A 115,332-nucleotide genomic window follows, 5' to 3' on the forward strand; every position below is an offset into this window, starting at 1 on the left:
CTGCAGTGAAAGAAATATACCAACAAAGAAAGAAATTCACTACCTCACGTTGACTTTGTAGAACTAGTAGATTGAAGAAGAAAAATCCCCTTCTACGTTAGAATGTGTATAGATCGGAATGAGAGCACAAATCAAAGCTAAAAGTACTGGCATGGCATTAGTAATTGATTTTGTATTTCTGTTCAGGAACTAATAGGAAGTAAAGTTTGTTTTAGGAATAATTTGAAATTAACTAAGTTTAAAGTTTTATGGATTAATATGTACATTTTGTTTGTTGTATGTTGTCTATGCAATGAGCTTGGATAAAGGAGTATTTTAACTTTTGGTATTTTGTAGGTATGCGCGGTTGCCATTTTCGCACAATATAGTAAAATCAAATGTCAATCCCTTTATTTTGGAATTCATTTACCATCGGATGGATAGATATATTCCAATAAGCACTTGATCAGGTCTTTCTGCACTATCGAAAATGGGAATATGAAACTCCACCATCCATCATTTCTATGCTAGGGTTAGGATTCATTTCGTTCAAATCTTAAGGTGAATGAAAATGAAAACTTCTTAATATATTCCATCAATTTAGTTCCCACAAAAAAGAATTTTCTGCATTTATCAATCACATAAGCATCTCTATTGCAAACATCTACTTGTAACCAACCAATTAATCGTGGAACAAATTGACGAATTGCTATAAATCACATGATGCAATGTATGTTTGCAAATTTACTAATGAAAAGAGTAGCTAGATAGAAATGAATGATTTTCGTGTTCTAGAGAATAAATTATAGACTTGCAATAATTATTATACATATATATATATTATAACTGATTTTAGATAATTAATTGTAAATACATACTCAATATTTTAAAATATACTCTCAAGGGCCGATAAAAAATAATATAATTGTAAAAATAATGTAACTCAGTTAATTAAACATATATAAATTATTATAAATTTTTAATCCTTATTTCTATAATATATATATATATATATATATATATATATATATATATATATATATATATATATATATATATATATATATATATATATATATATATATTATAACTCCCATCCTAGAGAAATAAAATTTATAACAAGTATTTAGTAATTTATTCTGAATATAAAAAAAAGTGACAGGGTGATTGGTAACTCCACAAGACCACAACTTACACGGCTAGCGCCTAGCAGATATGCTCCACGGAACCTACACCTCTTTCCTTTGACAGATAGTAACCTAATCAACATCAATCACACAAGCGTCAAGGAGAGTCAAATCAACCAAAAGAAAATGGTGGTTTTTCTAGTTAGAAGAAACCTTATCATTTGTTTCATAAAAAAATGCTAAGTAAAATAATTACGATGAAAGAATAATTACTGTTATTAGTATAGTAGTAGACTATACGCGTGTGTGGAAATTCTAACAAATACCGAAGGAATAGGGATTACTTGTGAAGAACATACATGTGTTCAGTAAAAAAAAAAAACATAAATGTTAACCTTGCTAATAAAAAAATATCTGTTATACTAAAACCATAAAAAAATTATGTTTAATATTTACTTTTTAATTACTTGACAGTAATTAATAGAACATATTAGATAATACTTAATTAGTGTTTTTTAGATACTTATTAATAAGTCTAAAATATATTGTAATATTATCATTTTACATATTCCAATTAATTATGAGCAATTCGTTTTATATGCACATATTATCTCAAATAATATTTTATATAAAATGAGCTTAAATATATTTTAAGTTTTTGATAAATTAATCACATTTTTTGTCTCTAATAAAAAAATTAGGTTGAATTTTAAATAAAATAAAAATTAATTTTAGTACACGTTTATTTTGTTTTAATTCTTCTAATATTTTTTTCTCATTTTACTTCATATAATATTTTATTCATTTTGTATTAGTTTAAAAAAAATATTTATAACAAATGATCTACATATTTTAGGTATAAATCCAAAAAAAGATATATTAGGAGTAAAATATTATAAGCATTTAATTGTACTTTTAACCTCTTTCAATTTAAATTTCATGTAATTTTAGTTTCTTAATTTTTGTCAAACTAATTATGCCTTTTTATTTTAAAAATTAAGGGAATTTAGTTGTGTTCCCTTTTTTTTCCTTTAAAATTGTTTATTATCTAAATGCTTTGAATCATTTTATTTTATCTTCTATATATTCGGAGGTTTTATCATTGATTTAGGGCATGAAATGATTTTAAAAGTAAAAAATATAGATGAAAAGTGATAAATTTTGAAGGATTTTACAACATATGATATTAAGATTTGGAGAAGTAATTTGATATATTCAATTTATACAAATAATAAAGTAAAAAGTGAGAATTTAATTTTTTAAATAAAAGTAGTAGTACTAAAAATATCTTATTTTAAAATATAAAACCTTAATTAATTTAAAAGGCTACAATGTCATTAAATTGAAACTTAGGACCTAACAATCGCGTATTCGTTTTTGTATATAAAAACATGTTGTGGGTGGAACAACAATTCTCCGTACCTCACACTTGAGCCCCTACATTTCAACATCATAGAATCCCCTTCGCCGGTTTTTCTTTTATAAAAGATACTGAATAAGTATTCAATTTAATTACAGAAGAGAAAGTTGGCACCAAATTAACTAGATAGACTTTTCACAAATATATTGTTTTAAAATAAACACTTCAAAAGATTTAAAGTGAAGTTGAACATGGCCATGCCAATTTGTTTAAAGTTAAAAATTGATTCTGAAAAATCAATTTTTTTAAAGCGCAGGTAGGGGTTATTTCTTAACAAAAAAACAAAATTAATTTTTTAGAAAAAGAAAAAATGTTTCAACAAACAAGAAGTAAAAAAAATGTTTATTTTATTATAAAAAAAAATTTAAATAAATAAACCCTACATCTAAAAGAGATGCAACCAATATATTTTTATTTGATAGAAACTAGTATTTTAATCTTTCTATCGTAAATAATAAATATTTATTTTATATATTTAAAACTTACAACAAATAAATATTTTTTAAATATAAATTATATTTTAAATTTAGAATAAATAATATAAATTGTAATATATATTTTTAACCATTGATAATTAAAAAATAAAAAAATAGAAATTAAAGAAGGTGGATTGAAAGAAATAAACAATTAAGAAAATTAAGTGTGTAAATGAGCATAAATTAAAAAAAAAAGTTTAATAATTGATGTAAAAAATACTAATTGTGGATGTGTGAAATATACATTTATATACAAATCAATTAAAAGGAAATGATTTTTTTATATTTATTTTACGCCAAAAAGCCAAAAATACTTCCCATCCAATAATTGTTTACAAGGCCTAGAATTCACCGAAATCTATTTTAGGTCTCCTCATAATTAGAAATTAAACTCATGTCTAACATGTTTAACGACTCAACTATTTAGGAAATGGACAGCTAATGGATCTGAGTAGCTAATTCGGCACAACAACAGTATATAAAAATTAGACCAGAATGGAGTGATTGTTATGAAACGAGGCTGCGTAATAGAACAAAGATTGCCGACCGTTTTGGTTGTTGCCGTGCCGTACATATGACTGGGGTCGGTAGAAACTACAATGTGTCGAGTTCTGCAGTCCAGACAAGACAAATGACAAACCACAAAGTTTGGCAAAGCCATCTACCCTCGTCGTTCTCTTTTTCTCCAATATTTTTTTAAACTTAGCATTGTGTTTGGTAGTGCCAAAAGAAAAGTATGAAAAATGAAAAATGAAAAATGAAAAGAAATCAACCATGTAAAAATAAAGTAGAAATTAAGGTTGTTGGGTTCACATCAAGCTAAATAAAAAAAAATGAAGCCTTTAAATTAAAGTTAATAGATAAAGAAAAAAAGAAAAAAAGAAAAAAAAACATTAATGTAATTCCTATTTGTTGTGATATGAGCTCGGGGATCAAAGGAAGGCTTAACGACACGATGGTGCTACGATAGTATTACGGTGGCCCAAAGGATTCCACGCCGAGGTAGTTTTCACTGGTAAGGATTCCAACAATTAAGTTAAAAAGAGTATTATTAGGTAAACACGTGTAAAAGAGAAATTACTTGTGAGAAGAAACCTCTATGTATAAATATCGTTGGCAAAAAAATTCATGGGAGTTCATTATCTTAAGAGCACAATGTTGTCACGTCCTCAAATATTCTTAAATTCTACTATTTAATCGATGATTTATAGTTCTGATCAAGTTTATTTTTTATCCCATAAAATGTTTTACGAAATATATTTCCCATAAAAACTGCTCAAATTAGTTACTTGAATCAAGTAATACTTCGAGTTTTAAGACAGACACATCCTCAAAAGTGTTCCCTCAAATCAATGTTACTTTAACGCAAAGTAATGATAACTTGAAGTTTAAGCGGGTGCATTCATAAGACATTTTTTTAAACCAGTTGACATATTATTCGCAGGGGGCCTTCAAAGGGATATTTTTGTCAAGGTAAAAACACAATGGTTCCTCATACTTTTTAATGTGTATTTCATTGTTTTCATCTTGTGTTTGGGATGCATTTTTTGTCGTGTGGAGCCTACACTTTTTTTTTTTTAATATTTCAGTTTACTTTCGCCTTTAACAAATAGACATTTTTTTATAACTTTTATTGCTTTTTATACCAATTTACTTTCACATGTCTTGCTTTCATACAAGACAAACAAAGTGTAAATATGGTGAAAACAATAATTTATTTATAATTAAATTAAAATAACAGTTAAATAAACAAATTTCAAATATAATAATAAATTAACATTAATGCAATTATATATCCAGTATTAAAAAACAAAATTATTATTTGAGATGGAATAATCCGTATTAATTAATCCATATACTCAATAGTAATAACAAATTAATATAAAAATATATTTCAATTTTCATTGTTAATATTTTAATAATTTTTATTATTATTATATCATATTTGGTATTACATTGTTTGTTTTAATGATAACATTTTATTTATTTTGAATGCGAAACAAATATTTTTACTATTATCGTCAATAACATTATCATTGTTGTCACTTATGGTGTATGGTCCTAATTTACATGATAGTCACTAAATAGAGGATATTTTTTGTACATTTATTGTCTAACGATCTTGGTGGGTGCAGGTTTTGTATTTATGATGGGGAATACATTTATGTTGAAATTTTTTTTAATATTTGCTAACTCCTTGATAGGTGTACAGATTTGACACAAGTAATAAAGTTTAAAATGAAAATTTGAGTGTCAAATTCAAAGAGATTTTATTGGTACTTGCGAATATCCAATTTGTAAGTAAGAGATAAATAATTACAATGAATAAAAAAATGAATGAATTTAAAAGCAATAAAATAAATAAGAGTTGATACAAATTTAACACAACTTTAAAGTGATTAAATATTTTACAACTTTAAATAATTAATTAAAAAAATAAAATGACTTTGAAATCGTAATATGATTTCATATAAAAAAAACTAAAAAAGATTAAAATTATTCTATTTTAACTACTTCAATAAAAAAAATCGTCAATTTCTTATAACTAGAAATCATAAAAAATCGTCAAAATTTTTATAGTTTACTCTTATTTAAATATTAATTCAAAATTTTCCAAAATTACCACTTTTGTTTATTCGGCCTCGTGATGTCTGCTTATCAGTGCTCCCCCAAATCCCAAGTATACTGTTACTAACCCAGTCAAAAAGCGAAAAAGCAATACAGGACTCGCTATTAGTATTTTAATATTAATCATTGTAAGCTATTGTTTGGTGCGTGTTTTTATGTTTATTTTTTTTTGTCGGTAATCTTTGATCAAACATTTATTGATTATAATATTCTTTAAAAAAACCTCGAAGGAAAATCTCAGAGGCACCGACGCGTGATTAGGAGTGATATTCTTAAGGATTTACTTCATTAGATTCAATGTGTAGAGAATTGTATTTTTTTTCAAGAACTCCACATAAGAGGGATGTTTCCAAAATACTAACATATTCTTAAGCATTTACGTCATTAAGTTCAATATTTGGAAGAGTATACTTTGTTGGAGAATCCCACACAAGGGGGATGTTTTAGAAATTCTGATATGTGAGTAGGAATAACATATATTTAAGTATTTATATCATTAAGCTCAATGTTTGCAGGGTTCTATTTCGTTCGAGAATTACACACGAGAAGGATGTCTTAGAAATCTCAACACTGAATAGGGATGACCTACCCTTGAGCATTTTATGCCATTAGACTCAATGCTTGGAGGGTTGTACTCCATCTAAGAACCCATATGAGAGGAATGTTTTGGAAATATTGACACGTGAATAGGGACGACATATCCTTAAGCATTTACGTCATAAGAATCAATGTTTGAAAGGTTGTACACCGTCCAATACTTCGCCTGAGATGGACATCTAGGAGGTATCAATACATGATTAGGAAGCGATATGCCGATTTCAAAATTAGGATGACCACCTCTTACGACAACTAAAACACAAGCACCAAGCATGGCTAAATAAGGCACGACTCAAGTGAGCTATAGGACACACGGGCGACATCATACTTGAAGGTATGAACATATAGAAAGCATCACAGAAGCATGGTGGCTGGGTTAGACAATCCTGAAACCTGACGTGTCAAAAGTATAATGGACGCAAGGAAACTAGACTAAGGACTCACAGAGGTGTGCCCGAAAGGGCCAATGGAAACAAAACATGTGGACGACAATGTCGAAGAGCACTATGTATAAATAAGAGGCGAACTACATGGTTCACCTCTAATAACTGACGTGCATAAGTAGATTTTGTAATTAAAACATGTAACGATTATCAATATTCTTCTATTTTATTATTTCTTTTTGTGTGAAACATTGGAATTTCAGCATCCTCTGAGTTTTTTTGTATAGTAGATGTCTAAACTTTTAAATTTATACTATTTTGGTGGTTTTTGTTTTGTAAAAACATAGACAAAGGATTGGAAGAGAATTTGAAGCCTGAGGATCCGCACTTAGCGCGCCAGGCTCGCTTAGCGAGTTGTAGTCGCTTAGTGAGAAAACCCCCGCTCAACGTGAAAAAGTTGCTTGGAGAGCTTCAAGTCCTGCGAAGGGGTGCTTAGCGCATGTTGCACACTTAGCACCCAGTCACTTACTTGCGCTTAGCGTGGGATCGCGAAAATTTCAACTTAGGATGGTTTTAAGTGAAAAATAGAAGAAAAAAAGAGGGATATACTTGAGTGGAGACATACAAAACCCTAGAGCTCGAGAAAGAAGAAAAAGAAGACAACTATTGGGAGTCACTCCTTATCCACTTATTCATCTTCATTCCATTTCCCTTCATATTTCCACCCTTTTTGTATAGTTAAGTCTCTCATGACAATGAGAGGTTAAACAACCCATTGTTGGGAAGCTTTCCACCAAACTCTCTTGATGTAATGATTATGAGTATCTTTTTAATATTATTACTAGTTTCATTGTCTCTTTTTATGCTTATTTCCATGTATTTGGTTTGATCACCCATTTATATGTTATGTTAGGATTTAGGCATTGGAAAATGGTGTTAATTCTTAGAACTGGAAAGAACATCTAAATGTTTCATTGCCAAGGATAATGTGAGGTGATGGTTTAGTCTGTTATACATCTCTATTAGTCATGTAATTCGACTAATCTAGTTCTTAAGGGATTAAGAAAGGAATTAGAGAAATTAGGCTATCTCATGTGAGGAATCACGATTTGAGTATTTCAATGGATGTAGGTGATAACTAGAGTACTATTAAATAGAGAAAAAATAACTATCTTACGTTAAGAGAAGTTTTGGTAGAAAGCTTCCAATATAATCAACTCTTGTGTCCACAATTCTTCACCATTTTTAGTGTTTTTTTCCTTGCTCATTCTTAGTTTAGAATCATACAAATATTTAATTTACAAACAAAATGATTCGAAGTGTCTTTCTTAAATCCATTCATTAATTGCACAAAAATTAGATATACACCATATTGAGTACAAACAAAATTCATGTGAAAACGATACTCAATCTTACTATTTTAGAAAACAATTTGAAATTGATGTATTTCTTAATGCGTTAACAAATTCATGGTTGGGAAAAGCTAGAGAGAGATCTTAAATGAAGATTTTGAGTTAGAACCCTCTACTCTCTCTCCTTAATGTTGTTCAACGTGAACAAGTTTTTTTTAATAAAAAATCATCATTTTTTTCTTCTTTTTTAATATCTTGGATTAACTAAGATTTTAGTTATTCACAAAAAAAAAAATCCTAAATTTTTCAAAATTTGATTTTTATCAGTTCCTGAAAAAAAATAACAAAAAGCAAAAATCTCTTAATATTTTCCGTTAAGACTTTTATTTCATAAATAAAAAATTTATGGGTCAATATCGCTAAACTTTCAATAAATTTTGTTAATATGTTTTTTTTACTGAAATATATGTTTTAATCTGTGGTTCAGTCATTAGATAAATTTTGTTAATTAATGACTAAAAAAATTATTGATACGTAATATAATAGTGCCATATCATTTTTAACAAAAACAAATCTAATGATATAGATTAAAATATGTATTTGATGAAACTGAATATCAAATATTTTTTTCACAAGATTAAAAAATATGTATTTTTAAGAATAAAAAATCATCTATATTATAAATTGAGAAAGTGTTGTTTTTTTTATATAAAAAAATAAACACTCTAATCTTTGTAAAATTGAAAAAGGCTAAAGAAAAAAGAAAGAGAGGAGGGGGGAGTAGGAGGAGAAATTGGCGTGAACACCGAACAATTTTCCCAAAAGGTAGGGCCGTTTATGAAAAAGGAAGGGTCCACTAATTGGCGTGAACACCACACCACACATTCTAATCACATCTCCATGGACTTTTGCCTCAAATTTGTTTCCTTTGATACTTAACTAGCTAGTTATAGCCTCCTCAATTTCTGATTTCTTTGATTTCGATCTTGAACCTAGCTTGACTTGAAATTTTGATCATTTGCCAACACTTCTTAAATCAACTTTATACTTTAATTCGAAACATGATATTTTAAAAAATTAAAATAGACATGGATTTTTTAAAAGTTGACACCGACATTTGTTACATTTAAATTTTACACCTTTTATAGACATATTTGAAGAAGTTTATTTCATGTATATAAACATACATATAAGTTTAAATAAAATATTATCATATCTTAAGTCTTAAGACATTGGCATGATTTCTTACGAAATTAACTTTTCATGCTAAATTGTCGATGTTGGATGTGGCATGCATTTGCATTGCTTAAACTGTAAGAAGAATGAAAAAAATGCAATCGAGTCTCTTTTGTATTATAAACGTGACACATGTATTTCCTTTTATCATCAACATCGTCTCAACTAGTAATTTTAGTCTTATTAATTATAAAATAATCTTACGAAACTAACCACAGAATATAACTATTATTTTTTTATACATTCAAAAATTAAATTAAAATTTTCATTCTTTCAATAATTAAATTATGACCAACTTTCACATTTAAAAATCAAAATATCATTCAATCTATATGAAAAATATAGAATTGGAATGTAAACATAATTTTCCAAATTATATATATATATATATATATATATATTCTATTTTCTATTTTAAATTTTTTTAAGTGAGTCAACCCTTATAATCCATCAACTCAATGTGGATTGAATTGGTTTTATCATATCATTTTTGTATGTGTTTGTATTATAGTTTACAAAGTTAAATAAAAGAAGAAAGCCTAAAGTCTATCTTTCTCTTTCTCAATAACGGCCGGGGAGCTAACGAATTTACTGATTAAATAATTTCGGAGTCTAATCACCCAACTCTAAGTCAATTCAATCAGTAGGAAGAGTCGAAGCTAGTTTTGCTATTGTTAGTGCTATGAAGGAAAAAGTTTAATTGAATCTAACTTTCTAAATTTAAGTTTAATTAAAAGTAAATTTAATATAACTATATTTATACTTGAATATTTTTATTCTAAAATTAGTTTTATAAAAAACGAAGACTTGTTTGAACAATATCAAGTAAAACACTTTCAAACATATAATTACTAAAATGGGAATGGATTTTTTTTAGTGTGGTATCAATATTATTTATTTAATTATTTTAAGTATATTTTAGTTGATAATATATTATTTTCATTTAAAAAAATGCTAATATTATAGATTAAAAATAATAAGTTTGTTTAAATATTTAAATATGCACATAAAAAATATAATTTTATTAACCAAGACATAGTAGAAATCGCTAATGACTAATTGTTTTCAATTAACATTTCAAAGAACTTGCAATTAGAATCGCTAATGATTTTTTATAGCCATGGTGTGGTATTTAAATATTTTATTTATAATTTTTTAATTTGAAAAATCATCTTGTTAATTATTTTTTATTTAATATAATAAAATGTTTATTATTTACAACAAAAATATTTACTCTTTTAATGACTTTTATTCAATTAAAAATAATTATTTTATATAATTTTACGAATAATCATTCCATGCACGAAAAACGTTTCCATTATCTATTAACTGGTTGAAAAAGTGTGAAATAAATCATGATATTATCAGTATTTCAAAAAAGCGGCGGGAGAAATATATTTTCGAACTTTGTAGACGTAACATATATGTGATAGTATTGAAGAATTTGTTGCATAAATTAAACCCTTAAATCTTGTAGTGACTTAGAAGGAAACATGAAAGAAATGTGTTGGTGAAAGCATAAAGTAACATTAGGCTATTAGATTGCGTATGGGACTTGAATTGGGAAAGAATTACAAAACTCTTCGATGGCCAGTTTATGGCTTTATGCTTTACACGGTGGAATGCAGCAACCATCAGTTTTGAACCTAACAAAAAATTGTAAAGAAAAAAAAATTCAAATGTTGTAAAAATTATGTAAACTAACGTGAGTAATAAATAATAGAATTTAAAAGCAGAAATATAAAAATTTAATGTTTGCCACATTTGATAAGACTAAATAAACGTGGCTTCAATGCATGGCAAGTTGCTTATTGTAGGCCCATACTTATAATCTAAAGCTTTCCTTTCGTTACACTTTTCTTACATGCTCCTATTCATTATTTCCTTTGCTATATTACTGTGTTTGAGCATCAAATTAAAATTAAAGTAAACATCTTATCAGCGATTAAAAGATCTTAGTTCATGACATCCGATCATAAAGAGAAGGTTCATCGAGCTGTTCATTCTAAAACGACAATATTATTTACTCACTTTTTTATCTGTTAAAAATAAAGAGCAATTTGTAGTTCTTTCCTTGTAAAAAAAGTCAAAAGCCTAAGATAAATATGTGTAAAAAGTAAAACGAAGAGTTTACTTAAATCACTTTCAGTGACTTTTTTACTAAGTTCAAAAGACATAAGAATCTTGTTCATATATAATTTGGCACCAAGTTCAATAAAGATCAAGAAATTTAAGCATATGTAATACTACTTTTTGCATAATTATAAATAAGAAAAAAATGATTAACTAAAGTTTAAGATACTAATTAGCATTTTTTTCTTCTCCTCTGCGTGAGAGATTTCTCCTCTCTTGTGGGAGATTTGTCTGCAACTTGCTAAGCTTTGATCCTTATCTTGTCTTATGAGAGATCCTACCCCTAACCACATTTCCTTTCTGAGAGATCCCAACCTTGTCTCACCCACCCATCATGGAAACACCCGATATTGAGAACCTAAATCTAGGAGATGATGAAGCTGAGATGGAAATTAACATTTCGTAGAATGAGGAAACCAACAACGATCAATCTCTGAGTCTGGTAGAACGTTTCCTCACGGACCACATTATCAGAACACCAATCATGAAGGAACGAATTGAATGTCCAATGTATGGAGACACCATTGGCAGGAATGACAATTTCAGAAATCAACACATGCTCTATTTTTATTCCAGTTCTATCACCAACAAGATTTCTAGAGAGTCTTGCGTGGTAGGCCATACAGTTTCGATAAGAACATGTTAATTTTGGGAGCCGTAAAAAATGAAGACCCTGATCGTGTACCGCTCTAAAACATCCTTTTTTGGGTTCAAATTCATAATCTCCCAGTGGGATTCATGACCCAAATAGTAGGGGAAAGCCTGGGAAATTACGTAGGAAGTTTCCTTGAGTATGTGAAAAGGGAAACACGAACACCTTTTGATCCTATATGAGGGTTTGAGTCCTACTGGATGTTCGCAAGCCACTCAAAAAAAACAAATTAAAGAAGATAAAAAAGCAAGAAGGGATAGCCACTGAAGTCTGTTTCAAGTATGAACGCAAGGGAGCTTAATTATTGTTACATGTGTGGCTTGATGGGCCATAACGATGAACACTGTGCTAAATTGCTAAGTATGAAGATTGATGATGGACACAGCGGATGGGGGCCAGAACTATGAACAGAAAATCGCACTCAGGAAACTTCAGGAAGTTCAAGGTGATTGCGCGAGGCCGGCGACATTGCATCGTGGAAATTTCCAGCGAATCAAGAGATCATTCATGAAGGAATTCATGGCATATTCAATAGAAACATTAAAGCCAATGAAGAGGACTTGAAGCAAAGTACAACATTTATGGAAGACTTATTTTAAAATTCAAAAGCCAATTACTCCCATATTTAAACCACAACCATTGTCATTTTCAGACACTATTATTGACCCCATGAATGTTGAGGACAACAACAATCATGACTTAATTATTGGTAAGAAGAAACGCAGACTACATGACCTATCAGCCGCTAAAAACATCATCCCTCTCTCCAACAATAATCACGTACCTATATACCATCGATCACCCAAACCCTATCACCACCCCTAGCCATCTCAACCCTACTCCCCCTAACCCAAACTCGACCAACCCAGCCTTGACCACTCCCACCCCCAAACACGACCCCTTCAACATCTTTAAACCCCCAAACAGTAACACACAAAAACCCAAACTCATCAAACCTTACCCTCAACAACCAAAACCCAACCAGCTCTTTTTCAACGATGGGCCCTGGCAGTCAAGCCCGCAGGGACCATGAGTATCATCAGTTGGAACTACTGGGGTCTGGGCAACCTGAGCGCAGTTCCTGCACTTAGAGACCTAGTTCGGACATATCACCATGATACCGTCTTTCTTTGTGAAACTCTTGTGCATTCCTCTCGTTTTGTCGACATTAAAAATTCTCTTGGTTTTGACTTCTGTTTCTTAGTTGATTGTGTGGGTCAAGGTGGTGGTCTCGTTCTCTTATGGACAAAACCCTTTGATTGCAACCTTATCAACTTCTCGCAAAACTTCATTAACGTTTCTGTTCACGAGGCAAGCTCACCAGTTTGGAGATTGACTGGCTACTATGGCTACCTAGAAAGGCAAAGAAGGAGGGAGTCTTGGAACCTCCTTCGTTATTTAGTAGCAGATACTTCTTTACCTTGGTGCATCTTTGCAGATTTCAATGATCACCCAACTTGGCTTCTAAGGGGATTTCGAGAGACAATCATTAACTGCAACCTCCACGATCTGCCAATGGAGGGTCACCAATACACTTGGGCCAGGAGACGGGGAAAACATGATTTCATGGAAGATAAGCATGTTAGAGGCCTAGCAACGATGAACTGGATATACATATTCCCTAACTTCAAGCTTACCAATGGAATCTTAGCAAAATCCGACCACTCCCCAATCCTCATCTATCTCAACAATGCTCTAAGAAAGAAAACTCAAAAAATTCAGATTTGAGAATTCTTGGATTCTCGAACCCGAATTGGAAAAAATTGTTCGAAATAGGTGGACCAACAATGCATCGAATGATTTTGTCTCCAAATTTGTAAATTGATTAGCTGAAATGAATTCTCGGGGGAGAAAGCTTAGACACAAATTCCGAGACCAAATTGATGATTGCAGGAAGGAATTGGAGTATATTCGTCAATCAAACAACACATATATAGTTGCCAAATTCGACAAGGTCAATGAATTGGCGCCAGAGAGCAAAAATGTTCTGGTTGAAAGATGGAGAAAAAAAATATTAGCTCCAAATATTTCCATATAGTTGCTAGTGCAAGGAAAAAATCCCTCACTAAGGATAATGGAGCTCAAGTTTTTGGTCATAATGAATTGTGTGATGTTGCAATTTCTTACTTCAACAATTTGTTCCAAGAGGAACAACACTACTGATTTTCCTCCAATTATCAATAAAATTCCAGTCAGTGCTTCTGCTTATGACAATGACTCACTACTACCACATTTTACTATGGAAGAATTTAGACTCGCACTCTTTCAGATGGATTCTAACAAATCACCTGGCCCAGATGGTCTCAACCCAGTTTTTTTCAAAAAGTTATGACATCTTTGTGGTCATGAAATGTACCACACAAGTATTTCTTGGCTTGAGACAGGTACCTTTCCCCTTCAAATAAACAGAACCACCATTGCCTTAGTCCCCAAACACAACCACCCTACCTCCATGAAGGACTTCGGACCCATTTCATTATGTAATGTCCTTTACAAAATTATCTAAAAAGTTCTGGCCAATAGACTCAAACCTCTTTTAAAATGCATCTCTCAAAAGTTATGCAATATACTTTTATTGAAGACAGATCAATTCTTGACAATGTACTTCAGGCCTTTGAAGTCAAAAATATGTTTTTTTAATAATCATATTATTAATGTGAAATGTAAGATATATTCGCTACTCATCTTATCAATAATTAATCTATCTCAATAAATCCGATTAATTATTTTTAGTAAAAATTTTGTATGTAATTATTTTTATTATTCACAGAACTTATTTAAAAAATTCAAGTGCAGTTTTATTCATATGAAAGCAATGTTACTGCAAAAAATATGTTTAAATTCATTTATAAAAATTAAACTCATAAAAGATTTTTCTGTTTTAAAATAAGTATTTCATTTGAAAAAAATGATCTCAAGTATCATATTCTATGTTATTTATTCATTAATATTTTGTCTGTATAAAATAATAGTTATTTTGAGAGGAAAAAAATATAGATTACTTTATAAAATAAAATTTACTTCTAACCGGAAGCGAATATAAAGTGTTGAAATTGGTTTAACCAAGTCTAGACGGATAGGTGTATTATAAGAATGCACGAAGGGGCAAGCTGAAAAGAAAAAAGAAAAAAGAAAAAAGCAGTTTCCGGAATTAGTAAGTAATAAGCGGAAAACCAGTGTGAGAAATACTGAAAACCGCCTCATGTCTCGAATCTTGTTTGTAAGTATTAATATAACGTTGGCAGTAGTAACTCACAAGAGGCTCTTTTCCTCTCTAGTAGATTAGTACAATCCTTCACTTCACCATGTCCATGAACCAATAGCTGCTACCTTTTCAGAAGTTACTTTCTCGTTTTAAGTATATGGCGTACCATAACCCCCAAGACCTTCCACTTCACCATTTCACTGACCAACAACAACACCATAACCATACTCTCCCTCACAACTCCTTGCTCTCCGACCCTGCCTCCAAACCTGCCTCCGATCCTCACCAACCCGCGCCAAATTGGCTCAACAACGCCCTTCTCCGAACGGACTACACCCACACCACCACCACCACCACCACCAACACCGCTGCTAACAACAGCAACAACAGCACCAACTTCCTCAACCTCCACACTTCCGCTTCCGACTCCGGCCAATGGCAGGCCCGCCCGATCCTTAACCGCAACCACAGCGAGGTCATCGATGACGTGGCCGGCGCAGGCGCCGAATCCGGAGATTTGAAGGGAGAGACGGCGCCGGTGGACGGCCTCTTGAACTGGCAGAATGCGAGATTGAAGGCGGAGATTTTAACGCATCCTCTGTACGAACAGCTTCTGTCGGCACACGTGGCGTGCTTGCGGATCGCCACGCCGGTCGACCAGTTGCCCAGGATCGACGCTCAGCTCGCACAGTCCCAGAATGTGGTCGCCAAGTACTCTGCCTTCGGACAAGCCATCGTTGGCGACGATAAAGAACTCGATCAGTTCTTGGTATTTTCCTTTTCTTAATTTCACCCTTCTCTTTTTCCTTCTTTTTTCTTTTCTTTCCTCGGATTAAATATAAATTATTAGTTATTATTCTTTTGTGGTTATTTTTCTTCTTCTCCGTGGGTGCAATGGAGAACTTTCTTCTTTTGTGGTTAATTTTAAACTCGTGCTTTGAATTCAATGTCGTTTTGTGGATTGTCTTTGAAGACAATCCACAGAACGTGCTTGCGGTGAAAAGTTTACTCGGCTAAGAAAGTGAAACAGACATGTTCCTTGCTTGCTCAATGCATACTTTCATGGAGAAGGAAATTATTCAAATTAAGTCAGATGAAGAATGATGGTTATTAATTGAAATTAAATAGATTGGAAACAAGTGGTTCGAATTTGACTTTTTGGGCTAATTTTTATGCCGAATTTGACATCTGAATTAATATAACCCCTAGTTCATGGTGTGTGATTTCTGATGTGATAGAGCTTATCTGCTATGATACATTTACAACTTACAATTTTTTATATTTTCTTATTTGTTGCTGCAGTCCCACTATGTTCTGTTGCTCTGTTCTTTCAAAGAACAACTTCAACAGCATGTCCGGGTCCATGCAATGGAAGCAGTCATGGCTTGTTGGGAGATCGAGCAATCCTTACAAAGTTTAACAGGTACAACGATAGTCTTTTTAGTGATTTTTGCATCTCAACATAAAAATAAACTAATAAAGGTTAGTTGCCCTTCCATGATAAAATGGAAATAACTTGATTCAAGTTACTTCAATTATGTTCCTGCTATCAATGAACCAGCCTGTAATTTACTCTCCCAAACACAATATTTTAGTTATTTATGACCAATTTTTAGAAAACTGCAATAATTTATAAAAAAAAGGGGCTCTCTAAAGTTTTTACTCACAATTTTAATGGGAAGAAATCTCAAATATTTTATAGGAAAATAGGCGTAACATGTGCTGCTGCTGCTGTATGTTTGCGATTAACTATTAACTAATAACTATACGGTCTCGGGTCAGGAACTTGGGACAGAGTCGTTTCTGGCAATTAATTCAGACTGAGGGTACTTAAGTTCTCAAAATCAGGGATTTGACCTGTCGTGAGCTGTAACCTCATGTTCAAATTTTCTTACAAGGTCAACCATCAGTCAATATTTTGCAAGTTTCAGTGTAACAATAAATGATATGCAAGTCCTTAATGGTTGTTGGACTAAGAGGAACATGGCTACAGGGATTCAATTTTCCTTATCTTTTCACTTATAAAAAAGTCTGGGGGGTTTGGGAAACTTCAAATCTTGGCTTCTTAACTTTATTAAAATTGAAACATATATAACCAAATAGCAAAGAATATACCAAACCCCCACTTATTGTCTCAGATAGAATGATGACAATTTCTGTATTTGAAGAAAGTATTGAAGACTTTAAAGTGCATATAGCCCAGTTGTCCATATTTTTTGGCACGTTATGCCAAACTATCGTGCACTTTGAATGTTACGTAGTCATGAGCCTTTTGGTTAGATTAGCTAACTTTTTATGCACAAATAAAACAGCTCTTTCTGCAATTGGACGAGTACTAAAGTTATGGTATTTTTTTTATCACATGGTGCATGATTTAACAGGAGTTTCACCCGGGGAAGGTACGGGAGCAACAATGTCTGATGACGAAGATGAGCAAGTAGATAGTGATGCCAATCTGTTTGATGGTGCTTTGGATGGTCCTGATAGCATGGGATTCGGTCCTCTTATTCCCACAGAGAATGAGAGGTCCCTCATGGAACGTGTAAGACATGAATTGAAGCACGAATTGAAACAGGTTAGAGATTAAATGTTACTAATAGCTTTTAAAAGTCCCATCATTTTGAATGTCTTCCCATGTGATTGACCTCAATGTTTTTTATCTTTTAATTTATTATGTAGGGTTATAAAGATAAAATCGTGGACATAAGAGAGGAAATTTTACGTAAGAGACGAGCTGGGAAACTTCCTGGTGACACGACCTCTGTCCTTAAAGCTTGGTGGCAATCACATTCCAAGTGGCCTTATCCTACGGTAAGAACTCAAGACTTTACTATGTTTTTTTAGGAAATCCCTTTCAAACAAATTTGAACGAATTTAATGAATAACAACAAAGATGTCCTTGTACATATTTGTGCTACAAATTCAAAGAGAAGAAATAAGGATTAATGATTTTACACAATTTGTCTATGCACTTAGACAGTCCACATGTTTGCACTTATTGACCATTGACCAAATGAACATAGTAAGCTACTACAGAAGAATTTAACAATTGACTTTTTCAAAATTAATATTAAATGATTTCTCACAATTTATTCTTCAATGTTTTTTCAGGAGGAGGATAAGGCACGGTTGGTGCAGGAAACGGGTTTGCAGTTAAAGCAGATCAATAATTGGTTTATCAATCAAAGGAAGAGGAACTGGCATAGCAGTCCCTCAACTTCTACTGTTTTGAAGAGCAAGCGCAAAAGGTATTCATATTAAAAGATGTGCTTTTACTAATTTATATTTTGCATGAGCTTTGCACCAATCTTAGTTTAAAAAGAAGTAATGCAGGTCTTAATAGTGCTGATCAGTACACGTAAATGGAGGAAAACTCGAGAACCAATCCCTTACTGTACTCTGTTAGTATGTCTCTGCGGTCAATCATGGTGCATGGCAAGGGATTCAAGTAAAGTCAATGATAGAAAAAAAAGTTCAGATTTTGTTTTTGCTCAAGGAACAGGCCTAAAACACAGATGTGGAGGATTAAAAGCCTGTAGTACGGTGATGCATCAAAATTAGGGAGTTCAATTAGGAATTATATACCGATATCAAAATGGGTACCTCCATGGGAGCATATTTTTAGTCTCATTAATGTTTGTGAAATATATATAATAGTGAGGGGTTGTGGGTGTATAGTAATAATCTGAGCGTTTTTCCTTCAATCGTACTATTTTTTATTTTTTTTTGTTATTCTTAAAATGGTTATTTTACATGGAGCTTGGATATTTTGTTTTCTTAAAGTATTCTTCCAATACCTAGTAAAGAAAAGTATTGAATGAAAGCAAATATATTTAATGTAGGAAGCATTTAATAATTTTTTGTTTAATTAATACAGCAACTATTAGGAGGAATATAGAGTTGAATATTGTTGTAGAAAGGAAATTTGGTGAGTTGGCATGGTGTAGGCTTGTTGCCCCTTGAAGTGATTGTGAAGTCATAATCAAGACATGGAATAACTTCGTGAAATTAGGAAGGTGAAAACAGAGTTCATAAATTCATAGGAATTTCTGGTTGGAGGGTAAATGTTGGTGTGGTGGGTTTATGAATTATGACAGTGCCTATAGACGTATTTATAGTTAGGAAAAGTTCGGGTGGAACAGACAGACTGACAGAGCAAACGGAAATATTTTTATTTTTATTTTTTTGAGAAAAAAATGGCTCTTGCAGTCTTGCTAGCAGGGCATTACTGCATTTTATAAGTGGTCCCGTGAGTGATATGTTCTTTGTAGAGTGAAGGCAAATATCATAGTAACTGGCCGTGTTTGTGTAAGTTTTTTTTAATTTCTCACAATTATTGTTGTACGTATAAAAGTTAATTTTGAATTAAATGGATACTTTAAAAATTTGTTAATTATAATTGATTATAGGATAGGTGTGAGACTAATGAATATTTAATTTAACATCTAAATGGAAATAATATTTCTAAATTCAGTTTTAAAATGCCATATATAAATATAAATTAATTTTGTAATATTAATTTCTTCAATAATTCTTTAAAATGAAGTGTGAATAATATACTATTCTTTTTCTTAGACATGTTTAAATTATACTCTCTTTTCTTTTATTTTTAAAAATTACATTTTCTTTTCTAAAGAGATGAGTGAGTTTTACACTTATATTTTTCCACAAACAAAGATCAATTTTGAAAACTTAGTTTATAAAGAATTTTAAATCTTTTACAAATAATTTTGAGTTGAAATATTACTCACCTGTCCCTTAATTTTATTTTAAGTTATAATTTAATCTCTTATTCATTAAAAGTTATAAAATAGTTCCATAAATAATTATTTCATAACACGTTGATACTTTTAAAAAAAATGATTATTTTCAATTTTGGCACAATTTTTTATTGATTCAATACGTGAAAATTTTCCATTAAATTTAACTATATGAAAACTATAGGATTGAACTTGATGTTTGCACCAAATAAAATATAAATAAGATAAAAATTATACGAAAAGTGAATCTTAGAAGTAATATTTTTGTTTGGTTTTAAAAGATTTTTCAATTTTTGGTTGCTTGTAAGACTTTTTTTATGCGATTTTCATCATTTTTATATTTTTTTAAGTCCTAACATCGGTCGAATTTCACAATTTTGATAAAATAAATTGAAGAAGACAAGTTTTAAGACTTAAATCAATAAAAAGAATTAAAATCGTGTTTCAAAATTAAAAGTAATAATTTTTTTAAAGGATCAATAAGGGATATTTTACGATTTTTATTAAAAAATGAAATTACAACTTAAAATAAATATATGTAAATGTGAGTAATTTAACACTTGAGTTGTTGTTTTTAGGCGTTAGTCTTCTCTTGGGTTCAGCCTTTGGGCCCTTTGAAACCCAACCCTGGAATGATATATGGTTAACGTAACCCAAAGCATATAGAGGACAATAAGGACATAAGAGATTCAGTGCGCCCACTCCAGCAATACATTGTCTTCACCTATGTGTTTCAAACACTTGTCAATTGTCATGCAGTACAACCGGGAAATTATTTTAGTCCATCTATGACCTTTAATAGTTATTCCCTTACCTCATTTAGTAAGTTCAATCAAATCTTACCTACTATGTAGAAACAAAGACAAGGTAACACATACGCATACTTCCTCTTCCAAAACAATTCTAATGTATCATAAAGACATGCAAGGCCACCTCAAAAGAGTTGCTTCAACCAATTTTGCTTATTAAGGTTCGTGTTTGATAAAATATGTATTGGGACACTTTGCTTGTCAAGCACCATATGCTTTTTTAAACACACAGGTTATTATTTTTTCTGTAGGTTCAACAATGATGCTTTGAATTCAAAATCATTTTTTTTTTTACTTACTGCAATAAAAATTAATTTGGTTTAATACTAGTCCAAAAAAAAAACTATTTCTCTACCATCTCAAATCATTATCCTTCTATGCTTAACTTATACTGGATCTTATATTCGATTTTATTAACCTTATATCTTTCAACCTACTATTTTTAATTTTATTTTTTAGTTGAAGTTTTTCAATGATTTTTAAAAGAAATTATTAATAATAAAAAATAATCTTGTATGACAAATCCTTATCTAAACCACATATCATACTTAAAATATAATTTATATGTTCAAAAAAATTTATTTATTATAATTTTTAATTGTAAAAAAGTTTATATATTAAAAATATTTTTTAATTATATAAATTTATTTTATATAATGCACAAACTAAAAACTAGTTATAACAAACTGCGTTCTTAATCTCCTACCTTGTCAATTTGAACGTTAGATCAAGTCTTATCTCTATTATTTTGTTACATGCTGACATATTTATCATCTATTATTACGTTCCAATTGATATTTTAATGTTTCCAGTGGGATCATTGATTTACCACATTAATCCAATCTTTTTTTGGCCAACGGAACATTTGAAGGAATTAATCATAAACGTCTCCCTCCTTCCCTAGAATATCCTCGTCATGATTCGCAGCGTTTAGTCATGGCATTTTACTTCTGTTGAGAAGAAGCATTTTATGGGGTAATTGATCAAATGGTCAATTTGCAACTTAAGAAAAAGAAGAAATTGACTCCCAAACAAATGAATTAGAAGAGAAAAAGCATTTATATATAACTATATATGTACACATTATTTGATTATGAAAATTACAAGAGGAACAATAACGCTTGGGTAATTAATCCCCAGGAATATTAATCAATTAAGAATGTTTAAGCTTCACTGTGCTCCCATTCCAAATATAGCTTGTTTATCCCTAATGGACATGCATACCGAGCCGAGAAATCAAGAAAAACACCATCATCCTCCTCTATTGATCCATCATCAAAATTAAGCGCATAACTCTTGGGATCATACTGGAATTGCATTTTCCTTTTCATTTCCTTGGCTTCACTAATACACGTCCTCAACCTCCGCAAAGAAAAACTCTTCTTTGGCCACACCAAAATTTCTGACAACACCTTCATCGCCCTCTCTAGTTTCTTCCGCAACCATTTTCGACGAATCTCCAACGTTTCTTGCTCTTCCCCACGCGATTCATATCGATGTGGGCCTTGTGGGGCGTAGAGCACACGGAAACAGTTAAGTGAAGCTATAATTTCTTCAAGCCTTGATGGAGTCCCCGCCATTCTTCAAAGACCAAAAGTTACAATGATTGATGAATCAATCACCAAATGTGAAATTTGTGTGTGTATATATATATATATATATATATATGCACATGCACGAAGAGAGAGACTGTCACTTCGATATACGAAACAAATAAGTGAACTCGTTACGTAGATCAAATATACGAGGCATTGGTTTGTGACCGAAGCGGTCTTCTGAAAATTATAAGGACCTATGATTTTATGTCACGTGGTGATCGTGATGACTTACTTTCTGAGGTGTCGAGTTTCGATTGTACTGTTCTTTGCCGATTGTGACAGACGGGTGAACTTGTGTATAAGTTATCTGCAGGTTTGTCGTCTTGGGCATTTGTTAGAAACATGAATACTACGTTTTCCGGCCCACCGCGGATTACAGAAGCTGGGGCTTATGTGGCGTCTGTTAATCGACAGTTAGGAGCCGAACAGATCTTTATATTGTTTATCCTTTCAAAATGATTTTTTTTATTGTTTACATATTATGTGGATAAGTTTCGACTCCCTTGATATCACTATATATCAATGCTTTTCCTTTTTCAAAAGAGATAATTTACATTATATATCATTCGTTTGCACCTCCTTGGATACATTCATTAATCTTTTTTTGTACGTTTTATTCCAAAGCCAAACTAGACTTTTTACAAAATTTGTGTGAGATCGATTAAAAATAAATAAATTGGGTGAGATGATTAATATATAGATATAGAAACAATTTGATCACAAAAAAAAATCTAGATCGAACTAATTTTTTTATATTACACCAACATTTTTAAATTTAACTAAAACTAATAAATAAAAATAAATTAAAGAGAATAGTAAACGTTTTCTAACTTTAAAAGAGGAGTATTTTTTTTAATTATTCAATTAATAAGCGTTCTAATCAAAGTGTACTATGTAGGACATGTAATATTACAATACAAAAGAACAAACAATTAATGATAATCAACTATACAGATGAATGAATAAAATGTCAGAAGTTAATCAGAGAAAAATGATTATACGGAAAAAAGTAAAAAAAAATTTACACAGAACTAATATTATAAAACTATTTTACACGTAGAGACCGTACTCATCTAATTATCACAAAAAATAAAACATGAAAAGAGGCTATTTGTAAGTATAACAAGAGGTTGGCTAATGTCTAGCCTAACAATATTAGTGTGGAAACCAAAACAAGTTGCTTAAATTGCCGTATACCCAAACTATCTCGTTAGTTTGTTTACATGATATGAAGTGGGAGAGCATAATTCAGGAAAGCTTTTCCCTTTTTATTAATAGTTGATTATTATGTTTCATAAAAAAAACTCACAAAAACATATAAAAAATATTTTTTTAAAAACTAAATTAAATACACATGGTAAAAAAGGAAGAAGAAAAAAAGAAAGTACAACTGATAAAATTTTTGTACCGAGGGTTCGAATCCCTCTCTTTCCGTTGATAATTTGATAAACCTAGTAAAATTAAGAAACTAATTTATACTGAATTCGTTAAGAAAATTAGATTTTTTTTTTCTTTGTTATTTAAGCTAATGTCGTTCTTGACTCACTATTATGTCTTGAAATTCAAGGACTAAGACAAGCCTCTTGAGAGAGAAGAAGAGAGAGAACTTTTTTAGTATTTTTCTTATATTTTGAAGGAAGCGCTTCATACATATATAGTGTGATACTCGGGGACAAGTTCCCGACAATAATAACGAAAAGATAAGTGCAAATCTCGAATATCCTAACAGAATGATATTCCTATTATTTCCCACTAACTAAAAGGCACAATTTGGTGGATTCGAGCCTACTACATACTGCACGATGCCTTCGACGTACGATGCATGAGGCCTCTGCTACCCTGGACGTACTCCCTTAAGTAAGTTGGAGGTGCAACCTTTCTTTTGGGCCTCGTAGAGCTTGCTTCTTGCAGACCCCATGTGTTATTTGTATCATTCCCGAGCCCATAAAAAATACATTGTCCTCAAGGAGTTGGGTTTCAAAATATGGCTTCAAATTCGAACCGAGATCCCAAATTAAAATGGGTGAAGGAATGAGCGAATGAATATTAGTGTTGTGGAAATCGAGCCATTTTGCAACGTCGCTAGTAGCGTAAAAGAGGAAGGAGTGGTCGAGCTCCTTACAGCGACTGGGATACTCCTTGCGGACTTGGGAAATGGTGATCTAGCGGCGGTTGAAGGACGCGTGGGGGTTGCTGTTAGCAAGGAGGGGAACGACCACAATGAAAAGTGGAGCCGACAAGGGTGTGGGATGCGGCTGTATGAGTGCGTGGAGTGAAGGTGGATTCGACATGGACGACGGAGGTGGTATGGGCGGCGGAGTCGGCAAGGGTGATTGGTTGTGTTGCATTGGTACGAGGCATGAAGGCGTAGTTGGCCTGGAAGGCGGAGGCGACGGTGGTGACTGCACGGAGGAAGAAGATTGGTATTGGTGACTAATTCTCGAAGGCAGTTTTAGAAGAAGGGTATCGAGTGTGGATTCGAGGCGGAGTTGAGCTACAACAAATTTGGCCATGGCAGCCTCGAGGCGGTCCACGCCCGCGGGAGAAGGTTCAGCGTCCGTCATTCGAGGTGGGTGTTGAAATGAAAGGGACAGAGGTGGTTGCTGAAATGAAGGAGGAGTTCCCTCAATATCGAACAAGCATAGCAAACATTTTGTGGGTGCTCTCAAAATCAATCCCAAGGAATTGAACTGGATGTACAAAAGGATGAGGGGTGTGCGGAAACAAAGGGGATAGGTGCTGCAGAAATGGTTGCTGGTGGATAGCTGTGTGGAAAGGATGGCATGTGAAGGGGTGATTCGGCGGGTGGTGTGGGTTGCAGTGGCTGGAGCTAGTATGACATCCATGGAAGATAGCCATTGGGCTCTCAATGAAAACACCAAATGTTACGTCTTGAAATTCAAGGACCAAGACAAGCCTTCTGAGAGAGAAGAAGAGAGGGAACTTTTCTAGTATTTTTCTTATATTCCGAAGGAAGCACACACACACACACACACACACAAGCCTACTACCTATTGCCTGATGCCTTCGACGTACGATGCATGATGCATGAGGCATCTACTACCCATGCTGGACGTACTCCCTTAAGTAAGCTGGAGGTGCAACCTTTCTTTTGGGCCTCGTAAAGCTTGCTTCTTGCAGACCCCATGTGCTATTTGTATCACTCACTTTGTTTCTCTTGACTTTTGATAGCCAAACTTATTATATAGAAATTAATTAAGTAATATTAATAATTCACAGCAATAAGAACATTAAGTAATTCGTAAAAAAAATAAGTAGTTTTTTTTGTCTAATTATATGTTTAGAATTACTTACTTTTAAAAAATAACTGTTTTTTTTAAGGAGGACTTTTTATATTTAAAACCACTGAAGAAAAAAAAATAATTATTTTAAAATTAAATGTTATTTTTTAAAGATCTTTTTTCTTTAAATTTCTCAACTTAGTAGTCTGAAAAATAGTGATTAACATTCTCCAATTTTTTTTTTATATATATAATAGGATGCTAGCACCAAGCAACAGTAACAAAACATTCTTCAATTTTTTAATTTTTTTTGTATATAATATATAGGAAGCTAGCAAAAGCCTAGCAACAATAACAATATCAGTAGATAAAGGGAGCGAGTGCATTATAGTATTAACAAAAAAAATCTTCAATAAAAAAGAGTAGTAACAAAAAACTGAAGATAGGCTAAGGGAAAGAGATGAAACGTCGGACTCTGTCCATTAGAACAATCGACAACGTTTGTATTATGTCCAAGGAATAATTATCGGGCTTTTCTGGACCACTGCATCCAATAAAATCTGAATAGAGTAATCAATCCTCTAGTCATTATCTTCTGCAAGCAGATATTTTAAACTTCAATTTTATCAATTTTTAAAATTTAAATTTCTATAAATAAATATCATAAATTTTAATTTCATTTCAATTAATTTTTAAAATTGAAGATTGACTTCTTGAATTTTAATTCCATTTCAATTGATCTCTTATTTCTTCCACAAAGCTCTTAATTAAGAAGTTGTTTAAGGAGAGACTGAGCTTAGTATCATTTATTGTTTTTTTATAGACATTTTTTTTAATGTTTTTTGTTTTCAAATATAAATATAAGTAAATCTTAACTACTTTGACATATTTAATAAGATTATCTTTAAAATACTCTTCATTTAATAAAAAAATTTATGTTTGATATCAAATTTTAAGGATAATTTAGAAAAAATATTCTTTAATAGAGATTGAGACAACTTAATGAAATTATTTAATTTTCTTAATATGTGTGAAATCAGTTATTTTTTCTTATAAATTTGGTAAACATTAATTTTTTGGGTATAGAAACATATTTAAACTTAATAGATAAAAATAATTAACATGTAGTCTAATTAGATACGCAAAAAGAAAATTAGCTTCGTTATTATATAGAGAAATAATTAAGTACCGCGAGAAAAGATCAGCACTGAAACTGAAGTTATGAAAATAGTTAGACGGAAATAATATTGGCAATTGGCATTGTTTCCTGATGAGTCGTTGAGCATTTTCTTCATGCACTTATTCCCTCATCCTAGACACAAGGAGGCAAAGAAGTTTTTTCAAGAGGGTTGTGTCGTTGTGAAACCGAGGGCTTTACGCAAGAGATGAAAAATCTATTCGATATATACGCTGCAGGCCTAATAAGACTTTTAATACTTGATGCTTCTCTTTGCCTATATATGCATCAAAATCCAAAATAGTTAAACATTATACAGGTTCAAGTTTGATGGAAACATTTGCAATTGAGGTTGTTGTTTGTTCCCTAATATGTACCCAGTTGCGGCTGGATAAGAAATTGTATGTTGTTCACCTTATTGGAGTAATCTCTTTTGAAGTGCAAGTCCAGGGCATTTGTTGTTGAACTATTTAGCACATATAGAAGACAAAAAGTTTTCGTTTAAGAATGAAGCTATTTAATACGCTCATCTTGGTTATTTGACAGTTGAAGGAAAAGTAAACTTGCTTGTTTAAGGGAAATCACGGGGAATGAGGACGTCAATCTTTGTAGTGCCTATTTTGGTTTGACAATTTATCTTCCTTGTGAGATCAACGAGTCTAGCCAGCTACGTGAGGTTGTATATATTGAACCAACTTATTGGGATTTAATTAATGACAGAGACGAGTTGAACTCTACGTAGTATTTTCCTTTACCTTCCTTATCTATTATGACCTTGAAATTGATTGATCAGCCATGCCCTTCAATTACATCCTCAAGCCACATATAAATATTCGCATGGCATGACCATGTTGCATAATCAAGTCAGTTTGAGAGACAGTTGGCTTAATTATGGGTACCACGGTTTTTTACTTTTATTCTTAGTTTTTATTTCCTTCTTCCATCTTCCCTCACTAGCTTCTTTGAAGTTGTAAATGTATCACTGTCACCTAACTACTTGTGTGAGAGGATCTCTGATAAAGGTGTATTGAATATACAGTAGTTGTATGAGAGAAGATCACTTATATTATGTTGAATACTGAACTTACCGTGAGAGGCTGTATCTTGCAGGATGCCTTTCAAGTTCTCGAGTTAATGAGCAGGCTCCCATTAAATACGTGTTGATAACCTAATTCAATGTCTCACAACGCACAAACAACCAAATAACATTTTATTTAACAAAAGAAAACTTTTTGTACTTTTTTGTTGATGCATATTAAATCTTGTACGTAGTGATGTCCCAACAAAAGTAAGCATCCTACCGGCAAAATAAAAAAAAAAAAAAGATTTGGTAATAGAAGAGTCTTAAGAACTATTGTCAGGCAGGGTTCCCATCCAAGCTGGCGGTAGCATACCCGTTTGCTCTTGGACTGTCTTAAACAGAGGTGGTAACATCTTGTAGACACCAGCAACCTCCTTAATGCCACCACTTGCACCATTTGCTTCGCCACCATTAGTCCAAATACTAATCTTTGGCTCAAGTCCACGAATTGCATCTGCATTAGTCTTGGCAATTTCTTGAAACATGCCACTATTAATCATCAAGTAGTCCCTCAGACTGCCGTAGTTGCCTCCAAATGCATCAAGAAGTGTCCTTAAATATGCTCCTTGGGCCTGCCCATGTGCCCAAAGTCCCTCTGTCTCCTTTTTCTTCACAATAATCAGAGTCTTGCGTAAGAGCTCCATCAGAACTATTATATGCCTTTCAACTTTTTATGTTTGTTAAATTTTTTGGTCAGGCATTGCACTGCTAAAGTCATGCTGTAGATAGTTATCTGGAAATACCCTTTTCCCAAATAGTTGGTTCATGTTAACTTCGCCTAATCTTAGCAAAGCTGCCTGGGGAGCTCTCCAGAAGAATAATACTCAGTTGATGATTCGTTCATGAGGTATGTCATGTTATCTGATTGTCGGTGTTGTTATTATCTGAAAGCTCACACCCAAGAATTGGCAAGCTTCATGATTTTCAAACCTTGCCTAATGACATACAAGAATCTAAAGATGCCAAGAAAAGTGTTTACCCTGATTGTTTTTAATTTGTTTCTTATCATACTTGGGGCATTTGCAATCAAATACATTTTATCCTGTTCTCCAAAGGTCGCACTGAAAAATATTTATAAACATTTCATTACAGCTGGGAGTGCTATTTTTACCATCATTATTCAAACAACGTGGATCTGTATTTTCCTGTACCAGTAATGTTACACTATCTGAGGTAGCAAACACATCCTTGCTCTTTGATGGTTTTTATGCTTGACCTGATTTAACTTCAATTGTTGAGGGAGAAGGAAGGACCTTCCGGTCACCTCCCTAACCGTGGGAATGGGAAAGAGAGACTCATGCTAACAAACTAAGAATTGCAGGATAAGTGCCCAGCCCGAGAATCTTCTGAGATTAAGAAAACAAAACTAGTAACCCTAACTGGGCTGAAAAAGGAGAGTATGCATTCATCATCTGAAGTTTATTATCCCTCTACCTTTGCCTTACGAGCTCCCTCCCCTGCCTTATTCTTCCCTAGGTCGTGACCCCTCGCTCACTTGTTTCTCGTATGTCTAAATGGCTTGACTCGTGTTTCATGTCTTTTAATATTGATTCCTTCTGCTGATATCCCCTGGTCTCGGGACCGGCAATATAACAAGAAAGATGTCTATGGTCAAGTTTGGCCACGGATGTGAGCATATCAAAGATTGATGGCATTCTTAGTGAGCTAGTGTACATATCGATTGACCTCCTCTCTTTTGTGGATAATGAAATGATTGTTTTTGCAACCAAGTTTGTTTGTGCATGTACATATATGTCTTACATGGGAGAAAGGTGTCTCTCATTTTCATTCCATACGTTTTATTTTCTTGTCAGAAAAATCAGGCTTAACTTCTGTTTTGGAGTAAAATATACCAAAAGACTAAATGCTAATTCTTTTGATTCGAGAGGATTTAGTTTGTTTGAAATTATTTTTCATTCAAAGCTATTGAAACCTATTTTGGTAGATTCAAACCTCGTTCCCTAATGTGTACTGCATGAAGCTTTTACCGTTGTTCCTTTAATATCCTTTGTGATATATTATTATGTACATATTCTATATCATCATATTACTTAAAAGTTAAAGTTAATGTACAATAATTTTATGCGGGAAGTTATTCGATCAATTGTCTTTTAATAAAGTTTACTACTCATATCTATTCTTTTTACATTGGAATTTTTTACAAAACAATTATACTAACATTCCACAAACATATTTAAGTAACTCAAATTTAAAAGACTAAAAATATATTTAAGTTAATTGAGGATGAAATTGCATTTTGAGTGCTAAAGTGTTGTTGCATTTCTATTTTCTTATGGGTTTTGTAGATAAGTCATCACAGTTTCCTCTGTTATGAAAAATGAGATTCATTTCTTTATTACTCTCATGATACCTCTTTTCTTCTTTTTATTAACGGTTGACTAATTATACTTGTTGAGAAAGATAACGAATGTAAATAACTGAAGTTGTCAGCAATGCAGAAGCTTGATAGCTTGAGCTTGAAGAAACCTTATTTACAAAACATGCATCCAATCGGCAAAATAAAAAAGAGGAAAAGCGAGCAGCACACATTTGATGATGTGGAGGTATTAATAAGCAGAGGCTCAAGAACCATTATCGGGCAGGGTTCCCATCCAAGCGGGTGGCAGCATACCGGTTTGCTCATGAACTGTCTTAAACAAAGGTGGCAACATCTTGTAGACACCAGCAACATCCTTCATGGCACCACTTCCATAGCCATCATTTGTATCTCCACCATTAGTCCAAATACTAATCTTTGGCTCAAGTCCACGAATTGCATCGGCATTAGTCTTGGCAATCTCTTGAAACATGCCACTATTTATCATCAAGTAGTCCCTTAGGTTGCCATAGTTGCCTCCCAGTGCACCAAGAAGTGTCTTTAAATATGCCCCCTGGGCCTGCCCAAGTGCCACAAGCCCTTCTGCCTCCTTTTTCTTTGCAAATAGTTCTGCTTCAGCTTCTTGTTGCCGACTGAAAAATGCTGCCTCCGCTAATGCTTTTTGCGCTTCCGCCTCTTTCTCCTTCTCAAACAATATTGCTTCCGCCGCCTTTTGCTTCTTGTACAACTCCCAGTTTGCCTCTTGTACCTATCATATTCCACAATTTCCATGGATACATGATACATGCTTTTCCTACTCTTTGGTTTCATCGTTGACAATGATAAATAGTACGTATATATATAGCTAACATTTCTTACGTATATACACAATTTTCAACGTCATATTCTGAAGTAGAAGTCAACTATTTTGCTTATCTTCTTCGATACGAATGTTTGATCCTTGCAGATAATTAATTTGTCTAACTAGTGAACACAAAGTAATTAAGAAGAAAGAATCTAACCTTGGTTTCATACTCAACACTTGCTTTGCTGAGGAACTCAGCTTTAAGCTTCTCAGTCCTTGTAAGAGCATTCATCCTCTCAACTTCTCTCTGCAATTCCGCTTCTCTGAGAGCCACAGCTTTGGCGGCCTCCACTTCTGCCACCTGCGCCGTTTGAGCCCACACAGCTTTTTTCTTTGCAAGCTCGGAATTTGCCTCTGCCACCACAGCCTCTCTCTCATTCTCAAACACCTTAACCTCTGTCCTCACCTTTATTTCCTCCTTCTTACCATCTCCTTGCCTCTGCGTCGATATTATCTTAGTTTCCGCATCGATCTTGGCAGCATTCTGAAGCGTTTGCCCTTGTCTCTGCTTCGATCCAACCTCTCCTTTCATCTTGGCCTCAGCCACGTCAACTTTGGCTTGGTTGGCAGCTTCCATCTGAGTCTTCTGGCCCAAGTAAGAGAAATACTCATGACCTGGCACGTCAACAAGTTGCTTAACGTTGGCGTTGTAAATCAGAAGGCCGAACTGGTTAAGCTCCAGCTGAACCTTCTCGAACACTTCCTGTTTAAACGATTTGGTGCCTCTGAAAATCTCCTCCATGGTCATGGAAGCAGCGAGGACACGCGTCTCACCCTCGATGATGCCCTGGACAAGCTCCTTGACATGGTGAGAGAGCTTGTCGTGGGAGGAGAGGAGTCTGGCGTATTTGAGAAGGCTGTCTTCGTCCTCCACTCTGGGACCGATGGTGAAGACTGCAGGGAGAATGAAAGGGAGCTTCTCGGCGCTCATGGCCTGAACCTCGAAGGTGTAGTTCACCGGAGAGAGGTCGAAAACGGTGCATGACTGGCCTGGGAGAACCCATGCTTTCTTTGCAAGCTTTATGTCTGTGATTCCAACCCCAGTGATCACAAGGTATTCTGAGGCGTTTGCTACCTTGTACATCTTTATGCTTAATTCTGCCGCAGTGATAAAAAGCTACACCAATTAGCCGCGATATACAGATATAGATATATGAATTCATTTATGCTCATTTCTTACAAATAAAATATAAAATGCTACTAAGTTTAAGAGGCATAGACGGCCAGTTTTGTTTTCAATTTCTATAAACTTGTAAATAATTTTATTTATTTAATTATTAAATAAATATTTTTAATTTTACTTGTTATTGGTTTTATTTAAGATGTTGTATATTTTTTATTATTTTATTTAACGTGTTATATATTTTTTTAATATTATTTTATTTAATATATTTTGTATATTTAAAATTTAGATCATATTTTAATAATTTCATTGAATTTAAATTTTTTTAAATGAAATAAAAAAGTAACTCAATGATATTTAATATTTTTTTTGAATATTTGTTTTATTTTAAATACTTAAATTTTAAAAACTAAAATTTTAAACCAACTATTAAAATATTTTGTTATTAATATTAACTTATAATTTATGAAATAATATTATTTATTTTGTATAAAGGAATTTACTATTAACAACATCCAATAATAATATTAAAAAATATAAAATATTTTAAATAAAAAACGTTAAAAAAATATATATAGCACATTAAATAAAATCATAAAAAAATACAACATCTTAAATAAAAATAATATTTAATAATTAAATAAAAAAGATTATGTAAAATTTTTAAAAAATTAAAAACAAAAGAAAATAAAATACAATAAAGCGTGAAAAAAAAAACATTACCACTTTAAAATCGTAAAATATAAAAAAAAATATTTACATCTTCAAAATCATAAAATAAAAAAATAACTAATGACTTTAAAGTCATAAATAAAATAAAAATAAATTAAAATCATTATTTACGATTTCAGAAAGTTATAAGTTATATCAGATATTATAACCTCTCACTAAAAAGTCCTACTTACTCCTTTATAGAAATAATCCCATATGAATAAAAAAATGTGGTAAAACTACCGCATACACGCAAAGAAGGGAATGAATAAGAATTTTCTAATTAAGAAACTTGTACCCATTCAAATGATTAATTTATGGAAAATACTCAACACATAAACGCCTTCAATAGGAAGCTATTGAAGTTGGGTGATCGGTTGGGAATTTGCTTGGAAGAAACAAGTAGAGACAGATATGCTACCAGCTGTGATGAAAAAAAATACAAAATTAAAGAAAATGCAATGAAAATGAGATGAAAGAGAATCTTGACATAGGTTTATAATATATTTTTTGGTTGATATGTTTATAATAACCTTTAATTAAAATATGTAATATAATACCTAATAAGTGTTTTCTTTTAAAAAAAATTAACAGCTTAAATATTGTTATGCATTTTTATTCTTTTTATACTTGGCATAGCAACAATTTCTTTGGTATTAAGCAAACATTTATTTTAGAATAGTTTTAAAGAAGTTTTTTCTTCTTAATATTTAATATGTAAAAAGATGTTGTCATTGAATTGGAGTGTAAACAAGTTGTTGACAGCATTTCCAATCACAACATAGATAATACCGAGTTTGTGTCTATCATTGATATATGCATAGAGATATAAACTTATTTTACTTTCAAACATCATGGTCGTTCATTCTCTTTGCAAGGACATTAAGATTGTATTCTAGCCATGACCATTACTTTGATCTTATTCCTCCTTGAAACTTTTATTATCAATCCTATCATATAATTCTCTCTTTGGTTTAAAAAAAAAAATTCAAAACAAATGCGTATTGATAATATCGGTCATTGACTAAGGGGAAATTGCTTGATACTTTCCTGGCTTTTCACTGCTTAATTTCGTCAAATAATATATCTTGAATTGGATAGCTTCGAAAATAAGGTATATGCTTGAAGTGTCGATCAGCCAATTACTTATCAAGTGTGAAGCTTTCGATACCCACCAAGAGCCACGGAAGCAACAAAAATGGGTATAGCCGTATAGACAGCCTCTATTACCATATTATATTTCTTCCTAAAGTCAATTAACATAATTGAAGTTTTGAAGTATGTTAATAGAGATGCTATAAAAAAATGTTAGAGATCACTTAACTAATAGCATAAATGTTAGAGATCACTTAACTCATTGAATGAAAAATTAATTTTGTTCATAATGTGTAATTATTGTTGGTAAAAAAAAAATTATAGTATGATATGATAAGATAGATAAAAGAGTCGGATAAAAGTAAGATATGATAAGTGCATAATAAACTATTATAGTATTCAATATTTGATGCAGATAATATGCATGTTATTTTATAGTATAATTGATGTAGATATATTTATTTTATTTTATTTTGAAAAAACATAGGTATATTTATAAGATAATATGTCAAAATACGAATATATATATATATAAAAGTTGGTTAGAGGTTTGTGGAGCAGCCTGACATTTTTTTAATTAAATTATTTTTTTGTCTATTTATCTTTATTTATATATTTTTTAACTATTTATCTCTTTCAATTTTTTATCTATATTTTAAATTAAATTTCTATAATTTTTAAAAGAATTATCAATAATTAAAAATAACAATGCATCACATCATAAACTATTAAATTATTTATTTTAAATTCAAAATATAATTTATATCTTAAAAATATTTATTTATTACGAATTTTAATTATAATGATTTATAAATTTAAAAATATTTATTTAGAATAAATTTCAATTATATAAAACATAAAGATTCATCACGTGCAAATGCATATACTAAAATACGTTTACTTTAAATTAGTTCACAGAAAAAAATTCTTAAAATTATAAAAAAATTAGGGAAATTATTATCTAAAATAAGTCAAAAAAAATGTGTATTAAATAATATTGTTCGTCTATTACGAAGTTGCCTGATATACTTTCATCAGCTCTTCGCTACTTAATTTTGCAATAAATTAATAATATGTTTAGTACATGTTGGATTTTAGTATATGTAATTTCAAATCGATCATTTTAGTTTTTATTCTTTAAAAAAAGTGAATTTAATCTTTATATTTTAAAAAATAGTTAAATTTAATCCTTATTTGATTCTTCCATTATTAACGCAAAGATTAAATTCACCTATTTTTTAAAATATAGACTACTGAGACTAAATTAGTCTATTTAAAACTATAAAATTAAGATTAAATTTGACTAAAAATATAAAAACCAAATACATATTTTTTTTCCATTCCTAAAATAAGTAGTAGTGGTACAAAATTAGTATAATGTTATTTATGGTTCTGAGAAAGATTTGTCATAATTTCTTCGAGTAAAAACTATTTGACATCAATAACATAATCAACAATAAAAAAAATTAACATAATGCTAACACCATCTTTTTTGCATTATATGAGAAAAAATGAGTTATATTCTGTCCAAAAAAAACCTAGATTATATATATTTTCCCTGAAGGAAAAATCCAAAATAATAGGGTTACCTAGCAAATTAATTATTAATGTATGGACAAATTAGAAATAATATTTTGAACTTTAACTCACGACAATCAGAAACTCCAACCCAATAATAATGAGAAACGCCAGTTGTATTCCAAGTCTTTATTTTCTGCGTTACGTTTTTTGAAATGTTGAATACTATTAGTCAATTGTTTTATTTGTTTATTTATGAGTGGGAAAGAATTAGTCATTTGGTTTGAGGAGAGAACAGAAGAAAAATCGATTATTTATAAGTTGTTCGTGATTATTATCTGGTCTTGAAGAAGATACTAAAGTCTAGAAAGGTTCAAATATTCAGAATCCGCTCACGATACCCTTCATTGTCTCTATTTTTATTTTTGTCTTTTGTCTTTTGTTCGCTCCCTCCAGGTAGCTTGAGATGAGTTTCCGAGGTATTGCCAATTGGTTCTGCTCCTCAATTCTTTGATAGTTTTAATCGCAACCAATAAAAAAGTCAAATCATTTTTTAAACTTCTCAAATGTTAGGCTGAATTTATTTACTTTTCAACGGATCATTCTATACTTGCACATGATGCTAAAAAGAGTGTTACAACAATGCACTAAACATTCTATTCGCAAACCTTTTTACCTCTTGCAGTGAGATCTCACCTCTATTCGTAATAAAAAATTATGAATATCTTATTATTACGAAATTCTAAATTTGTAATGCTGTTATAATTGTCTTTCGAAATATGTATTATAGATTACCTTTTGAATTGAGTGTATAGCTTCAGAACACCTATTCCTGATAACAAAACAAAACTTGTGAATTTTTTAATTCAGAAATTATATAACACTTAATGTATTACGGATTTATCAATCTATAGCTAATCAACTACAATCGGGAATGGTCTTTCTTAGAAATACCAAATTACGAAAGGAAACATACTTCTTCGAGGAGGAGGACAAGGGGATATGATATGAGTCATGAGACAAGTCGTGAGGGTATTTTTTGTTCTTTTGGTTAATTTTAAAATTAATATGGGGTGCAGGAAGCATGAGCCCATGTAGGAACCCATTAAGTGCTTTGGTGAACAATCTCTTAGAGAAAACCACAGTTTCACAAAAGCCCATTTGTTGAAGGTTTTATGATAGTATGCTTTTTTTAGTGTGGTTACACTTGCACATTTATCCGTCAATTATCAACAAGTTTTTATTTATTTTTTTATTTTTACAAACCTTACGAAAGGTTTGAATTTATGAGATCTTGTATATTACTTTAACTTTCTACCATTAAACCGACCTTAATGGATTTTAGCCATTACGGAGAAAGTAGACAACACGTAAATCGCTCTTTTCAAATCGCTTGGTTTATTACTTGGTAGCAGTTGAGCACCGTACAATTAATTTGACAAACTTGTGTGTGTTTCACCTTAAACGACAACACTCTGACGTCGTATTAGGGAAGATAATGTTTGAATTTGAATCCTAAGAGAGGCTGAGCTGAGATTTTAATGAACCGTTACGGAGGTGGCGTCGCTTTGGAACGGAATGACAATGTCCGTGACTTAAGGAGACCAAAGTCCATTCATTAGTTCTTCACAGGGCTATTGAAAGTGCAAAATGTAAAATTCCAAATGCTTATTATTCAGGGAATTGAAATGTCAAAGAGAAAATTGCCATCAAAAAGAAAAAAGTATGTGTATGGTTCGTGGCCAGATCTTACTTTCTTAGCTGCTAATGTGCTCTTATTCTTGTCTGTTGTGGAAGCTCCATATGGTTATACGCTTTATAAATAAAAATGTTGGGATTCTTACTCTTGTATTTATTTTTATAATTGCCAAATCACTAATTAGCAGATATCTTTGCTCAATATTTCTATTTTGAGTCTATTGAAAAATAACTAATTAATAGGGTTATTCGATTGGGTTGAAGATTTTTTTTTTTTTTGGTACAATTAGGTTGAAGGTTGGTAATTAAGTAATAGTTTATTTTACACCAAAAAAATTGTTTTATTCTATAATAATTTTGGATTAAATATTTCTGTTTTAGTTTTTGTGAGAATGTTGTAGACACTTTTTACAATTTGTTTACTTTATTATTAGCCAATGAAAAAATAGTACAAATACTCTACATGTTAATTAACTTCATTTGATATAAAAAAATATTTATTAGACATTATCAAAAGATGCAATATGTGCAAATTAACACACGGGTACGTAGTAGTACACTAAAAAATTGTTCATACACAGGAATATTTCGGACCATGGAATAATAAAACCCGGCTCAGTTATATATGTATTGTTTTTCCAGAATGAATCTTGAAAATATATGAAAGAGATCGATGAAAGTATAGACATTAAATTAGTGTATATATATATGTGTGTGTTAATTATCAGTGTATTTTATTAATATCAAATTATTATATTGATATAAGAAATTGGTGCTTTCAACCGAGTCATCATATTATTAATAAATTTATAATGTTTATATTAATGATTTAATTTTTATCATATAAACTTTATGAAGAGAAACAAACCTATCAGCTAACAACTTTTGTTAGTTTTTTTTTTATATAAATTTCGATGACTTACTTAAACTCACTTTCTGAAATGGAAATGATTCTACATTGACCAAAATACTTATACAGCTATGAATTTCTTATGAAAATTTAAATGAAAAACCCCTTACATAGAAATAAGATAAAAATAATAAAAAAATAAAAGGTTAGAAATATCAATCAAGATTTAGTTTCAGTGTGTGCCAGAGAGAAGAATCCTAGATAGCATTAACTTTTTGACATTGTTTGTTTGTACATTGCATATATTCCATAGCTCGAGGAACGAATGTGAGGTTGTGTAAATTTTATCACTTAATAACCTAGTTTAGTTTTGTTGTATCCTAGAGGGTGTGAACCTTTTGACATTGCTTTCTCTTCGCATTGCTCTTATGTTACCCCCTGTCACTCAGAATCAACTTGAGGTTATTCACACGGAATGTTTGATATGGGTTATGGTTATGGGAGTTCTTTTAAATTTCATCATGAATCTTTAATTAGAAATATTAAATTTATACATAAAAAATAATCAGGGCCTTTCCCCCTCCCCCTCAAGACACATTATATATACAAGAAAATAAAATAAAAAGTAATATTAATAAAAGGAAAATAAATGTTGAATTGATGTTTGCTTATTCCTTCTAAAGGTGATTCTTATCTCTTATTTTACACACAAAAATAATAATAAATATTTTTATAAAATTCATTATTTATTAAATAATTTTTATTAGAAGTTAAATATTTAAATAGTTGTGTAAAAAAATTGACCTCTCTTTTAATACATATTTAGATCCCTCCCAAGACATAATATATAACCGGATATCAATATATCTAAATTTAATTAATCCAATATAAACGAATTGGCTCGGGGTATGGTGAGGTAAATTTAAAATGTTCATATATATGACATAAAAAACTGTAAAAGTACCATCAACAATAATAATAAATAAGTTATAATTTAACTAAAAAAAGTTGGTCTTTAATTAATCCCACTTAATACATTTTATACCTAAAAATCATGTGATTTTTTAAATAAATTGTATGACTTTTTTATGGTAATGGGGTTTTAAATATTTCTTAATTTTAATTCTTTATATCAGTATATATATGATTTAAGATTCGTTCATGTTAGTGACATATAAAAATAAATGAGAGAAATGCAATGATGAATAAGATGCAGATTTTTTTATATACATAATTATTATATTTATTAATTTTCACTACCAGTAACAGACATAAAGTGTAAAAATGTACGAGTAGCTGAGAGGGAGAAAGTGAAACATTTTTGGAAGTGATAATTTCTTTGAATTTAACTGTTTAAGCATGAAAAGGAGGGAAAAAAAGGCACGGGCAGAAAGACCGGCTGAGATGGTGGTCCAACCTTGCCTTAAAGTCAAAAGCGGTATAGTAAGTGTAGCGAACTACGTTGGGGAACGAGCCCAATCTATTAACTTTACTTGCTTTCCCTGGGCCTCCCCATTCTGGTTTACATCTCATCTTCCACTTTTGACTTTTGTCACTCTACAATTGGAAAATCACTCCTCCTCTCATTTTTTTTTTTTTAAAATTTCTCCTTCATTATTTACACTCATTTTTCATTTGTTCTTGTTCTTTTAAGTGCAAATCAAATTAACAAGCTTTAAAATCTTACAAACAAATAAAAAGTGTATTAATGAATTTACTTTTTTATCGGCAATTGTATTAAAGAGTATATATAGGTAACCTGATTATTATTTTTGCTGATTCTTGGGTAACATGAGATGTTTTCAAGTTTGAATTTTTTTTAACACTCATTATAAAAGACATGATTCAATGCTTTAGATTCCGTGGTCTCATTGATAATCATACACTAATGTGGTGCACTAAGCTTTATTAGTAGAACAACTTATTTACCTCCTTAAATTTTAAAGTTTGATATTTCTAATTCGATAATGTCATTGTTCATGGATTTTTTTATACTATTACGATCACAAATACTTAATTATAATTGCAAAGAAAACGAACATAATTTGTGTTTGTGTGTGACTGTGTGAGTACATACAGTAGTTAAGTTGTCTTATCTTTAATTTTTACTCCTTATGCGTAGGTGGATGATGAGGTATTAGTGACGGTAAAAAAACTGTATGTTGTGTCCTATTAACGAAAAATTACATCAACGTTATTCTATTGTTATATTGTTAATCTGAATATAATATATTTTGATTATTATTTTTCCGGCATTTGGTAATGGTGGGGTATTAACGAGGTTAATGTCCAGAGCGACTCGCCGGTCTCCCGAACCCGATATTTTCCAACCGTTAACTCTTTCTTCTCTCTCTAGTCTCTCCCCTCGCACAGATACCAGTGACAGTGTGAGTGAACAACACCAAGCTTCATGTTCGTTGCTCTCACATAATGTTGTTAAATTACAGACCACTTCATTTTGTTTTCCTGCTCACATTTTTCTTGTCCGCTTCCTGTCTCTTGTCACACCAGGCTTCAGGTATATATTTCACTCACACCTCTCTCTGTGACCTTTTTATTCACTGTTTGGACACCCATAAACTCTTGGAAGCCAAACAAGCCTCTAATTTGAACAAATGTTGTTGTCTTTTTTTTTTCACTTTAAGTTCAGTGGAGGTGCAAAATGTCACCACTATGACAATGTAGGACTACCCTCTCACTCTTGAACATCTTTCACTAGAAAGCATGAAACTTTTTTGTTTTTTACAGGGACAGAAAACGAGGGAAAAAACGTTGTTGGCCTTTCTCGGTTGTATGTATTTGCTGCTGCACCGTTCGAGAGCTCGCCCTTTCCCTTAGCTGCTGAGAGAACACGAAGAAAAGACCCTCTTGATGGCTTCAATAAGTACATTTATGGATGGAATATCACTAGCAGTGATTATTGGGCTGTAAGCTCTTCAAACCTTTACTCTTTTGTGCTGTGGTGATGGTTTTGTAGTGTGCTAAGGACCGTGTTTCGTTAATTGTAGCTGTTAAGGTTCAAAATTTGTGCTTACATTCTGGTTCTGGGACTGCCGTTACCAATTTTCGGCTAGCATTTTAGTTTATTTGCCTAAATTATGAAATGTGGAATTGTTGGAAAAGTGAGCAAAAAGAATCATTATTGACTTTTGGAAGTATATGGAATAATACCAGAATGTGTTTTATCTTAGTGACTAATGCCGATCTTCAATACTGACCTTTATTGTATGGTTTATTGGGGAAAATTCCAATTTTGATTGCTAAATAGGACTAAAAGCACCTAAGGTAATGCATTAAAAGCATTAGTCCATATATTAAGTGCATATTCAGATAATCATTGCACCCTTTCCAAAAATGTGTTCTACATTCAAAATTACGTTCAGAATGGTTATCCAAACACGCACTTATACCTTGAGTTAAATTCGGCTTTAAGTAAAATGGGAACCACTAGATGCGTCTTATTAAAAAGGAATTTTTTTATCATTAAAAAGGCATTTAAATATTCCTTTGCATGTAATTTTATGGAAACTGTAAAGGATAGAGGAAAATAACCTCCTATAGACTGTTGTAACAAATAACAAACTTCATCCTTATAGTTAGAGTAGTTAGGTCTAGGTCTATATAAAGCAATCATCTCTTCTATGTAAAGCGTATTCCTGTGTATACAAGAATTCAAGATATATGAAAGCAAATGCATATTCAGAAATCTCCTTACAGAAATTTAATATTTATTTGTGACTCTATGCCTCTGTGGTCATATTATCCTTTATTAATTAGTTTCCTGGATGAGGCATGAAGCAATCATAGTGTTATTCAAAGTGAGAAAAAATTGAGGTCCTGAATGATCCTACTATGCTTCAGCCTTCAAGTTTAATTGTTTGAATTTGATATTTGTCTGGAGTAGATTACAGTTTGGGAGATAATTTGATCATTTCTGACTGTGGTTTCTGTTTTATTTCTTTAATTTAGTTTCTTTCAGTTTTGAGCACTTTAAGCTTACTATGCTAACTGGTTAGCTTTGCAATATTGAATTTCAAAAAACAAAGTCCACTTACTATTTTTTTATTGAATGCAGTCTGTGGCATATACCGCAGCTCCTTTGTTCAGTATTGCAGCAGTCTGGTTCTTGGGCTTTGGCTTATGCTTAGTGATCATCGGTGTTTGTTACTTCTGTCATAAAAGAGAGCCATATGGTTATTCACCAACATGCTATGCCCTTTCCCTTATTCTCCTGATATTATTCACATTTACAGCATTGTACACATCTCTCTCTTCCTTCTGTTTTACTGGTTTCAGGTTTAGTTGGATCTGTATTACAAATTGCACTTTTTCTGTGTTAACAGGATTGGATGTGCAGTTCTCTACATTGGCCAAGGAAGTTTTCATCATAGCATGACACATACATTGCAGTATGTGGTACATCAAGCTGATTCTACTGTGGATAAGCTTAGGAACGTGTCAGATTATCTTGCTCAAGCTAAGCAGGTTGGAATCGATCGAGTTTTTCTCCCCACAAATGTTCAAACTGATATTGATCAAGCAGAAACAGATATCAATAACTCTGCTAGCACCCTTGCTGATAAGACAAAGGAGAACTCAGACAACATACAAGATCTCTTAGATTCTGCGTAATGATTGATTATAATGTTTTCTGCTCCAGATATTTGGTTTTTGCTTTATCTTTTACTCTATAACATGAACATGAGTACATAACGCTGATACAGGAGGCTAGCACTTATCATAATAGCTGCTGTCATGCTAGTCTTGACATTTCTTGGATTTTGTAAGTCCCTTCTATACTCCCAATTTAGATGCAGAAGTTATTATGGTATTCATTTTCTTTTTTTTACTTGTTACTACAGTATTCTCGATTTTTGGCATACAGCTCCTTGTGTACATGTAAGTAAGATATACTGTGTACCACCTAATGTTATATACTTTTTTTGAGATTCTTTGCTAGCAAACATAACTCCACTTAACATTATATTTTCTCATGAAACACTTTGGCATAAATAATTGCAGCTTGGTAATCGCAGGATGGGTTCTTGTTACTGGCACCCTTATATTATGTGGCCTGTTCCTTGTTCTCCATAAGTAAGTTCCCATTCTCCAATTCCTAAAATAACCAAAGTATATTCACCAGTTTTGCCTTATATTCAACTATTTTTTTTTTGCTGATTTTTAGCCAGCTGTTATTAGTTAGTTAGTTTTCATATGGAAGCTTCATGTAAAAGCTGCACTGTGTAGTTGAAACGTGTGATAAGTGATCAATTTCAGATTGAAAGCACATTGCACATTTTCTCTTAAGTTTATCCTTATCACATGATGTCAGAGCTCCTTTCTAGGGGCTCTGCCACCATTGCTGCTCTCTGATTGGGTTCTTCTTTTTCTCTTCTTTGATAAACCTCCTTTGGTTAGCTCCTTTGTCAAGAATCTTTCATCGTTGTTCTTGCAGACAATTTTTCCAAAATTCAGTTTTATTCTCAATCTGAAATTGATCACTTATCACATTGTTATTATTGTTCAATCATGCCAATGTGGTAGCAAGGATTTATGTTCTTGTTTGAATAATCACATTGTTATTATTATTCGATCATGCCATAGAATATGTAGTACTTTGTCTTCTAGTCTTGAATTTTAAGGACCCTTCAGAGATCACTTGGAGAAATTATGTTAAAAACTTAAGGTTTTGGTCTAATTTGTCTTCCAGCCATGAAATTTGAATTTTACTGATCCTTCTGAAATCTCTCAGATAAATAATGTTAAACTTGTCATTTTGGTCTAACACTCATTCCTCACCTTATAATATTTTACCAAATGTTAATCTTTTTTTGTTGTTTTGCTAGTGCGACAGCAGACAGTTGTATAGCTGTGAATGAGTGGATCCAGTATCCGACTGCACATACGGCTATGGACGATATTCTGCCCTGTGTGGACAATGCCACTGCACAAGAAACATTGTCACGAAGCAAAGAAGTAACTTCTGAACTAGTCAATTTGGTCAACCAAGTTATCACCAATGTCTCCAACTTAAATTTTGCCCCCAATTTCACTCCACTCTACTACAATCAATCTGGTCCCCTCATGCCACTCCTCTGTAATCCCTTCCATCCTGACATGACGGATAGACAATGTGATGCTGGTGAAGTCACCCTAAGCAATGCAACACAGGTACATCAATTGAACGTTCCTTCATAAAACAAAATACAGAAACACTGCTTTGCCGTGTTAAGAATGAAAATTCTTAATTTATAAAAGAAGTTTGATTCATTTTGTTTTTTCCCCTCTAAATACTTATTGACGCACGGCCTAGTCATTAGTTCCAAATGGAAAAATTTGTTAAGCAACTCATTTGAGCCTCTGCATTGGAGATGCTCTTCAAAAGTTTAAACTATCAGAATGCAAAATCTTATAGTTAAGTATCTCGTTGGATTTTCTTTTTTACTCAATGTGGGACTGAGGCGTAACAGGTATTGAGTCAGTGTTAATATTAGTTAATGTGTGATGCTTCATGCAGGTGTATGGCAATTTTGTGTGCCAGGTTTCACCATCTGAGATATGCATGACACAGGGGCGTTTGACCCCTACCTTCTACAACCAAATATCTGCTGGAATAAACGTGGGCAACGCCTTGTATGATTATGCTCCGTCCCTCATTGAGCTACAAGATTGCACCTTCGTTCGAGAAACTCTAAGCGACATATCCAGGGACCATTGTCCTGGTTTACAGCGTTATAGTAGATGGATCTATATTGGATTGGTAATGGTCTCTTTTGCCGTCATGTTCTCATTGATCTTCTGGATCGTGTATGGGAGAGAGAGGAGACATCGTCTATATAGAAAAGAGTCAAAGGACTTCACTCCTACACATGCACCAGCACCAGCACCAGGACAAGCATTAGCATTGGCCCAGATCCCTGAAGGATAATTAAGCAAAAACTAATTGATAATGATGTTGCTAGTTGGTGGATGAACATGTGTGAACTAAGTTTAGCCTTTTTCCGGTGTTGGGTGTATAATGTTGTAGCTTCTTTTGTATGACACACTAGTTTTTTTTTTATAATGAAATATCATTATTTTACATGGCCCGATGAAAAAGGAGGAATCAGACAGAAGACAAGACACAAATAGAAGGATATGGAGCTTCTTGTTTGTTCTTCTGTGGGGCAAAATCATTTAGTCCAACGTGGCAAGTCTTAGATGTTGGACAGTGTTTGGAGTTTGGAGTAAGTGTAACCCACATGTTCCTGAAAATCATTAATCCTTACGGTGTATATATAAAGTCACTAACTATGATTAAGATTTATTTTTCTGAGATAAAAAAAAATCCCCAACTCTCAATAGTCAATATGTGGTTTAAAGTTAAACTGCAACCAAATATTCTAGAAATCTACCTTTTTATGCTATAGATTCCCATTTTTTTGGTTTAAACTACAGTAAATTTGTACTAATTGTTTCACGCACTGAGTAGATATCAAATTGAGTTTATTATAATTGCTAATAGACATCACACATCCTCTTTTTCTCATAAAAATAGATTGGGTAAAAAGCCCAAACAAAACAAAGACAACTCCCAAATCAAGAGGAGAAAAGCAACTCCAAAAGGAGACTCTCTAAGTAAAAGGATTGGGAAAAGGGAGCTTGTTCAAACACATGGAAAACCCATAGGAAAAGTATGCCCAGGTTTGCAATCGTAAAGGTCATCGACACTCCTATTGACTACACGGAACACATGACAGAGGAACACGATCCTTCAGTCCTATAAATGGAGGAGAATTTTGAGAATCTCACAAACAATAACAAAGAAATGGGGAGTGGTGAGTGCACACACTATTTTAGCATGTCAATATTTTGTTGTAACTTTTGTCAGAACTATAGTTTTGAAGTTTTGAAGGAAATTCCTTTTAAAAAAAAGGTTTTGAAGGAAAGCAAATATCTAATTTTAAAGTAAAGTATCTTAAGAGTTTGATCTCAAATACATGGGTATGAAATAACATTTCTCAGAAGATATTAGTCTTTTGAAATTTAAGTAGATTTTAAAATTTTGAGAGATTAGTTTTCAACTCTCAATTAAAAAGTAGCATGCATTTAGAAAAAGAAAAGAAAATTGTCATAATAAGTTTTTATTCTTAATGTGTGAATTTTATAGGATGCATCAATTTGACTATATTAGTATTGGGTTGGAAAACCTTATCTTTTTATACAAAGATAAACTAAATATAAATAACGACAACGACGTAAATAATAATAAGTCCATAAAAGATCACATAACAATCGTACAATTCCTTGATCATAGTCTATTTAAATATGACTTGCATATCCATCAAAGCTTCGAAGAAATAATAAGTTAGCTTTACTCTACATTTGTTTGGCTAACCAAGTTATTTTTTTAAATAAGCATATTATCATTAAAAATAAAATAAAAATCGAACAACATTTTTATTTAATTCAAATGTATTTGACACTGTTATTTAATTACAAATTATTATATAATAAAATTATTTCTTTATACTGATTATATTAAAATTATATTTAAGATAATTACTAATTAATAATATGAAAAACTCTTACACCGACAATATATGATTTTTTTAAAAAAATTATACAGAGAACTGGAATGCGCCATAGTTAGGTAATGGTGAATTCGTGAAGAAGATTCTCGTAATGTATTGGTAAATCTCCTATATTAACGTATCCGGTTGTAGTTAGGTGCAACGTCACTCAAAGGCAAAATATATAATTGGAAGCATTACTTGGGCATTAAGGAATCATGTTGACGTCCAAAACATAACATTTGACTGCTCTAGATTTAGGACAGTACTTTACGAGAGAAAGTGTGAAATTATCATAAAAACTGATTGAAAAATCAATAGAATTTCGAGAATCACTTTCTTTATATAAATAAATGTTCTTCAAAAAGAAAAATTGTTAAAAAAAACTAATAAAAAGTATTTCTTAAAATCTTATAAATAAATTGGTAGAATCTTGCTGTGTTAATATATTAATTAGAGAACAAGAACTAGTAAATTCTTAGAATTTATTGTGATACTATTTTTTAAGGGTCTTGTAAGTACAAAAATCATTTCTTAAAAATAAAAGTATTTATTATAGCAACGAAGAAATTTAAGGGTCTTGTAAGTACTCTTTAGATGATTAATGAATAACATTTTAATACTAAAACTACGGTAATATATGTTAGTAATATTAATGCTATTGTTTATAGAAATATTTTCCTTTTCATTCTTTAATCAATATCCCTAATAAAGCACTGGTTAGTTCACCAAAAAAAGCACCGGTTACATTTACCAAAATTTAACAGTTAGTCTATTAATTAAATTTTCAGAATTTAATAGTAAATGAAACATTTGATACCATTTTCCAATTTCCGAGTCATTTTATTGCATATAAGTATCAAGTAGTCATTTTATATGGGGTGCTTTTTGGTCAAATTCAGTGTTTTAGACTACTTTTTTTTTGTATCTTTCGATTTCTAAAATAGAAAAAAAAAATGTGCGATTTTACTACTGAATTTTTAGAAACTTTCTTCCACGGTCCTAATTTTTTTTTAAAAAAAATCATATGATATTGCTTTCCAATTTCTGGACCATTTTGCTGCATATTGATCAAGGGAGTCATTTTTTGTGGGATTGCTTTTTGGACAGATTCCACCGTTTAGACAGCTTTATCAACTATTTTAGTATCTTACGTATTCTAAAATTAGAAACATATATTTTTCAATATGGTTCTCTTTACTGTAAACACGTGGTGTCAATAAAATTGGGACGAACTAAAAAGTCTAACAGTTGAATAATTGAATTGCAAGGCCGACCAATCTGAATTAGTCCAACTAAACCGCCAATGACTTTGTTTGAGAGCTGAGAAGGTCATACCCTCATAGTCACAAATATTTTTCAATTTCAAACACAGTTTGAACTGCAAATAAAACTTAATCTGGTTGATAAGATATCACTCATATCTTATTCAAGTTATAAGATTGATTTAGTGAAAAAAAAATTGTAAGTTTGATTATCTATTAATAAAAAAAATTAACAATAAGTATTAACAACGGTCAATAAAAAAGTATTCATATCGTATAATAACGCAAGTTTAAAATCCGTTTTTTGGTGGGTATAAGTGTTTGCGTGAAGTGTAAACAATGTTTAGTATTTACTGTATATAGAAATAGAAAATAAGTAGTAAAAAAAGGAAAAATATATTATAGGATAATTTAAATTTAAAATTATTAATATAAAAAAGGTACGATCAATAATGGGTCATGAAAATGCTGCTGGTTTTTGGCCTACGAAACAGTTGGCTCAATCATTTCCCTTTACTGCCCTTCATAAATCACAATTATGTAACACGTCTACCTGACTACCTGTTTAACTACTAGTTCTGTTGTATATTATAGAAAATAAAATCAAAACAACCTAATTTTGATTTGACCTTTGCAATTTGCATGCTCTTTTTCGTTGAGTATTGACCTCTGTATATAGTTTTATTTTTAAGGAATTTCTGATTTCCCCTAGTTAGTTCAGGTCCTCATGTTTCTGTTATTATCTATCCTAATTGTAAGAATTTTATTAACATGTTGTAAGAGTTTTATTGTGATATATTATTAATTAATTAAGATTGTATTATAAATTACTTCGTAAATAACCATTACAAAATTAATAGCATTTTTCAATTATACGTGGTAATTTATAAATGAGTGATAATATTATTGTAAAACATGTTACTAAAAATAATCAAATAAAATGTCTTACGAAGATACTACTATCTTATGGTATTGGTGCAGTAATGAAAAGATATTTAACGTTATAAAGTTTACTAATTACTGCCTTATTAATTGAAACAATTTGTTCATAAAGAGTGAGTTAAGTTAAATGTTAATTACCTTAGCCCATCTCGAACCCGATCTAATCCTTCTATCAGAATAACTTTTTAGAGAAAGATTATTACTTTTTTTTTCTGAATTAGATTATTACATGGTTTAAAAACATTGTAGTTTCAATCCATGACGCATAGTTAATTATTAGTACTATTAATTATTTTTCTTAAATTGAAATTTTCAATTAAAATTTATTAGTTTACAAACATTAAATGTGTTGTAAATTTTAAAATATTAAATTTAGAGGTGATATGTTATATGAAAGTATAAGAATTAAAATTTGTTAAATCATGTGATTTTTTTAAAAAATTCACATTAATTTTTAAGTGAATTCGATCTTTTATATATATATATATAAGATTTAAAACCTTAACATTTATTCATTTAAAGCAACTATAGAGACTATTTAAAATATTAACTTTGTGGATATAAAAGTGTCCCGTGGCTCACTAACATGTCACGCATTTGTTTTTTATTTCAAGAATTTATTTTAGTTGAATTGGATGTTGAAAAGTCACTAGAAATCAAAATTTGTGTTTAATAGACTAAATTTTATTTTCATATTCATTTATCTTTGTGAGAAAACAATTACATATTTTCATATGTATGCACCTCTACTCTTGTATCCCATAGAAACTTGTATAAATATATATCATAATATTTATATTAAATTAATTTTAAACACTTACGGTTTTTTATTTATAAAATATTAAAAAAAACAAAAAATACATAAACTTATTATACGTCAGTATCATTATCACCTGAAGTATAATAAAAAAAAGTAAAAAAGAGAAAAACTCTATCATATGTAAAAAAAGGTAAAAATAATAATTTTACCTTGATTAGAAAAAAGAAAAACAAAATATAATAAATCTTTAAGGAAAAAGGAAATAAATATAAAAATTTGAAAGATATTTTGAAATATAGTTTCAAGTAATGTCTAAAAAAATATTAAAAGTTAAAAAAACTTGTTTATATTTAATAAAAACATTATATGAATTTAATAATCACTTAAAAATAGTATATATTTAATATATATTATATGAATTTAATTAGAATATATTAATAATATCTACACTAAATATTAACTTTTATAATAAATACATTTATTTATATATGATAAGATTTTAGAATAAGTATACTGTATATTATAAGTTTACAGGTGTATAAAAATTTATGAATATCTGTGTTTTGGTCTTCATTGTCAAAACCTAACCCTAAAAAATTAGGGAAGTAAAGAAGAAGGTTTGTGTGCGAAGCAACCTTGCCGGCGCAGCAAGGTAGGGACCCCGCGGTTATTTACGAAAAGTACTGGGAGAATAAAAGCAAAGGAAAAAATAAAGTAGGGAATGGTATAGGGCACTATTATTACCGACAAGGAAGTGGCTTTCTGGTACATTCGCGTTCGACCGTTTCCCTATAATCCTATACGTGTCAGCCTTTACGCTTTCCTAGGTCCAACGCTCCACTCTCTTTTCTATCGTTTTAAGCAGTCCGCGTCACACCAACCGTTGGATCAGAATCCTAACCATAACCCCGCTCCTTTTCTACGTCTTGTACAACCCAACCAACAATTAACCCTGGTTAAGTTAACTAACTCCAGTCCCCCCAGGTCGAAAAAACCCCCTACCCCTTTGGCTAATCACGTTTCAGCCTCTCACGCCCCCCATCTTTATAACCGGCATCCGAGACTCGCTAGGTTTGCCAAACCAACTCCCCAAAGGGGACCTTAGAGAGCAATCTTCTACCTTCTCTCTCCTCTCTCTCTCTCTCTCTCTCTCTTTTGCTTTTATTATTCTCTTTCAATGGCTTCATCCTCTTCCAGAACAAAGTCTAGTGGACCCGTTCTACGCTCCCTCTCACCCTCCACCAGATTCTGCTCATACACCACTTCCAAAACTCCTTTCTCTTCTCCTTCATCGGCCTTCGCTTCCTCCACAAGCTCTGGCTTTTCGTCTTCATCCTTCTTCAACCAGCCACGTCAGCATCACGCTCACAGCCATCACCGTGCGGCATCGCCCACCCGTGTCAATCTATGCAGCCCCGCCCCTCTCTCCTCTGCCGTCCGGTTCTCAATCGATCCACGGTCCATATCTCCGAACCGGTCCATCTCGAACCAGATCATCACGACGAAGAACAACCGTCCGATCTCTGGCCAGAAGAAGACGTGTATGTGCTCCCCTACGACGCACCCTGGGTCCTTTCGATGCAGCCTCCACAAGAACATAGGAAGCAGCAACCACAACGCCGATTCGTACCCTTCGAACCGGCTCAACATGCGTAGATCCGCTATGAAGAACTCGCTGGTGAGAATCGGAGGCGTGGAGGGCGAGTGGGTGAAACGGGCCCTGACAGCACTCATTCGTCCCAGTTCGCATCAACAGAGGAGGAGAGCGGGGTTCGAGCCCAGGCCCAGTCGTCTCTCTGTCATGTCAAAGGCCCAGGATCTATGATTTTTAAAGAAAAGAAAATGTTTTTTTCTATTTACAGCTTGCAGGTTGTTCTTGATTTTACTGGTTTATATTCCATACCACCCCTGGCGCCCTTATCTGCCGCCAGAGTTGGATTCCGGCGAAGCGGCTGGGAGGCAGTGGCGAGTCCTCTCCGGCGAGTTTTGATTTCGTCGTCTGGAGCAGAATGGTGAAATTCGCATAGATCTTTGACAATGGACCTACACAAAATTGCATTTTGTACATAAATTTTGCTATGGAAGCAGAGTTTGGACCCCTTTTTTTTATGCCTTCTGCATATTTTGATTACAGTGAACATACATACACAAAAATCCTACATCTCAGGCTTAATTTGGGACATAAAAATTCCTCTCATTAAATTAATTAAAAATTGGAATTAAAATTGAAACCTAAAATTAGTTTATTGGTATTTGAGGATTCCGTTGTGGATTAATTAGCGTGACCCGTTCCGGTTCTGTTTGCAGCGTCATTGAATTTGTTATACTTTCCGTCAATGGCCGCCGTTTGCATTTGGCTTCTGGGTGGTTCCGTTCCGTCGTTTTGGGACCGTTCCGTTACCCGTGACGCCGTTCACTATCTCTCCGTTACGTTCGTCCAGTTGCTTTGCGTGTGGTGTCAGGTATTTCCATTCAGTCATTCTTTATTTTTTGTTATTATTTATTTTGTTTAATTGCAGTTTGGTTGTGCAGCTGGACTTTGGAATTGGAATATTGAATTCTTGAGTTCGAAACTTGCATACTTAAATATTAACAAGAGGCAGAAATAATTGACATATTTAGATACCCTATGGCCTATGCACGAAGGAGGACTCTTTCGCATGATTTCGGAAACAGGACAAGAGGAAATAAACAATATTGAAAAACATTACATTAAATAAAATTCATTTAAGTGAAATAATCCAATTTTAAGAGTATGCATGAAGGAAGGAACACAATGTCGTATGAATTCGAAAACAAAATCCCAATAGTAAAAGAAAGAAGATTTCAAAGTTGGAAACTTTGATTAAATTCAAAAAATATCTGGTCAGGAATTTGTTCATGAAACAGTGCCAGCTAGCTGAGCAGCTGGCCATGTGCTTTGCGATTCATTGCCTCTTTCAGAATATAATAGTGATGCACTATAATTTTGGTAGATATACATTTAAATCACTCTTCGAAAGGGTTTTCAATTAAAAATCATTAAGATTATTGCATTTAATATTTGAACAACTCACAACGTCAAAAATAAAATATTGAACTACTCAATAGAAAAAGAAAACATTAGTATTTGCAACTCTTCTCTTTAAAATTATGCTTGACTGATTAAACTGAAGTTATTTATTTGTGGTGACGTTATAATGTTATTATCATTCTGCCCAATTCGAAGGGTTCCCGAAACCAGTGGCGGATGAGTGTTTTAAAAGGATGGGCACAAGCACAACTCACAAGTGGCTTACACCCGACGCATACTGGACTGCTAGTTAGATTAGATCACACGTCATTTACACTACTTAGGTGGATTAGTAATGGACCAGCCACGCGTCAAAGCCAGACCAATTGGTGATGGAGTTTTGATAGTTAAATTTCATTTAACCCAGACTTAATAATATATAAGAGAAGTTAAATTTGATATATTAATATAACATTATATTTAATTAAAAACATAAAATTTAAATTTAAATATATTTATTAAAATAAAGAATATAGATACCATAAAATATATAAAATAAAGAGAGAGAGAGATAGTTGAGGTTAAATAGAAGATGAGAATAAATATAACAAAGTAGTGACTAGTGAGAAGTTTTGAGAATAAAAGGAATAAAACATTTTTTGACAAAATATAAAGATCAAGTGGATATGTTTCTTTAACACTAACGGTTATAGATAATTATAAGATATTATTTAGTTTAATTGTTAATGTATTATTATTATAATTTTAAGATGTGAGATGTTTACTATCTACCAGACTTGCGGGCCAATAAATTATCGTTTTGCTTCTGCCCCCAATATATTTCGTCCACTGACAGGTAGGTCCTAAATAGTTTGGAAGAAGACTTGAGCCATATCCAGATAATTATGACCTTAGGCTTAGTTTGAATCGGTGATGATACTATTACTAGCTGGGTTGAGATCGTTAAAATTTATAAAGCTGGAGTTTAATTTGGTATATGCGCTGTGGCATTTGGTATCACTGAGAGGCACTAGCTAGAAGCCTCGTACGTGTCTGTTTTGTGTTCACTTGTCCTTGGATATTTTCATTAGTAAGACTAAGGGCATGCCACGATCACTGCTATTTGAATTCATACATAGCAAAAACACTGACAGAGAATTCTGTAGTCGGTTGAGAGTCACAGAAGAATCTTGCTTACACAACTGCCTTATGATTCATGCCTTTATAAGGTAAATGTATCTTCCATAAAAAAAATACTATATGGTTTGGATTTTAATTTTATGAATTCCACCACGATTGTAAAGCGTCCTAGAATCTTCACCAAAAATAAAACAAAATAAAGCGTCATAAAGAGTTTTGGAACTTACACCATCAATATTCAAGACATTATACTAAAAGATTACATACCATCATAAGTAATGAAATAATTAATAAGAAGATCAGGGCGGCCTGCTGCTGGTGAGTGAGACTCAGCAATTTGTTTTTGAGTTTAATGCGCGGGCACGGTGATAGTGTGAAACTATATTTTAAGTTAATTATTAATTAACAAATTTATCATATGATAAGTTAGAATTTGATTTGTATAAAAAAATTTACGTTTTTAATGTATAACCATTTTTCTTGTTGATTTTGTCATCTTTGAAATAAATTTTGAGTGAAATCTTTTTATTTTTAATGATAAATTTATATGGCGGATATTTTTTTTATCAAATATAAGTAAAATTTAACTATTTTGTACTATTTTTTCTCAGTAATTTTATTTTTAATGATTCTTTTTATACCCATAATATTATTAATGTGAAATATTTATCAAATTTATTGATAACTAAATTCTATCAGAAAAGATGATTAACCACTCGTCTCAGCTATAAAACTCGAATTTGAGCTCTTAATATTAAATTCTAATAAACATTTTAAAAAAATATGTTTTAAATGTAATAAATAGAATTAATAATATTAATTAACTTTCTTAATTGTCATAAAACTTAATTAATTTGAGTGTATGACTTTTTCGCTTTGTAAAAATCAATGACAAATATTTGTTTTCCCTAACTCTTTAATATTACCTTTCGACCAGCCTTGGAAAATAAATATTTTAATAACACAATTTATTTATAAAAGGAAGGAAGTAAAACAATTTGTTGCATTTAGTGCACTACTTATTTACTTCTTGAATTTCATTTTTTTTTTCTTTTTTACCACACTCTTTTTATGATATAATGTATTAATATTGGTAAAGGCTTCTAGACGAAAAGAAAAATTGATGATTTTCAAAATATCCTAACATGCATTCATCATTTACACATCAAAGCCAGTAAACTAATGTACATTAATTGTTTAGAGATAAAATATTCTAAAGCTCATTCATAAAATTGTACACATGTATACTTAAGCGCAAATTTATTTAATCTTCATTATTATCCTAATACCCGAGATTAAATCAGGGAAAGATAAAAAGAACGCATAGGCATAAGAAGAAAATGCAGTCTCTGCATGCTTTTGTCGTTTATCTGGTCTCATCTCTTGCAAAGTAGTACTGTTATATAGGAGTATTTTTTCTTTTCTTTTGTAAGCACTACTGTTAAATGTTACTAATACTTATTAGCTTGTTAGATCTCACGTTTTTCGTCTAAATTAATCGAGCTGTTTACTGCTTTTTTTTTATTCTCAAAGTTAATTATACATTAATTTTGAGAAAAAAAATCGGTAGTATTAATTCTCAACGTGAAATTTATAATTTTTTAAAAAATTTATATTTATACTTTAAAAATTTATATTTTATTGTTTAAAGAAAATTGTTTTTCTAAATTCACTTTATTATATAGTTATCAAAGACTCAAACATAATGTTTTTAACAGCCCTTTATAATAATTCTTTCAAAAATTGACGTTAAAATCTAAAATAAATAAAGCTTTAGTTCTATGCAACATTGAAGTGATTGAACCCATAGGATTTGGTAGCAAGATGCTCAATTTCACATGGTTGAGCACCATCACTTGTATCAGATTCATTGTAACGCGTATTAATAGTTCAAGCCTTACCCAGATATACCCGACTGAAAAGTCTTTTAAAAATCCAATCATACGCAAATAATTGTTCAATTTTGCGCGTACTTGATGCGCATCTGTAGCTCATATATACCATATAGATTAATTCGGCAAAAAGAAAAACCCATATAGTATACATTCAATATGGTACAACAACTTTAAGCAAAAAAATAGAGTACAACAACTAAATCAGCTAAATAAACGAATCTGTACATTATAGGTTACCACACATTTATATAAAAATATATGGAATAATGTATAAGATAATTAAAGGAAAAAAAGAAACCATAGCAGTAGCACATATGGTCATTATTTCCCCACCAAAGGTAGAGGAGTAGAGGACACATGTCCCATACCTGAAATGCCATTTGAATTTTGAACCATGAATTAGCCTCTCATAATAACATCTTCGCCCATGGCTCTTGAAGTTTCTCGGGACCTATAATAATGTTCTGTATAAATATGTTTGCTATTAAAGAGTTCCATTTCCATTTAGATACAGGGGAATATGTTAAAACTTTACTCAATATTTTTGGGTCTGCAGGGGGGGAACATGTTAAAACTTTACTCAATATTTTTGGGTCTGCTATGAGTGAATTTAGCATCACATCCTGAAGTTTTAAGAGTGTTTTTTTTATTTTTTTTATAACTTTCTAAGTAAACATTTCAAATTGGAAGGATGTAACTAATTTTAGATGACCAAGCTGTTGTTGCATTGCAGGACAGGTTATCCACAGCTTTGACTCAACCAATGGGATTTGTGACGAGTGGATAGTAGTAAATTAGCAGAGTGGAATATTTGACATGTGAGGGAGAGGGAGGGAGTGGACCAACTAATAAGACGAATACAAAAGCAACGAATGAGGGAGGGACAAGTGGCATCTTTGGCCACAAAAAATTGTCCAGAGGCAATAAGCTAAACCTGTTGTGGCCCCTTCAATATTCAGTAGATACCAGAAGTTAATAATTGTGTGCTTGCACTTTGCTCCTTGCTGTAATGCACGCACGCAATTATTTAGCTGGCGAACAAATGTTTTTATAATAATTAACTTAAAATTTATATTTATTATAATTTCTGATTGATAACAGTATAAAGAAATTTATGCTAACATTTATTGAACTCTTAAGACCATTTTTTTTTAAAGCAAGTATATAACTCTTTTCTTTTATGTTGTCCACGATTAACTTATTTAGTAGATATACGTACATTTCTACCATGACTTCTCATTGTTGACTACACCCTAGTGTTTAGAGGATATATTCTTTAGCCTTGGTCAAGTCTGGCGTCCGTGGTTTAGATGGCGACGTATGGATAAAGGAATGTCAACTTGGCTGCATGATTTTTATTTTTTTTTTGTATTCACTTGGCTGCATGAATTTTCCTTGCAGTAGGGAGTAGGACACCATCCTCGCTAAGTGGCTAACGCCCAATGGGCCAATGTGAGCATGGCAGATTTGATTAGGGGAATTTCTAGAGGCACCCAGCAACACAGTGATCCGCATGACTCATACGGATTGACGATCATGGATCAATGATCTGTACGAGTTTTTTTTTTACAGATTATCAATCCATAGGTTCATACGGATTGTCAATCCGTATTGGGCCTACGGATTCTCAATCGTGATTCATAAGATTTTTTTTCTCAAATTAACTGAGCTAATAGACACATGTTATAAACAAAGAGTGTCGTTATATATAATAGACACAAAAATTATATAATGAGTTTTTCAATATATAAAATATATTTTTTAAATATGTTTAAAATTTAATAATCTTGTACTTTATAATGCAAAATCAACTATTAATTTAGTTTTTTTATATAAAAAAAAACAATACCCATTAAATCTAATAATCAACTACTAATGATGTAAATTATAGTTGAAAGACACGTAAAATTCTAAAATATATATTGTTTGAAAATAAAGTAATACATTTTTACAAAAAATATCCTTAATTTAGTATCAATTCTTAATTATTAGTTTTTTAAAAATTGTTTACAAAATTTCTGGAACTCCACAAAAGTAGGGTCTTAACGACCCAGTTTATATACTATCGTGATAGTAAAAAAAAATTAGAAAATTTTTATTCATCTGATTTATTTACAAAATTTGATAATTAAACAAATTTGATATTTAATTGAATGATGTATTTAGATGCTTTTTATAGCAATTGATAATTAAATAAATTTGATTTTTTTACATATGTAAATACTTATTAAACCTATGATTTTTATTTATAATTTATATATGTAAACAAATTAATTATTAGATAAAAAATAATCATCATAAAATTTATTATGTAAATTTATGTGTACGTTAAATATAAATTAGAAATTTTAGTATTATATATAGCGATACTATTTATTTATAACATAATTTGTCTATTAACTTAGTTGGTTTGAGCATACTATTTATTTATAACATAATTTGTCTATTAACGTGATTGAACCATGAATTTTAAATTAAATATGGGTCACGTACGGAGGTCCATTACGGATTGACAATCCATAAAAATAAAAAACTCATATAAATCGTCAATCCATGAAAAAGTAAAGGACATTTTTACCCTTTCATTGTATTGCTGGATATCCCTAGAAATTCCCTTTGATTAGAGTCAACACAAACACAAGAAAATGAATAAGGTTACATAAGGAAAATGGTGTTTGTTAACTTTTATTTTCTTTCAAAAGAAAGTAATGCCTTTTTATTTTTTTAAAAATAAAAATCAAAACAAACATAATTTAAAAAGGGTTAAATATGTTTTTTTAACAATGATGATACTAAGGTTTGCACTTATGACATCATGTATTTTATTTCAACCTCCCACCACTACGTCAACCTTAATGAGTTTAAATATGTTTTTATTTTCACAGTTTTTGTGTTTAAAACTTGATTTCTTCATTCCTCATTTTGAGAATTTGACCAGTTTTCATCTTTTAAATAACAATTTTAGGTTAAATGTTGACGTCGCTAATAGATTGGCATCTTATTGTTTGTTGAGTGTCTTTCTCTATTTCATGTGGTCTAACACTATCATGTCACAATAACTAAAACCTAATGTCTACCTTTTAAAGGAACTATTTTTTTTTTTTTAACTTTTACATTTTAAAGAGACTAAAATCAAATTAAGTAGTCTTAAAAGAAAACTTATTGTCATTTTATGATGAGTCTACGACTTGGTCTGATTTTTTAAAATTTATATTTATTTCATTTGTGTGCAATTAAAACATTATTTTACTATCAACAAGTTGTTAGTTTGAGTAATATTGATCTTAGTCTCATTAAGTAAAATTTTGGGTGCAAGCCCTCTAGATGAAAATTAGAAAGGAAGACCCCTCCAAAGGTGTCAACTAGGTATTTCAACAAAAATTAGTTATCAACAAAGATAACGGTGAATATTCTATATTAATAACATGGTTAACAAAAAAAATTATTTCAATATAAACAATATACTTCAACGTTCTTAAATATAATATTCTTTTAACTGATTCACACTCTTTAAGAAAATTGATTAATTTAGTTAGTAACAATAAATTTAGTAGCAATTTTTATTATTTTTTCGAAATTATCCTTAAAAATATTAGGACTCATCATCATTCTCTTTTCATTTAATTACTCTTTACCTAATTAATGATTTTATGATAGTCTTATCCTCCAATCCTTATAAGAGTAGAGAGAGAATGCATTTATCTTTTTAACACATAACATTTATTGTAAAGTAATTAAGAATACTTTGTTAAGAAAAAAAATAATGTAAAAATAACTTAAAAGAGTCTTATTAAAAAGCACAAATACTTTTTTTAAAAAAATCATATTTAAAGATAGAGGAAATATACGCTTAAAAGTTAGTAAAAGATAAATAATTTAGAAAAGACAAACAAATTTTCTGAGTAAGATTGTGCATAAAAGGATTAATAATAAATTTTGACAGCAATTAAATACTTATTTTTTATACCAAAATATAAAGTGATGTTTTATTTTATTTTAGGGGCATACGTAAATGATTATAATTTTGGGCTTATTTCAACCTCCAGGGGATCATGTTGGGTTATGGCCGATGGGTATAGATAATAGCCCATTAAGGGGTTGTTGCTTGGGGCACCCAGCATTTTTGTTAGGGGCACCCAATAACCCGGGTGGAAGGGCAAAAATGCCCTTCACCCTTTCCTACAAAAGTCAAATAGTGACTCGTCCGTATAAGTCACTATTCAATTTTTTTTTGTACTTTTCCTCCTTCCGTTCCGTGCCTCTGTGACCTGCCATTCGTGGTTCCGCTGCTGCTGCTATTGTCGCTTTGACCGTGTTGTGTTGTTGCTGCTTCTTCCTTCTTCTTCTCCTTTGAGGTAAGTTATCTTTCTTTTTCTGTTGTTGTTGTTTGTTTGTGGTTGTTACTGCTTGTTCTCCTTATTGATTGCATTTTTCTTGGTGTTTACTGCATTTGTCTTCTCCTTCATTGGTGTTTTCTGTGTGTGTTCACTGTGTTTTTTCTTAGTGTTCTGCAAAAATGAGGCATACAGATTGGCAATCTGTATGGTCTATACAGATTGTCAATCCGTATATGATTTTTTTAAAAAAATTGTGATTTTTGTTAATTAAAAGCCATATAGATTGTCAATCTGTATGACTTTTTTTTTAAAAAAAATTCGGTTATACGGATTGGCAATCCGTATGGCTTTTTTTTTTTTAAAAAAAATTCATCATACAGATTGCCAACCGTATACCTTTCTTTTTTTTAAAAAAAAGTCATACGGATTGCCAAACTGTATGGCTTTTTTTTTAAAAAAAAAATTCATCATACAGATTGCCAACCGTATACCTTTCTTTTTTTAAAAAAAAAGTCATACGAATTGTTTTTTTTTTTAAAAAAAAAATTGTCATACGGATCCGTATGGCTTTTTTTTAAAAAAAAAAAAATATGTCTTATGGATTAGCATTCCATATGGCTCATACGAATTGGTAATCCATAAGAGTTTTTTTTTTAAAATTATTTTTTAGAAAAAATAGGAATAACGAAAAATATTTATATTCATTTTAGTTTGTTTATTTATTGAGTTTATCTAAGAAATGTTAGTAGGATTAGATCATAATTTAGATTAAATTAGATTTTTAAAACAAACATTAGATTTCAAAAAGAAAAATTAGATTAGAAACAGGAAAATGTCAGTAGAACAAAAATACTAATATATTATTTGGTCAAATATATTTTAGAATTTCACGCTCTCGTGTGTCGTCGTCACGTTGGACCTGCCTTAATGAGGAACTGGAACAGCTTCTTGCGAATATGCATAGTAAGAATTAACATATAGTTACTTGAATGTTAATTCTGTTTTGTGCTTGAATGTCTGTTAATTGTTTGATTATGTCAGAATTAACCATTGAAGAGCACAGAGAGTGAAGGGAAATGACAAACATGATGCAGAATGTCGCGACTCTACCAAAGACTTTTTTCAAACCGTTCACGCCAGGGACCAGGTCATGTTCATTTTGATTTAATTAACATTTGATTTTTCTGTTATTTCGTGTAACTAACCAACCTTATTTTGTGATATGAGATGTAGATTTTCGGTGAAGTTGGTAAGGTATATGCTGTCAAGTGGAATGACGTACTGGACGATGTATGACATTTGGTTGATAAAGACGAAAATTATCATAATGTTGTGTACAACAAAGACCATTTGGTTGACAAAGACGCATTTGCACTTGGTAGACGTTGCAGAATGTCGGCTCGTGTTCAATCATTTTAGGAAGACACTTAAAATTGGAGCCGGATGGATACATTTCTGTGAGACATTGTCGTTGACTGCTGACATGAAAATAGTTTTTGAATTCATTGGTCCCAATGTTAACTGTGTGCTCTATTGGCCGTGTTTATGAACAATTTAGGATTTTGAACATTTTAATTATATATTAGTTGTTTTATAATAATTATTTTATCATGTGTTGATTCTAAATTTGTTGCAACAATGTTCTTATATATAATAATTGTTTTGTCATGTATAATATTATCCCATTGTTTTTGAAAAAAATTTGGTCATGTTTTTGAAATAAATTATTTTTAATTAATGATTAAATGATTTTTTTATCATTGTTAAATTTAACCAATTACTAAATTAATCATTAAAATATTTTTTAAATTGTTTTCTTTTATCATTGCAAAAATTTGTAATCTGTATTGCCATAACTGAATTAAATTTTTCTAATTGATTTGTTTTAAGCAATAACTAAATTAAAATTTTCTAATTGATTTGTTTTAAGCAATAACTGAATTAAATTTTTCTAATTGATTTGCTTTTAGCAATAATTGAATTAAATTTGTTTAATTGATTTAATTTATCATTGTAAAATTTAAAAGAAAAAATTAAAAAGTGGCCGTATGGATTGCCAATCTGTATGGTCATACGGATTGTCAATTCGTATGTACGTCAAATTCTTTTTTGCACTCCTCTCTTTTTTTGATGACGAAAATCAACCAAAATTCACCATATACTCCTCACAAACGCACATACACCACGAGAGACCAAATACGCTTTCAAACCGTCCTTAACAGAAGTAACTTACACTAAGTCATGAAAATTTTACGAAAAAAAAAATGACACTGCAAAAATGAAAAATTTAACCTACTTATACTATTTTCGGCCTTTTGGGAAATTGTTGGGTACCCCAAGCAATTCCCCCATTAAGGCTGCTGTAGACCTGCAACAATAAGGTGGGTTTGAATCGAAACAGGCTTTGGAGTTTGGACAACAGAATTATAACTGTCAGTGTCAGAAAGTAGAGATGTTCTGATTCTTGTCTTGCCACCTCGTCTAATGTCTACGCTTTGCGAAAAGTAGAACAATAACTGCAAACTAAAGCAAAAACTTGTTCATGTTTTTGTGTTCAGTGTTCTTCTCAGAAGCTTTCCCCTTCTGAGCACGCCATGTCTTCCTTTTCCACTCTCCGGAGATTCTCACTTTTCACCCAACAACGCTTCCGTAACCTTCACTCCTCTTCCATTTCCCAATCCTCCTCCTCCTCCTCTTCCAACCCACATAGTAATCCCAAGTGGGGTTCAGCCATTGTCGTAGCCTCTGCTCTTGCCCTTTTCTATTGCTTCAACACACCCAATTCACACTTCGAATTCTCAAACAATGCTCCTCGCAGTTCTTCACCGCCATTGTTTGAAAAATCATCCCTTCCTGAAAGCACACATGATCACTTGCTTTTTGGAGGCAAGTATTTTCAAATAATTTACCCCTTCCCCCGATTTTTTTTTTAAAAATTTATTTACTCATGGCATACTTTATGTTCTGTTGCAGATGCCTACAGAAGCAAAGTTTTCTTCAACTATGAGAAGCGCCTACGGTTGCATAGTCCACCCGAAAAGGTGTTTAATCTCTGTTAATTTTCAAGAACATCAGTTTGTTTCTATATGTATCACGTAAAAAGTTGCGATATAGCTAGCATGCCATGATAAGTTGCGTAATTGCCTTACCGGCATTGATGTATAAAACTCTGGATCATGGATTCATGATAAAATACTTTATTTTTGGTAGTTTGATAATTCAAGTAATCTAATGATCATCTTGCTTTTTCTCTTTAACTTAAAACATTAACGTTCAAGTTAATTCAGGTTGATTAAACGTGTGTTTAGTTTCCCATCAATAAACTTGCGTGCCCACATAAAATTCAGGAGAAAATGTGTTTTAAGTCTCTCTCAATTTTCGGTTAAAATTATTCTTAGTTTCTATACTTCAGAAATAATTGTTTTTGGTCTTCTTTTTTTGGTGATTGTGAATTTCATACCTATTTATAAAACATAGGATATTAGGGTGAGAGAGAAAACTCACTAACTACAAAAAGGAACTAGAACCAAAATCATTTTTTTAAAGTATAAGAATAAAGACCAGTTTTTATTGAAAATTGAGGAACCTAAAGCACATTTCAGGTTAAAATAACAAAAATAGAAGCTACTCTCATTAGCTTCACTCTATCGCACATCATCTACACTTTTAGTGTAGAACCAAATAAGGGGTGTAAAACCCTTTGTTAAGAAAGATCTCTACATTGACAAACTCTACTCTTCTGCATTAAGGTTTTTGAATACTTTGCATCTTGTCGTACTCTAGAAGGAGAACTACTGATGAAGCCAGTGGACCTAATGCGAGCAGTTGTTCCTGTTTTCCCTCCTTCAGAATCCAACCTTGTAAGAGAGGGATACTTGAAAGGTGAAAGAAATCCTGGCCATTTATTCTGTCCCCCTTCGGAGTTTTTTATGCTTTTTGATGTAGACAACGATGGGCTTATATCTTTCAAAGAGTGAGTTCTGTAATCTGTATTTATTATAATTCTTGTGCATATGGAAGACCATAAGTTTTTTTTTTTGGATCGAAGAGCTTAAACTATTTATTAGCATCTGTCTCTTTCTATGTGTGTCTGCATAATATAATGGTCAACTTTTAACTGGAACAGGTATATCTTTTTTGTAACTCTACTAAGCATCCAAGAATCAAGCTTTTCTGCAGCATTTAAAATGTTTGACAAGGATAATGACGGGTCAGTGCTCATGCTACCTTCTTTGAATGTACATTATCAATTAGAATTTCTATACCTTACATGTTAGTAGCATGAGTTCTAAACTTGGTATTGTGTAAACTGCGACTCTTTCTTTCTTGTACACTAGGTTACGCAATTTATCTTTTTAACTATTTATCACTTATAATCGTGCTGTCATCTATTAAGCACCATCAAATTGCTAATAGACTAATAGACTGTTTATCGATTGCATCAAATTCAAAGAGACATAAATAATTATACTATTATAGTATTGTAATTCTGGCTACATCTTAAATTGGATTTGATGTCCTTGTGGATGCTCGCTCTTCTCTTCTTGTTTTTCACTCCTATTGACCTTTATTAGTTTTCTCCATTTAAAGGGAGATAGATAAGGAAGAATTCAAGAAAGTGATGCAATCAATGCGATCTCATACCAGACAAGGTGTTCAACACGGGGATGGACGACGAACTGGCCTAAAGGCCAATGCTTCTGTAGAAAATGGAGGGCTGGTGGAATACTTATTTGGTAAAGATGGAAAGGGACGCCTCAAACATGATAAATTCGTGCAGTTTATAAGAGACTTGCATGATGAAGTATGCCTCTAATTGCTTCTTTGCCTTACATATACGGTTGTGATTTAGCAGGATAACTGTAAATTCATGCTTCTACATTTGTGGATTTGAACTCCTGCTATAGACTTTTTACACATTTAATTTTGGTTTAATTATTCATTACTCCTATAGTTGCACAATTTAGTCCCTACACATACACTTTTTAATCCGTTTCAGTCTCTACTGTCCAATATTGCAAGGATTAAAAAGCATACTATAGGAACTAAAATGAGTTAAAAAGCATACATATAGGAATCAAAACAAATAGAGAAACTAAAATATAAAGATTGTGTAGATATAAGAATCAAATGAGTAATTAATCTTTTAATATTTTTTGGATATGCTTCATTTCTTATAGTGACCTTAGAATGATTATGCATGACAACTAATTACAATATTATGTGTATAGATTGTAGGGCTGGAGTTTGCTCATTATGATTACAAATCTCGAAAAACTATATCGGCCAAGGACTTTGCACACTCCATTGTTGCTTCTGCTGACTTGAGTCATCTGGGCAGGTTGCTTGAACGGGTTGATGAATTGAGCAATGATCCACGGTTTAAGGATGTATGCATAACATTTGAGGAGTTCAAAAATTTTGCAGAGCTGCGGAAAAAATTATTACCATTTTCATTGGCCATTTTCAGTTTTGCAGAAGTGCAAGGCCTGTTAACAAGAGATGATTTTCAGCGAGCTGCATCACATGTAGGACATATATTTCTTGCTCATTTTAATAAAGATGATGATTAGGGGTAACTTTTGGCACCACTTATAACAAAATTAAAAAAAAAAAAAAAACCCAGAAACTTTGGTGGCTTATATTATATTTTGGAACAACTTTATCATGGTAGAGACTAGAGACTTCACATTGAATCAAGTTTATAAGATTATGTAAAATGGGATAGGTACTATAATGGGTGCCACAATGTTGTACCTCATTTTGTTGAGAATACGGGGACAAAATGAAGGATGTGCCTTTTTGAAAGTGCAGAGCATACATGCATGATTGGAAAACCAACAATTGATGTCATCAAAATACATGCACATGTAATTGAAATTATAAAGTGTGTTTAGATTTCAGTTTCATCCAACTGAACTGATTTTCAACTTAATCTAACACTCACATTACTCCTTCATTTTGTTCATTGAAAAGTGTGATTCTTCCATTCAATGCCATTCCAATTTCCAACAGATATCCAAACACAGCCTTTGCAGTCAGTTTTAACTTGTTAATCATGTTTTCTTACTTTTAAGTCGTTGTTATTGCCATTGATCATTAGATATGTCATGCTGGAGGATAAGATTTTGAAAGCAATTCATTGTTATAAAATTGCTTTGCCATAACTATAGTGTTATTTATAATTTCTGTTGACCAACTTCTTTAAACATGTCTGTTCAGTAAATTCTTAGCGTGTTTGATTGTTTCAATTTCAGGTTTGTGGCGTATCTCTCTCAGACAACGTGGTTGAGATTGTTTTCCATTTGTTTGACGCAAATGAGGATGGAAATCTGAGTACGGAGGAGTTTGTTAGTGTGCTACAACATCGAGAAAGAGACATTGCTCAACCTGTGGAGACAGGAATCATGGGTTTCTTGTCATGCTGCTGGAAATGTACGGACACCTCTCCATCTTCTCGGTTGTTTTCCTGATCTTTACGTATCCACAAGTCAATGTGAAATGTGAATTAGTATGTTGTAAAGTCAATGTCAATGTAAATAGTCACCGTGTGATTTCTGGCACTGTTTGGCCTTGCAGTTGCAGACTGTGTAATCATACCTCAGCTGTGGAAACTCGCATAAGATTCGTTTGATTTAATGAAATTTGTTGTCGCAAAATTCTAGCGGCAATTGATCATCATCGATCTTAAAATTAAAATGTCTATGCGCCAGCATCAACAAAAGGCACCGAGACTAAACCGATAACCGTTACAAATGTCGGATTATAGGTTAGTGTAGTTATTCAAGAGTCCACTCAAGGACCAAGAGAAAAAAAAAGTACTAACCACCGGCCACCGGGGAATTACAGTGCACGCGTGTCACAAAAAAAGAAGGAAAAAGAAAATACGATCAGGTGCCTAACTACCTAAACTCTAACTAACATTTACCATAGAATCTTTTCGTAGAATTTAAAGCTAACTTAACCGTTAACACTATTCTGTTTTAATTGCTCCATAAACATTTTAGATTTTACATGTGCAAAATTGTACTTCTCAGCCTTTCTCCATGGCCGGTGGTAAACGAATATCCCAATGATAATTTAACTTTGTCCCCTTTCAGAATCAATATTCTATTAAATCACCGCATGGGAAGTGGAACTTTTGATCTTGTCCTCGTGGCATCGTTGACTTGGGCCAAACGTAGGTGCTTTTGCAATAAACATTGGTTATCCTCGTAGTGCCGCAATTGCCGTTGCTGTGTTGTTCTGTTCTGTTCACGTTTCCTTTCTGAACAACATATTCATATTCGTTCATTCATTCAATTTTCTCTCTCTCGATTGAGACTGTTCCTAATTGGTCATAAATGGGGAAGCCCACAGGGAAGAAGGGTACCGTTACTCCAGGCGCTGCATATTCACACGCCATGCCCGGGAAATCTTCGAAAGCCTTCGATGAAGACACGGCGGTGTTCATGACCATGTCACAAGAGTTCAGGGAAGAAGGCAACAAGTTGTTTCAGAAGAAGGACCACGAAGGCGCCATGCTCAAGTACGAGAAGGCACTGAAGCTGCTCCCGAACAACCACATCGATGTTGCGCACCTTCGCACCAACATGGTCACGTGTTACAAGTGGCATCTTTATGCAATTTTCATCAGCATTGTTTTTCAATTCTAGCCTTTTGTCAAGTTTTAATGAGTTTAAAATACTTTGATGTGTTATCCAATTGCTTGTTAACATGGTAAGAACGTGTTTATATTTTATCAGTAAAAATCAAAATAAGATATTAGTTTATAGGTTTCATTTTTTAAATTTTACCATTTTAGTTTTATTTTTGTGAATTTTACCATCTCACTTTTATAATTTTGCTAATTTTATCACTTAAGTTTTTTTTTCCATGAATTTTATCATCTAAATTTTAATATTTTACAAATTTTATTATCTAAAATTTTGATTTTTATGTATTTTATCATCAAATTGATAACAAAATGATGTAAAAAAATATTTTTTTAGATTTTTTATATCGACTGCAATAAAATAATATAGATTTTTTACCTCAGTTATAATTATAACCAATATCAAAGGTTAAAATAATCTTATTTTTTATTTGAGTTGTAAAATTTGTAAAATAATAAAATTAAGTAGTAAAATTTACAATAAGTTTAATTTAATCATTTTGATTAAGTACATGTTCAGTATTTATTCATCTATATTTCTTCTATCCAGAAAGTCACTACTAATATTTTTAGTATTGACTCCATTAAATTAAAATATACAAGAAAAAAATTCTCAAAATATTTAATTGTCAGGCATAGCATATTACTTGTTTTAAACATTTTATAGTAAAAGGCAAAAAAAACAGAGAAAATATTAACACTTCTTGATCAGTATATATAAATTTAATCCATGGATAATTTGAATATATATTATAAATCTTATAAATTTGGTTCTTTCTTTTTTTTTTTCTTTTTTGAAAAAAAATCCTTTTGGAAGATAAAAAAAATGACTTAAATTTATAAATACTCAAGAAAAAAGTCAATTTATAATTGACATCATAATTTTATGTTGTTAACTTTATATTCGCTAGTGGCTACATATTTCGATCAACTTAAAAAAATCTTGTTTTTCATATTTTTTATTCGAAATTTATTGTTCTTAATATTTTAAGTCAAGCTTAATATATTTTAATATTAATATTAAATAAAATGGTGTGAACCAGATTAGAGTGAACCATAATTCTATTTTTTGAAAGGCAAAAACAAAGGCATATTTATATTAAACATAAACTTTGTTATAATTGATTTTTATATTTAGTATTAATTAGTTTAATTAATAATGAAAAATTTAAAATATACGAATGATAACTACAAATACAGCACAACCATGTAATTAAGGATAATTTAAGAAGATAAGATGAATAATAAAAAAAAGTAACAATAGATAATGAAAAGTAACTGTAATCACTTTTATTATTTTGTATTTTCTGTGGAGTCTTGGTTATTTTTCGTTTTGTCTTTTTTTTTTTTTTAATCTCATTTCACCTCCTCTGAGACTGCTCACTCACTCCCACAATCCTGTGTTGATGACCTCATTATCATCAAGGCTAAACTTGCTCCAATCTTCTCCTGGCTTTTGAGGCTCAAACACAATAACCCTACCATCTGTGAGCCCCACAGCAAATTGGCTTGGCTTCTGTGGATGTGCAGCAATGGCAAGTGGATAGATGCTTGAACTGCAATAAACAAACAATATAATTACAATGGTAATATGTATAACGAAAAAATGGCAATCCATAATGTTAGCTACGATAAGAATCTAAAGCAGTGTCAAATAAGCAAAACTAAAAGTTTTTCTTTTCTAAGATGCATAAAAAAATTGCATTATTTATTATAGATGCATATACTTTCTTGGACAAGCCTAGAAATATTGAAACCTTAGAGAAGAAAAACATACCTTGGAGTTGTAGAAAGATAAGCTGAGGGATTAACCCTACAATGCATTTGAAGTTTCAAGGTATCAAATATTCCCACGGTTCCATCAACAAAACTGGCATACACAGCCTGGCCATCAGATGAGAAAGTTGCCTGGGAGATAACCATTGAAACTTCTGGAACCCACTGGCATGAAACAAAAAGTATATATACTTGTTTAGTAAGAAACAGCTGGCTTAGAAGGGGGGAAAAACCCACATCATAAGTTAGGGAAAGAAAAGAGAACCTGGTTACAACATTTTAGTTCTGTTGCTTCATGCATTGCAAGATAATTACTTCTTACAGCAAGGAAGTGCCTCTGGTATGGGTGAAACTGAATGTGAGTGTCAGATAGTATTTCTGGCACCTTCTGTCCATGTATTTGCAAGTATCCATCTTTCTGTTTTTCCCATCCATTGGTGTTCCATACAAAAATCTGCAAGAGATAATTAAAATAATGACAAAACAATTTAATATGGACCCAACCAGCTTATATATAATTGGCCATAGAATGGAAGGTAATTTTGCAATATTAGTAATGGTTGCATGATACATGTATGATGTAATGAAATATTAAATACTAACCTGAGCATTTATATCACCAGAAACAAGAAGATCAAAACTACTTGAAAAGGCAAGGGCAGTAACTCTTTTGGAGTGGCCCTCAAGCTTGCTTATAATCTGTACAAATGTAAGACACAAAAAACTATAGCTTCAACTTCTTTGAAGTAGGTAATGATACATATCTTTCTCAAAATGAAGTAAGAGACATACCTTATTTGTACGGACATTGTATATAATTATACTGTAATTATCCATACCAATGGCAAGTATATTATTATCACGAGGGTAGAAGGAGAGACAAGTTGCCATAGGGGGTGGAGTCATGATAGTCGTCACAGTCTGTACTTGTGAGTAAATGAGTGAAATGATTAGTCAAATCATAGCTTCATTGTAAACACATAGTGGCAAATAGTAAATGATAGCATGATTTCAAATAAAAAAAGAGAATAAATGAATAATGTTTCTGAACTAATGAGCATAGGATGAAAGAGAAGTATACACCATGACAACTAAATGAAAAATCAAATATTCTGATTCTAGAAAAAGTTTATGCATATAGATGGTTTCTACAAGTTCTTTGAAAAACTTTATGAATGTAGGGATGAAATCGAACCTTCCACAATGAAACCAAAAAATCAGCATTAAACAATTTCAAAGAAATGAAGGAGATTTCTTTAGTACAACAGGCTTCTATCCTTTGGGTTTACCTTAAAAGTCAACATGTTGAACAAGGAGATTGCCTCCCCAGATGTTGACATGAGATATGAATCATTCTTTGATAAAGAAAAACAGGAAACTGGGTTTCCACTGTAAGAACTTGTTAGTTTATTGCTCATCAATTGCAAGCCACTCCTTGATCGGCAGATGTGAGGGGAAAATTGTGCAGTTGCCTACATGTATTACTTATATTTATAATAAATTCAACTACAAAGTAAGAAAACTGAAAAGATGGAGATGAGGTGGGGAGGGGAGAGGGAAAATCCATATAAAAAAGTGGATTTTATGTTTCCACTTACCTTGCCATCCAAGTTAAGGCTATCACGAGGCCATTGCCAAAGTAGATGATCACCATTTGATGCCAATGCCAAAATGCCACATCCCGCATTGGTGTAAGCCAGTCTAACTATCTGTGTTTTATCAGAGGGAAAGTTAATGACAATTTTTTGTTCTGTGAAACCTAGTTGGGTAATGTTTGGTTATCCTGTATATTCCACCTTATATTTATTTGTGAAAAATAAATCTTATGTGGATTGGAACTTCCATTTTCAACTTGGTATATGTGGATGCGTGTTTATCATCCATGGGATTCAGTGGTGATTGTTATTTTATGATTTCAATTGTCTTAAGACATTTATGCAAAAGGGAGCTGAACATATTAAGAGAGTTATCCCATGATAGCTATGATATGTATCATGTACAACTTTTGTTAAAATTAGTGATAATACATGTAACTATTGGCAATAATCCAATAAAGCATTAGCATACAAATGTCATACCTTGCTTATTTTGGGATGAACTGGAAGCTGCAAGAACTGGCACTGGGATGGCTCGCAAATTTCCGAGACATTCCAAAACTTTGATTTGTTATGGGAATCTTCAATTGAATTAGACCTCCCATCCTCCGAGCCCTTTTGGCACCCATTCTTTAACAAAAAAACAAGTAGAAATGAGGGTACCCAAGTATAAGATGCAAATAAATGTCAAGAAAGCAAGTCTAGTCCAAAAACCAGATACACAGACAGATATTTGTATGTATCATGCTTACATAAGCTACTTACTCAAACAAATGAACCTCAAAGTGTTCTATGCATAACACAAGATTAAATTATAATTTTTCAAACAACATACCATGACAATGCCTTCATCTGCTACACCAGCACCAGCATCAACCAAAATTGGACTTTCCGTACACTGCAAGAAATAAAAAAGTTCAAGGATTGAAAAACTCCACAACGTAGTCAAAGTAAAGTTAGGTATGCTTACCTTTAAGGTTTCATGTTGATTATTGGGGACATGAATTGAACGAATTTCATTCTGTTTCTGCAAAATGTCATCAATTGCTAAAATTTTTATTTTGTTTTCTTTTGCAGCAACAGCCAGTAATGTGCCCTTCTTGTTGAAACGAATGCATGGATTTTCCTGAAGAAAATGAATTAAAACTTAAAAATATCATTTGCTGTTTAAGTTTAACACTTTAACTAAACTGCCACCTCCCACAGAAATATAAGATTTCCAATCAAATAAATTGTAAATGTTGGATTGTCAGAACACTAACACAACTTATCTAGAAAGAAAAAGACCTACTGAAGAACTTACCAGTAATTCAGCATCAACATCAGTGCTTGTCCAGAGCTCAACACTGTCCATATTCCAAAATTTAACCTTGTGGCCATCACCAGCAGCCAAAAGTCCTTTCTGAGTTGAATCAAAATGGATGGCAGAAAAACATGGTTTCTTAAGTCCCTTGTATGTTCTTTTTATATATCCTTCACTTTCATCCCATTCCACAAGATATGGCTCCCCATCTTTACCAGTTCCGCAAGAAAAAAGCCTAGAAAAGTTTATCAGCATTAGTTAAACTGCAATAACTTGTTAGTAGGAAACAAATTATTCCAATTGTATTGAGACTAGTAGCTCAAAACCTTTTATCATCAGCACTGTAAGCCAATGCAGTGTAGCCATAACCAGGGGCATCAAAATCAACTCTGGCTCCCAAAGAATCATATAACCATGCCTTAATCTTTCCGTCGGTTGAAGTTGAAAAAATAAACTGCAGTGCAGGTACAAAAGAATCACATAGCATATGAAGAACGATTAACACATAGTCACATACAACTAGTCAATAAATTAATGACACAACAACCAAGGATGCTTACATGAATTTGTTGCTTCACATGAGGACAAATAGAACATACAGGAGCATCGTGACCTTCAAAAGTATAACATCTGACACCACTAACAGTATCCCAGACCTTAAAAGAAGTAAAAAGGACCTTAGGTTAGTTTTATTTTTTTCCAGGGGTGGAATCCTTGAGGTCAGTTTCTTTATGAATTGATAATTTAATTTCAGTCATAAGAACTGACCTTTATTTTCTTGTCATCTCCACATGTTATGACCAACAATTGCTCATTAAGAGAAGAAAATGCTAGATCGTTGACACTGCCATCATGAGCATCAATCTGCCAGGAAGTATTTAGAAGTTAATCTTAGAGTTATATATATATGAATCTAACTAGACATGTAAAAGGGGCATATGGGGGGATGAAATATATTTACTTCTAAATGTTGGCTAATTATGTCATTGCCATGATGATAGGAATATAATTGAACAAGATGTTTTGAAAATGCAACCCCTGTTTAAAGTAAGAACAATAGTTAGGAGCAATAAACCTTTGTAATCATTGGTGATTAGACATACCCTTTAAGTAGCTGAAGATTCTTACCAAACAGTGAACCCTCAGGGTTCCACTTGATTTTCTTAACTGAAACACGAAAGTCCTTTTCCTGAGCTTCCTGAATATTGTTGGTAGTGGTTCAGAGTATTTACTCTTTAGGTCATTGATATGATAATAATAAGTACTCATTGGAGTACAACATATTCAGGAAGTGGACATACCTTGAAATTGATGGAGCTTGCTCCAATACCCCATATTCTGTAATTTTCAGAGAACAATTTCTCACCAGAATTAACATCCCAAAGTCCTATACTGCCAATATTTGTTCCAGCTGAAGAAACAAAACAGTAGCTATATATTAGCTATTTTTATTTCTTATTATCAGTTGCCTCAAGCTACATCTACAATGAAGTGATATTTGAACAAAAAATGTAAAGACTAAGTTCTATTAAGCAACCTAGAAGAAGTGTATGCCCAATAGGATGAAAATCCATGGTAACAGGAAGTGAATCCTCTTTGAATATCTGTACAACATTTTCAGGAAGAACATTTGCTATGGCTGACGTCACCTACACGTGAAGGCACATCTTTTATTTGATTCCATAGATAAGATATAGGAAATCTTGCAGCTATGTTTAACAAACAGTTTCGTCCAACTGACCTCATTGGAAGTCTGGCATGGCCTTCCTTTGAGTGATATTACACTAGGATCCTCCATTGCAGTTTCTACAGAAAGGCCATGGAATATACCGTCATAAGCAATAATTAAAATGATTACTGAAGCAAGAAAAAAAAATGCAAGAATAAAGCTCATACCTGGATTTGTTAGTGTGGCGGGAAAGGGTACAGAATCAGTTATTGTAGATGGGCCAGAATTATTGTTTGACAAATGTTTATCAGGATCAGAATTTTCAATTGATTCATTTTCTTCTGATTGCAGAGACGAAAGGTTCAAACTTGGTTTGCAAACATGATCCTCCAAGAGAGTTTTTATACCAGGAACTGGAAGTGGATCTTTACAAAGTAGATGCTGCCAATTCAAACTGAAAATGAATAATGAGTAAATTTTCTACCAGGAGATGAAAAGCACAGGCAACATCAAGGATAGAGGCAAACATGATAGCCAAATATGCTTGTATGTTATCTTTTATCAACTTTAAATTGGGAAAAGAGAGAGAAACCTTTGGTTCAGAAGATAACGTAACCTCTGACTTTTAAAGACGGGACATTTCAATTTTTCATGGAACACAGGATTTGCCTCAATGACTTTCTTAATATCATCCGCCACAATCTTCCTTACAGAATCTGTATCTCCATATGTTGAAAGTGATGCATGCTCCCTGATTAGACCCAGATAAAAGTTAAGCTTAAAGCTCATCAAAGGATGTTATTGGTCTCGTATCTAAAATTAGTAGACTGGTAATCGAGCCATACCTTATATTGCTAATTATCAAAAGCTGAGTCATTTCATTGAACAATTCTTCATGCCCTGAGGAAAAAACTTTCAGATCCTTGATGAGGATATCCAAAGCCTTGCCACGATCGTCCCTGATGAGTGATGAAACAGAACAGACAAGTTTAGAGAATCATAGGCTATGAACAAAACACACCTGCATGAAACAACTAAGCATTCCTTTGGAAATAATAAGATGGTACCAAAGCACAGAAATTTGTTCTTAGACCAGCAATATGAGACAACAAAAGGCTTACATGTCTAACGCCTCAAGGAATTTCTGTTTCCTGATTTCAAAGTATACTTTGGTGGAGTGCCTGTTGTCATCAACACTTGTGAATCCAGAAAGGTACCTCTCAGCATCATCCCATTTCCCAGCAAGTAGCATGTCCTCGAAATACTTCATGTCAAAGTATATCCCACTTTCACGCTCAAGCCTGTGAATAAAAAATTGGAAGGAAAAGGAAACAAATGCCAAAAGATTAGTCATCAAGTAAAAAAAAAAGAAAGAACCCTGAATTTAGATAGAGAGAGGGAGACATACTTGTGTGCAGTTTCCTTCAAACCCTCCTCATCAAGAAACTGTAGAATCAAGAAAACAAGCTCTTTATTCAGACTAGACTTCTCCATTACAAACCCGTTTGTTTCAGATTACCAACCCTGCAGCACAATCAGATAAAATCAAAACTTTAATTCAAATCATAATTAGTATCCAAATCAAATACCAAAAATTTGCTTTCACTAAAACGACAGACCAATTGGACAGAGAAAACCTGCAAACAACGGTGTTTTTTCAAAATCTCAGACCTTTTGGTTGGGCTTTTGATTATGGGAAAAAGATTCGACAATCACTAGAAAAAGGGTAAAGTAAAAAAGGCACAAATCAGATCCTAAAACGTTGTCATTGGAAGGTCAAATTGAAAAGAAAAAAAGAAAAAAAAATGGGTTTGGGGCCACTCACAACTGAAACTGAAGCAGAAAAATAAAGACTTAAGAGATGGCACGGATCATGGTATAATGGTATCTCCCCTGCAGCCACCTCCATCACAATTATGTTTGGAAATTGTCAAATAGAAAAGAAAATTTCTCTTTTGTTACTTTAAGCATTAAAAAAATTGAAAAAGGAAAATTTGGTACAGAAAGGGACAGCAAAAGAAGGCATAAAGGTTCACCAAAAGCCCACCTGAAAAAGAGGTGAAAAGATGAAAACTAAGGAGAAAAGAAGGGAAAGTTTTTGAAGGTTCTCCTCAGTGGGAAAGAGAACCTTTTGTGTAAAAATTGTGGACATACAACTGAGGCCCACTGATTTATATGATCGACGTTGTGGACGAGAAGATAAGCACTCTAAAAAACAATCTCATAGGATACGATAAGCGAGCTGGCTTATCTGTGTCTAGTAGGCCTGACCAGGTGGGACCCACCTGAACAGATGGTCGTCTTTCATGTGAAAGCCACGTAGACACAAATAATATTAAATGTTTTCTAAATCTCATATTATTATTATATAATTTCTATCTATTTCTTATTCTTACTTAATATGAAATTATTGTTAATACAACTTTAAAATAATTATTATAAATATTAAAAATTAATTATATTATAGATTATATAATAAACTCCACCCAGTGCGTGAATTAATTAAAGTAAAATTATTTGAACTTAATCAAATGTCTCATGTTCAAGTCTTAGTAAGTAAATGCATATGAGTACCTCTTCAAATACTCATACTCTATTCTCTCTCTGTTTCTCGTATTACCTTTTATCTCATGTTACCTATGTCTTATGTGAGATGATAATTTAGGCTAAACATTTAATTAGTTATTAGTGAAATTAGTTAAATGTGTAATTATATTAAGATATAATTGAAAACTTGTTTTATTTTCAAATATATTTAATAACTTAACTTTTCTTCCTTGGTCTTGATAATTCAGTTAAAAGTGACTAATATATAGGAGATGAGGGAGTAGCTTCTAACATTTATTACTCTTTTCTCATATCTCTTATAATGTTAATCATATGGACACAAAAAACTAAAATGATTTAATGACGATAAAGTTAAATTTGTAAAATTGTTATTATTTTTTATCAATTTATTAATTTTTTTATATGTACACACTAAGACGACAATTATGATGAGATTGAGTATTAAAAATGTGCAATAAAAATATAGACTATTTCCAATCAAGAGTCACCATTTACCTATTTCCAAACTTTAAAAAGCAAATGTTTATTAGCATAAAATTAAAATTAAACAAGTGTTTTAGCTTCTACATTACACAAAATAAATATTTATTTTATGCAATTAAAATTTATAATTTTTTATAAATAATTATTTCTTAGTTTATAAATTATATTATAATTAAAATTTATAACAAATAAATTATATTTTAAATTTGTAATAAATGATTTATGTTGTGATATATTATATTTTTAATTATTAATAATTTTTTTTAAAAATATTTAAAATCAAGTTAAAACTAAAGGTGTAAAAAATGATAAACTGAAATAGATAATAAGGTAAGCTAAACTACTCATATCTGACTAAAAGTATAAGATTACATATCAAATGTTAAGAATATATTTGAATTTTGAAGATAAAATATTTATATTTAAAATCTATTTTTAATATTCACTTAGAGACCGTTTAACCATTCAATTGATATTAAATTTAAAAACATAAAAAGATGAAATTCATCACTTCATAAGAAAACAAGAATGAATACTCAAATGAGAGTGAAAGATTGAATGCTATGAATTACTCCAACAATAACTATTTTAGAGTGTATTTGAATGAGGAAATTTAAAATTTTTAGAAATTTTATATTTTAAAAATTTTAAATACATTAATTGAAATTCTTTTTTTTCAAAATTTTGTGTTTGGATAAAAAAATTAAAATTATGAGAGTGAAAGAAAATGAATGTAAAAAGAAGAGGATCATCACCCTGAGAACGAAATCTCAGGAATTTTTAGGTGAAAGAGAGCATGAAAATTATAAAGAAAATATGCAAATATTTTGAAAGGTTATTCTCAAATAAGATAATTTCAATTTCTCACATTTTAGAAAGAAATTAAAATTTCACATTTTTAGTTTTTTAAAATTCTGTTTTAAAATTTCAAAAATTTAAATTATTCATAAAAAACATCAAAACAATGAATTTTAGATTAAAGATATTTAAATTCTCTGATAAATTACTTTCTCATTTAAAATTCTTTATCCAAACGCACTTTTAGAATTATTTTTCATTCTCATCATTTATTTTATTTATCATCCTCATTATTCATTTCTTTTTAAAATCCACACACACAAGAATTACGTGACACTCACAAACAAAATAAGAATACACCAATCAATAATTTATTTTTTATATGTCTAGTAACAATGACAATGTGAGTGAAATGTTATAAACACCGTGATACTTATATCCAATTCATATAAATAAAAAATAGTAGGAATTAAAATGAATATTAGACCCGGTAAAATTACTCATGACGAATAAGATAATTATCTATTTAATGTGTAAAAGGTTGAGTATGAGTATTTTAAAAAAAAACACATTTTTTATTTGCTAAAAGATCATATTGTAAAAGATCTTTGAATAATATTTTAATTTTTGTAATGTTTTAGGATTATGATTATGCTTCATAAAATATCTTTACATGATATTTTAATTTAATTATTATCATATTTTTAATTAATATTATATATTTTAAATTTTTTATAATGTTTTTTAAACATTTTATATTGTTTAAAGTATAAACAACATGTACATGTATGGACATTTAAGTACCCAATAGAGTAAAGTATAAATATTAAAGTTATTACCCATACTATTGTGTTATAATATCAAAACATTTTGTTGAGTATAAAATATTTTTATTTATCATTTTTTATCAAATTTAATTCTACATGGATTATACATTAATTGCAAAGAGTGCAATATTTTATTACTATTAAATATGCAATTAATGATACACGTCATTAAGAAAAAATACATTTATTATTACCTTCGATCAATATATTTTTTTTTTATCTTTATTCTTATTCTTGTCTTCATCCTTATATATTAAAAGTAAATAAGGTCGGTGTCTCTCTATGACATTTAAGAGTAAAGATAGAATGGTTAATTTATTACTTCGCTTAAAATTAATGCTATATATTTATTGCTTTTAAATGTGGCTGCACGTATTCAAGTAAGTTTTTTTTTATTAAATATTTTTAATTTTATCCTCCATAACTCACTCCCTTTATTTTTCTTCTGTATTTATTATTGTCTTTTTTCATTGAATGCGCTTACTTCAGGTGGCTTTGAATCAACTCCTTTTTTTTTCTTTCTTAATTGTAAAAATAACCTCCCTGGATTTTAATTTATTCTTTGTTTTTTCAAATTGATTGTTAGTGTAATTTAAGTAAAAATTTGACGTTAACTGTTAAGGAAAATTATTGATTGTTACATGTCATTATCTAATTAGTCAATAAGATGATGAATAAAAATTAATAATTAATAAGACAATGATATGTTAGTGATGACGTTGCCAACCTCCAATTTTATCAATGGAGACTTAAATAATCAATTTGAAAAAAAAAAAGACTCTAATAACAAGTTAAAATATAGGGTGACCGATTTAGTGAGTTGGGATAAATATGAAGACTATTTTTGTAATTAAGTCTTTTTTTTTCTCTCTCAAATGTCTAATTGTCTATATAACTCTACTTCCCACTCATTCAATAAGCTCAATTTTCACTTCAAAAAGAAAAACTCTATTTCAATTTTTTATTGTCACATGAACTAGGTTATTTTCTCTTCCTACATCATCTTTGTTTGCATATTTTGATTGTTGTTGAGGTATGTATCCCTCCCCTTTTGTAGGCCTTTTTGTTTTCCATCTTATATTGTTCTTATTTTTGCCTTCTTCCTTTTTTATGTTTTAAATTTCTTTCCTCACATTTACACATTTCGTTTCTTGAAGCAGGAATAAACTTTTCATTTGTCACGAAATTGCTAAAGGCAAACTTTGAGATTATCGCAATTGAAGATAGACAATTTTCATATATTAAAAAGTAGTAAATAAGTTTGATGTTGCTTTAGGAAAAACTTTCTCGTCCATTTTAAGGATAGAATGGTTAATACGGACAAAAAAGAGAGGATATAATGGTTAATTTATTGCTTTTAATTGTGTGTACACAATACAAATATTCAAATAATCTTTTATTTTTAATTATAAAAATTACTATTATCAATTATTAATAACTTAATATTATACATTTAATTACCAAGTATCCATATACCATTAAACATTAAATAAAAGAGTACCATAATTATATTTGTAATTAATCAATGAATATTTATTGAAGCTCTATGAAAAAAGCATTATTGCAGGACACTGATTTTGTCACTCCATCTCTTCAGATGGGTCAATGTTTATGGTCCCTTTTTAATATTCGTCATTGTTTTTGTACAGGGGTTCTCAGTTCTCTATTTCATTATTGTTTTCCTATAAAAAAAGTTCTCTATTTCACGTTTTTTTTTAAATAATATTGTGCGTGAAAAAACTAAATTACGTTCTATCTTTTCTCCATTTCATCAAAATTACTTTTCTATAAATTTTTCATGGGGAGGTGCTAAAATCCAGGAGACATATTTTTTTTTATTTAAAGTCTATGAGATTTTAAATAAAAAAAAGTAAAATTATATTTTTATCCCTTAATTATTTTTAAATTTTATTTTAGTCTCTTTGAAATTTATTCACGAAAATAATCGTTCAATTATATCTGTAAATATAATTTTAAATCTAAATTTAAACTATGACTACCACAAAATGTTGATTGTCACTTGTAATGTCCTGCTTGCACGATGAGACTTCAACCAAAAATACAATTTTAGAAAGAAAAAAAATTGAGACTTCAAGCAAATAATTGAGGGCATAACATTTGGGTGTTTTTTTTTGGGGTTATTAAAAATAAAATCCCCTCGAGTTTTGGCTAGGGGTGTTTTCCACGTGCCTTGCTGCGCGTGAGAAAACAAAAGCTGATGTTGGTCTCATGTTTGTGAATTTGGACACAGCTGGTGGAGTTTGCTTGTCTGTGTGGGACCGCCTCCTATGATATGATAATATGGAAGCTTTATTTGATGTTTACATGATACGCAATTGTACTTATCTTCCGTAGTTGTAACCCAACAGTGTTCTGTCTGATACCATGACAGAGTCTTCCACCCTCAACAGTGCCATGTAAAAAAATACTAGTATGTTTTAAATTTTAAGTACTAACAACACTAAGTGAAGAAATGTGTTCTTAACACTTCTTTTATTATAAAAAATTAAAAATAAATTATTGTATTTTATGATTGAATAATAATATAAAAATTTATATTATCATTATTCTAAATGTTTTAAAACTTATATTTACATTTTAAAATTAAGTTCATTTTAAAAAAAAAGCTTATTTTACCATCTAAGAAAGATTAATTCTTCTAATTTTTTTTTTAAATTACTATGTTCAAATATAAATTATTTTTTAACAAAGAATTCTGCTAATATCCAATTCAAGCATGCCCTTGTTTAAGATTGTTAATATTTCACTTGTCACTGGTATGCAATCAAAATACTCTTTTTTTTTTTTTTTTTGAAGAAGCAAAAAACCCTTTATAATGAATAGAGGAAATGGAAATTTGAATAGAATATAAAAGACAACTTTTTCTTCTCTTTAACTAAACAACAAAAAATGCATTATTATCTATATTTCTTTCTTTTTCTATTTCATCTCTTTCCCAAAGATGCCATTAGAATTGAGTTTAACTCAATTTAATCTCAGTTCTAATTTTGCATCACCCACGTACATCCACACCGAACATGAACAAAATATCCCTTATTATATGACTTGAGCAATCCTATCGTCTTGACCTACAAAGGTTTAGTCAAAGTAGGTTCTCAATTCTAAAATTGATTCTTGTGAGCATATCGGCTGATTATCATAGATAATGCAACGGTTTTCTCGTGATCTAGCTCTGGGGGTCCATTTCTTTAAATAACAGCAATAAAGATCCAGGAAAAAAACAACAGAAAATTCATTATCACCACAAAAAAATGGCTTTCTAAATATTAAGCCGAAGCTACTCCAGAAAGTAGAAACATAAGACTACTCTAGTGATACTGCGATTATTTATTTTAATATTAATCTGAAACTCACTCAAATTTGTTGCAACTCTCAATATTCTAGGGGTTAAATAGCCCGGTATATGAAAAAAAAAAAAATTCAATATTGTTCACCAACACAATACACTAAACACATCTCTATTAAAACGTAAATTGTAATCCATGTGTTTAAGGCATCAAGAATCAAGAAGGGGTCGCCTTTATCATTCTGAGAAGTTGATAGCGAGATACACCCGTGACATCCCTTATAATTAATTTCCATATACCAGAACTAGTAACTTACATTTCTTGGTTTTGCTTTGGAGATGTTGAACAACTCTTGACTTAGAGCAGCTCTTGAAGTGGAAGAGGAATGGCAGGCCTCCAAGTTGTGCCATTTGGACTGTCCATAAGAGTAATACCAACAACAGCCAAATCCTTCCTAATTGCATCCGATTTAGCATACTCCTTTTGAATTCTAGCAGCAGCCCGTTCTTCAATTTTCTGCAAGACGTCGTCTTCCGTCAAGTTTGCACGCTTTAAAGCTTTTTCCTTAAGCTGCTGCAAAACCTGCAGCATGAAACAATGATTACAAACAAGAAATATTAAGCATTTAACAGAACAGTATGGATTATGTTACACAAATTCAGAGAAACAAAATCTCAAACCTATTCACATTTCACACCATTAGATTTACCTCTAGATCTATACAAACTCACTGTAGAGATCCATATAAAACCCAACAACTATGCATGCAAGTTATGCTCTATATATATTACAGTATCATTAAGGAGAATTTTGTGGAAGTCTATTATTGTTGTAGCAACTTCAGACTGGGTGGAAGTATTATTGATTGTTAGATTAATCTCGATGTCGAATCCAATGGTCAATAATGCAGGGGGCACCAAAAAAGAATAGGAACCTCCATTTAAACACCTCCCAGAATTGAATGGGAATTCAAGAATTTAGAAAAAAATTGGGACGGTTCACTGAGTCAATCCTTATCTGATGAGTGGGGAAATGTAGAAAATAGATCAGAAGTATTATACTGGAAAAACCAGAAGTAAATCTATGTGAAATAAATATATATCCCATAAAAAAGGATTGTTTAAATAGTTCAAAAAATAACAATTATACAACAGCAAAAAAAGATAAAGGAAATAAATTTCCACTCCTTAATGGAATTTCTGTTGAGTGTTGAGTAGACATAAATTAGGGATTTGTACTCCCAATAAAATTGTTGGGTTTGATATATCTCACATGCAAAAAAATTGGAAAACAGTGACAGAAAGCAATCACTTCAACGTATTCATACCTCAAAGTAACTTGCAGGCATAAGTCCTAAAACAGTAAGGACATCCCTGACGCTCTTCTCCAAAGCTGAAAGTGATTCAATTCGAAATTGTTGTTTTTTCCCCTGAGAGGATTATGAAGATGGAAATGTTATAAACAGCATTTATGTGAGATATACTTTATTTATTTATGTGCCAAGCATTCAGATAATATCATCCACAAAATGCATTTCTAGCATTGAAACTCTGAAACAACATAATTAGAGACCACATCTTTAGAAATGCAAACCCATGAAGAGATCTGCACAAAACCCTTTTGTTCAACCTTTGCTAAGATTAGGTCATTGGCATCATATAACACTTAGCAAGTAAACAACTTGAAATATAGATTTGCTTGAAGCAAGATGGATTGTTAGATATAAGTATAACCAAAACCTGAAGTTCAATATATTGACATTAAACTAAAACAAAATTGCACACCAAAAGCATGACTAATTACTGTGAAAAATATTCATTTCCAAACCTTGATCTCATTCAAAATCAATCTTAAATTGTAATTAAATAATAACTTCAGATACATATGAAAAAATATCGCACCTTACGGGTATGTAGCAAATCATTGATTGATTTTAATGGATCGGACATTCCAGCCAATACAACAGGAGTGTGAAGATCATCCGACATCGAGGTCAAAAAAACATCATGGAACTTATCAATAATATCCAAGGTATCCGGTGGGATGGAATCCTTCCTAATTGTCTGATCATGCTGATTCAAAAAGCTTTCACATTCATGTAATGTCTGCAAACACATGAAACTTTCAAGATACGTCCACACAACATATACAATGACACAATAAAGAAGTAAGCCCAATTAAGAACATCCAGGAGGAAAATGCCTAAAAGATGAAGTGTGCAAACTGTATGGAAAGAGAAGCACACATCAAAGACAAATAAGGTAATTTCTAAAGAAAGTAGTACCTCATATATATAAAAAACACGGTCTGAAGCACTTTCAAGCTGTATATTTGAGTAGTTAATAGGAGATCGATAATGTGCGCTCATCAAAAAATATCTCAAAGCCAGTGGATGGTAAATGTCTATAACCTAGTAAAACAATGTTTGTGGCATCAGAATGTAACCCTTTGAATGGTAATCATCAACAAATAGAAACTGTGGGTCCTTAATGATAGACTTAATAGTTTTTGTCTAATAAAAGATGACAATAGACTCAAACAGGATAAGTTCATACCATCAGGAATGTCTCACCTGACGTATTGTGAAAAAATTCCCCAAAGATTTTGACATTTTGACAGAGTCAATGGTGACAAAACCATTGTGCATCCATACACTTATATCACTTTTCTTACATGCAGCACAACTCTGAGCAATTTCATTTTCATGGTGAGGAAACACAAGGTCGATTCCTCCACCATGGATATCAAAAGAGTAACCAAGATAAGCTGCACTCATGGCACTGCATTCAATATGCCACCCAGGTCTTCCAGGACCCCAGCGACTCTCCCAAAATGGCTCCCCCGGCTTTGCAGACTGCAGAATAGCATTGGAAATCCACCTTAAGTAAGTTCCAAACTATATTAAGATTTCAAGAATATAATAATCATTTATTTGTAATATATAATGAAATCAACATGTTTAACAAATCCGTGTTATCATTATTAGTACTGATGTATTATACCTTCCAAAGAGCAAAATCAGCAGGATTTTTCTTCCTTGAATCGACTGCAACCCTCTCACCAGCTCGATTATCTTCTAGATCTCGACTAGATAGTTTCCCATATTCTGGAAATTTTTCTACATTAAAGTATACGTCCCCATCAACAATGTAGGCATACCCATTATTAAGAATCTGTCAACGAGAATGTTAACTGATCAACAACGTATCAACATCATATTTCTTAAGCAGATTAACAAAAGAGAGATTGATAATAAACTATGAACAGAAGAATTTCATAATCATATACCAATAACTTATCCAAGTAAGCTTCCTTAGAAATTAAAAATGAAAAACAGTCTGAATTTTATCAATCTTTTTGCATCCGTTTTAATACCACAGTAAAATGGGCAGCAATGGTACCTTCTCAATCATATCAATGATTTGGGGCATGTGCTCTGAGACCTTTGGTTCCACAGAGGGAGACAGACAATTAAGAGTTACCATGTCTTGACAGAACTCTTCACAATAGCGCCGGCTCAAACTGATTGGATCTTCTCCTAACTCCTTTGCTCTAGCAATTATCTACATAATTTGAAAAGTGCAGACTAAGATCCTGTAATAGCAATTAAAAAGCAGTGGGTACTTTGCATTTGTAACAAATGGATATGATTAAAAAATTCTTAAGCTCTAGACTCTAAATGATAAAAAATATACTATTTATAGGTAACAAGTGAATGGCCAAGAGCCAAGATGTTCCTATCTGGATAAACTTCTCTATAAGCACTTATAGGAGAAGAAAATAAAAAGGTAAAATGAATTGAGATTCTCCATAAGTTAAAGTCAGTGTACTAAACTTTTATAGAAGTCATCTCATCATCCAACTTCTCCAAAAGCTAAGATGAATGTACAAAAATACATTTCGCTTTATCTTATTATTTTCTTTTCCTATAAGTGCTTATAGAGAAGTTTATCCAAACAGGACCCTAGTTCAAACCCATCAAAGATTCCTCACCTTATTACCATCCTCTACTCAGTGTAAAGTTAAAACAATAAGTACCAACTACCAAGTTCCAAAAATATCATTTTGAAGACTTTTATTTCTTTAGCTGTCAAGTTATTAATATTTTCAACAAGCCAAAAGCTTAACACCTTAACCTAATGAAAGCAAAGGTGGAATGAAATTACTAAAACACGAACCAAGTAATAAGCTGAAAGATGCATTACAAAATAACGAAGGAAAATGCCTCAAGGACGCCAATTTGTAAATAAGAAAGAGAAGTAATTATTGACAAAACACCAAGGGGGCACTGACCTTGTCATCTACGTCAGTAAAATTGCGAACATAACAGACTTGAAATCCCAAATGCTTAAAGTATCTGCCTAATTGCCAAACCGAGCAGAAAAGGAAAAGCAATTAGTAGCAAAAGGAAAAGAAGGATATGGTTGAATTGAATGAAATGTGTGTGAAGAGAGAAACCTGTAAAGAAGGTCGAAATTGACGTATACGCGAGCATGTCCAATATGGCTGAGATCGTAAGCGGTGACGCCGCACACGTACATTCCCACTTTGGAATCCACTTTGGGTTTGAAGAGCTCCTTCGTCTTACTCATGGTGTTGTGCAGCCACACCTCCGGCAAGGCGAGACCCTCGGAGTCGAATTTGCCGCAACCCTTCTCCGCCGTCAACGGCGGCGGAGATGAGGTGGCGCAAAAAGAAGGGAAGTTTTTCCTCCTGAAGATGGAGGCGTGGGGTCTGGGTGGGGCAGAGTGAGGGAAAAGCATAGAGAAAAAGGGTCTGTAGCACTTGAGAAGAGACACCGTGCTCATTTTTGCACCCTCTCTCGCAGTCACCTGCTTCACTCAGAAGAGCTCATCCCAATTCCCTCTCTAATGTTATCGTTTATTAGCGTATCACTACCAGACAGTTAAATGCCTTTTTTTTTTGGTACATGGATATTTTACCTGCAGAACTTAGATATCAAACACGATAAAATTTATTTTTCTATTCAATTTTTTATCATCGTTAAATTAGTCATGGATAACTTAAAAGTCAAATTCAATAAAATTCATGTACTAGTAAAAAAAATTGAATTTTTATTGAATCAAAATTTATTATCTATTCGGCAACAACAAAACTGTAACATTAGATAGTTTTTAAATTATAAACTAATTTTATTTTATTTTCTCTTATATGAAATTATGAAAAACGTTATCCATACATAATTTATTATATCAATTCAATCTTTAAATCATATCATATGTTATATTTTTCCCCCCAAATATTTTTCTTCAAAGGCAATCTTATTTAAAGTAGAATTAGACACTAGATTTAAACATTTATAAACAGATATTTGAATATTAATTTGTCATATTATGGAAACTAATTTCTTCTACTAGACTTAAACTAACCCTACCGGTATATGAAATGTTATATAATTTACACATTTATATTAACTAGAGCAATGCGGCCAAAACAGATCATAAATCAATTCCTTTTTCAAGCAAAAGGACCAAAAGTGGAAATTAACAGTTTCTATAAGTAAACCAAAAAAAAAAAAATCATCCATCAGTGCATGGTTATCAACATTGACGAGAAAGTGAACAAGAATTACGTAGAAACCTACTCCCGACTGTTCAAATCAAACATATAAACCTCTATCAGAAATTTCAAATTTTTACTAATTCACTACATAAATAATCGAAAGATTTCCATCGCTATCAATTTGTCACAAGAAAATTCTCCAATCATCGTATGTCATTTTTTCAGCTCCTGCTTGGGGGTAACCAACTTGCTCACTGGTTTTCCGTTACTCATACACCTAGTTGCTTCTTGCAGCACCAGGTAACAGGCTTGCTAAAGATGGAACTCCTTGATTTCTCATTTCTTCTTGTGCACGCCTCATTTCTTCTGGATCTGTGTCCACGAAAATACAATGAAGCCATCAGCACATTTTATGCAAAAGAGTAAAGTTGAACAAGATTTTCATCATTTTTCCTAGTTTATCTGAGTTTTCATCAACTGGGAGTTACTGATTAGTTAACAAGTTTTTCTTCATAAACTCATCAAGTTTGATAACCATGCATGAAAAAATTAGTAGAAGCCCAAAAAGTGTTTTTGGATAACATAGCACACAAGAATCAATGCTAACTCACAATATCATGGTGATGCCATGAAAAAGTAAAAGCAACTATTTGTTGCGTTACTTCTCACCATGAAATTAATTCAAACATGCTAAAGATGCATAATTCATGGCCGATTTTTTAACAAGTAAATGTATTAACATAAAATAGCAAAGCTCATGCAGGATTGCAAAGTATTCAATTATGACCCAAATCACTCAATCATAAGAAAACATCATGCAAGAAATTTTTTCTTCGAGAATGGAGAGGGAGGGAGAAACTGAGAAAGATAGAAGTCGCTTCAGATAATTCAACTTGAAGGTGCTTCTGATTCAACCTGATATTCATATTTTAATATATGATAAGAAACACAAATAGCAACTATGGTATAGGACCAATCTCAAAAACTTTTCCTGAAGTAAATAAGTAAACATTTCACCCATACAAAGCAAGCACAGCCATACATATATAGACATGACACAGGAAATGAGAAAAGTTTGCAGATAAATTTTAGAAAGCATACCCATGTTCTCCATTAATTTGGGCATGAGGAAGACAACAATCAGCATAAATCCCATCATCAGACCCATTGGACTTTTCACAATGGACATAATAGAGAATGGCTCCCTAACCTGTAGCAAAACAAGATAACACCATGTGGACATTTGGACAATAATTTGAAGGAATGGGAGGGGAACAAGGGAACACAAACAAGAACTTTGTAAGTCTAAACCAACCTCATAATATTGTTCATCCTTCAATGGCTCCAAGACAAACTCACTAAGTCCCCTCCTATTTTCTGTCAGTGCTGCCTGAATTTTGCCATGGTGTCTGGCACTTACATCAACTCGTACCTTTTTTCATAATAAACACAACAGTTTACTAAATGAGCATACATGGAAAAAAAATTATATTAGGTGAAAAGAATTGAGACGTAATTTTCAGGTTGAGTATCCACCGGAGAAAAGAAATAGCCTATTGCAGCCACTTCAATTAGATGTGTCCCGGCAGGAACATTGTGGCTTAAAGTATACACGTTAAGGAATTAAATCATCTCTTAACAATGATTTGCCAGCATTAACTACAACTTCTTAAAATCAAGAACAAGATGAGGAGAGATAGAATTAAATTGGGCTTAATATCCCCAAAACAGTCATCATGCAAATTAAACAGAAGTAGAAATTAAGTTGAAAATGAAAGGATACAATGCGAAATATCCATCAGGCCTCAGAAAAGTAACTCTTTGACCACCATTGAGTATGACTTTGACATTTGAAATTTTTCCAGGAAGAATATAATCTTTTGTTCCCACACCTGCCACAAGGACTTACCAATATCAATATACAATCAAATTCATAGGCTATACTGCTATAGCAAACCCATGTGCAGTCAGAGAATAGATATGCAACAAACAGTATGCATCAAGAATAATAAACAAATAAATTTTGCCATTTCAATCTCCTGGTAACCAAACCATCGACTTTCCTAAAACCTGGCTAAATTTGACTTGATTAAACACCATGAGACATAAGCAACCAACAAGCTTTGAACTCATCCACATTTTAATTCAGATGTAAATTTTTAAGCTCTTGCCACATTAAATTTCACATCCTAAAAATGACAAGATTTGTTGTCAAGTAAAATGAGGTGTTTGTCTCAGGACCCAGTACCCAAAGGAATTTTTTTTTAAAGAAAAAAAGAAAAGATCATGCTGTGCAAGGAAAAAAAATGTTGGAGATGACAGAAGAAAAAATATAACCAGGAAAAAACCTCAAACTAGGTAAATTTCGATTAGCACAAATAACTCTGGTAAATTCGTACGAACAGGTTGAACAGAGTGATTACCCATGTACCATCACCAGTCACAACAACTCACAACTATCGAAAAATCAATTTTGATGACACGGCACAACCTATATTGTCCTATCTTGTATTAAACTGCTAACCTAGCCATAGACACACAACAAGCACACGATTCATTCACAGATCGAAGTTCAATAGCTTTATTCATCTAAAATTGAACGGACTACACACCTAAATATAATCAGGATTTAAATAAATAAATGAAACAAAAGTAAGAACTTACTGGGGATCTTCACTCGACCATAAATGGTGTAACCTTCGGCAGACCTGGAGAAATTTGATTCGTTAAAATAAAGGTCAATAGAAAGTGAAATTAGGGTTTAGGGAATATCGAATTGATACCCGGTGGCGGGGGATTGAGCGAATGAGAGGGGTAGAAGGTAGAAGCACAGTTGAATGAACAGACAAAGAATGAGTGATCTGGTTGAGGCCATAGCAGAATTTCAGAGGTGATCTAAACCTTTGTTTTCTCAGCTTCACCAAAACACTGTTTTTCTTTTTTCTATTTCAACCGTTATCGTTGCATTTTAACCCGCACCAAAACACTCCTTTGCGATCCCTCACTTGTAGGTTTTTTGGTGATTAAATTGTTCACTAGTTAATCCTTTTATACTTTCACTTTATAATAACAATATATGATATTAATCAAATTTATTGAAAAATTATGATCCATTCCCTGTTTTTTTAAAAAAGAAATCCCTGTTTTTATTTTAGGGTATAGAGATATGCAAATTTTAATATCAACTCATTTGATTAGTTTCTTTTTAGAGTTTAATAATTTTATATTATCCAAATAAAAGTTTTACGTTATTAATTGATAAAAATTTATTTTTGGTATCATTCTAATTTTATCGGATGCATCTGAAACAAAAGAAATATTTTTGTAGCAATTATTAAAATAATTATTATAAAAGTCTAATTAATTTATTATATATGTTAGATTTTGATTAGATGATAGTATAAAAATTTTCAAAATAAAAAAAGATGATAGTATAACAAAAATTATTAAACTATCCGTTTCTTTATTATTTATTTATTTTAATCTTTCTTTCAGAATGTATATAAAACCATATTTTCGTGCTTGATTAAATTACACCATAAAAAAATTTACACCATCAACCATAAATCACATCCTATTATCTGAGATTTTTTAATACAATAATTCAATTTGGATTATTAACTCTCTTATGGTAAACTCTTTATTACTATGTATAATTTAAGAACACTCATTTTGTTCGCCAGATTGTAATTTTACACGATCCACAGTTTTTTTTTTTTTGAAAGGCCGCGATCCACTGTGAATCCAAGAACAATGAGTGCTGAAAACAAATATTACTTTTAGACCGGTGTTTATTTACGAAAACTTTAAGCAGGTTATGTTTACATTAATAAATGCACCACAAATTGCAGGAACTCATTGCATGCGAAATGAGGTACATCGTAGCATATCTAAAATAAAGAAAGAAAGAAAGAAATTAATCTTAAATTATATGGAGAAAAAAATATTGCATACACAAATGTAAAAAGGCTTCATTACATCCATCTGAACCATGACTAATAGCTCAAAACCTATAATGAATACAACATAACCCTCACTCTAGAATGATATACACAAAAAAAATAAAATATAGCACTCAATCAGCGCATTGATTTAGGATATACATTGTCTCATGGTACAGCACCGAACAATGGACGGATGATGGACCGAACAAAGAATCAATTGTGAAAAAAATTAATATAGAAAACAATATGCTACAATCCCAACATCTTCGTCAACCGATCTGAAAGATTAGCTATTACAAAGCCTGCAAATACCTGCAGCTCAATTCCATACCAATTCCAACATTAATATGTGAACAAAATTGTTGAAAATGATTTGTTTCCATCAGTTTTTTTATAAATAAAAACAGCTCTTTCAATAACATTTCAATTTTGAGTTGTTTTTAAAACAAAATAAATTCATCCATAACAATGGGTTTGAGTCAATGATTGGAAAATTGCCTTTTCTTTATCTTGATATGCATAGAAATTGAGAAACTATGATCCATACAATAATCTAAATTAGTCGATGGAAAAACCATAGTTAGAATAAGAAATTCCACTAAAGATGATCAACCAAGTCTCCAGCAAATATTAGTTATCAATAAAGTTGCTAGATACTCTACACCATTGATGAAATCCAAGGAAACCCCCATTTTCATCCCTAACTTGGTCCCTAATCTTGGCTTGTGTCTCATCATAAACTAAAGAAATGGAAAATAAGTCCTTTGATCTCATTTTTGTCGGTCACATTAGTTCCTAATGAAGGTCTTATGTTTAGGGACTTGTATTAAACAAAAGCACACATGGAGAACAAAATTGACTAACAAAAGCATAGATCGAGGACTTGTATTGATGTTTCTGTAGTGTAGGGACTAATATGACAATGCATGCCAAGATTGGAGATGAAAATGGGGGTTTATTTGATGAAATCCACATTCTTAGTTACTAGACAAACAACTTAAAAACACAAGGATGATAGGATTTAACAATATATTATCCACAACAATTTGTAAAGGACAAGATCAACAATAGGCAATCCCCCACAAACATGCCCCCAACAACTCATAAGCATGGAAATGCCCAAACAAATAAGCAGGAAAACAAGAGAGAAATTATTTGAACAGATATTGAACTGCAAGGACCATCATAACACCAAGAGGCAAATAGGACCCTTTTTTATGCATATAAACAAGAATCCTCCCGCAGGAATCTTTAATTCTTTAGAGATAACAATACCTGAACTGAGCCAAGAATGTATACTGCCGAATAATGCCGACCATGAATTACCATGTCAGCCACCATAGCAAGAGGAATGGTGAGTGACATGCCCAAAGTGGCCACAAGAGGAGTAGTCCATACAACGCAAAGTGCCCTGGATAGATGGAACAACGTATAATATAAGATTTTGAAGATTTTGAGTAATTGCAATTCTTTTAATTAATAAGGCTTTTCATGTACCAGAAGTAGTCTGAAAGTACGCTTCCAATAAATCCATTTGCAAGAACCACTTCATCCACTTTAGCAGAGTGGGGAATGGTAAATTTGGGTTCAATTCCTAAGGCCATCAATGGCCAGACTGTGGGAAGTATAAAGAGAATTAGCAATCTCTTTAGTGTAGCAATGCATAAATTTTTCATGCTCGACTTATAAAAGAGCACATAAAAAGTAGTGTTCTCATAGAACCTCATTTATTTGACATTGATGAGTAACTACAGAAGCATGCAAAAGCAAAAACTTACCGAGCCACCAGAGTGCTACAAGTGTAAACAATCCAATATACCCAAACAGCTTTTGCACATCAACCCTTTCTCCTTCTTCACCAGAAAACTTCTTAAGAAGAACTGCAGTAGTAATGAGTTGAAGTGGTCATGATCTATCTAAATTATCTGATAAAAACAGAACAGCCAGGACATTGCTTAACCTGTAAATAGACCGTATGACATAGCTGAGAGAATTCCAAAAAGATCTCCAACTAAAGAGTGCTTTCCACTGCTGAACACAAATATCAATCAACTGTCAATGCCCCAAAAAAAAGCATTACAAAGAACAAGCTGGTAATGATATATTTATTTATAAGACTCAATCTCAGTTATAAAAATAGTCCCGATGACATCCTATCCTATAGCATCCTAGGATAATGCAAATATCATGAAAGACAAGAACATGGCTCCCTAAGGCTCTGCTATATGATTGAAGTAATTATCTTTAGTGTTGTATCACTTCATCTGATCCTTTCTGTCCCCTCATTATCTATGACACATACATCAAAGAACATGTACTGAAAGAGATAGATTTTGAAGAAATGCAAAGTAGGACTAAGAAGTACCAATTGAAATTATATTTTGCACCTCAATTTTTCTTGTCATTTTTACATGAATTATTTATGGGGATTTTGTTTACTTACTCAGTGTAACTTTCAGGTAATTATGAATAAATGATAGAATCAAAACCGAAGTAAGATATGAGTCATGATTTATTGTTTTGTACTTATGTTCTATTTGTAGTGGCAGCCAATAATATTATATAAGTCATTGAAAAAATCATGCAACTAGCAGCAGTGATTAGTGCAGAGAGTTTTGAGGCTGGCTTAGTAATATACAATTAACTCTTAGGATTTTGAGTTCATCCATCATATGATGTCTTTTCAACTTTGAAATTGGAATCAGAGTTCAGTTATGCACCCGTGTTATGTACAAATGGACTGCTCTTTCCAACCCTATAGGGTGACACTGACAGAGGAAAGAAAGTCTCATTGGCTGAGTATGGGACAAGAAATGTTCAGCTACAGTCAAGGTTCTCTCTGATTCCAATTTAAGGAGTTGGCCCCTCCTCTACATCATAATGACAGGGGAAAAATGAGGGCTGCACGTGGAATTTATGTAAAGATATGAGGCAGTTTAAACACTTACTTCAAGAATGTTCGGCCAAAAATACTACGAAAGCTTCATCAACATTCAATTGAAGCTTTATTTTTTTACAAGGATGGCAGGGCGGGCAGGGGGGCTCAACATACACTAGTTCTTCAACTATATACTAGAAAATGACAATTTTAATTTAACGCAATTCAGAGCAATTTTTTTTTCTTTTTTCCTTATCTTGGATTGTATATTTGTATGAAAGAGAAGAGGGTTTGCAGAACCAAAATTTTAAAGTAGGATGAATGTGGACTAGCTCCTACTACATTACACATTAATTTAACTGACCGACCACTTATCAGTTAAAACTCAAAAATCTGATAAATGTGATTTTGACCATCAAAAGGCCAAGTAAAAGCTTACGCATCACTTAATTGTGATTCATCTGCAGCCCAAGTTTTCCCCAGCGTTGTCATGACAACCCCAGCCATGCTGACTAAGACAGCAACTACTTTTGCTACATTTAAAGAGTCTTGACCCATAAATGCACCAATGAAAAGAGTGAAAAGTCCTGAAGTTGATGATAATACTGTTGTACTTGCAACACTTGTTCGTGCAAGGGCTGCATTTGATAGATACTGAAAGCAACAGAAGAAAATTAATAAAGCACCGCTGCTGCTTTTCTAAAGTTTTCTCATAGAACAGCATAAAAACATCAAATTTCAGCATGCATCAATGAGGAAACAGAAAGCATCAAGGCAGAGAAAAGGAATAAAATGATGAAAGAAATGTTGAAATAGTCCTATAGAATCAATAAAATATGATCAGCAAATAAAAACACCAAATGTTTTAAGTATGAGTAGCATGGAAACATCTCTTATTTCACGAATAAAGCAAGGCATTTAACTGCCTAAAGGAGTAGTGAACTTAGGTGCTTTATGAATCATCTATCCGTGCGATGAGGGGGTCAGGTATGCTGAACTTTTTCCTAGTGTATGTATTAATCTATATGTATGGTGTATAATATTTGTTTATGCAATATCAATTTATCAAGTTATCAACCATGAGGGATCACTTGTCCAAAGGAATTGTAAAAGTGTTGTGTGTGTGTGTTTTGCTCTGCTATTATAAGTCATAGAATGCCTGTTTATAAAATGAAAGCACAATCATAATAAATGATGTGTATAACAACTTGAAGAAAAATTATTAATTTCGCAACAGTTAAAAGCATTCAATTTGTAGGAAACCAGCTACCATGACAGTTATTGTTGAAGGAGGCATCTATCTATGAGTTTAACTGATAAGATTTTAATATAATTTCACATCTTGTCAACTCATAGACTCGTAGCCACTTTTTAGGACAGATAATCAAGCGTTTTTTCTTTTTCTTTTCTTGATGGACAAAAGAAATAACCACATATATCTGTTGTACAGCAAGATTTGTGCTTCTTAACTACAAAACAAAACAGTGATATCACTCTTACCTCTGTTATAAACCAGATAGGTGCAATGTAAAATCCATAAGCAGCAATTTCCTTCCCATTAAGTTGTCTCTCCACCTTTAGCACATTAGTATTATCATTATATTTAGCTACTAATGGCTTTACTTCTGCAAGTGTTGAAAGGTCTAAATCACTATCTTTTCGATTCACACTCCCCAATTCCAGTTCAAAGTTTTTCTGCACTCCATTGCTTTTGAGAGGAGAGCTAATCCTGACAGAAAACTCATCCACGCATTCTGCATTTTTACCACTTTTAGAGGAGCGGGATTTAAGCAAGTTACAGAACCAGTCCTTAATGAATGCTATTGGGAGGTAAACTACCATAAGAGAAGCTCCAAGATATGTTACTGCAAATGGCTGCTTATAATCTGTAAAAATATCCTGTTGAGAAAATAAATTGTTCAGAAAAATTATTGGGAGGTATAAAACTTGGATGCTGACATTGTTGCACGATAATGTATAAATATTAAATAGATACTATTACTAAGACACCCCTCGAGCAGGATTTAAACAACAAGGGAGTTTGAAGTTTGAAGAAAATATGATCTCCCCGTGTGCAGATAATGAAATATGGATCATAGATTTTGTTACAAGAGAAACTAATAACTTGCAAATATAAATCAACAAGCATAGTGTCCACTAGTGGACGCATGTAAAATATAGCAACATCAGATATAACATATAACTGGAAATGATACAGGGATGCAGTTCTCATTCAGTCAAAACCAAGATGACCAAATGTTTTCAGGTTCGCTATACGAATTAATTGTTAGTTCCACTTCACCAATGGACATAGTTCTCGACTGTAGGATTACATAGTTGAATCATAAACGTTGAAATGCTGAGTTAATAAAATCGTTGACCTAGAATCGAAAATAAAAATTGAAATACATTTGTATGTAGCTCAAGTGCAGCCTGTACTTCAACTACCCTTCCTTTCCCCACACTAGATATTGTATCTCCATTTGTAATAATAATAATAAAAAAAAAAATAGATCCTTAGGATTTTGGAGGTTTGAACATAAAGTCAAATCAAGTCAAACATTAACTTGCATCCTGTTTTTGATTGTGTGATAGGACTAGGACTAGGAATGCGTAAGGTACCTGGGTAACTTCGGCGGAGGTGACCCAAATAATAACAACAGTGACTATGAGGAACAATCCAGCGTTGTATCTCCAACCCATCGCAAAAACAAGCTATGCCCCGATGGATGAGATCCGTACACTTCTATAGCAGTTTCCCAACCAGATCCTAATCTCCGGAAACACAACAGAGGTTGGGTGGAGGATTCTTGTAACCTCAGAGTCAGAGGGAAACGTTCAAATTAAGTTCCTCCTCACCCCTCACGGACACCCCCACATTCCAATACCGGATTAAATTAAATTATCAATAGCAACAGCGCCTCCTACCCAATTCCACAAATTAAAAACAAAAACTTTCTTATATGCTCAGTTGTAATTTAATTTTTAAAAAAATGACAACAAGTGTTCTTAAATTATTAATTGAGAAATTAAAAGTACAAAAAAACTGTCATTCATTAATTTTTAATATATTTTTCTATTATTCTTAGTATAAAAAATATTTATCAGTTCATTAACAGATATCTTATGGACACTCTTAGTTGGAATCTTTTTTAGTTTATTGGTGTTTTAATTTTAATTATTCATGTTTAGTCGTTATAATTTTACGATTATTAAAATTAGGTCTCTCATTTCATGTTTTGTCTAGTAATTAATAATATCAAATAAAAGTGTGATATAATATTAATTTGTAAATATTGACAAAAAAAATATAAAGTAAGAGATTCAGTTTTAATAATTAAAAGTTATAAGAATTAAATAAGAATAATTAGAACTTTTTTTTTTTGAAAGGACGAATAATTAAAACATAGATATGAAACTTACACATAAATTAAATTAAAATGCAATTGAAAAAACTAGCTTACCTGTGTCGGTTACTTGGCATTGATAAAACGGCCGCATTGGCCAACGACAGGTGAAAATGAGATGTCATTCAATTGATTTCTGAACATGAAAGCTAGCTTAGCTTAGTTTGCGACGGAAGCAGCGTCAGATTTAAGATGTCTTTTTTACATCTTAGACAATAATATTATGATATTGAATTAATTTAGATATAATAAATTAAAAATATTAATACAGAAAAATAAAATAAAAAATTAAAGCAATAAAAATTAATTTACAAACTTCTTGTTTTAACATTTCTTTTGTCTAACTTGGATATAAGCACATAAAGTTAATAAAACTTAACATTTTCAACTTATATAAGTCTTAATAATAAAGTTTAATAATTAAAAAAACTCCCATGTATTAAAACTTAGACGTCATTTGTTTTACAGTTATATAAGACTAATTATGATAAAAATGATTTTAAACTATTAAACTGAATAAAATGTACATTTAAATTATCTAAATCCTAAATAAATATTAAAACCTTTTTATGTTCAAAAAATAATTTTTTAACGAAAAAAGTTTCAGGACTTAAAAATTAAATCCCTATTACATCTCAGATGCACATTTTTATATCTTTTAGAAGGAGTTTAATTTCCCATTTTTCATATTGCCGACAACATGTACGATTGAAATTATCACGGTAAGCGATGGTATTCAAATCCTAATTAGTCTAAAAAAAACGCTTTAAAAAAATTGAACCAGACTGATATTTTTTAGATTTGTTTGGATTGATTTTCGGGTAATCGCAAGGTTTGATTCAATTTGTTGTTGGTATTTGAAAAATCAAACTAAAGTGCAAATATTTATCTATATTATAACAATTTTAATTGTTTGTCGTGACGTGTGCACCATGTCTTGAAAAACAAAGAACTGAATCTATAAATTTATGTATGGGAAGTATCGAAAAAAATAAATTTATGTGTGGGAAAAATAAAGATTCTGTTAGTTAAGTGAGCATAAAATAAAAATTTAATTCAAAAAGAAAGTTGTAACATATTTTAATATCTAACTATGCATTGCAGCTTGATAAATACTGCGATTTACTATAATTGATAAATGACCATTCATCTATGTACTTATTTATTTATTTATAATGAAAACAACAATGTAGATTATTTATTTATTTATAATGAAAACAACAATGTAGAAAAATTGTATTATTATTTGATTCAGATATGTAAGACTAGGAAGAATTTTCAAATGGCTATTTCTTAAATACTTGTATAAATGGAAATGCTTCATATTGTTGTTGATCCATGTTTAATATATGCATTTTTTATTATGTTACTAAAATATAAAAAAAATTATCAAGATAAAATTTAAAATATTAAAAATCACAAAAATTAATCTAAATCTAACTGCAAAATGATGATTTGATTTGGTTCAAATTTGATATTAAATTCAAATTGAACCAAAAATTAAATTAAAACTATATTGCAAACATTTCTAGTAGACGGTAGCAACATAGTTAAAAGTTGTTTGCAAAATAAAACAAAAAATATAAAGTTAAAAGTTTTGATTGTCGTATATTTATATTCTGCAACTACTCATTTTTATCTCTTGTTTTTATCTTTTTCATCATATTACATATCACTTATCTATTCACCATTTTACTTTTTCTTTCTTTTCTATATCTTCATCCTCCCTCTTTCAATGACATTTGTATCATAGACACCATTCTTAAAAAGGAGTGTGTCTTCCTAAAAACTAGAGTCGGCAACTTGAGTCTGACCCTAGTTCACATTTTAGATTGAATTGGACTCTTAAAAGTTAGGTCCAACGAAATTGGGTTAGTTACGACTTTTAAAATATAGGAAAAGAATCAAATTTTAATTTGTTTTTAACGAGGGTTTATTTGATTTGTTGGCCTAATTTAGGGTTAAAATGAGCCATCAAAATAACCATGTCCTTACTCGAAACCCACAGCCTGAAGGCGCTAACAGTGGCAAGCTTCCTTCACAATCCTCACGTCACCGCTCAACCCTTTCCCCAACTTCCACCTGAATCGCAAAATCACAATCACTCTCAACCAAACCAATTTTCAACATCCTTCTCCCAATGTACCCAAGCTCCAGAACGCAATCCAACGCGGCAACACGAACCCCCAAATCGCTCGAACGCAAAAACCCTACAATTTTGAGGATCTCTCCGCTGCAGAGAATTTCCTCCATCAACGGGCTTTGAATTAACCTAATCAGTGACGATAAGACGCAGACGGAGCATCCCGAAGCCATCGCTATCAAGGCCTTGATGGTGGGGCCCATCAAGACCAACCCGACAAACACGTTCTTGTTGAACTTCACTAGCGCGGCTATCGTAATCGCCGCTTCCTCCTTCACCCGCTTCGAAATTGAGCTCTCGAACAGCATGCACTACAGAAGCGTGAACACCTTCGCTCTAAGAATCAAGTCCTGGAACTCCAAATCGAAACCCTGGGAGAGCCTCTGTCGGAACTCGACCAGAACCTTAACCTGTTGCTGTTGTTGTTGAAGCGTGTGGACGAGATCGCGAATGTTGAGGCGGTCGATGTAGGATAGGATTTGGGATTCGATGGCACGTGCGAGGTGGGAGATTTTGTAGGTGGTGACATGGTGATGGAGGAGGGATCGGGGGGAGTAGTCGTGGTGCTTGTGGAGTTTGTCGATTAGGGTGCGGGAGAGGTTGCGGAGGGTTGGGTCGACGGAGGAGAGGGTGGCGTGGGCTTTTGCTTCGAGGTCGAGGGCGGCGCGTGAAGCAGTTCTGCAGTGGAAGGAGAAGGGGGTTGGTGGTGGTGTGAAGGTCTTTGGAAGCTTCTTTGAGGGAGTTGAGGAGAGTTAGGGCATCCATGAGAATGAGAGAAAGAAAACAATAGTGGATAGGATAAAAATTGAGTTAATTTGTTTTCTGAGGGAGAGTGTGGAAAGGACCAGAAAGGAGAAGTGGCACAAAAGACAAGAAAGGGGAGGCGAATAGAGATCACTGATGGCAACTATATTACAACTATCAGTCCTCATGGCTCATGATCTTACACAACCCACAGCCACTCAGATTCACTTAAAAAGGAATGTTTGAGGTAATTACGAGTTTTTAATTTTTGGAATTTAAATATAATTTTTAAAATAAAATGTGTTGGAAAAAAAGAAGTTGAAATGGTTTTTAAAATTAATTTATTTTTTTAAAACTAAAATTGATTATTATTTAAAGTTTCAAAACTCAAATCAAGAATCATCCCAAACGATTCCTTAGTGTATGTTTTGTCTGAGGTTAAAAATACTATAATGTCTCAATGCCTTTTTCAATATAAATTCAATCAACACATAAAAGTAAAAATCTTTATCTGTTAATAAAATTATTTTTTGTATCAAATGTAATTTGAGAACAGATTCTAAAAAAAAAAATTGGTTTCCTTCATTTTTTTGTTTGTTTGTTGATTTCTTGATATGTATGGATAATCACTTTTTAAAAATGATTTTAATTATTATTATTATTTATTTTAAATTTTTTATGTTTTAGTAATGATATTATTGTATTATACTTTTCTGTTTGAAAAACTGAAATTTAGTTATTATTATCTTTAAAAGGTTATTTAGTGTCATTGTTTTTATTTGTTATTTTAAAAATAAATAAGGAAACTATTAATTATTGTTTAATTTTTTTCTTATTTTGAACATTTTCAATCTCAAAGGAAATCAAAGAGCACAGATAATAAGAATATTGTCAAATAAGTTTATAATCATGCACAGAAAAGTTAACAGTACATTATAATGTGTTAAAAATAAAAAATACAAGAGAAAGTGGATATATTAAAATAAAAATAAATAATCCTTAAAAAAAACAGCTCCTTTTATAATGAAGGGATACTTTTCGGTTCTTCCTCCCACTTTTACATGGTGAATTTGTGATACCTTCTCAGCCATTAACTACTTAAAAGCGAATACTTTTAAGAAGATGACATTTTAATAAGGGGATTCATTTTAGAATTCTTCAGTTCTAAATAATGAAGTTTATTGTTTCAAAATAAATCTAAAATGCGAATCAGTTATGATTATATCAAGATATTTTTGGTGCTCTTTGTCATAAATATTTTAACTTTTACATTAACGAGAGAATTAATTTACACATGTAATAATTCAATAATACTCCAAGAAAACTTCTTTGAATTTAATATATTTTTAAAGAGAAGGAAAATAGTGTAATATATTATGAAATCCTATACTTACACTGGAATGTAATGCTTTTGTTTGTTGATACCATACTCATTTTCTCTGGAATTCTATGAGGCTTCGGTTTCGGTAGGTTTGCCAAATCTAAATTATCAAAATAATAATATTAGGAAAATATAAACTAAAATAAATACGTACAAAAGGTCTCTAAGGATCCCGAAACTTGTGCTGTGGAGTCCACTTCAAATGCAAAGAAATATTTCCCGATTTTGCTCCATCTAGAGGATAAGTTTCATTGTATTCCCCTTCTAAGATGACCTTAGTCAGTGTCAAGATCACTCTTCCAATTTTTTCCTGAAATAATCGCGCATTTAAGAAAACCCTCAGTTTGATACTGATTTAAGAAATGCAGTAATATAAGATTGAGACGAAGATGATGATAAAATGATGACACAATTCTATGCACAACACTCATAGAAAATTAGGACAGAAAGATCTAAGTTGTGGATTTCAGCCAACAAATTCTCTAGCAAAAAATCGTTGAAAGAATTATTTTTCAAAGCAAAAGTTTGCTGAATCTAGTTTTCAATGTCCGTAAGTTTATGGATGAGTATATCTGCATAACCCAATCAAAAATCTAATACAGTTCTATATATCTATGGAAGTATTCATCTCCAACTCCGCTGTTTTCAACATGAATCCACGTGGGAATCCTCATTAACATCAAAGAATGGGTGGGACGAATTAGTTAAATTGAGTCTCTAGATGGCATTAATCAAATTGATATCTGATTTTTGTTCTTGTTAAAATTGTATTTTAAGGTTATCCAAATGCGTAATTGCAGATACATACATATATTTATTCAAGTTATTGAATGAGCTTTCAAACTCAAGCAGCACTTAGAAACAAACAATTTCATGAGACAAATTCACCAAGTATCTATCACCTTGCCAAACGTATCATGATCGTAGACTTCAAGAATTAACATTTCGTGTAAGCCATCCTCCACAACAAAATCAAATGTTTGATTCCAAACAGGGTTTAGGGATTCATTTACAACCTGAGAATACAAGAGAGATCATTTGATCTATTACAAGTATATAGAAATAGTGTGTGAACATGGAGATGGAATGAACAAAATTTTTCTAAGTGGGCCGCAAGTAAATTCAAAACAAAAAGATTTTCTGATCCCTTTTTTTTTTCAAATAATTTGCATTCGAATTAAACTATTTAACATTTCCAATCTATTTAATCATTTGAATTTATCTTGTTCTTCACCAAATTGAAATAAATTAGAACACTCTGATATAGCAAAATCTTACTCTGGTCTTGAGTTTTTTTTCTGTTTTTTTCAACAGAAGGACAACAAATGGATCAGCCTTGCCCATTAAGTCCACTGCTGGCAAATCTTCAGCTGAAATCACTGTCACAGATAGAACCCCTCTTACAATCACGTTGTTTCTCCTACGTGACCCTATAAGATCTTCAGCCTCTGCGTCACCCGTTCCACTCTTGAGGGTCTTCTCGAACGTGGTTAATGAGAAATCAGGGTCAAAAGGGTTTCTAATGGCACTTTCGACTCCAAATGGGCAGTATAAGAGCTCCAAGTGCACCTACATAGGTGAAAATGACAGGAAGCTCAAGAAGATTTCTGAACTCCTATAATGCGAATTTGCACGAGTAGAGTACTATAAGATAAGAAAACACAAAGACAAGCATTGAAGAAAAAGCCAGATAGGGAGTGTCTATAAATTAGCAATCTTGAAAGCACCTTCGTTTAATATTCTACGCATGCCACCAGGCCAAGTTCTATACAAATTGGCATTGATCAGCTAGAATGCTAGATGAAAGTTGCGAAGACACTAAGAACATACTATCTTACCTCACCCCTGTATTTGTTATCTCTATGGACCTCCAAATCCTTAACCAGCTTAAGCCATACGTCCTTGACTTTACCAGGTTCAAGATCCTTCAAGGAAACTTGGGCACAGCCAATAAGTTCAGAAGCCTGAACGCCTTCATCATCGAAAATTCTTACTGTCAAGTGCTGCGTTGACGCATCTTCAATAATGAATTCAAAGTGCTCATTCCATACTGGATTCAACTGGTTGTTCTGAACATGCCCGGCAGTTGGATTACAACCGCACGCAATAAAAAATGAGTAAAAGTAAAGGAAGCTTCAATGGGAAAGAAAGGTTGTCTTACCATTATTTTACTGGTTTTGGTTCTGTCACGGAGGGGGCGTACAAATATGACAGCATAAGGATCGGATTTCCCAACTATATCTTTATTTGTTAAGTTCTTTGCTTGCACTAGTTTTACTTCTAGTTTTCCAACCGGTTTCAACTCTAGATTACTGCAAGAGGAATAACCAATCACACACTCGAATAAAAAAAATGATACTTAAATGCTACAAAAAATATGACATGAATTAAAAACGTGATGAAAAAAAGACAAAGAAAAGGATTTGGAACGGAAAAACAAGACTTAAACTCCAATCGAGCAACCAAGTCATTAGTTTACCATGCCTAAATTGAATGAAATAAACCAGCAAGCAACCAAGGCAGCACTCTAACATGCATTTCATTTACACGAAACCGTGTCTAAAGTTCAAAAAGAAAATTGGTGAATCAGCATTCGGTTTAAATCATCAAAAGCCTTAATAAGATAACCTCTCTCCGGTGATGACACCTTAAAAGTAGAAATTTTACTAACAACATTTTTTGCATTCTAGTTTCAAAACTTTCCCTAACTCCATCCATTAAGGTAAGTAGTTGGTTGGATTACATCACCGATTTAATATTTCTAATAGCTCTTATAACAACACTCCCTCATCCCACCAAAACATGAACTAGTAAAAATAAATATTTTCCTCCTTTGGGAAGAAAGTGAGAATGAACTTTTACATACCTGTAATCCCCGGGTAGAATTGGTATAACTTTGCGTACTGGCCAAGTTATAGAGTCTTCAATGGCATCTCTAATTGTTTCCTTGATAAATAGCAAAAGAAATTTTCTCCAAGTTAGAGTGCTGAATGAATTAAAAAGCTATTGACAATGCAATGCGAATTGATAATACAAACCAAAGGAATAACAAAAGTACCATAAATATATAATTTACTTGTACCTCTATAGCATCAGATATCCCCGGTAAAGTTGATAAATCACCACCAATAACCTTGAGAGTAAAATCCAGATCTTTCTGTTGGCAGAACAAAGAAAAGTATTAAAATAGTTGGATTTTGTAGTTTACGCATATTTGAACAAGCTCCATTGACATCAAAGAAATGACATAAACTATATATCCCAGGTACGAATCTGCATTTTGTTGATGACAACTTGACATGCCCTGAAGCTATGTTTGTTTCCAGTTACTTGACATCAAAGAGCAGAGATACCATTATATATAATCTCATGTAAATTACTCTTTCTTCAACATGTTGAAATATTTCTTGTACAAAAAAAAATGTTGAAATGTTCTTTTTTTTAATCTTCCCGGTAAAAGAATACTAGTATGTTACAAGACAATGTAATTCACCTTTTCTTTCAAGGAAAAACAAACAGCTCCAAAAGCAGGGAACTCATCCACTAGTGGCTTGAAGATCAACCTGAAAACCCCAGTGAATCCAATATTTTTTACCTATATAAACAAGATGCCAGGAAAGAGAAAGAATAGAATGATAAGGAATAACATAAAATAAATGGTGACACTTGCAGAGTCATTAATGATCCCACTAACAAATTGAATTGCACAGTCCACCTTATTCATCGTGAAAAGTAATCAAATCTTTTGATGATAGAAGCCTAAGTGAAGATAATTAGATGTTTGTATTAGAATAATGTAGATGAAAATTGATAATATTCTCTGAAGCCTTCCTTAATTTGCAAAATGCAAATACTAGTAGTTTTCTTTTGTATTCCTATCCAAAAAAGTAGTGCACAATTATTTTTTGAGACAACATTTAGATAATAATCTAAAAAGACAATACATTCAGTACATCTTTTTTGGGGCTGATACCAAGCATTTGTTTATTCGACAACATATAGAAACTCCATGGCATATCAGGTGCATAAAATTTATAACTCAAAAGACGCAACTCATCCTTGACAATAAAAGGAAACCAAAAGAAACAGGGATGGACTATCAAATATTGTAATGTAAATAAATTTATTTTTTCATCGTATTGTGCTTGCTTTCTATTCCTTTTGGAAAGATAATGAAGATTTAAAATTAATGGACAAAGTCATCCTAATACAAAGAATTCGATGACCAGTTAAAGTGCACAACTGATTCAGAATTATATATATGTATAATCTGCATGCAAATGTCATAAATAGGTGGACAATGATTTGTGTATCACCTGTACAGGAAGTACAACACCAACTCGGGTTTTAATGTCAAGAACGATGTTCGGGTTACCATCCCACTGCATCTCAAGATCCATAGTCACCCCCTCAGGCCCACTATTCTCTTCAACAATTGTAACTCCTACAAATTTCAAGCAGCAACAGTTTGCAATATTACAAGGATGAACAAAACCAACAATTTAGTAAATTGAAGAGCATCATGGGGTTCACTTTTTCAACTTGGTTATGACTTATGAGCATGCAAATGCCAAATAGAGCATGCAATTGCGAGTACAAAATAAAACACTACCCATACGTAGGTCACAACATTAATGACCATATTTATATTTCAAAGGTATAAGAATAATGAAGCAAACCTGTAAATTGTGGAGCCACAGTGCCAAGGGTCAACTTGGAGAAGGTGAGAGAAGACAAAATAATCGGCCTATATTGTTCAAGAATTGGTTCCACATTGGTTCTTATCAACTCTGAAGCTGCCTATACATATTAATTTCCACATTGCATCAAAAGTCTAGATCCATAAAACTCACTCAATGAATATATAAACAAGAAAGTTGATAAATGAAAAACAAAAGTAAAAGTACCTCATTAACGAATGGCCAAATCTTCTCGACTTGGCTATTAAGCCAACTTAACTGTAGATAATGAAAAAATTAAAATCAGAACCCAAATCAAAATAGAAGGTTCAATTCCGTGGCGGTAATAATAACTAAGAAGTGTATATATGAACTCAACTTCTGTCTCCGAGTGAAGACCACCCACGATGGATAGAACTTAGGAGGCAAAATTTTTCTGGAATCTTCCACTGTCATCCTCGCAAACTGTGCTATCGTCTTTGCCTAAAAGCGATTCACGAAAATTAATCACACAACAATAAGAACAAATAAAACGACATATGAAAAGAGTCGTATTATGATAATTATAGAATGGAATGGAAGAAACAGTTGAAACAAAATGAATGTGGAATTACCAAATCGGAGCGACGCTTGGATCGAACGCTTCCCTGACGAGCGAAAGCGACGATCAATACGATGCCAATGGCGATACCAACGATCATGCCGCTGATGAATCCCATTTTTGCGAAGGGAAATTAAATCGCAAATCGTGAATCTGCTTCTTCTTCGTTCCCAATGTTGTTTAGCTCAAGCATGGTTCTTCACTTTTCAGGCCATTTTTGTTGGAACACACAAACATGCATTTGTGAATTGTGAAAGAGAGAGACAGAGGATGTGTCTGTTGGATTAGTTAGTTACATTATGGTGAGGACGCGGGTAATCAAGGGAGAACTAGATCTTTGTGAGCATTATTAAATACTAGTGATTAATTAATCAAATTTGTGTTGTTGTTATTATTATTATTATTATTATAAATGATGTGAACATTCATTGATTATTGACAAAGTAACCCATGTGCTTGTTGAACTGATATGATGAGTATTGTCTAATTAATGAAGAAAGTAATATGTGCTTTTCTTTTGCTTTCGTCCTATTGTTTATTCGCCTTCTTTCTGACTTACCGTGATTTTTAACCTTGTCTACTTCATATGCTTAAAGAAGCAAAAGCTAACTAAAATCATTTCTTTAGTTGCAATAATAATAATAATCATATTCCGCTTCTGTGCGATCCAAGTTTATATGATCAGGACAAGTAAAAGTGTAAACACAAGTGATCGAGACTCACTATATCCACGGCTAATTAAATTGCTTGTTTATTACATTGAAATATTAATTTGAAAGGGACAACACGTTGTTAAAAAGAAAATTATGAATAAACGAAACACCCATGAGGATCTGCTGTTCACAAAGTTATATATAGCCATACTAAAAAAAGGCTTGTCACACTTGCTTCTTTCTCAAGGAATTATGCATGGTTTTTCCTTACTTTTAGTGACTCATTATCTTCATAATAAAGATTAGCATATCCTAACATGGGAACCTTTTAGTTTTTTTAAAAAAATATATTTAACACATATTGAAAACTCGAATTTAAGATTTTTAATCAAATAATAATTTTACATCAATTTATTCGATGATAAATAAGCATATGATACAATAAATTTAACTTTATATAATTATTTTGGAGCGAAAAAAATTAATGCAAAATTGGACTTATTAAAAAGCGTGTCCTTTTTATATTTATTATCCACATTATTGATTATTGAGAATTATTTAGTTTTTCTTTTCTTTTCAAGTTTGGATGTCCCTCACTTTTTTAATTGGGTAATGTAACTTTATTTGTTAACTACTTGACACTCAATACTTAATGAAAATGATGGATGACACTCTACTATACATCCACGTCAACACATTTATATTAACATTTTGCTACACATCAACATTCCATTAAATATTGAATGTAAAATTATTAGTTTAACCAAAATAGCACACTTAAAAGATAGTGAGAGATCAAATTTGAAAAGAAAAAAAAAAAGAGGAATAAATTTGTGAAATGACAATATAATATAGGATTCAAAATTAGAATAATTATTTTGAGTAAAAGTGCTTCTAGGAACGTTTTTCAATGAAAATGTTTTTAGTTTTTTTAAAATTTTATTCCTTTAAATCTATTCTTTCATCTTTATTCCTGAATATTTTTTAGAAGAATTTATCGATCAGTAGTTAAAAATAATCTTATATTACAATATATTTTTTATTGTAAATCTAAAACATTAGTTATATGTTAAAAATACTTATTTATTACAAATTTCAATTATAATATATTTTTAAATTAAAAATATTTATTTATTATAAATTTTAAGTATATACAATAAGTATTTAACATGTGCATTACACAAGCTAAAATACTAACTTATAATAAATAACCTTAAATATATGGATTAAATTTTGACTTTTCAATGAAATTTAAATCATAATACAATATTTTTTTACTTAAAAATAATTGAAATTTAATTTAGAAATAGAGGTAAAAAGGGTATATTGAAAGAGATCAGTGATTAAAAGAATCAAATATACAACTAAAGATAAGATTAGAGTGATTTAAGATAGTTGAGAGAAAATATTTCAAGTTAATTACAGTATAGAAGGTGTTAAATGTATCTCAAAAAAGAGAAAAGAAAATATTAAAAATGTATAATTGGAAGACAGTAAAGAATAATTAACAAAAAAGGAGGACAGAATTGTGGTGGCGGTGGTTTGTGCAAGTGCGTGTGTTTTACTTTCTTTAAATTAAGAAAGTAGGAATGTATTAATCGTAAATCTACTCTTATATCGTAAATTTGAGTCATCATTTTGAATTAAAGTGTTTTTCAAAATTACAATTCAAAGAGTGTCGTTAAGATTTTATTTTTTCCTATGGAAGTTTTATAGGAGTTATAATCACTCATTAAGTTACATATCTTATCCTAATCTGATTTCTTAACCGATTATCTATTTCTTTTATTTTTTGAGAAGATAACGATAATATGTATATACTAGATGTCCCCAACAAACCTGCACAAAATTAAAGAGGAGAAAAAGTTCTCTGGCTGGTATTGGCGGGAAAAGAAGTTATAACCTTTTTTGTTAACTAGCTCACAAGGTCAAAAGAGTCATTTCGTTCAGAACGCATAGCATAGGGTCAAATTCGTAGCTGCATCCCGCGTGCGTTCACTCTCTAGTCTCTACTTGCACAACAAAGTTTGAAATTCATCATCTATCTATTTCACTCCATTCTCTCCCTCTCTCACCAATCTCATTCATACGCAGAATATCAAATCAAATACGTGCAAAAGAAGAAAATGTATAAGATTTGTCGTCGCCGTTTGTTTCTATTCCAATTTGTGTTGCTCTTTCTGTGGTTGATCCTCATTGAATGGCTACACCCATGGCAGTTCATCAGATTCACCGAATCGAATCCGGAATATTCCGTTTCTCTTCATCAACTTCGAAGACACCTTTTCGGCCAGAATCAACTTCGTGCTGATGGAGACGCCGCCGCCGCCGCTCACTCAAATAATACCACCGTAACCGTAAACTCCGATCATATCTCTCTCTTTCACATATACAGTATTATGCCTTCTAGTTTATGTTTATCTACTCTCATTATATAAAAAAACTGCAACGTATGCTAGGTTTTGAACTTCTTTATTTCAACGAAGGATCGGTGTTAGTTTAAATTGATTTGTTTCTGCATTTCATTATTCACGCGTGTTTACTGTGAGAATATGTTACGTATATTAATGATTATCCATAGGATCGGTGTTAGCTAGTTTAAATATGATGTATTGTTGTTGTTAACAGAGGGATGTGGTAAGAGTGAATATCAGAGAAGAAAAGCGAGAAGAAGGACTCGCACGAGCAAGAGCTGCGATGCGCATAGCGGCATTAACTGGAACAAATCTCACAACACACGATAACGACGACATTCTCGCTGGAACTGTTTATCGTAACCCTCGCTTATTTCACCAGTACCATCCTCTCCCACCTTCTTTCTAATTCTCAGCATACTATGCATAACATAGCTTGAATAAAAATAATAATAGAGAGTGCATGATAGGTTATTCACAGTTTTTACTAATAAAGAAAAATTATGATATGATATTATCAAACAATTTATACGTACACAATTTTAATTTCATAGGTAGTCAAATTTTATTAAATTTTCATGTAAATTGAAAATTTCAGCTACATATCTGTATGGAAATTGACTGAAATCATGAATGTGTGATTTTGATGAATTATACACTAATTTCTTGCTTGTATGGCACAGTTAATAATGTTAAAAAAAACTTCTATGTATTTTTCTTTTATCAGAAACCTTCAATATGTATGTCACACCTTTACATGTTATTAATTTATGATCCATAAATTCTCGTCCTTGCAACAGACGATAACTAGAGCAAGGGGGTTCCATGCATGCCAACTGCCAAGTGCATGCGCTAGCATACATTTGCTTTCAAAATTCCATATATAATCATTATAATTACATTGATAAAAATTGCTGCGAAAAAGACCCTTAGCTGTGTACTTGTCACCATTAACATTGTGCGACAGGCTTGTGGTCACCACCACCAAATTCCATGATTCCTGTGTCACTGAATAACGTGGCTATATTTGTACATCCAGGGATAGTCTTGGAATTATAATAAGTACGAAGCTTATGCATGCTGGCATGTCTTACTTATCTGGTTACTTATTTCTTTCTTCTCTTCATCTCAGTACTCTAGTATATAATTTATAGTAAAATTTGATTTATAAATAACGTTTACTCTTGACAAATCATTATTACTTTTGTATTAGAAGCCATGTGATGTCAGTGTCACTATTCGATTTGAAAAAAAAAAGCATAAATAATAAACACCCGAATCTTTTTATAAGAATAAATATATTTTCTACACTTATATTTTAACCATTCATCATATAATTTTCACGGTAAAAAAAGTGTTTCTATTAATGGTGATAAATTGAGTGTATAGAAGTGATGCAGAAGAAAGTAGTGTGAAAAATCATGGTTCTTTCATAATTTGCCGCCTCAATGTCTCAGTGGCAGACTCTCAATACTTGAAGTCCGGACATATAGGACCAGTTATTGCACCATTTCTGCGAGAAAATCTCAGTTTTCTTGAAAAAAGGGAATACAACGGTTAATTAACTTCTAACGGTTATTCTTATTAATTAATTACAGGAGCTACTTGGAGATGGAGAAGTTATTCAAGGTATACGTATACCCTGATGGGGACCTACCAATTGTTCACGATGCCCCCTGCAAGGACATATACTCGATTGAAGGGAGGTTCCTCCACGAGATGGAACATGGGGTTGGGAGGTTTAGGACTAACGACCCCACTGCAGCTCACGTTTACTTTCTTCCATTCAGCGTGACATGGATGGTCAAGTACTTCTATAGTACACCACACTCTTACGACGTCACTCCTTTAAAGAATTTTGTTTCTGACTACGTGAGAGTGATATCTACGAAGTATCCCTTCTGGAATAAAACTCATGGTGCTGATCACTTCATGGTTGCTTGTCATGATTGGGTTTGTTCTGTTCCATTTTCTATTTCTATATATGACACATCTTTTGCTCCCTTATTGCAGTTATTTACACTTACATTAATTCTCCATGTTAAAATACTCAGTTACAATTGAACCAAAACATGCATTAATTTGGTGTGCTTAATTTCTGCTTTCAGCCCTTCGGAGTAATTAAAATGATTTCCTAATGAATTTGAGTAACAAGCCATTTTTTTTTTCTTTTATTTGCGCAGGGTCCTTATGCATCAGAGGGAAACCCTTTCCTCTACAACACCTCCATCCGGGTCTTGTGCAATGCCAACACTTCTGAAGGCTTCAACCCTCAAAAGGATGTACCTCTGCCGGAAATCCACCTCTATGGAGGTGAAGTATCCCCTAAACTCCTTTCACCTCCACCGGGCAACGCCACGCGCCGCTATCTCGCCTTCTTTGCCGGTGGCATGCACGGCCCAATTCGCCCTATCCTGCTCCACCACTGGAATAACCGAGACATTAATGACGACATGCGTGTGTACGAGTATCTCCCCAAAGACCTAGACTATTATTCCTTCATGCTGAACTCCAAGTTCTGCCTTTGCCCAAGTGGGTACGAAGTGGCTAGCCCGAGAATCGTGGAGTCAATTTATGCCGAATGCGTGCCCGTGATCCTATCAAAGAATTATACGCTTCCCTTCAGTGATGTACTGCGATGGGAGTCATTTTCAGTGCAGGTGGATGTTTCAGATATTCCAAGGCTGAAAGAGGTGCTTAGTGCAATTCCAGAGAGCGAGTACCAGAAACTCAAGCATGGAGTAAGGGCTGTGAGGAGACATTTTACTCTGAATCAACCGGCTAAGAGACTTGATGTCTTTCACATGATCTTGCATTCCATATGGCTCAGAAGATTAGATATAGATCTTAGATAATTTGTCTTTAAGCATAGTTTCTTTTGTTTTTTAGTAATAGGTTTTTTTCTGTTCACAATTTGTCTTTAAACATTGTTTAATTTTTTTTTATCCATAAAAATTAAAAATAAATATAAAGAACTATATAGATTTTTTTTTGGTGCCATAAAAAAATATTTTGTTTAGGAATATTAGTTAAACTTAAAGTAATAAAAAAAATAACAATCAAAGAGCTATTCTTTCTCACTTTAGGTTATTGTTAGATACAAAATCTATAAGGTTAGATTTATTAGAAAACAAATTAATCATCTCGTTCATACTTTCGTAGCTAGAGAGGCCAGTATATTATATATGCTAGCCACCACTCTTTTGAGTTTTGATCACCGTCCAACCAGTATTGCTGACTTTATTATGATTGTTATGCAATAAATTCATTTTACTAAAAAAATAAAAATCGATTAATTAATATATAAAATAAATAAATATATTATTAGTTATTATAATTCATAAAATCATTTTAAAGTAACAAAATTAAAACATTAAAATCATCTTATAAAAAAATCAACATAGTTTTAATGTTATTTAGTAATGAATAATACATTTATATATTATATTATGCTAAATTGTAAACTGTTGCTGCTAGATTTATAAATTATACGTGAAATAAGATAAACTTTAATTTTAACTAAATTAAAGTTAAAATCAGATAACGATAAAATATGTTTAAATTTAAATAATTTTAACTAAATTACATTTTATTTATGCAGTTACTTTTCTTATACATTATAAATTAACGTAGAGAGAAAGAGAGAGAGCTTTTTTTCTATATATCTTGTCAATTTTAATCCACCTCTTCCATAGAATAAAAAATACACTAGTAATAAAATAATATAAGCCCATAGCCTCCATGACTATGGAAGAGACTTTCAGAGGAACCAAAGAGTTCGAACAGCAAGTATATATTTGAGAAAGTTCAGTTGGAACACTTAATCAGTTGGGGTTTTTGATTTACAATGCCAACTTTAAGCAAGTACGTGTCTGACATGGCCGGTCACATGCAAGTATTTGAAGCCAAAGGTTCACGAGGCTGAGCCCAAGATGAAGGGAGATATGGAAGCGAAGCTGAGAGAGTTTGAGAAGATTTATACTCTCACAACCACGGAGAAGCGTAAAACCGACCTCCTCAGCAAAGCAAGCCTTGAGTATGAAACCAATGTTATTTTATTTCTTCTTCTTAATTATTATATCATACTGTATTCATTAGTTAAACTTAGACTAATTATCTGCAAGAATCAAATATTAGTTAGTAATGAAGAAGATGATAACAACTAAGAAATTCTATGGTATCCTTGGAAATTTTAAAGGTTTTGATGCTTTGAGAAATTATTTCCCTTTCTCTCTCTTTTGGTTGTGTAAATAAACTCGTTCAATTATTGACTCAATACCAAAGCTCCTAGATTTCTTTTTTGTTGTTGAGAATATTTCTGAATTGTTCATGCTTCAGAATATGAGGTTGAAGTATGTTTTGCAAGTAAAATATTTCTTAAAACACTGGTAAAAGGTACTTATCAAATGGGTTATATATATTGGATGGAACATTTTCAATATTTAATTTCAATTAAATATTAGATATACCTAAATATCAAACACCTTGTTAATACTTTTAATTTAATTTCTTTTCTATTTCTCTCTGTATATCACATCATATTATATATATATATATATATTCTTTCAACTCTATCTATCTATCTCTCTAGGTGTCTTTTGGCATTGTGTGTCCATAGGAATTACTTGAAGGCACTTCTTGATGCAATGGGAGGAAACTACGCCAATGTATAGGAATTTTTGATGATATGTAGAGGACTTCCCATTGCTAACACTAATCTGGACGCACGGCTTCAATCTCAGATAGCCAATCAGCTTCGATTTCAGCAGACTGCATATATATAGCAACAACACTAATCCGAGCCAATGATTGGAATTGGAAGCAAAGGATGGCAGTGGTATGAAGGCAGTTGCTGCTACACCATAACCTACTCAGATTAATTGCAACGCAGCAAACCAACAAAAGTTGAGTATGACAATAAAATTGATAGTGAGGGACAGCTATGGCCATAAATTTGACCCAATCCTTCAAAATTCTTTCATGTTAATTAAAATGATCAGAAGGGAAAACTATTTTATACGACCCCAACCCTTCAGTATTTAAATATTTTGTATGGAAGAGGGGAAGTT

General features: G+C 31.9%; 14 protein-coding genes across 27 annotated transcripts; 6 read left to right on the plus strand and 8 right to left on the minus strand.

Moving 5' to 3' along the window:
• The first annotated feature begins 15,111 nt into the window (after positions 1–15,111).
• On the plus strand, positions 15,112–19,018 carry LOC114414950 (homeobox protein knotted-1-like 3). 4 transcript variants are annotated; one of them, XM_028379406.1, is made up of 6 exons: positions 15,112–15,957; positions 16,491–16,611; positions 17,570–17,763; positions 17,868–17,999; positions 18,300–18,436; positions 18,511–19,018. In XM_028379406.1, the coding sequence occupies exons 1-6, from the start codon at positions 15,346–15,348 to the stop codon at positions 18,548–18,550; spliced, it is 1,236 nt and encodes a 411-aa protein (XP_028235207.1). In that variant the 5' UTR covers positions 15,112–15,345; the 3' UTR covers positions 18,551–19,018. The 4 variants fall into 4 exon arrangements, with proteins under 4 accessions (XP_028235207.1, XP_028235208.1, XP_028235210.1 ...); XM_028379407.1 differs by having other exon boundaries at positions 15,346–15,957; positions 18,514–19,018; XM_028379409.1 differs by having other exon boundaries at positions 15,346–15,957; positions 18,522–19,018.
• Positions 19,019–21,793: 2,775 nt separating this feature from the next.
• Positions 21,794–22,396, minus strand: LOC114413999. Its single transcript, XM_028378380.1, has one exon. It carries the CDS (start codon positions 22,335–22,337, stop codon positions 21,921–21,923), a length of 417 nt encoding a protein of 138 aa, XP_028234181.1. The 5' UTR covers positions 22,338–22,396; the 3' UTR covers positions 21,794–21,920.
• A 1,549-nt stretch (positions 22,397–23,945) lies between these two features.
• On the minus strand, positions 23,946–25,244 carry LOC114414000 (verprolin-like). The gene is made up of 2 exons (XM_028378381.1): positions 24,969–25,244; positions 23,946–24,941 (listed from the first exon to the last, which is right to left on the minus strand). Exons 1-2 carry the CDS (start codon positions 25,199–25,201, stop codon positions 24,518–24,520), a joined length of 657 nt encoding a protein of 218 aa, XP_028234182.1. The 5' UTR covers positions 25,202–25,244; the 3' UTR covers positions 23,946–24,517.
• A 5,020-nt stretch (positions 25,245–30,264) lies between these two features.
• Positions 30,265–32,201, minus strand: LOC114414951 (flotillin-like protein 4). Its single transcript, XM_028379410.1, has 2 exons — positions 31,195–32,201; positions 30,265–30,941 (listed from the first exon to the last, which is right to left on the minus strand). Exons 1-2 carry the CDS (start codon positions 32,119–32,121, stop codon positions 30,438–30,440), a joined length of 1,431 nt encoding a protein of 476 aa, XP_028235211.1. The 5' UTR covers positions 32,122–32,201; the 3' UTR covers positions 30,265–30,437.
• An 8,075-nt stretch (positions 32,202–40,276) lies between these two features.
• LOC114414952 lies at positions 40,277–45,306 on the plus strand. The gene is made up of 9 exons (XM_028379411.1): positions 40,277–40,550; positions 40,781–40,959; positions 42,108–42,289; positions 42,376–42,660; positions 42,757–42,815; positions 42,895–42,931; positions 43,055–43,126; positions 43,879–44,203; positions 44,550–45,306. Exons 1-9 carry the CDS (start codon positions 40,463–40,465, stop codon positions 44,958–44,960), a joined length of 1,638 nt encoding a protein of 545 aa, XP_028235212.1. The 5' UTR covers positions 40,277–40,462; the 3' UTR covers positions 44,961–45,306.
• A 5,305-nt stretch (positions 45,307–50,611) lies between these two features.
• On the plus strand, positions 50,612–51,654 carry LOC114414953. Its single transcript, XM_028379412.1, has one exon. It carries the CDS (start codon positions 50,729–50,731, stop codon positions 51,374–51,376), a length of 648 nt encoding a protein of 215 aa, XP_028235213.1. The 5' UTR covers positions 50,612–50,728; the 3' UTR covers positions 51,377–51,654.
• A 130-nt stretch (positions 51,655–51,784) lies between these two features.
• Positions 51,785–53,332, plus strand: LOC114414956. The gene is made up of 2 exons (XM_028379413.1): positions 51,785–52,013; positions 52,760–53,332. Exons 1-2 carry the CDS (start codon positions 51,888–51,890, stop codon positions 52,934–52,936), a joined length of 303 nt encoding a protein of 100 aa, XP_028235214.1. The 5' UTR covers positions 51,785–51,887; the 3' UTR covers positions 52,937–53,332.
• Positions 53,333–62,277: 8,945 nt separating this feature from the next.
• Positions 62,278–66,593, plus strand: LOC114414957 (calcium uptake protein, mitochondrial-like). The gene is made up of 7 exons (XM_028379414.1): positions 62,278–62,801; positions 62,889–62,956; positions 63,665–63,888; positions 64,042–64,125; positions 64,506–64,719; positions 65,147–65,443; positions 66,173–66,593. The coding sequence occupies exons 1-7, from the start codon at positions 62,510–62,512 to the stop codon at positions 66,386–66,388; spliced, it is 1,395 nt and encodes a 464-aa protein (XP_028235215.1). The 5' UTR covers positions 62,278–62,509; the 3' UTR covers positions 66,389–66,593.
• A 2,189-nt stretch (positions 66,594–68,782) lies between these two features.
• Positions 68,783–76,059, minus strand: LOC114414958 (protein TOPLESS-like). 8 transcript variants are annotated; one of them, XM_028379418.1, is made up of 27 exons: positions 75,960–76,034; positions 75,738–75,805; positions 75,532–75,627; positions 75,321–75,436; positions 75,034–75,213; positions 74,758–74,871; positions 74,505–74,663; positions 74,140–74,366; positions 73,985–74,049; positions 73,781–73,892; positions 73,545–73,654; positions 73,372–73,441; positions 73,205–73,281; positions 73,012–73,107; positions 72,804–72,899; positions 72,570–72,697; positions 72,244–72,478; positions 71,911–72,066; positions 71,776–71,838; positions 71,424–71,570; positions 70,944–71,054; positions 70,635–70,817; positions 70,138–70,266; positions 69,949–70,044; positions 69,611–69,799; positions 69,347–69,510; positions 68,783–69,125 (listed from the first exon to the last, which is right to left on the minus strand). In XM_028379418.1, the coding sequence occupies exons 4-27, from the start codon at positions 75,404–75,406 to the stop codon at positions 68,954–68,956; spliced, it is 3,165 nt and encodes a 1,054-aa protein (XP_028235219.1). In that variant the 5' UTR covers positions 75,407–75,436; positions 75,532–75,627; positions 75,738–75,805; positions 75,960–76,034; the 3' UTR covers positions 68,783–68,953. The 8 variants fall into 8 exon arrangements, with proteins under 8 accessions (XP_028235219.1, XP_028235218.1, XP_028235224.1 ...); XM_028379417.1 differs by having other exon boundaries at positions 75,738–75,815; positions 75,960–76,025; XM_028379423.1 differs by lacking the exon at positions 75,532–75,627 and having other exon boundaries at positions 75,960–76,030.
• A 5,859-nt stretch (positions 76,060–81,918) lies between these two features.
• On the minus strand, positions 81,919–86,789 carry LOC114414959 (cysteine--tRNA ligase, chloroplastic/mitochondrial-like). Of its 3 annotated transcripts, none has more exons than XM_028379424.1 (9): positions 86,355–86,789; positions 86,190–86,253; positions 85,298–85,459; positions 84,899–85,069; positions 84,469–84,750; positions 84,181–84,306; positions 83,798–84,001; positions 83,224–83,325; positions 81,919–82,478 (listed from the first exon to the last, which is right to left on the minus strand). In XM_028379424.1, exons 1-9 carry the CDS (start codon positions 86,702–86,704, stop codon positions 82,254–82,256), a joined length of 1,686 nt encoding a protein of 561 aa, XP_028235225.1. In that variant the 5' UTR covers positions 86,705–86,789; the 3' UTR covers positions 81,919–82,253. The 3 variants fall into 3 exon arrangements, with proteins under 3 accessions (XP_028235225.1, XP_028235226.1, XP_028235227.1); XM_028379425.1 differs by having other exon boundaries at positions 86,190–86,257; positions 86,355–86,519; XM_028379426.1 differs by lacking the exon at positions 86,355–86,789 and having other exon boundaries at positions 85,298–85,490; positions 86,190–86,257.
• Positions 86,790–87,340: 551 nt separating this feature from the next.
• On the minus strand, positions 87,341–90,428 carry LOC114414961 (ER membrane protein complex subunit 7 homolog). Its single transcript, XM_028379427.1, has 7 exons — positions 90,203–90,428; positions 90,084–90,127; positions 89,203–89,311; positions 88,956–89,019; positions 88,735–88,851; positions 88,521–88,629; positions 87,341–87,791 (listed from the first exon to the last, which is right to left on the minus strand). The coding sequence occupies exons 1-7, from the start codon at positions 90,292–90,294 to the stop codon at positions 87,697–87,699; spliced, it is 630 nt and encodes a 209-aa protein (XP_028235228.1). The 5' UTR covers positions 90,295–90,428; the 3' UTR covers positions 87,341–87,696.
• An 899-nt stretch (positions 90,429–91,327) lies between these two features.
• On the minus strand, positions 91,328–97,183 carry LOC114414962 (uncharacterized transporter C405.03c-like). 2 transcript variants are annotated; one of them, XM_028379429.1, is made up of 8 exons: positions 96,864–97,183; positions 95,742–96,140; positions 94,681–94,895; positions 93,324–93,391; positions 93,142–93,243; positions 92,861–92,978; positions 92,639–92,774; positions 91,328–91,675 (listed from the first exon to the last, which is right to left on the minus strand). In XM_028379429.1, exons 1-8 carry the CDS (start codon positions 96,942–96,944, stop codon positions 91,613–91,615), a joined length of 1,182 nt encoding a protein of 393 aa, XP_028235230.1. In that variant the 5' UTR covers positions 96,945–97,183; the 3' UTR covers positions 91,328–91,612. The 2 variants fall into 2 exon arrangements, with proteins under 2 accessions (XP_028235230.1, XP_028235229.1); XM_028379428.1 differs by having other exon boundaries at positions 93,324–93,394.
• Positions 97,184–101,881: 4,698 nt separating this feature from the next.
• On the minus strand, positions 101,882–107,530 carry LOC114414963 (synaptotagmin-4-like). The gene is made up of 13 exons (XM_028379431.1): positions 107,210–107,530; positions 106,974–107,078; positions 106,824–106,874; positions 106,596–106,716; positions 106,233–106,360; positions 105,410–105,511; positions 104,999–105,073; positions 104,783–104,862; positions 104,078–104,228; positions 103,755–103,985; positions 103,195–103,485; positions 102,819–102,932; positions 101,882–102,226 (listed from the first exon to the last, which is right to left on the minus strand). The coding sequence occupies exons 1-13, from the start codon at positions 107,312–107,314 to the stop codon at positions 102,080–102,082; spliced, it is 1,701 nt and encodes a 566-aa protein (XP_028235232.1). The 5' UTR covers positions 107,315–107,530; the 3' UTR covers positions 101,882–102,079.
• A 2,445-nt stretch (positions 107,531–109,975) lies between these two features.
• LOC114414194 (probable glycosyltransferase At5g25310) lies at positions 109,976–113,118 on the plus strand. The gene is made up of 4 exons (XM_028378509.1): positions 109,976–110,206; positions 110,478–110,644; positions 111,862–112,216; positions 112,447–113,118. The coding sequence occupies exons 1-4, from the start codon at positions 109,976–109,978 to the stop codon at positions 113,116–113,118; spliced, it is 1,425 nt and encodes a 474-aa protein (XP_028234310.1).
• Positions 113,119–115,332: the final 2,214 nt, after the last annotated feature.

Source organism: Glycine soja, chromosome 6, assembly GCF_004193775.1.
Source record: "Glycine soja cultivar W05 chromosome 6, ASM419377v2, whole genome shotgun sequence".
In the NCBI taxonomy this organism is placed as follows: Eukaryota; Viridiplantae; Streptophyta; class Magnoliopsida; order Fabales; family Fabaceae; genus Glycine; species Glycine soja.

Excerpts from the sequence above, each read along its gene's own strand:
- LOC114414950 (XM_028379406.1), top strand. The coding sequence starts at position 15,346 with ATGGCGTACCATAACCCCCAAGACCTTCCACTTCACCATTTCACTGAC. Across the intron at positions 15,958-16,490 it reads AAGAACTCGATCAGTTCTTG|TCCCACTATGTTCTGTTGCT; the intron begins GTATTTTCCTTT and ends TTGTTGCTGCAG. Across the intron at positions 18,437-18,510 it reads TTGAAGAGCAAGCGCAAAAG|AAGTAATGCAGGTCTTAATA; the intron begins GTATTCATATTA and ends TAGTTTAAAAAG.
- LOC114413999 (XM_028378380.1), bottom strand. The coding sequence starts at position 22,337 with ATGGCGGGGACTCCATCAAGGCTTGAAGAAATTATAGCTTCACTTAAC.
- LOC114414000 (XM_028378381.1), bottom strand. The coding sequence starts at position 25,201 with ATGGATGTCATACTAGCTCCAGCCACTGCAACCCACACCACCCGCCGA. Across the intron at positions 24,942-24,968 it reads GATATTGAGGGAACTCCTCC|TTCATTTCAACACCCACCTC; the intron begins TTCATTTCAGCA and ends ACCTCTGTCCCT.
- LOC114414951 (XM_028379410.1), bottom strand. The coding sequence starts at position 32,121 with ATGTACAAGGTAGCAAACGCCTCAGAATACCTTGTGATCACTGGGGTT. Across the intron at positions 30,942-31,194 it reads GTGTTGAGTATGAAACCAAG|GTACAAGAGGCAAACTGGGA; the intron begins GTTAGATTCTTT and ends GGAATATGATAG.
- LOC114414952 (XM_028379411.1), top strand. The coding sequence starts at position 40,463 with ATGTTGTTAAATTACAGACCACTTCATTTTGTTTTCCTGCTCACATTT. Across the intron at positions 43,127-43,878 it reads CTGTTCCTTGTTCTCCATAA|TGCGACAGCAGACAGTTGTA; the intron begins GTAAGTTCCCAT and ends TTGTTTTGCTAG. Across the intron at positions 44,204-44,549 it reads CCCTAAGCAATGCAACACAG|GTGTATGGCAATTTTGTGTG; the intron begins GTACATCAATTG and ends TGCTTCATGCAG.
- LOC114414953 (XM_028379412.1), top strand. The coding sequence starts at position 50,729 with ATGGCTTCATCCTCTTCCAGAACAAAGTCTAGTGGACCCGTTCTACGC.
- LOC114414956 (XM_028379413.1), top strand. The coding sequence starts at position 51,888 with ATGGCCGCCGTTTGCATTTGGCTTCTGGGTGGTTCCGTTCCGTCGTTT. Across the intron at positions 52,014-52,759 it reads TGCTTTGCGTGTGGTGTCAG|GGTTCCCGAAACCAGTGGCG; the intron begins GTATTTCCATTC and ends CCCAATTCGAAG.
- LOC114414957 (XM_028379414.1), top strand. The coding sequence starts at position 62,510 with ATGTCTTCCTTTTCCACTCTCCGGAGATTCTCACTTTTCACCCAACAA. Across the intron at positions 62,957-63,664 it reads TGCATAGTCCACCCGAAAAG|GTTTTTGAATACTTTGCATC; the intron begins GTGTTTAATCTC and ends TTCTGCATTAAG. Across the intron at positions 65,444-66,172 it reads TTCAGCGAGCTGCATCACAT|GTTTGTGGCGTATCTCTCTC; the intron begins GTAGGACATATA and ends TTTCAATTTCAG.
- LOC114414958 (XM_028379422.1), bottom strand. The coding sequence starts at position 75,406 with ATGGAGAAGTCTAGTCTGAATAAAGAGCTTGTTTTCTTGATTCTACAG. Across the intron at positions 73,442-73,544 it reads CAAGCTCCATCAATTTCAAG|GAAGCTCAGGAAAAGGACTT; the intron begins GTATGTCCACTT and ends AACAATATTCAG. Across the intron at positions 73,282-73,371 it reads CCCTGAGGGTTCACTGTTTG|GGGTTGCATTTTCAAAACAT; the intron begins GTAAGAATCTTC and ends TACTTTAAACAG.
- LOC114414959 (XM_028379424.1), bottom strand. The coding sequence starts at position 86,704 with ATGAGCACGGTGTCTCTTCTCAAGTGCTACAGACCCTTTTTCTCTATG. Across the intron at positions 86,254-86,354 it reads AATTTCGACCTTCTTTACAG|ATACTTTAAGCATTTGGGAT; the intron begins GTTTCTCTCTTC and ends GCAATTAGGCAG. Across the intron at positions 82,479-83,223 it reads TGCCTGCAAGTTACTTTGAG|GTTTTGCAGCAGCTTAAGGA; the intron begins GTATGAATACGT and ends TTCATGCTGCAG.
- LOC114414961 (XM_028379427.1), bottom strand. The coding sequence starts at position 90,294 with ATGGCCTCAACCAGATCACTCATTCTTTGTCTGTTCATTCAACTGTGC. Across the intron at positions 88,852-88,955 it reads TAGGCTATTTCTTTTCTCCG|GTACGAGTTGATGTAAGTGC; the intron begins GTGGATACTCAA and ends TTATGAAAAAAG. Across the intron at positions 88,630-88,734 it reads AGGATGAACAATATTATGAG|GTTAGGGAGCCATTCTCTAT; the intron begins GTTGGTTTAGAC and ends GTTTTGCTACAG.
- LOC114414962 (XM_028379428.1), bottom strand. The coding sequence starts at position 96,944 with ATGGGTTGGAGATACAACGCTGGATTGTTCCTCATAGTCACTGTTGTT. Across the intron at positions 94,896-95,741 it reads CTATCTGGTTTATAACAGAG|TATCTATCAAATGCAGCCCT; the intron begins GTAAGAGTGATA and ends TGTTGCTTTCAG. Across the intron at positions 92,775-92,860 it reads GTACTTTCAGACTACTTCTG|GGCACTTTGCGTTGTATGGA; the intron begins GTACATGAAAAG and ends CCATCTATCCAG.
- LOC114414963 (XM_028379431.1), bottom strand. The coding sequence starts at position 107,314 with ATGGGATTCATCAGCGGCATGATCGTTGGTATCGCCATTGGCATCGTA. Across the intron at positions 106,717-106,823 it reads TTTGGCCATTCGTTAATGAG|GCAGCTTCAGAGTTGATAAG; the intron begins GTACTTTTACTT and ends TAATATGTATAG. Across the intron at positions 102,227-102,818 it reads ATCATGATACGTTTGGCAAG|GAAAAAATTGGAAGAGTGAT; the intron begins GTGATAGATACT and ends CGATTATTTCAG.
- LOC114414194 (XM_028378509.1), top strand. The coding sequence starts at position 109,976 with ATGTATAAGATTTGTCGTCGCCGTTTGTTTCTATTCCAATTTGTGTTG. Across the intron at positions 110,645-111,861 it reads AACCCTCGCTTATTTCACCA|GAGCTACTTGGAGATGGAGA; the intron begins GTACCATCCTCT and ends AATTAATTACAG. Across the intron at positions 112,217-112,446 it reads TGGTTGCTTGTCATGATTGG|GGTCCTTATGCATCAGAGGG; the intron begins GTTTGTTCTGTT and ends TTATTTGCGCAG.